We start from the raw sequence: 144,179 nt of genomic DNA on the forward strand, positions 1-144,179 counted from the left end.
CATGGTGCTTTACACCACCCGAAGACAATTCAGAAGCTTCACGTCTGTCTCAATACTTTGAGTACTGTGTGCCTTAATGCACTCTGTGTAGACACAGACAGAGGACTGAAGCTGCTGCTCTGCTAACACAAGTTAAGAGTTTCAGTTTTAGTTGGACTTTGAATTAAGATATTTAGAATGGAAGGATATATCCTTATGTGTAATGATTTGTAACGTTTTAGCCTGAAGTCACGGATGCTGTTTAATGTGTGTACATGGCCCAGGAGAACTGTAGCAGGGAAATCAGGTTCCTCTAATCTCCTACCTCAATTACAGAAACCAGGTTTCTCCAGTAGGCCCAGATGACATTTAAGATATCTGATTTCTGCAGAAAGCCAAATGTAAACTGGTTACTTTAGTGAATAGAAACGCACCGACTGAGTGAGGGCACTTTTGGTTGTTTTCATACTGTTTGTTAGTCTGAACCTGAATTTGATTGTTTCCCTTCCCCAACTCCCTCCGGTCCGCTTTTACGCTTGTTTACTGGTGCTCCGATCTGCGGTAGCCTACATTTACATAATGATTTTGGCAGAAATATGATATCAGCCCTTGTTCTGATGTGTGCACAGAAAGTGGAGAACAACATATGGGCAGGCATACCCACATGAGCATGAAAGGCAAAGAATGTGTATGAGCTGATGAGAAAACAAAGAGACCCCTTCTCCTCCTCTACACATCAGAACAGCAGCATTGAGTACAGTTCATATGGGGCATTCACATCTTCCATTGTCTGACTATTCTTGCCACTAATAATGTTAACATATTGTTCTTGTTCTTTAAACTGAATAAATGAATGAATGAATGTATACAGACCGTTGTGACATTGTTTTCTTATAAACTTGTCCTGTGGGAGTACAGACAGAGAGATCTGACTGCACACATGAAATGCAGAAAGTTTGAATGTGAATCATCTTGGAGTTCGGGCAGAACTCATTCGGGCAGAAAAAGTGCTCATGTTAGCATCTTTTTTGATGAACCACCAAAAAACTCCTGCCAGTGTGAAAGTGCCCTTTAACTCTCATGAGCTAATTAACCTGGTTGAGAACAGGTGTGCCAGCCTGCACGACAGGAGAGAAGTCCCCTCTCTGTTTCCAACCAGCCGCCCGGCCACAAAGCTGTTACGCAGATGAAAAGGTTTCTGAATAATTCTGTTAAAATCAGAGATTAAACGCACTGTGAGTATGGGATGAAAAGGACTGCTCTATACAGACATCACTCTCCAGCACTGTGCTGTCCTCGTGTTTGGACTTTCAAGATTCAAGATTCAAGATGTTTATTGTCACGCCGGTTGTACAGGTACAAACGTGTGAAATACTTTTTGCTGGGAAGCTCCATTAAAATAATAAATTATATTACATTTACATTTACATTACATTTACATTACAATTATAAAAGGAAATACTTTATACAAGGGCATATTAAGAACATATGTATTAAGAATATATACAGTATATACAGTATAGGATATATTTTTGTGTAAGAATGTGTCGAATGAATTATAGATTTAAAAGTCTGATGGCCTGGGGGAAAAAACTGTTCCTCAGTCTGCTGGTGTGAGTCCTGGGGGTCCTGTATCTTCTACCAGAGGGCAGGAGGGAGAACAGGCTGTTGTGGGGGTGTGTTGTCCTTAATGACCGTCAGGGACTTCCTGAGGCACCACTGTGTGTAAAGCTCCTGCAGGCTGGGCAGCTCGCACCCGGTGATGTGTTGGGCCGAGCGCACCACCCTTTCCAGCGCCTTACGGTCCACGTTGGTGCAGCTGCCGTACCAGGTGGTGAAGCAGCCTGTCAGGAGGCTCTCTATGGTGCCCCGGTAGAAGTCCCTGAGGATTTGCGGTTTCTGTCTGAAAGTCTTGAGTCGCCTCAGAGCGTACAGTCTCTGCTGGGTCTTCCTGACTACAGCGGTGGTGTGGGTGGCCCATGTCAAGTTCTTATGGATATTGACACCCAGGTATTTAAAGGTGTCCACCCTCTCCACCGCTGTGCCGTTGATGGTGACTGGGGGGTGAGCGCAACCCCCCCTCCTGTAATCCACGATGACCTCCTTGGTCTTTGAGATGTTCAGGGATAGGTGGTTGTTCTGACACCACTGTTCCAGGGTGGTCACCTCCTCCCTGTAAGCCGTCTCGTCGCCATGGGAGATCAACCCCACAACTGATGTGTCGTCCGCAAACTTCAAGCCTGGAGCACACAGCCCGCTTCATGCTCGCGTGACGGCAACGTCGCGTGTTGTTTTTTATTTCGGCGTCCATGTTAACAGGTTAGAGTGGACACACTGCCCGCATGAGACGCACGTCAGACGCGCGTCTATTTTATAGAATAGAAGGCTCGCCTATTTTACACGCGAGCCGCTTACCTCTCGGCTGCGTCTCCCAGCAGCAACAGACAGTGAAGGTGATCTATTGGCAGTATATGAACATCATACCAGCAAGATTACTACAGTTTCCATGTCTAGACATCTGTAGAATATGTCTACCATCAATATTTTACACTTCCTCTCTAGATTTCAAAATAAAAGGCCTCTAGCGTTTTTAGTGCACAGAATCATGCATTCGTTAACACAATGCTTTTACTCTGAAATACTTTAAATAAAGCAGTGGTGTACTTGCAGGTTTCCATCAAGTTAATATAGTACAGGCTTTTAATTTTGTAAACACTGTAGTAGTCATAGCAGAAACCCTACATATGCTATAAATATAATAGACTGGGTTAATAGGTTATAAGAACATCAGGTGATGGGCAGTATTTTTCCGATGCGCTCTCTCTCTCTCTCTCTCTCTCTCTCTCTCTCTCTCTCTCTCTCTCTCTCTCTCAACAAACACCACGTGACTTTATTGTTCTTTCTTTTAGAGGTGTTATTTAATTTTTTTAAAGATATTTAATAATAATTTTCTTTTTCTAAAGGTTAACAAATAACGAAACTGTTTATTTTGCTTTGTTTTATAATAATAAAAAAAAACCACTTTACTTATATTTACTCTGGTCTTTATTAATGCAGGTCCATAAATTGAAATAGTTATAATTACCTCAGTGTGACGGCAAGCCGCTGTTTTGGTTCAATGGCAGCCCTGTAAGTTGTTGTCTGCCTGGTCAGGTCAGCTCCAATCAATGAAAGTAAATTGTCCATTTGTTCAGCGCTCATTCTGAAATACTTCAGGTGTTTTTCTCCATCAAGGCGCAGTTTTTTGTATTAATATATAGCCCACAGAAATCCCTCTTCACTGTCAATGAAGAGGGATTTATATATATGTATATATATATAGCCCATAGAAATCCCTCCTCACTGTCAGTGAAGAGGGATTTATATATATATATAAATCCCTCTTCACTGACAGAAAAGAGGGATTTATATGGGCTATATATTAATATTTATGTATGAATTTATTTGCTTGTTTTTAATAATATTTACAAATTACCACACAGTTCTTACCCTTTTTTGTCTTAAATAAATATAAATCACATTTATTATGAAGTTAAATGGCCATTAAAAGGCAAACTCTATGTAGAAAGAAAGGGCTGTCAGCAACAGCAAAAACACAGCTGACAGGTAGCTGAGACGCTCCCGAGACGTGGGTAACTCGCGTCTAGTGTGAACACCCTAAGTGGGCATGACGCGGCCACGACGTGACGCTGCCGTCAGGCGAGCCTGAAGCGCGCTGTGTGGCCCGGGCGTCACGATGGTGTTTGAAGCTCTTGTTGCCACACAGTCGTGGGTGTAGAGGGAGTACAGGAGGGGGCTGAGAACACAGCCCTGTGGCGCTCCCGTGCTGAGAGTCAGTGAAGTCGAGGTGAGATTGTCGATTCTCACCACCTGGGGGCGTCCCGTCAGGAAGTCCAGGATCCAGTCACACAGTGGTGTGTTCAGGCCCAGATCCTTAAGCTTACTGACGAGCCTGGAGGGCACTATGGTGTTGAACGCTGAGCTGTAATCCACGAACAGCATCCTCACATAGGTGTCCCTTCCTTCCAGGTGGGAGAGGGCGGTGTGTAGGACGTGGGCGATGGCGTCCTCTGTGCCTCTGTTTGGGCGGTATGCAAATTGTAGGGGGTCGAGTGTGGGGGGAAGCATGGGGCAGATGAGGGATTTAACCAGCTTCTCAAAACACTTGCTGATTATTGGGGTGAGGGCTATGGGGGTGAGGGCTATGGGGGTGAGGGCTATGGGGGTGAGGGCTATGGGGCGCCAGTCGTTTAAGCTGGTTACTTTTTGTTGTTTGGGGATGGGGATGATGGTGGTGGATTTGAAGCAGGTGGGGACAGTCCGGAGAGAGAGCGACAAGTTGAAAATTGTTGTGAAAACCCCCGCCAACTGGTGTGCGCAGGACTTCAGGACGCGTCCAGGAATGCCGTCTGGGCCGGCCGCTTTGCGTGGGTTGATACGCAGGAGGGTCCGGCAAACATCAGCCTCTGTGATGGAGAGGGGACGGTCCTGTTCTGCAACAGTCATGGAGGAGGGGTGTGGAGGTGGTGGGCAATCCAGGTTTTCAGCTGAGGTGGGGGTAGAGGGAAGGGGGGTGTCAGTGTAGGATGGTAGTGGTGGTAAGGGGGGGTTCTGATTGTCTGCAGTGGTGGGGGTGGGGCAGGACATGACACAGGGTCTGACAGAGGAGTCAAACCTGGCGTAAAAATGATTGAGTTCGTCTGGGAGGTTGGGTGCTGTGTTTGTGATCTGTTGTCTGGGTCCTTTAAAGTCTGTCATGGTTTGGAGTCCTTGCCACAAGTGCCTTGGGTTGTTGGAAGTGAGTTTGGACTCCACCCGTTGTCTGTAGTCTCTCTTTGCCTGTTTGATTACTGTCCTTAAAGAGTAACGTGAATGTTTGTAGTCGTCTGATGAGCCTGAGGTGAAGGCTGCGTTCCGTGCATTGAGGGCTGCACGGACATCACAGTTTATCCAGGGCTTTTGATTTGGCTTTGTCTATATAGTTTTTGTGGGGACTACGTCCTCCGTGCATGTCCTGATGAAGCTGATGACTGTGTCTGTGAAGCCACTGATGCTGTCGTTTGCGGTCCTGAACATCCCCCAGTCCACGTGATCAAAACAATCCTGAAGGATGGCGTCTGATTGGTCTGACCAGCCGTGAACGGTCCTGTAGGCGGGGGCTTCACGTTTCAGTCTCTGCCTATAGGCGGGGAGAAGGAGGATGGAGGAGTGATCCGATTTGCTGAAAGGTGGGCGGGGGAGGGCTTTGTAGCCGTTGAGGAAGGGTTTGTAGCAGTGGTCCAGTGTGTTGTCTCCCCGTGTGTTGAAGTCAATGTTTTTGATACAGTTTTGGGGAAATGTTCTTCAGATTGGCCCGGTTGAAGTCCCCCACAACAATGAGTGCGGTCCTCGGGTGCGCGGTCTCCTGCACGTTAACTGCCCTGTGTAACTCCCAGAGCGCTCTGTCCGTGTCGGCCTGGGGGGGGATATAAACACCGGCGATGGTAACCGATGTAAACTCCCTGGGGAACCAACAAGGCCGACACTGCAGCATGAGGTACTCCAAGTCAGGGGAGCAGAAGGTGCCGATGGTCCTGATGTTCTGTTGGACACACCGAGTCCGGTTAACCATCAGCCATACCCCTCCGCCCCTTGTTTTCCCGGAGAGTTCCTGGTCTCTGTCCGCCCGATGGACGGTGAAACCCGGGGGCTCGATGGCGTGGTCCGGTACCTCAGCTGACAGCCAGGTCTCCGTGAGGCAGATAACGTTACAGTTTCTGATGTCCTGCTGGAAACATATCCGCGCCCGCAGCTCGCACAGTTTGTTGTCGAGAGACTGCACGTTTGCCAGTAACATGGTGGGGAGTGGGGGGCGATGAGCGCGCCGTCTCAGCCGAACCAGGACCCCGGCTCGCCGGCCTCTCCTTCTCTGTTGGGACCCGGACTTCGGTCGGACCCCGGCTCGCCTGTCTGTCCTCCTCAGTTCAGGAAAGAGAGTTAGATCCGGAGTGAGGAGGTCCCGGCTGTGGTGAGTGCTCCCCTCTCTGATGTTCAGAAGTGTCTCTCTGTTGTAACTGATCCTGGGGGCTTTGTTATTGTTGTTGTTGTTGTTATTGTCGCCGTCGTCCATTCTTTGACGTTGCTTTACTTAACTGATACTATAGAGCCTGAAACTATCACGAGACATAAAACTAGCAAAACTTAACAAAATAACATAAAACTGGCCTAAGAATACAAATTAATCTTTAAAAAAAACACTAAAATAACCTAAACAGGTACGGAGCTCCTGGCATGTCGCCCTGTCTCTACGACGCCATTCTGTTGTTTGACTTCTTGTTCCTGGTTCTTTCTTTGGTTATTTATTCAGTCGTTATGGTTACTGTATAGCACTTTGCATAGAATACATAGTATGGAATGACATCAGTTAATGAGGTGCTGTAGAGAGGATTCAAAGAGAGTAGATGTGGTTGCATGCAGGGGACATCATAAAGTCAGGGTTCATCAATCAATCAATAAAGGAGTCTGTATTTATAAAAATCTGCCTCAGCCCTGCAAAGGATAAACAGTTAGAGATAATGGACAGATTTATAGCAAACTAACAAATAACATCATGATGAAATTGGTTATAGTGCTTCCATATTAATGTTAATGTCATGAAATAATTGTAAATGCAATGCAAATTTCTGTATTTTTAATGCACTACTTAAAATCTAGATTTTCATTGATAGAAACCTGATTCTGTCCTACAGCCTCCATACACCGATCAACCATAGCATGATGACCACCTAATATTCAGTAGGTCCTCCTGACCCGTGGAGGCCTGGCCTCCACTAGACCTCTGAAGGTCTGCTGTGGTATCTGGCACCAAGCCGTCAGTAGCAGATCCTTTAAGTCCTGGAAGTTGCGAGGTGGGGCCTCCGTGGATCAGACTTGTTTGTCAGCACATCCCACAAATGCTCCATTGGATTGAGATCTGGAGAATCTGAAGGCCGAGTCAACACCTCCAACTCGTTGCCATCCACATGATGTCAAAGAAAATGTGATTCATCAGACCGGGCCACCTTCTTCCATTGCTCCGTGGTCCAGTTCTGATGCTCACGTGCCCATCGTAGGCGCTTTTCGCGGTGGACTTGGGTCAGCACGGGGCACCCTGACTGGTCTGCGGCTACGCAACCCCATACGCAACAAACTGCTCGTCACTGTGTGTTCTGACACCTTTCTATCAGAACCAGCATTAACTTTTTCAGCAGTTTGAGCTCCAGTAGCTCTTCTTTTGGACCGGACAACACGGGCCAGCCTTAACTCCCCACGTGCATCAATGAGCCTCGGGTCTGACCCTGTCGCCGGCTCACCGGTTCTCCTTCCTTGGACCACTTTTGGTAGGTCCTGACCACTGCAGACCAGGAACATCCCACAAGGCCTGCTGCTCTGGAGATGCTCTGACCCAGTCGTCTAGACAGCACTATCTGGCCCTCGTCAAAGTCGCTCACTTCCTTACGCTGGCCCATTTTTTCTGCTTCCAACACAAAGTTCAAAGTTCAAAATGTTCACTTGCTGTCTAATATATCCCCCCCACTGCCTGGTGCCATGGTAACCAGATAATCCATGTTACTGTCAGTGGTCTGAATGTTATGGCTGATCAGTGTATCAGCGTCTGAAACAACATATAGACTATGTGATGTTTCTTCAGGATTCAGAAGGTGACAGAAGGTGCCAGTGGAAACTACACCATTAAGAGTGTCACAGATCAGTTATAACAGAGAAACCATACATTTGCTCCACTTGGGCAAATGAAATTGGTCACTGTTGGGAAATAAATCTGCAGACAGGAAGTGAGGTAAGTAATGTTAGAAGGCCCATTTCCAATGCCTTCAAGTCCACAACTGTCCAGACTCTGCTGAAGGGAAAAGCCAGTGGAGAGTGAAACCCTCCAAACAAAACACGCAGGAGTCGGCAAGATGACCTCTTCCTTTTCATTACAAATCAACATGTTGCTCAGTGGCATGTCTGTGTAGTTGTTTGTATTATGATGGCAATAAACGCACATTTACTCATCAAGTTTTTTCATTATAAATCACAATTTATGCTTAGAAAGTGGCATACGCATATTTCAATCTCTTTTTATGCATATGCAAAGGTTCTAAATGAGGTCTCTGGTGGTCTATAGAGCACCATGGAGTCTGTTTCCCCGGACACAGCAGCTCATAGTTGATGGAGATGTTTAAGTACAGCTGTGTGGACTTACTGTAGGTAACATTACTGAAGCTCAATGTTTCAAATGGATCTCTCACCGTCTCTTGGTGCTGCATATCGCCATAACAAATAGATTTATTTGACTTTTATTGATTATTAACTGTCACGAAAGATGAAAACAAGTTGTGTTAAAAGTCACTTCATCTCTCTCATTTCCTCTGTTTCTTTCCTCTTTGTGATTCAATCTCTTCCCCGAGCTTCCTCGTCTCATCTGAGGTGTCAATCAGTGTCTCTTCCTCTTAACGTTTAGAGTCAGTCTTGTCTCTCCCCTTTTTGTTGCTCATGGTCTCCCACTGCTTTTCTTCTCCCTAATTAAGAAAACAATACTTCATTTTCATATCCAGGATAGAAGAAGTATCCCAGTTCCATCGTCTCTGAGCGAGCTGAATCCTCCAACTGTTCTTCAGATGACTCGGAGTGCTGCCTCGGGTAAATGTATTCCTTTGAGGGCAAGTAATGTATTCTTTATCCAAGGCCTATTCCCTTCATTTTCTTCCCCCCCCCTTGTAATAAATCATTATTCATAAAGTGTCTCCGTGGAAACTGGTGATGCCAGATAGAAGGGAGATAGAGCGTGTATGTGTGTTACTGCAGAGGAAGATGAGAGCATTGGAGGCAGTGGGTGTTTGAGTACGAGTGTTTGAATGCATGGGCATACTGTGTGTGTGTGTGTGTGTGTGTGTGTGTCTGAAGACAGTGACTAGTATGCCTTCAGAGGCAGGGCTGCCAGGACTTGGAGGGTTGCTGGCTCAATTCCCAGAGACCCTGAAGGAAAGGCACCTATTGATGGATTAAAAACTCCCACAGTGCTTTGCTTCCTGTGTGCACAAAGCCCACTGAGTCTGCAACCTCTCTGAGCCCACACACTGGTTTGGAAACAGTGTTGTCTCTCTTCTCTTTATACATCTCCTCTGTCTTTATCTGTCTTGGTGTTTAAAATAGTGTTTCTCTCCACAGTTAAGACCCACAGTTCCCCTTTTCCCTATTTTCCTCCTTGTGTTATTCTGTAACAACTAGCTAGACAGCTATCTATCACTTCTACTGGTTACAGTAAGTTATTGACTGTAACTTCTGGTTTCAGTGCTCTCAAGGGAGACGCACAGTGTCAACGGGCCACTTTTTGGTAGCCTTAGAAGATTGTCTGCTTGTAGGCCGATACTGTACTTCACAAACAGTGAAGAAGCACAGTACAGCGTGACAACTGAAAGATAAAGAATATTGAAACATGAAAATAATAATGAAGTTATATCTTATTCTTCCAGACACGGTGCGTGGACTCACGCCTCTAAGGTGTGAAACTTTAGTTCCCACTGGAGGAGCTCACCCAGAGGAAACAACGACATCAGAGTGTCCAGTCGGACCGAAGTCCACTTATGAAGTCAGGGACCCTCATAAAGGACCCAAGTCTCACCCATCTACCTTAATGACGACCTACACTGCATTCATATAGGTGGCTACCAAAATCACACACAGCCTCACATCCAAACTGTGAATGAAGATGAAATGAGACTGACATTTAATGCCAATTAATGTGTTTTTTTATTGATATGTTATGCTGAGCTAACATATGTTTTAATAACAGAAAAGCTTGTTTGTCATATCATGTTTATGAAAAGAAGAAAACTGAATTTTTAGGTTGGCCTTCCCTTCGCCCATGGCTGTAGAGACACAACCCTGTCTCAAATCCTCCTGCTTTCTTCCTGCTCTCTTTTGAAGACATACAATAGTACATACATTAGTTCAATTTATCTATTCCGCTCATTTTCATCTTAGATAACTCAAATCATCCATCTAACTAATGCTAATAGATAAATAATTATAGGCTGCAGAGCGAAACCTTAAGTAGCCCTATCCTTTTATTAATCACTTGCTCTTATATATATATATATATATATATATATATACAGCTCTGGAAAAAATTAAGAGACCACTTCAAAATGATCAGTTTCTCTGGTTTTACTATTTATTGGTATGTGTTTGAGTAAAATGAAATTTTTTTGTTATATTCTATAAACTACTGACAACATTTCTCCCAAATTTCAAATAAAAATATTGTCATTTAGAGCATTTATTTGCAGAAAATGACAACTGGTCAAAATAACAAAAAAGATGCAGTGTTTTCAGATCTGGAATAATGCAAAGAAAACAAGTTCATATTAATTTGTAAACAACACAATACTAATGTTTTAACTTAGGAAGAGTTCAGAAATCAATATTTGGTGGAATAACCTTGATTTACAATCACAGCTTTCATGCGTCTTGGCATGCTCTCCACCAGTCTTTCACATTGCTGTTGGGTGACTTTATGCCACTCGGCGCAAAAATTCAAGCAGCTGTGCTTTGTTTGAGGGATTGTGACCATCCATCTTCCTCTTGATCACATTCCAGAGGTTTTCAATGGGATTCAGGTCTGGAGATTGGGCTGGCCATGACAGGGTCCTGATCTGGTGGTCCTTCATCCACACCTTCACTGACCTGGCTGTGTGGCATGGAGCATTGTCCTGCCTGAAAAACCACTCCTCAGAGTTGGGGCACATTGTCAGAGCACCAAAGAAGCAAAGAAGAGCCAGGCTGAGGTTTGCAAAAGACCATAAGGATTGGACCATAGAGGACTGGAGTAAGGTCATCTTCTCTGATGAGTCCAATTTTCAGCTTTGCCCAACACCTGGTCGTCTAATGGTTAGACGGAGACCTGGAGAGGCCTACAAGCCTCAGTGTCTCGCACCTATTGTGAAATTTGGTGGAGGATCGGTGATGATCTGGGGGTGCTTCAGCAACGCTGGAATCGGGCAGATTTGTCTTTGTACTTTGGCTTGATTCATGCGTCCTTCACAAAGTTGTCCTGGAAGAAAAAAATTATATGGATACATATTTTGATAATAATTCATAATTGATTATTAATCTGCCCCAAGCAATAATGCTAGAACAGATATGTTCTGCACTTTCAATCCTGCTGAAATGTGACATTTTTAGATAGAAACACTAAACACACACATACTACTGGGGCGGCTGTGGCTCAGAGGGTAGAGCAGGTCAGCCACCAATCGGAAGGTCGGTGGTTCGATCTCCGGCTGCTCCGGGTCACATGTCGATGTGTCTTTGAGACTAAACCCCAAATTACTCCCGAAGGCTGAGCCATCGGTGTGTGAATGAGTATTTAGATTAGATCCTGATGGGATCAAAGTTGGCACCTTAGCAGCCTCTGCCATCAGTGTATGAATGTGTGTGTGAATAGGTGAATGCTGACATGTAGTGTAAAGAGCTTTGAGTGGTCAGAAGACTAGAAAAGCACTATATAAATGGAAGTCCATTTACCATTTACTGTAGTGAAACCCAGAGCTACTGTGGTCTACAGGATCACACAGCCAACACTCAGCTTTACCACACTACCACAACATGCTGCTGTCGTCAGTTTCCCTCCAAGCTACGTAGACAGTGACTATAGTAACATGTGACAGCTGTTGACATGTTATGAACAACTTGTACCACTCATAATGACAGAGTATCATCAGTAACAACCGGCTAATGAAATACCATCATTTAGAATCACAATCAGCTTTAATGGCCAAATATGTGAACACATACCAGGAACTGGCTCTTCTCAGTGTACATGCACAGAAATAGATATGCAGTTAAAAACAAGGACAACAAAGCTGAACAGAAGTGAAACATACGTATTTAACTTCTATTTACATATATAAATAAACATAAACAATACTCGGTCCAAACTGAGTATACGTCTGGACTGTGTACGGTCAGTCTGTGAATATGTGGCTAAATTGTTACACAAATAGCCAGTGGTCATGTCTTTAATGTTAAATCCAGTGATGGTACGTGTCCACAGGCTCCGTCCTTTCCAGGCTTCCCATTCATTGTCTGTGTGAGCAATGCATTCTGGTAGCGTGGGGGCATGATTCCAGAGACGGGGCATCACGTTGGCTGCTCCTCATTTGCATAAAGTTGAGGTCTGGGCTACTTTATGCCATAGCCGTGGGAGCGTGTTTCAGGTGAGGGGTTGCTGTAAATATCACTGGAATATGACCATAACCGACATTTTTTTTTTTTTTTTATGTATGTATAGTTGTGAATGTGCAGGTCCTCCACCATCTGCCAGGGGGCGCTTCAGCACCCTCCACACCCCTACTTCCCACGGTCCTGTCTGGCTCGCTGCCTCCTCACGGCCAATGAGGAAACTCCAACACTCGGCCAACCAATCAAATAACTTCATCACTCAGTTCGTCAGTGCAATGTGTGTTAGTAGGGCTGGAACTCTGCGGTCCAGCCAAAGAGTCTATGCTACATATAAAAACAACTGTAAGTAGTACAGTAGTGCAAAGATGGCTGGAATAATATGGGATGAATAATGTAACGGGTTGCTTTACACATGAGGTAGGAGGATATGAGTAAATACACTGTATACAGCGTGATTTGGTTTATTTTTGACAATGATGATATTTAGGTACATGTTAAAACTACAGTATATTGAAACTATAACGTTTATAATACATGGTTTGTAAGTACAGGGGATGTTTAGTGTCAGAGGGTTATTGACAGTGTGACTGATTAGGTGTTCATCAGAGTGACGGCCTGAGGGTAGAACCTGTTGTTGTGTCTGGTTGTGTTGGCGTACGGTGCTCTGTAGCGCCTCCCAGAGGGGAGAAGCTGGATCAGGTTGTGTCCAGGGTGTGGAGGGTCTGCAGTGATGCTTCCTGACTCTGGAGGTGTAGAAGTCCTGAATGGAGGTTAGCTGGCACCAGTCCTGACTGTCCATTCTAGTTTGTTCCTGTCCCATTTGGTGGCCGACCCCAACCACACAGTGATGGATGTGCGGAGAACAGACTGGATTCTTGCAGTGTAGAGCTGGATCAGCAGCTCCTGAGACAGGTTGAACTTCCTTTCCGTCAGGAAAAAGACCCAGCAGAAGATGTACTTCCTGCCCGCTGGGGCAGGAAGTACTTCTTCTGCTGGGTCTTTTTCCTGACGGATGGACAAGTGGACAGATACAGTAAATGGACAGATAGACAGATACATGGTAAAAGCATAGACTCATGAATAGATGGAGTAGGAGTGTGAAAGAGATTATAGATGTGCAAAGTGAGGTGTATTTATAGAGAAGAACTGTTGTGGGAGATATTTAGAGTGGTTCCTATATTTGGGTGCTGTGAGAGGGCGGGAAGCTGATTGCACATTTAGCTGTGAGTGGATTCAGGAAAGTGTTTAATTTCACATTCATACACTGAAGGCTTCATTCACCCATTCACACACACATTCATACACTGAAGGCATCATTCACCCATTCACAAACACATTCATACACTGAAGGCTTCATTCACCCATTCACACACACATTCATACACTGATGTCAGAGGCTGCCATACAAGGTGCCACCTGCTCATCAGGAGCAGTTAGGGGTTCAGTGGTCAAACATGTCTGCTAAAAGCTTCTGTATGTCTTTATGTAATATTTAGCATTTGAGTTAGACAGGAAACATGTGGTGAGATAGAAAATAATACTAATAATTATAACTTCATAGGACTACTAAAAAACAAGTAACAAAATGTTTTACAAAAGTTGTGCTGGGGGTGAGGCAGAGCTTTAGGAACCTCCACCCAACACATGGAAATGTAATTTAACATTATACCTTAAAGTTAAAGAAGAGATAGTTTGGACCTCTGATTACTCTTCACCAGAACAACAGTGTTGATATCAGTCCAACATACTGTATAACGCCGATGGGCTGCAGTGACCTGTCTGTTCTAGTTGACAAGGACACCAACGTCTCTGACAGTGTTTGTTCAGGACCTGGATGTTGGGCTACAGCCACAGGTCTATTTTACTGCCAAAATATTTAATATGTATATGAATTATGAGCTAATACAACTGATTCAAACACTGAATCTTAAAATGAATCTCTCCTCCCTCTCCTCTCCTCCCTCTCTCCCCTTCTCTCCTCCCTCTCCCCCTCCTCTCCTCTCCTCTCCTCTCCTCTCCTCCTCGTCTCCTCCCCTCTCTCCTCTCCTCCCCTCCCTCATCTCCCCTCCTCTCCCCTCCTCTCCTCTCCTCCCCTCCCTCATCTCCCCTCCTCTCCTCTCCTCCCCTCCCTCATCTCCCCTCCTCCTCTCCTCTCCTCCCCTCCCTCATCTCCCCTCCTCCTCTCCTCTCCTCTCCTCTCCCCCCCTCTCCTCCCCTCTCCTCTCCCCTCTCCTCTCCTCTCTTCTCCCCTCTCCTCTCCTCTCCTCTCCTCTCCTCTCCTCTCCTCTCCTCTCCTCTCCCCTCGTCTCCTCCTCGTCTCCTCCCCTCTCTCCTCTCCTCCCCTCCTCCTCTCCTCTCCTCCCCTCCCTCATCTCCCCTCCTCCTCTCCTCTCCTCTCCTCTCCCCCCCTCTCCTCCCCTCTCCCCTCTCCGGAGCCCCGGAGGCTGAAGCAGGAAAAGCCAACACTATGATCAGCACTGATTCATGGAGAGACCTTCGTCTGGTCAGCTAACATTACTGCCAAGCAGCTGAAATATAGAGGGATATTGTGCTTTTAGCTGACGTGTGTCGCCTCACTGTTTTGAGCGATGCTCGTTCATGTCTATGTAGAGCGAGCAAGCGCGAGCCCGACGCTGACTTTCGTTGACTTAACGGCCACAGGTGTCGCTGTTAACAAGCAATTCTGAAAGACAACAAATAGTCCCTTCAACCCTATAATATTCCAGTGTGAATATCATTGGAATATTATAGGCCAACTATGGAAGATGAATAGCCCGTATAGCAATAAAACAACAACTGATGACTGACACATGCTTAAATAAATAATAAATAAATTGGAATACGTCACCAGATATTGCTGATAGTAGATGTAAAAAACACATTTTCAATTGATTAAGACATGTACTTTGCATATAAATAAAGTTCCAGAGTGCATATAAAAAGCATCAAAATAGAGCTTATTTGTATAAAAAAATTCACGGGTAGGTCTGAAATCACGCCCATCATTTGTTGAGTATGAAACATCTGCATGATTGTATGGGTATTCAAATAAGTCAATAAAATATGTGCTACTGCAGACTATGTCACTTTTTTTTATTATAAATAATTATGAGAAGGGTGCCCTTTTTTTTGCTTGAGCACCTGCCCCCTAAAATGTCTGTGCACGGCACTGGTATCTGTCCACTGCTGGACCCATCGGTCTAATATTTTGGACTCCGTCAAGTGTGGAGGGCAGAGTTCCTCATATCCACTGAGATCTCAGCGTGTTCCTTTGACCTGGCTGTTGGCAGTGATCAGTATGCTGCCACCCCTCACACCTCAGGGAACACCTGGTCTCACCTGCAGCCAGTGCACATATACAGGAGCATACAAAGAAGAAAACTGTACAAGCTACTTCACAAATGTAACTTAAAGTTTAGGGATTTTGAAATGCTTTTCAACCTCTTTCACTTTTCCTTCCCCATATAGATCAGTGGGGAAATGCAGGAAGTGAACATCAGTCATGTCCTGGCTGATGTGTTTCAAGAGTTGGCCACACCGAGCTGCTTTCTTCAGGGGAATAACTTCATTCATCCCCGGGCAGTTTCTGAAGTTAGGAAGGCAACTAGAGACCATGCAGACAAGACCTAAGCAAGGCCACTTCCTGACTGAAGCTGATGAGGTCACATGACAGGTCTATGGGAGAAGCTAAAGCTGCGTCAGTGTTAAAGATGAGGAATAATAAAGGAGCTTCTGTCTTTGACTGTTCTTACAGTCAAAGACAGTGTTTATGTCACCAGTACCTGGTACCACAGCAACAACAGAGAAAAAGGAGTGTTCAGTTCATCATACAAATATTTCAAATTCACAATTAAATATAATACTTCAACATTTCTCTGAGTCTGTTTGTCTCTGTTGCTTAAAGGGACTGTTTGTAACTTCTTATATATATAAAATCATTGCGTATAAATCATTGTGGGTCGGTGTCCCATGCGCGCTCGCGCGTGTCTACGCTGTTCAGACTCAGACTCCAACACAAACTACAGTGAAGCACCAAAACCTCTTGGTTGTATCTAGTGAAGCCCGTCTGTTAAACAGTGTTGGCCGCGGTCGGAGAACGCGGGGGAGACCGTAGCTTTGGTCTCCAGGACCGGAGTCTCTGCTGTACTCTGCTCCTCTGCTCCTCTGCCTGTCTTCACTCACACACCGCGCTCGTTCTCACGCTTTCGCTCCACCTCTCACGTTCATGCGCGCACACTCAACACTGCAGAAGAGTTAGTTTAGCTCTGAGAATATCGCGGTCGGGAGGCTGAGGCAGGAAAAGCCAACACTAGGATCAGCATTGATTCATGGAGAGACCTTCGTCTGGTCAGCTAACATTACTGCCAAGCAGCTGAAATATAGAGTGATATTGTGCTTTTAGCTAACGTGTGTCTCCTCACTGTTTTGAGCGATACTCGTTCATGTCTATGTAGAGCGAGCACAAACGCAAGCAACAGGACGCTGACTTTTGTTGACTTAACGGCCACAGGATTTGCTGTTAACAAGACATTTCTGATTCTTATAAACAGTCCCTTTAAGTGCATAAAACATCCATGAACAAGTTCAGCGTAAAGTTCGACGTAATACGCCGCAAAACAGGGTTAGTAAGAGAAAATGACTTCTTTTCATTTATGTTTCTTATTCAGCCTCTCTTTAAACTCAGTGACGACTAATTTGAAAGGATGTTTGAGCTGGTTGGATGGAGACGGACAGCAATTGCCTGGTTCGCCTCTATGGGACTCTACGTGCCGGCCCTGGTCCCGGGAATGAATGCCGATTGTATCCTTTCTCACTGAAGACAAAAGCTAGATGTTAGTGGCTGTTAGTGTTTTTTTTGTGTAGTAGGAAATGGGCTTTAGTTTTGCCCAAACTTCAGAGCAAACTGCTTTGCTACATTATCCATCAGCAACACGAGACAGAGCACATGGACCAGCATGTCCAGATTCATGCTGTAGCACTACAGCGTGGGCCACACTGGAGAATCATCCTGGCTGAGTGATCGGAACAAAAGTCTTCAGCTTCTGACCCCAAACTAGACCTTCAAGTCCCAGTTCTCCTGGAGGTGCATCGGGCTGTGGAGCACCTTGAGAGCCCCCGCTGTAAAAAGATTCAAACACGTTTTCTGTGCTGCCATGAATTTGCAAATAGAAGAGTTGAGTGGAAAATCAGTTTTGAACAGTCAGGCCAACAGACCGCCGGAGCAAAGAGAAATACATTTACATGAAGCGAGATGAGGAGAGTTTATGAAAAGAATACAAAATACTAAAGTAGGCCCTTTTATTCATTGAGCACAATCTATAGATCATTGAAGGTGACTTTGTAATCCTGAATGTTGGTGCTTCTCATTTCTAAGAATGAATGTGTGGAATGAAAAACACAATATCTCTGCCTCTGCTGCATACATTTTGATCCTTTTCTTTTTTAAAGTGTCCATCCTGAGTCTCACAGTGTTGAAGGAGGGCAAAGTTAATTTATAGAATACTCTTTTAGTACTGTCTGAGAAGATCATCAATATCACTCACCAACAGTGAAAAACAATAAACAGGATGCATATTTATTGTATGCATAGACTGCTGATGAGTGTCACCTGCCTTAAATGTTCTCTATATGATATCCGGAGCATTAAAATATCAACAACTATTGTCTATGTAAAGATATAGAGGAGTAATGTCCTCTTAAAAATCCAACGCTATTCTGTCTTTCAGAGGTTGTAGCAGTCTCAGTTTTATAGAGTGAATGTATCACATACAACTACAAAAACGTAAATAAACCATCGGTACCAACGATGTCATGGTAGCATGTCGGGAAGAACGCTAAATGAGGCTCAAAATTTGCGAAAAATTTTGGGGAGGAAAAGCTGGCATAGCAGTTTTCAAACGGGGTCACTTGACCTCTGACCTCAAGATATGTGAATGTAAATGGGTTCTATGGGTACCCACGAGTCATAGACATGCCCAATTTATGATAATCACATGCAGGTTGGGGCAAAAAAAACATGCAGTTATTTGCATGCAGTACAAATGTGTTGATATTGTCTATTCTAAGGTGTATCTGAATATTTCTGCATACTGGGGTCCCTAAACAGTCTTGAATTCCATAAATTGAGTATCACTGTAAAGCTGAGACTCTTGTGGATCCAATGATCCCAACTGTATTCATGTGTGATGATGTTAGTTCCCATAGGAGACATTTCATTGACCTCACTGTATAAAATGACCTGTGGTGACCTCTAGGATAATCACAGCCTCATGAAACTTTACAGCCACAAAACTAGAGACCTAGAGCATTCAGAGGATGGATGGATCAAACTAGAGACCTAGAGCATTCAGAGGATGGATGGATCAGACTAGAGACCTAGAATATTCAGAGGATGGATGGATCAGACTAGAGACCACGAGCATTCAGAGGATGGATGGATCAGACTAGAGACCTAGAGCATTCAGAGGATGGATGGATCAAACTAGAGACCTAGAGCATTCAGAGGATGGATGGATCAGACTAGAGACCTAGAGCATTCAGAGGATGGATGGATCAAACTAGAGACCTAGAGCATTCAGAGGATGGATGGATCAGACTAGAGACCACGAGCATTCAGAGGATGGATGGATCAAACTATTGACCTAAAGCATTCAGAGGATGGATGGATCAAACTATTGACCTAGAGCATTCAGAGGATGGATGGATCAAACTAGAGACCTGGAGCATTCAGAGGATGGATGGATCAGACTAGAGACCTAGAGCATTCAGAGGATGGATGGATCAAACTAGAGACCTAGAGCATTCAGAGGATGGATGGATCAGACTAGAGACCTAGAGCATTCAGAGGATGGATGGATCAAACTAGAGACCTAGAGCATTCAGAGGATGGATGGGTTCCCTAACTAGATGGACAATGGGTTTCTTAGCAGTTTACAGAATTCAGTTTCCAAATGTCAAAAGTTTTTGATCCAAATCACAGCATGTCTTTTTTCTCTTGTGTTCCTCAATGTCTTGGTGTCTTAATGTGGTATTTTGTAGGGATTATTGATCATTTTTATCAATTCTCCAGTGGTAGAGAAAAGGTTTCATTAAGCACCAAATCTGTGTAACAAATGGTATCAACCCAAAAATAGCTACAGCATCTTATGAGAAATAATAGAGCATTAGGATGACCATCATATACTTCTATCATAATGTTCTAAACCCTTATACACTTTCACTATTTATTTTAATTTATTTATTCATGTTAATTAATCTTCAGGTTCCCAGCTTTCAGATAATGTGTGCCACTTCTATGTGACCTCTACTGTTGACTTTTAATCTCCCCCTGACCATCTCCTATATATATATATATATACACAGTATATAAATATACAATTAACAATCCCCATCCCTGGTTTTGTATGGATGTGCATCGACACATCCACCAAGCCACTGTGGCGATCCCGGGAAATCCCGAACTGGAGTATTTTTGTTTCCTTCTAAACGGTTGAACTGAGCTGATAAATAAATACACCTTTTTGTATATATATATATATACAGTATATATATATTGTATTTCAATATATGCAGGTGTATTGTATTGCAGAACCAAGGCCTGAGATAGAGTACATATCTGGCCCAGGCTTCCTCTCTCTGTCTCTTATATGCCAGTATATATATGTGTATTACACAGTTTTGTTGAATACTTGATTCTGATTGGTCAATCACGGCGTTCTGCGGTCTGTAATTGCCTTATAGCAGACCGTTACTATGTATAGCAGACCGTTGGTATGTATAACAGACCATTGCTATGTATAACAGACCAGTGCTATGTATAACAGACCGTTGCTATGTATAACAGACCGTTGCTATGTATAGCAGACTGTTGCTATGTATAACAGGCTGTTGCTATGTATAACAGACCGTTGCTATGTATAACAGGCTGTTGCTATGTATAACAGACTGTTGCTATGTATAACAGACCGTTGCTATGTATAACAGACCGTTGCTATGGGCGCAGCTCTGATGTCGGACTCTGGAGGACCGTTGTTGTGTCAAAATATTGATTTCTTCAGTAAGTAGCCGTGTAATAAGCGGGATAATGGTCAGCTAGCGGGTCATTGTTGTGAATAGTAATAAATAATAAACCCCTGTTGTCTGGGTTTATTTCACAATAATGACTGGCTCGCTGTACATGTGTATATATATACATATATATATATATATATATATGTATATATATACACTGGCCTATAAGAGACAGAGAGGGGAAGCCTGGGCCAGACATATGTACTGCACCTCAGGCTTTGGTTCTGCAATCTGTGTGCTCACTAGCCGGCCATAGCTAACATCAACACACACACTCACACACACGCACGCACGCACGCACGCACGCACGCACGCACGCACGCACGCACGCAAGCACATACACACACACACACACACACACACACACACACACACACACACACACACACACACACACACACACACAAGATCACACACACAGTGAAAATTCCCACAGAGAAAAGAGCCACACCTCAGGCTAGCTGTTCACACACATCCCAAAAGAAAACAGCTTTGATGCAAAGCCTGAATGTCTGCTTTCATCTGCCTCCACTGGGGTGTGTGTGTGTGTGTGTGTGTATTGGACAATATCTACACAAATGCTTCCAACGTGTAGATTGGCCATAGTGTTTGTAAAAAGAGGCGACACGTTTGATTGGTTGAGGATGAGAGGAATAGAGACAGAGCCTGGCTGGCTTACACATGTCTGGCTTCTACCAGCAAATTAAGAGTCTCCTGAAGTGTCACCGCTTCAATATGGGAGAGAAAATCTGCCCAGTGCCACCGGACATTTTGGTTGGCTGCACCACAGCAAATGGAATCCAGATTTCCTCCAAGACATTTGATTGTCTCGGCTGTGTAAGTGTGTGTGTGTGTGTGTGTGTGTGGTTGCTCACAGAGGCAACATTCTCTGCTAAAGTTTGGACTAGACCAAGTGCACCATGCAGTGCACCATGCAGTGCACCAGGCAGTGCACCATGCAGTGCTCAGACACCTGCCTGACTGCCCTTATCAGATGGATAAGGGAGCTCAGTTAAATACAGGTGTGGCACTGTGACAGATATGTGTAACTAGTAGTGACTGGAAAACGTTCTTCTCTTCCCCAGCGTCACTGATGTTTATCTGATAGCTCGGAGAGGAACTCCAGACGTGAGACATGAGCAGCATATCAGCACTGGTGAAGCATCCATTCTCCATCATCTCTGTTCTCACAGCCAGCTGTCCTTTCAGCAGCATGAACGGGGGCTGGCCTTTACCTGGTCCTTACCTGGCTGACCAATATCACACATTCAGTCTTCATGTCGGCTCAAGCAGGTGTTCCGTATACTGAGAGGTGTTTCTGACATTTACTCTGTTGATATTAATGGGGTGGGCTAAATGTTAGAAACAAAAAACTCAGTATAACTAAAAACAATTCAACAGATTGTAATTTATCTTTGTATAACCACAGGGACATGTTTCACTTTTTCAGACAGACAGATGCAAGAAACTCTCAACGAGACATTGAGACAACATGATAGAGCCCACTGAGACAGTGGTTAGCCAGGAAGCTCTCTCTCACCTTTACACCTGCTACCAATACGTGTCTCCAGTGTCCACATTGAGAGCCCATCGCTCCGTCTGAAAGGACTGACAGGAGTCCTCCGGAGGCTGCACACATGGGCTTGCAGCCGTGCACTGCTGGAGAGGCGGTGCATAGAGCACGGACACGTCAGCCTCAAAACGTCTCCGTTTAGGGGGAGAGGGCTCGCAAAAAGTGACTTTGAGGTATGACTACACACAGATGGATGAGGAGAGGAGACGCTGAGCAGACAGAGCGGTAGCGGTGATCTCTCTGGTCATATAGTTGTTGTACGTGGATTGAAAATGCATTTGCATTGTGTTCATTGTGGTCACAATGCGTCCATGGTTTGTCCGAGCGGGTCAAAATCTGTCGATGCATTTTGGGTGCATTTACACCTGTACATTCATGTGGTCGCGAAACACATTTTAATGTCAGGTGTGAAGGGGGTGTATTACTACCTTGACTTCACTGATTGAAGTATGACCCGCACAAGTTCACAGCTGACAGAGAGCATTGGAGCAAAGAACATTATAACAGACTGATAATCAGTGCTCAAAGTGGTCAGTTTCTATCTGAGTTAGGCAGTATATTCCCTCTGTTTCATAAGGGTCCATGAATACATAGCCATCTTCTGGTTGTATGGGTAAATTCTCCTACAACATCATGCCGTCATAGCCTACAAACACTCACTTTCTGCATCATTCATAAAAGCATCACGGTTCACTCTATGTGGAACTTGCAGTATGTGTTGTGGTTAAATCAGAAAGGGTTTCATCCGGAACCTTCATCACTGTCTTCATCTGGTAGCACTGGTACGTTTCTACAAGTTCTGTCGAATGGGACTTTAAAAGACCGTATGTTACTCAAATACACCGTAAGTTTAATACGTTATAAACATTACATCATTTAAATATTGATTAAGCAATAGAAGGACTTATGCCAAATGGTATGTACATTCATCACATGCACGGAGTTTAACTACCTGGCTTCAGTGCAGCTCATTAAGCAGTAGTCACCCAGCAACCATAAGCCACTGAATGACCACGTTCTGCACGTCCAATCAGACGTTTGTTAGAAGCCTCAAGGCAATTAAAAACAATGACTCATGAATATAATTTATGATTTATTTATCATTATTTATGTAGATCAGTGGCGGCTTGTGACTCCAAAAATTGGGGAGGACAGGAGGAAAACCAACCCACTGTATTTTATTAAGTTATTTCTCGTATTTTGCACTTGCACCTATATTTTGATTTTTCTTTTCATTTTTATTCTGTAAATCTTTTAATCTGGAAGAACTTTGTGTGTTAAGTTTGACAAGTGTTCTATAAATTATTATTATTACTACTACACTAGTTGCCCAGGTTACTTATCTCTACTTTCTCATGTAAAACAAAGAACTAAGCAGTAAAACAATGACTTATAAGAAAAGCAATCCCTGCAGCCTCAGGGTGGGAATAAACCTTGTGTGTGATGTGTCACTAGAAGTCTGTCTGGAAACTGCCCATACAGCAGTCTGTTGCCCACACCAGGATCCAGAGCAGCACGTCGGGCCGCCGCACGTCTCCGTAGCTCCGCTGTGGGTCCAGCCCGGACAGCTGACGGCGAGGCCCGAGCAGCGAGCCCCGAGCGGATCTCTCTCCATCCGCTCCCCGGCGGAGTCCGACTCCTGCAGCTGCCACGGGCCCCAGGCAGCCCCGACCCTCGCTCAGCTCTCCGGACTGACCAATGACGGGACTACGGCGGTGTGCAGCGGTCCGATGCGCTGCACTCCTGGACTGTTTCTATCTCCCTCTTGCCTCTCAAAAATAGAAGAGGATCAACCTCCTCTTCCTCTATGGACCAGCCTCCACTGAGACGATATACAATAATGGCATAAAAAGGTTCTCTTTTTATGAATAGGCGAATAGTAACCTGGTTGTGGACATCACAATGTGGCCGACTGATCACAACATTTCACAACCAAATAATTCTCAATGAAATGTCGCCACATGCATTTGCTTTTCATACCAATAATCAATGCATGCTCATCCCAACTCGTCATATACTGACGCTTCATCACACCCCTCAGCGTCACTGTTTTCGGTCGCAGTAAACACGTACTAACAAGCCTTGGCAGTGCTTAATGTGAAGTTAAAAAAAAGAAACACTGCTTTGGTTCAGGCAATACAACCACTATAGTTAGGTTTAGGAAAAAACAACATGATTGGGCTTAGAATTACTGCGTTGTATAGTGAAAGAGTTTAATATTGACGCGGGTGGTTTACACTGTAGTAATGGAAAGCCTGGTGCGTCTCATACCAGCATTAAAGCCTTCAGCGTCGGTATCTAACGCCAACGGCCGTGTCAAGCATCAGTACTCGACGCCCTGGGAATGAAAACGGGCTGCGATAATATGATCAATATTTACTGATCATAAGAGAGGGTCTGTCTGAACAGCATCCTGACTGGGAATCCTTAAACGAATGAAGAGCTCACACACCTCAGCCCTGTATATACTGTATACCTGCCTGTCTAACTGGCTGCTGTTGATCCTATAGACATCCTATAATATATTATAGAATGATGCTAAAAATAACTCAGCAGAGCACTTAAGGTTTTAATACTATGTACAAACACACCACCTTAACCCTATAATGTTCCAGTTGGAATATTTTTGGAGTAGTATAGGCCTATAGAAGATGCATAAGTAGCAAGAAAATCATAGCTGGTTATGATTGACACAGTACAATATGGTCAAATAAATAATGAATAAATAGGAATAAGTGGACAGAGACTGCTGACACCGGCTGACACACACGCCAACATGTGAGGAAGAGAGTCCTGGCATTTTGTTTCACTTCAAGTACTGCTGATAAGATATAATATACAGATACATAGGAATGGATATAGAAGCCATAATGCATGGTGCAAGGTGGTGTAGGGATTTGTTTAGTATAAGTAGTAAAAGAGGACTTACCAATGATACTGGTAAAAAGAGACGTTTACAGCAAAGAGACATAACGGGAGAACACACTGACAACCAAATCAAGTTTTGTGACTGAGAAAGATGAAAAAATAAGAAAATGTGGGTCTAAAAATGAACCCACCGCAGAAGAGAGAGAGAGAGAAATGACAATGAGGTGGAGGAGAAGAGGAAACAATGACAAATCCGGATGAATATGAGAGCCAACAGGATTCTAATACTTACTTTATCACCCAGCCAGACTTCTCTGACAAATCACTTAATATGCAAATAGCTCTGTATTTATTCCAATGACAAATCACGCCGTCACATAAACAGACTCATGGAATACATTGCACACACACACACACACACACACACACACAAACACACACGCAAGTGGTTTATTCATCTGTCGTACTTTTCAAATCCACTGGTGTTTAATAACTGCTGCATTTGTTCCAATGATAAATGGAAATAAGAGCTACTACTGTACTGCATGAAGAGGATAGATGCCTCCATTCCACCTGGACATTTGCTGTTGTTTGTGTGTGTGTGTGTTTTTGTGTGTGTGTGTGTGTGTGTGTGCGTGTGTGTGTGCGTGTGTGTGTGTGTGTGTGTGTGCGTGTGTGTGTTAACATGTTTAATAGGCACTCTGTGTGTCTGGTAATTAGGCTTAAGAAGTTATTATTTACATCTATGCTATCCTTTTCTACGTATCAAGTCTTTAAAGGAGCTCTGTGCCGTATGTTGGAACATGAATGAACAATTACTCAGTGGTGTCAAACTGCAGACATGTTTGTACCGCGAGGGCCGCTGCACACCAAAACATCCACCAAAGCAATTAAGTTGCATCTTTTTCATAATGATGACAGTTTGCTATAAAAAAGTAAGAAAAACAATGTAAGACAAGTTAATCTAGTGCTTTGTAGTGGGCCCTGTCTGTTTCTACACTATATAAATAACTGTGACAACTTGCTGTAATTACCACAAACAAATGTGACCACAGTTGAGCATCCGTGTCAAAACAATTCTATTTTAAGGGCTGCTCATTACACTTTGCAGTACCTTCATCTGGCACACAGTTTTGTCCAAAGTGAAGTGCATCCAGACTCCACGGGGACAAGAGTTAGATGTCATCTAAAATTATGGGTGCATAAAATTTAAAAAAAAAAACATTTTTAAGTGTGCAGCGTTACCGGGCCCACAGAGATAGGAAACAGAAGTAAGTGGTAACTAATTGTGGTGTTGAGTTGTAGCTTGAAAAGTTGGCTTTTCATCCTGCAGTAGAAGACAGGCAGTGACCCTGCTGAAGTTCATTCCAACACTTTGGTTCCTGGGGCCTCAGTACAGAACATGATCCTGACTGTCCTATCTTAACTTAGTCTGAAAGATCTTCCTACTACAGAAGCAGTTCCTAAACTCATAGGGTCCTATCCTATCTCAGGCCTCCTATCTTATCTTCAGAAATCTTAACTACAACTATAATTCAATTCAATTCAATTAAATTTATTTTTGTATAGCGTCAAATCACAACAGAGGTTATCTCAAGACGCTTTATATATAGAGCAGGTCTATGACCGTACACCATAGTTTAGAGACCCAACAAGATCCACCAAGCGCACTGTGGCCAGGAAAAACTCCCCGTTTAGTGGGAAGAAACCTGGAGCAGAACCGGGCTCAGGGTGGGAGGCCATCTGCCGAGACCGGCTGGGGGGGATAGATAGATAGATAGATAGAGAGAGAGAGAGAGAGAGAGAGAGAGAGAAATAGAGGGAGAGAGAGAGAGAGGGGCTTTCAAGCGGAGCTTCCAGCTGTCTCAGTCCTCCATAAATCTGGCTAGCTCACCAGCACTGTCCAGCATCTCTCCTCAGTACGTCCATGTGTGTTGGTGTGGGACGTCCCTGTGATCGATGCCCGTGCGTTGGTTCCCGCAGCATCAGCATGCCTGCTGGGAGTTCTTGATGTCTTTGGCAGTGACCGAGAAATCGAGCGTAGCGTTAGTTCAGGCAGGCCATGAAGTCAAGCGCTGCTCATGTGACAGCTGTCGGCTGATGGCGGCCGATTTTAGGCCGGCCAATCAGCTGACGCATCATCTGACAGATCAGCTGATTCCCTTCTAGGCATTCATTGGCAAATTTCATACAGGGCGCCTTATTTAAGCTCCTTCAACCTGGCCACCTGTGCTGCTTCTTCTACAAAGCCGCTCGCACACATGAGAACAACGAAAATTTCCAAGTACACGCTGCAACTTACCCTGCTATTCATCATGTCGATGTCCGTCCATGATGAGGATCCATGGCTGGATGACGGGGCTTTGGAGCCACCGCAACAGCAATCGGAGGCAGAGGAAGCCATCAGCGAAGAGAGCCCGGTCCCTATCCGCCAGAGCTCGCGTCTGACAAATCGGAATTCAAATCCTGCTCCCAGCATTTCTGGATGGCCAGTGTCAAGGCTCCTGGAAATCCTGTTCAAAAATTGCATCACGGCGCCAGTCGGGTCTTCTCATGAAGAGCTGTTCCAAATATTTTTGGAAAACGTCCATGGGAAAAATCCACTAGCGGATCTTCCCAAATCCTGCGCTCCCAAGAAGGCCGCTGAGAAGAGGAAACACAGTTCCCAACACTCCGCGGCAGTCTCAGCTACGGCTGCTGAGCCGCCTTCCAAACGAGCCCGAGCTCCAGCGGTGCGAGCCCAGGTCCGGGCCACGGTTCGAGCCCCGGTCCGAGCTCCAACGGTTCGAGCCTCAGTCCGAGCCCCGGTCCAACCTCCAGCTGTCCAAGCTCCAGCTGTCCAAGCCCCAGCAGTCCGAGTTTCAGCCCCGGCAGCCGGCTCCGTGGACCAGGAGGATAACCCTGTCATGTCAGCTCTTTCCAGCATCCAGTCATCACTCACGATTATGAACTCCAGGATCCAAACCTTGGAGTCCGTGTCGGCATCCCCAGCAAGCCGGGTTTTTCCAAACACGGACGGGCCATCGACCTCTACGGCTGCGGCACCGCCAACGTGGTCTGCGTTCGCGCCGCGGGATGATGACGTCATTCAAACAAATCGCGATGACATCACAATCCCGCGGAGATCTCTGGGAAGTGCAGTTCAGATCTCCACAGGGGTCCCATTCTTTCCTCCTGCTGCTGCAATCTCTCCAAAACTGAGAGGCCAAATCCTTGCAGGTAATGACATTAATCTGATCAAAATCTTGCTGTGCTCAGAGTTGAGTGACAGGCGCATTGTAGATTGTGGAGATGTGTCTGTGATGCTAAAGGATAGTGACCCCCGGCTCACAAAAACTTTAACTCTGGCTGAATTCATTGTAGCTTTTAGTGTTTTCAGAGATGTTATATGCGAAGAGTATCCATTCCGTAGAGCAGAGCTGGACACTTATCTAGTCATTATTTCTGATCTGGCCATGAGCTATGGAGGAACACTGTTCTATGAATACCACAAATCCTTCTCCGCAAAAGCCGCCATGTTCATCCAGAGGTTTAATCAAAGACTGGACTGGTCCGTAGTGGACTTGGCCCTCATAAGCAGACATTTCACCGGGCATCAAGTACTTTCTTGTGCAATCTGTGGCTCCTTCTCCCATTCCCCCAATCTGTGCCCCAAGTCTGTGACTGTAATCCAACCACCAAAGCCTTTCCCAAGCCACCAAAAAGAAGAGACCAAGCTACTGTGGGGACGGGCATCCGAAATCGGTGTGCCCGAGGCGAAACCGCATGGCAAGAAAGGAAAAGAGGAAATAAAGCCATCAACCCCAGTCAACGTTCCCGAGCTGGGGAAGGCTTTAAAAAAGCATCCAAACCGCTGTTTCGTCAATTATTTGATCACAGGGTTGATCCAAGGGTTCTTAGCTGGCTTGACTTGGTTGCCAAAAGTGTCTTTCGTTTGTAACAATCTTCAGTCTGCACTGAAAGAGCCTGAGACAGTCGATGCACTACTGGAAAAGGAAGTAAAGAAAGGCTTCGTGATCGGTCCATACGATAAATCTCCCTTTCCAACCACGCGCATTAACCCTATAGGTATAGCAACCCGTAAATATTCCGGAAAAAAGCGCTTAATCATCGATTTATCTGCTCCTCACAATGATGAAGCCAAAAGCATTAATAGCCTTATTCCCCTAGCACCGTTCTCCCTGTTCTATGCTTCCATTGATGATGCTATCAAGCTTATCAAGAAAGCAGGCAGGGGTGCGTGGCTAGCCAAGGCAGATATCACAGATGCTTTTAAAGTGATGCCATTACATCCCTCTCAGTGGCATTTATTCGGCATTAAATGGAGAAATAAAATGTACTTCTCAGTAAGACTCACCTTTGGTTGTCGCAGCAGCCCAAAAATATTCGACACCTTGTCAGAGGCGCTTTGCTGGATTCTTCATAACAACTGCAAACTGCCTTTTGTGCTCCATCTGTTAGATGATTTTCTGCTGGTGAACTATCCCAATTTAAAACCAGATCGATGCATCTCTGCTCTCAGGCACACGTTTAAAAAACTGGGTATTCCCCTATCCGAGGAGAAGACGTTAGGCCCGCTCAAAGCTTTAGAATTTCTAGGCATCACCTTAGATAGCAACCTGATGCAAGCCTCCCTGCCTCCTGAAAAATTAAAACGCATCAGAGAGGTCATGAGGGAAGTGCAGCAGGTAGCAGCGTTTTTAAAAAGAGAGTTGCTTTCATTTCTTGGGCATCTCAATTTTGCAATGCGTGTTATTCCCCAGGGACGCTCCTTCATATCCAGGCTTCTTGACCTCTCTAAAACCGTAAAGAATCTTCATGACATGGTGAGCTTAGATGCAGGCTGCAGATCCGAGCTCCGGTTCTGGTCTCTTCTGTGCGAAGAATGGAATGGCATCTCATTCTTTTATAATGAGATACTAGAAACTTCATTAGCTATTAAGCTATATACAGACGCAGCACCCTCTGTTGGTTTCGGGGGGTTTTTCAATAATCAGTGGTTCGCTGATGCATGGCCAAAAGAAATGTCATCCTTGCCAGTTAATGTTTCCTCTACTGCTCTAATGGAAATGTACCCAATCGTGATAGCATGTCTTCTGTGGGGAAAAAACTGGTCAAGGAAACAAATCATGTTCTTTTGTGACAATGAGGCAACTGTCAATATCATTAACAAAGGACGCTCCTCAGTTCCTTTTATTAATAGATTTGTAAGGCGCCTTACGTGGTCATCTGTGATGGGGAACTTCATCATTCGGGCAGCTCACATTCCAGGTTTGGACAATAAAATTGCTGATTCTTTGTCTCGGTTTGAATTTCAGAAATTCCGCCAACTGTGCCCAGAGGCAGCGCCATCCAGCTTGAACTGCCCTCCATTCAGTCAAACCGTGCTAGATTAGACACGGATCTAAAAAATTATATGCTCTCCGCTGCTCGCTATATGCGATCCGGATTAGCTAAATCTACATTAAAAATGTATGACTCTGCATGGTCTTACTTTCTCTCCTTTTGTGCCACCTTCTCTGTAGCTGCTTTGCCTGTCAATATTTCTATCATATGTGCCTTTATAGTCCATTGTTTTGAATCACAAAAAAAGCAGCCATCCTCCATTAAGGGTCTTGTAGCAGGTATCCAATTCCACCTGCGATGTTTGGATCCATCCACCAACAGCCTGCTCGAAAACCCATCTATACGTCTCCTGCTAAATGGCCTTAAAAAAGAGAAACCGCAAGGCAAAGATATTCGTCTCCCTTTCACTCTTTCACTCATTAGGAATGTAATCACACATTTAAGAAACGGGTGTTTTGGTGCTTACACAGACTTGCTATTAGAAACTGTTTTCCTCACAGCTTTTTTCGGGTTTCTTAGAGGTGGCGAGTTCACAACAAGCACTGAATCTTTCAATCCTTCGCATGACCTCACTATAGCTGACGTAACCATTAACACTCACTATTTCACCATATTTTTAAAACACTCAAAGACTGATAGAGATAGGAAAGGAACATCTGTTTTAATTTCTGAATCTAATTCCGTTTTTTGTCCCCTGTCTTCCATGATCCACTATTTGAGATGCCGACCTCAAGCCAGCCAACAAGAGCCACTCTTTGTCACGGAGGAGGGCAAGCCAATGTCTCGAGCTTGGTTTGCCTCACGCCTTCGCCTCCTCTGCCAATCATGCGGACTGCCACCAGAACGCTACACTGCGCATTCTCTCCGCATAGGAGCAGCGACAACGGCAGCATTAACAGCTCCCGTCTCTACACTCAAGGCTATGGGCCGATGGTCATCAACGGCTTATGAGCGTTATCTCCGGCCGGAGGCTCAAGAAATCCTTGATGCTCAAAAAGCTATGAGTGCTCTGTAATTACTGGCTATATATATATATATATATTAAATGTTACGGCATATCTGGATGACTTCTTATTTAAACTTTCTATGCATCTACCTCACCCTGCAACCGTTAAAAATCAAGGCATCACTGTATATCGTTTTAGTCTAATTAGCTTCCATTAGTGTACCGATGGCCCCTCCTGCTGGTTCTTCCATGTAGGTGCATGGAGGTCCAGGGAGGTTGCCTGGTGTGTTAATTTGGGGGGTATTTACTGCTGCGCTCCCTGCTTTTAGCTTTCCATGTGTGCACATGGAAGGGCAAGGAGGAGTGCTCTCCTTGCTTCATGCTACCACGGAGGCTCGTGGATCCACGTATGCGCGTGGATGGGCGCTACCTGTGTAGATGCGGATGGCATCACTGTATGTCGTTTGAATCTGTACGGGTTTCACTGGGTGCGCAGCTGGCTCCTCCTGTGGCTCTTCCATGTAAGCGCATGGAAGGCCAGGGAGGATTGCCTGGTATGGTTGTTTTGGGGGTCTTTGCTGCTGCTCTCCCTGCCTTTGGCTTTCCATGTGTGCACATGGAAGGGCAAGGAGGAGTGCTCTCCTTGTCTCATGCTACCACGTAGGCTCGTGGATCCACGTATGCGCGTGGATGGGCAGGGAGATCCCAGAGCAGAGCCATACCGCCAAATATAAATGTATATATTACTGCATGTAAATAAAGTTCTTTGACTAAAGTGGTCCTGACTGAAATCGAGCGTAGCGTTAGTTCAGGCAGGCCATGAAGTCAAGCGCTGCTCATGTGACAGCTGTCGGCTGATGGCGGCCGATCTTAGGCCGGCCAATCAGCTGACGCATCATCTGACAGATCAGCTGATTCCCTTCTAGGCATTCATTGGCAAATTTCATACAGGGCGCCTTATTTAAGCTCCTTCAACCTGGCCACCTGTGCTGCTTCTTCTACAAAGCCGCTCGCAACCCACCTCCACCCCACCACCTCCTTTAATAATGTGTGTGACTAAACCAATATCATTTTGTGTTATTGATGCTGGCTCTGTTCTGCACCCGGGGGGGGGTCTTTGCTGCTGCTCTCCCTGCCTTTGGCTTTCCATGTGTGCACATGGAAGGGCAAGGAGGAGTGCTCTCCTTGTCTCATGCTACCACGTAGGCTCGTGGATCCACGTATGCGCGTGGATGGGCAGGGAGATCCCAGAGCAGAGCCATACCGCCAAATATAAATGTATATATTACTGCATGTAAATAAAGTTCTTTGACTAAAGTGGTCCTGACTGAAGTGGTATTCTCCAGGCTACCACTTTGTCACTAAGTGTTGGTAGTCCCTCGTTAGCCTTGGTAGTCCCTCGTACAGACGGAATTAATTAATGATGGTAGCAGTTGGTGTCAGGCAGGCAGCAGATGTGGCAGCAGATGCAGCCACAGTCCAGGTGACATCCAAATCCAGGTGAAACCCCGCTCCAAGTGTACCCCTGCTCCAGGTATAACCTCGCTCCAGGTGTGACCCCGCTCCATGGTTACCTGCGAGACAAGAAGGCACAAGGACTCCCGGGAAGGAATGAAGTTAGTAACAATGAATGGGACATGAATATATACAGAAGGAGAGAGGAGCTCAGTGTGTCATAGGAAGTCCCCCGGCAGTCTAGGCCTATAGCAGCTTAACTAGGGGCTGGTTAAAGACAGCCCTAACTATAAGTGTTATCAAAGAGGAAAGTCTTTAGCCTACTCTTAAATGTAGAGAGGGTGTCTGCCTCCCAGACTGAAACTGGGAGCTGGTTCCACAGAAGAGGAGCTTGATAGCTGAAGGCTCTGGCTCCCATTCTACTTTTGGAGACTCTAGGAACCTCAAGTAACCCTGCTGCATTCTGGGAGCGCAGTGCTTTAAGATATGATGGGGCCTGACCGTTTAGTGCTTTGTAGGTGAGGAGGACGATTTTAAATTATATTCTGGATTTTACAGGGAACCAGTGTAGAGAAGCTAATACAGGAGTAATATCGAATTCAAAACTAGAATGGCACTCGGAGATCACAGACCTCCGCCAAGATGCCCGAGTACGATTGCTCCACCCCACTCTCCGTTCAGCTTGCGCCATCATCCAAGTGTATTTTTGTTTATGTTGAGATCAGCTGTACGTAGCGGAGCATCGTAAAACACTTCATTCAAACTGGACAGAAACAAAATAAAACTCACGTAAACCGTTGTCATTACTCTTTCCAACAATCACCAAGTGTGCTTTGGTCCAACTAAACTGGAATTTCACAGAGTTTAATGTGAAAAAACACTGAATCTACAGGTTCTTAAAAAAATTCCAGAAGCCGGATCATGATCCGGATCGCCACCAAAATCTAATGGATGTTAAGATGAATCTAATGTTCATTGTGACCCACCCCAACCCTCCAAAAAATTTCATTGAAATCCATCGCAAACTTTTGGAGTAATCCTGCTAACAGACAAACCAACAAACAAACCAACAAACCAACAAACCAACGCTGGTAAAAACAGGAATGAATTGTCTTGGCAGTCGATTGGTAGGGTGACCATATTTTCAAAACCCCAAACTGGGACCCTTAAGTGTACTGCACGTTAATGCATGTGCACGCGCTAATATGCATACACCATAGGCGTTTTCATCAGGATGGCTAACTTGGTGAACCTGTGGCACATTTGAGTATTATTTTTCAACTGCACATCATGTTGCTCACCACAGCCTCGGGCTATTATAATAAACATTGTTGAACTCAGAGGACATTTTGTCCAGGATGGAGACACCGTCCGGGTGAAAGACCGACAGAACGGCCGGTCCTGAGGGAGTTATAAGAGGAATGAAATGCCTGTTGATGTGCAGAAGGAACTGTGTAGAATAATTAATCAAAACAACACGTTTGATGTGCACATAAGCACAGAGGGTTCTGTGGTTCAAAACTACACTAAGTGTAACCAGCAGATCTTCCGTGTCCATGCGTAATTGTGGCTTGACAGCGCGCAACATCACTTTAGTTAGAGACAGCAGCAGTGCGCTGTTCTGGCTCTCTATACACTAATCACATGCACATAAATGTATTAATGAGTGGAACATGATAAACGTCTGTGTAAGTATAATATTGTTATTTTAATTGTGATGAAAACCGGGACAATTTGTCAGTGACTGTTGAAAAGCAGGACATGCTTACTATGGTCACAATCTTAGTTTAGCTTGCTAAAATTTGCTTATCGGGAATAAACACAAAGAACAAAGATTATTCACATTTTGATGGTGCAGGAGGACGAGTCAGAGGATCACCAAAAGGATTACAATTCATCCCGAGGGCAACATCAATCTGTGTACAAAATTTCATGTCAATCAATTAGACAGTTGTCCAGACATTTCACCTAAAACCACAGAGTTCAACCTCATGGTGGTGCTGGAGTCGGGCCATCATCACAGTAATGAGGAAGCGTTGGCTGGGAGTCATGAACGTCTCTACTGAATATTGTGCATCGAGTAGATGTTGATATATTTCACCACATTAGTGAAATCTTTTACCAGCTGGTGGCGGAAAAAAACAGTCAAGAGGCTTCATCCTCTGAGGACCATGAACCTCAAACTTTCATAGACACTCATCCAATAGTTATTGAAATATTTTAGACTGACCGACATTGTTGTCCCTTTAACAACCTCTGAAAGCTTTAAATTGACTCGGTTAATTAGGTTGACTCCCCCCAGGCCTAAGTTAACTCCCCCCGGGCCTAAGTTGACTCCCCTCTGGGTCTAGGTTGACTCCCCTCTGGGCCTAGGTTGACTCCCCTACAGGTCTAGGTTAACTCCCCCGGGCCTAGGTTAACTCCCCCCGGGCCTAGGTTAACATCCCGGGCTTAGGTTGACTCCCCTCTGGGTCTAGGTTGACTCCCCTCTGGGCCTAGGTTGACTCCCCTACAGGTCTAGGTTGACTCCCCTACAGGTCTAGGTTGACTCCCCTACAGGCCTAGGTTGACTCCCCTACAGGTCTAGGTTGACTCCTCTCTGGGTCTGGGTTGAATCCCCACTGGGCCTAGGTTGACTCCCCTACAGGTCTAGGTTGACTCTCCTACAGGTCTAGGTTGACTCCCCTACAGGTCTAGGTTGACTCTCCTACAGGTCTAGGTTGACTCCCCTACAGATCTAGGTTGACTCCCCCCAGGTCTAGGTTGACTCCCCTAAAGGCCTAGGTTGACTCCCCTCCAGGTCTAGGTTGACTCCCCCCAGGCCTAGGTTGACTCCCCCCAGGCCTAGGTTGACTCCAACAACTTTTCTATTGTAAACCCTGCGCTCTGTGGCACTCAGTGTACAACACAGCCCATTCTGGATGGAGTGTGCCAGTCTTCTTCATAATGGTCTCACTTGTTTATGATAATTGCACTAATGTCTAGAAAGTAATGTGCTTATGATTTATTGATCTTGTAGTGCTGCACTTTAAAGCAGCCTCCTGTGTAGACGTGTGGGAACATTCTCAGCGTGCAGCACTTTGATTTAACATAATGCGATTCAGTGATATGAAATGCAGCATAATATGTCCGTGTGCGGCGGCCACACAAAGAGTTACATCAGCAAGATGGAGAACAGCCAATGGGAATTATCATCCAATCAAAACAACCCTGGGTGCTCCGTGTGTGTTGTTTTGTTGCTGTTATCTGCCTGCTAGTCTACAGAGACCAACGCAACAATGAGCACACAGCTCTCATTCACCGTCAGCTGTCACACGTACACTCCATCTGCTTTGTTTCCTTTGTTTACGGTGAGGATGAGTGGTCACATGACTACACTGTTGGATGAAGAACTTAAAGGCCTGCCTTGTCTTTGTGTCCTGTTTTCATACAGCCGTATTAAAGACCATCACAAACACCCACATCAACCTCTGCACGCCATCACAACTGCAACAGTCCATCAGTGTTCAACAAGTGTCTCCATTCAATATGAGTGATTCTAATGTCTCTACAGCAGAGGAGGCTGGTCCATAGAGGCAGAGGAGACTCGTCCATAAAGACAGAGGAGACTCGTCCCTAGAGGCAGAGGAGGTTGATCCATAGAGGCAGAGGAGGCTGGTCCATAGAGGCAGAGGAGGCTGGTCCATAGAGGCAGAGGAGGCTCGTCCATAGAGGTAGAGGAGGTTGATCATAGAGGCAGAGGAGGCTGGTCCATAGAGGCAGAGGAGGCTCGTCCATAGAGGCAGAGGAGACTCGTCCATAGAGGTAGAGGAGGTTGATCATAGAGGCAGAGGAGGCTGGTCCATAGAGGCAGAGGAGACTCGTCCATAGAAGCAGAGGAGGCCCGTCCATAGAGGCAGAGGAGGCTGGTCCATAGAGGCAGAGGAGACTCGTCCATAGAGGTAGATGAGGCTGGTCCATAGAGGCAGAATACGCTCGTCCATAGAAGTGGAGGAGGCTGGTCCATAGAGGCAGAGGAGACTGGTCCATAGAGGCAGACAAGGTCGATCCATCGAGGCAGAGGAGGCTCGTCCATAGAGGCAGATGAGGCTGGTCCATACAGGCAGAGGAGGTTGATCCATAGAGGCAGAGGAGGCTGGTCCATAGAGCCAGACGAGGTTGATCCATAGAGGCAGAGGAGGCTGGTCCATAGAGGCAGACGAGGTTGATCCATAGAGGCAGAGGAGGCTGGTCCATAGAGACAGAGGAGGTTGATCCATAGAGGCAGATGAGGCTGGTCCATAGAGGCAGAGAAGGCTGGTCCATAGAGGCAGTGTAGGCTGGTCCATAGAGGCAGAGGAGGCTGCTCCATAGAGGCAGATGAGGCTGGTCCATAGAGGCAGAGGAGACTCGTCAATAGAGGCAGAGTGAGGCTGGACCATTGAGGCAGAGGAGGCTGGACCATAGAGGCAGAGGAGACTCGTCAATAGAGGCAGAGTGAGGCTGCTCCATAGAGGCAGATGAGGCTGCTCCATAGAGGCAGATGAGGCTGAACCATAGAGGCAGAGCGAGGCTGCTCCATAGAGGCAGATGAGGCTGGACCATAGAGGCAGAGGAGGCTTGTCCGTAGAGGCAGAGGAGGCTGGTCCATAGAGGCAGAGGAGGTTGATCCATAGAGGCAGAGGAGGCTCGTCCATAGAGGCAGAGGAGGTTTCTCCATAGAGGCAGAGGAGGCTGCTCCACAGAGGCAGAGGAGGCTGGTCCATAGAGGCAGAGGAGGCTGGTCCATAGAGGCAGAGGAGGTTGATCCATAGAGGCAGAGGAGGCTCGTCCATAGAGGCAGAGGAGGTTGATCCATAGAGGCAGAGGAGGCTTGTCCGTAGAGGCAGAGGAGGCTGGTCCATAGAGGCAGAGGAGGTTGATCCATAGAGGCAGAGGAGGCTCGTCCATAGAGGCAGAGGAGGTTGATCCATAGAGGCAGAGGAGGCTGCTCCACAGAGGCAGAGGAGGTTGATCATAGAGGTAGAGGAGGCTGGTCCATAGAGGCAGAGGAGACTGCTCCATAGAGACAGAGGAGGTTGATCCATAGAGGCAGAGGAGGCTGCTCCACAAAGGCAGAGGAGGTTGATCCATAGAGGCAGAGGAGGTTGATCCATAGAGGCAGACGAGGTTGATTCATAGAGGCAGAGGAGGCTCATCCATAGATGCAGAGGAGGTTGATCCAGAGAGGCAGAGGAGGTTGATCCATAGAGGCAGAGGAGGCTGGTCCATAGAGGCAGAGGAGGTTGATCCATAGACGCAGAGGAGGTTGATCCATAGAGGCAGAGGAGGTTGATCCTGAGAGGCAGAGGAGGTTGATCCATAGAGGCAGAGCAAGTTGATCCTGATAGGCAGAGGAGGTTGATCCATAGAGGCAGAGGAGGCTGGTCCATAGAGGCAGACGAGGTTGATTCATAGAGGCAGAGGAGGCTCATCCATAGATGCAGAGGAGGTTGATCCAGAGAGGCAGAGGAGGTTGATCCTGCTCTATATTTGAGAGGCAAGAGGGAGATCAAAATATAAAAAAGGGTAATTGGCTGAAATAAACTATTATTACTACATTACAACCTCCATTGGAGCGACATATTACATATTTTTGGCCAATCACAGATTAGCATGAAAAAAATACATACATTGAATTGGTAGAAGATGTCCCGCCTCAAGGGAGGACAACAGGACTCTGCCCGTCCTTGCCTGTTAGATGTTGTAGCAGCCCTGAATGACTGTAAACTATAGATTTGGACTGGGGGGCGCCACAGCGGCAGGACGCCGCCGGGGAGAGAATGGAGAGCTCCGCTCTGCTGGCGCGGGCCTCGGGCTTCGCCGCCTCAGCTGTGTGGACGGAACTAACTGACGGACCGGGACACCGGCGGTCCGACGTGTGTTTCTGTACTACACCCTCCCCGGACTGGATCTTGGTATGGAAGACGGACCGCTGCTGACGCTGCATGACTCCCCAGTAGGAAGAATATGTTTCTCACCACATCCCCAAAATAATAACAGTCAGACCTGCCCTGTTTCAATGACATCATGACACATTATCGAATTGATTTGTAAATGATATATTGACTAGTGGAAGAAGGTATGGATTCTTCCTCATAAATACATAATAGTGAATGATGTTAAGGATGTGTCCTTCAGAATTATTCATAAATATTAGCTACCCTTTCAATCACTACATGCAGAAATTAAAAAAAGACAGAAAGACCTTTGCAGATTAGTCATTGGTCATATCTTTAAAGACATTAATATGGGAGAATGTGGTGTTTGGTTTCTTCAAAATAAAAAACCAACAATATTTTCTTCTTAATAAATTTGGTATGTTTTCTATTAATCTTTTATTCATGAATAAAAATATAACAATAAACACATTATGTTGTTGTTTTCTTGAAGGATGTTGAACAACATGTGAAACCACTCTCTAATTTGACTGTAAGGCTATTAAGACACTCAATATGTGTATGTTTTAATATTTGTGTTTAGTGTGATACACCCCCGGCTCTTTGGTTATTGTTATCCTGAATGTGAATTATGTTCTTTTGTTTAATAAATAAAGAAAGTAGAGATAAGAAGCCAACATGACGCTGTGGGTTGGTTTTCCTCCTGTCCTTCACCAGCCACCACTGCTCTACAGAATCTCTAATAATTGTTCAGTATAGTTGGAATGTGTTGCCGTGGACAGCCGTGCCATCCAACATTAATTTAACACTCATCTGAACCATTCAGTGAACATTCCTGCCCTGTAGCTGCAGGCTCTGTCATCCTTTGAGATTCCACAAATGTTCCAACATCTTGTTGTCACTGCTCAGAGTCACTTAGTTCTCTCAGCTGTAAAGTTGGTTTTACAATCTCCACAATTATTATTGTTATATGATGCACACAATCATATCTTATTTTATATGATCTTATTTTTATATGATATATTATGCTATGGTGGAAAATCCTAAGAGTCTAAGAAACATTTCTGGCGTGGATGCTCCAGATAAAAAAACATACTCAGCGTTCAGAGGAAGGGTTGAATAAAATAAATAAATTGAACAGGAAGACTTGAAGAGAGCTCTTCTGTTGGCGGGGGAGATGCAACGAGCTCACCTGCAGGCATACGAGCGCCAGCGCTGGAAAGTCGCCACAGACTAAACTCCGGTATACTGTGAAATATGAAGAACTTTGATAGGCGTAATCAGCATTGTGTGAACTCAATTGGGAAGGGCTTCAATGTAACAGACATCCATTATGTGTAAAAGTCATCGACTCTGGCTTTAAGAGAAAACTATAACTAATTTATAAAATTATATCAATTTAGAACTATGCAAGACAAAATAACACTGCTTGAATATTGTCAAATCCCATTTACGGCTGGCATTTCTTCTGTAATAGCCATTCAGTGTATTTACATTCAATAATAGAAGATGGAAACACCACAAAACTCCGCTGCCATCTTAAAACTCACCATCCAACAGTCTGCCACCGACTCCCTCCACAACAAGCAGCCGGAACAAAACTCCTATCACGGCGAGCAATCAGCCCTCCATCATCGGGGCTTCTGCAAAGGCAACAACAACAACATATAAACAGGACGGTCAACGGTGGCGAGACTGTATGAGGGCAGTTAGCAGCTACATTGTCAAATAAATGGTTTCTATCCATTCAGTTGAAAAAGCCAGTTTCAAGGAAATGGTGAATACATTAGATCGGCAATATGACTTACCAAGCCGCAGGTACTTCAGCAAGAAGCAAGGTATCCGCCACTGTACTGCAAGCCTGGCGGCCCGCCGGGACTCCGTTAACTCCCCACCGGGCCTTGTCATCAGGGATTTACCATATTTTTAAGGAATATTTCAGTGCGTGGGTTGTGTACTTAACGTTAGCGAGTGTCAGTGTGCGCGGTTGAGCGACAGACAGACAGACAAACAGTAGAGGCGCACCTTGTGTTTGTTTACTAGGAAGTTCATGCCTTTTTTGGGTAGACGTCGTTCAACATCGCCCAACCCTAGTGGTGGAGCCAAGAGAAACACAATGCATTTGTTAGCTCCAACAACTGATGATTAATCGTTAGCATTTATTTACAGTCAACTATTTTTATGGAATGGGAATGGAAGAAGCAGGAGCCGCCACATAGAGCTGCTCCAGTGGATGAGGAGCTGCAGGTGAGAACCAGCACACTGCCAACATGTCATCAAGGAAAACAACTCCCTGAAGTGGAAAACTACTATCACTGTGTGTGCAGCATGAGATCAGACTTATTCTTTACTGAAACGATGTGACGCCCATGGTGTGTTTAGGTGTAAACGTTTACACCCGTTGCTCCTTTAGGTGGATGGTTCAGATGAACTTTGATATTTCATGTTTCTGCAGTGTGAGAGATGGAAGCAAAGACCAATGATTGACCAGCAAGTGGTGTGTTTGCTCTGTGTTGGTATCTCAGTCACAGCACACCTGTCTGTCTTTGCCCAACCTAACTGAGTACAGTGAAGGTTGGCGAGTAACTTTCTCCGGCAGCCATAACGTTGCACAGAAAAGCAAGAAAGAACCAAGCTTGAATCCATTGTAAGGCATAAAGAGGCCGTTTCTGTAACAGCTCTGTTTTGACAGCATCATACAGAGATATATGCTCAGATTAGAGAGCAGAAATGTCGTGTTACACCTCACACACAGTTGTACTAGTAAAATGGTTCAGGAACCAGAGGTTTTAATCTACCGGCCGTAAACCAAAGGTCACATAGTCGGCTGAATCATCCTTCACTCTCGTCTCAATAAATAGAGGGAACTTCTGTGTGTGTGCTGCATGCTGAAAGACGTCCACAGGCCTCGGGTCCCTGTGCTCACAATGTCTGGCAGCTCTCTTTAGTGTGTGATGTATTTCGAGCAACGTAAAAGCCAGTAAATACAACGGAATGCTGAGTAATTATGTTCCTGTTGTAATACTTTTATTTGCCAAGCACATTTAGAAACAAACTTCTTCACAGCAGACTGACAAAACAACAATGCAACCAAAACGCCCCCTCCCCGCCCCCACCCATTTTTCTACTGAGATGTGATCTCCTTCCTGTTGGGGGCCTCAGCTCACGTCCTGTCAGACATTGGAGGCTCCATTAGTCCGTTAATAAACGAACATAATATCGTGTTAATCACGTTGTCATATTGTTTATTACTAATGCAATACAAGCTGGATTTAGCGCCGTGACGCCGTCGGCACAGGTTGCTGATGTTGGCTACTGTTTAATTTGCAACAATGTGTCATAATGACAAATGTTGGTTAATCCGGTTTGGATAAAATCAAACCAGTTTGAGCTCAAACACCGGACCAGCAAAACTGGAAATCCACCCAACTCTAATCTCCACCTCGAATTAGGGCATTATGTCTCCATGCAAGTTCACAAGTTTTTGCAGAGTAGCTAGAAAAGTTAGAATGTGAAGATAATTACTATGGAATATATCTATAGCCATTAGGCGTGCTCTTAGCCGGGTGTCCGTGCAGTCTGCTCAAAATGATTTTCAGGAGTGAAACGCAGACACGCACTTCTTTCAATTTAAAACGAGAATCATTATTGAAACTCTTTAATAGTGAAGAACCTGGATCAATAACATTCAAAGTCAAGCTGATGGTTAAAATGACTATAACTATCTCCACTATGCATTTGGAATTCTTCAAGGCTGAAAAACATCCAAAAAGTCCAACATAACTTTATTTCAAGTTTAGATTAAAAAATGACTTACTAAAGGAGCAGAATATAAGTGATAAGAAGAGAATTGAACCATGGAGAACTTGGATAGAAAAAGGTCTTTCTAAGAACAAAATAGTCCTCTTAGAGAAGGGAAGGATTACAATGTTTGACAGGAAGAGATGAGCCAGTAGACATGTAGGAATATAACTGAGGGAGCAGGAGGTGGAGTTTTAGATTGGGAAAAGTTTCCTTTAAAGTCAATAAAGCTCAGTGTGTCAGGAAGGTGGGGGGGGGGGGGATAGTTAGAACTGTAGTGGTGAGACAGGGCTGCGGAGCTGGGATCTACAATAACTGTTTTTTATTTGAAAACTGAAGGTTTTTGAGAATGTCCACAGAGATTTGTTGTATATGGTCTCATGGTCATCTAGTTAGTGGTGTGTGTGCTCACTGAGCCGCAGCTGAACTTTTGCTTTCAGCATTTTCTCTTTAATTGGAGCAACTTAATCGAGGGTGGAAAGGCAACGTGTGCTAACATCAGCTAAACTGATTCAACACAAACTGTAGATGGAGGCATTAATATCTAGTATCTACATACAAGCTGCATCCTCTTAAAATAAGACTCACTCAACTTGTTTCCAGACAGTGTCTTGTGACTACTGCAGCCATCTGGTTGAAATATATTTATTTCTCAATATTCCTGCTTGATTTGACAACCTGTTACTGGTGGTCTATGACGACAGTCTGTGTGAATGTTGAAGATAAAACAGCATTAACGTCCCGCTTCTGTCTGACCTCCACTGTCTGGATGTTGAAGTGCAGTGAGTAGCAGCTAATTAAACATCAGGATTTACTGTAAATCATCAAATTCCATGTCGGAAATCTGAAACATATGATACTGCCAAAGTGGAATTTTGTCCAGAAAACGTACTACCGAGCTAGCAGCTCACCATCCGCCCCGCGTAGGCAGTCAGTCCTCTGACCTACAAGTTGATCACACTGTGATCTCAACATGAGGATTTAATAATAAAGGCAAGTAAAACTGAGGATTGTTGCTTTCACCATATCAGTCACTGAGCAGCTGGTAACCGCACAGCTCAGACAAGACGTCCAGCGGCCTGTTGAAACTGTTTTACTCTAATAGATTATAACCTTTATTTTAATCTAATTTTCAATATACAACACAAACATGCATCTTCACCAAAACCTATTCAAAAACACGTCCACCGCCATTATAGGACTACAGGACTAGAAGACTACAGGACTATAGGACTACAGGACTATAGGACTACAGGACTACAGGACTATAGGACTACAAGACTACAAAACTACAGGACTATAGGACTACATGACTATAGGACTACATGACTACAGGACTACAAGACTACAAGACTACAGGACTATAGGACTATAGGACTATAGGACTACAAGACTACAAGACTACAGGACTATAGGACTACAGGACTATAGGACTACAAGGCTACAAGACTACAGGACTATAGGACTATAGGACTATAGGACTACAGGACTATAGGACTACAGGTCTACAAGACTACAAAACTACAGGACTATAGGACTACAGGACTACAGGTCTACAAGACTACAGGACTATAGGACTACAGGACTACAGGACTACAAGACTACAGGACTACAGGACTATAGGACTATAGGACTACAAGACTACAAGACTACAGGACTATAGGACTATAGGACTATAGGACTACAAGACTACAAGACTACAGGACTATAGGACTACAGGACTATAGGACTACAAGGCTACAAGACTACAGGACTATAGGACTATAGGACTATAGGACTACAGGACTACAAGACTACAGGACTATAGGACTACAGGACTATTGGACTATAGGACTACAAGTCTACAAGACTACAGGACTATAGGTCTACAAGACTAGAAGACTACAGGACTATAGGACTACAGGACTACAGGACTATAGGACTATAGGACTACAGGACTACAGGACTACAGGTCTACAAGACTAGAAGACTACAGGACTACAGGACTATAGGACTATAGGACTACAGGACTATAGGACTACAGGACTACAGGACTACAGGATACAGGACTACAGGACTGATAGAGCCTACATGACTACAGGACTACAGGACTACAGGACTACAGGACTACAGGTCTACAGGACTACAGGATACAGGACTACAGGACTGATAGAGCCTACAGGACTACAGGTCTACAGGACTACAGTTACCTGTAGGTGTTCACGGTTACCTGTAGGTGTTCATGGTTCCCTGTAGGTGTCCACAGTTCCCTGTAGGTGTCCACAGTTCCCTGTAGGTGTTCATGGTTACCTGTAGGTGTTCATGGTTCCCTGTAGGTGTCCACAGTTCCCTGTAGGTGTTCATGGTTACCTGTAGGTGTTCACAGTTACCTGTAGGTGTTCATGGTTCCCTGTAGGTGTCCACAGTTCCCTGTAGGTGTTCATGGTTACCTGTAGGTGTTCATGGTTCCCTGTAGGTGTCCACAGTTCCCTGTAGGTGTTCATGGTTACCTGTAGGTGTTCATGGTTCCCTGTAGGTGTCCACAGTTCCCTGTAGGTGTTCATGGTTACCTGTAGGTGTTCATGGTTCCATGTAGGTGTCCACAGTTCCCTGTAGGTGTCCACAGTTCCCTGTAGGTGCCCCAGCCTCTGAGCACCCACATAATGGGTGCCTGTGTTGTGATACAGTTTCTAAAAATGAGCTGTTGTGGGTTGCTGCTTAATTCAGCTCTCTCCACCTCTGCATAAAGCTCCCACCTCCATCACCTCTGGAGAGGTGAGGAACAGCTTCGTTTGAGCTGCACAGTTTGATTGGGTGCAAGTGTATATGTGCTCAGAGAGTATTATTATATAACGGCCCTCTGTATTCACTGTGTGTTATTACTGGCTAAAGACTTTGATATAGTGAGTTTGCTGTGAGCCTCATCTATAGCCTGTGATTTCTTTCCTCCTCTGCCTGCCAGTGATTCATTTCATAAAGAAGCTAAGTATATCATGTTTTCCAGGCTATTCACAGTCCAGTCTATCAGCTGTGAGTAGAGTGCAGCAGGCTGAATGATCAACTGTTAACCACTACTGCTACTCCACTGATTACACTGCCAGGCCCTCCATCTCTCTGACTCTCCCTCCTCCCTCCCAGGATGCACCAATAATTCTCTCTCCCAATATTGTCTGTATTCCTCTCTCGGCCCGCCCACCCTGCTCTCTCTCTCTGACCTACAAATCCCTTCACACACACCGTCTATCTCACGATTGCTACCTCTCCCTCCCCCCCCCCTGCTCACAGAAAGGCCCTTGCTGGGAGAGGGGGAAGGAAAGAAATGTATTGAAGGTTTTGGCAAGGAGGCAGTAAGTTCTGTTATAGTTTAGGAGATTGAGGAATTCCACAGGCATCTCTACATCCATTCATCTACTCCACTAGACAGCTCTTGTCGCACACAAGGACATTTCCTGCAGAAATTGACCTGCACTCATTGATTTGTCTCCTGTTGCAGCAGTTGTCTTGTTGCTGGGAGGAAGGGGGTGGTTGTTCACCGACATGATGACATGGTCCATGTCAAGCTGCTCTTGGTAATTGGCTCGTTTCTATTTAGGCACTGTAGAGAGGGACATGTGGCAAGACAAGTCTCAAGGGCTGGATTAAAGGCGAAAGGAGCCAGATTTGGTTGTTAGACTGTTGGGGAGAAAGTGCATAAAACCCAAAGTTGGAGTGTTGAGCTGACTGAAGTTTCAGTGTGACATGTTTGACATGGCAGTCTGTCCAATGCATTCTACCAAGGCTGATGTTCATGCTTATTTCTAAAAGTTCAGTGGTGGTGTAAGAAGTGACAAGTGCCACAAAAAATGTCCATCTGAGAGTTAGTTTGAACTGAGAATGCTCCGTCTGTCCAGTTAAAGCTGCTCCAGGGTGAGAGGCAACTCAAAGCCCTGAAACTGAAACAGTCTGTTCATAATCACCAGTCCAGCAGCTGCCCTGATAAACTGTTGACCTTAAATCCAAGTAAAACCAAGCAATTAAAAGAACAAGAATTTCATAAAATAAAATATGTTACTGCAACTATGCCTCCTACATATTACATTCATATTAGTGGTATCGCGGTATACCTTTTTTGCGGTAATCGCGGTATTAAAAACATGAAAATAGTAATATCGTGTAAATAATCCAACCATGATATATCATGTTTAATACAATTTAGCTCTTGGTTCAGCTATTTCTCTTTTGTGTTCTCCCGTACGCAGTAAATAAAAGCTTGTCGCAAACATGACGTCATACACGCACGCCACAAACAGACTATAAAGTAAACACACCCCAAGCAAGCGCACGTCTTGTCTTCATGATTCTGTCAAAATGACGACGAATGAAGAGATACTTTATCGCCCTGCTAAAAACGTAAACTCTGCAGTGTGAGAATTCTTCGGGTTGGTCAAGAAAAACAGAGTCCTTCTTGATCCTGCTCCAGCATGAAGGGAATGTGGAGCTACAGTATCAGCCAAAGGAGGCAATACTTCAAACATGCTGCATAGTCACCTTCACAATCATCATGCTGAACATTTCACCACCGTAGAGCGACTCAGTTGTAATGTTAGCATAACTAAACATGTCAGTTGAGTTATATGAGTACAACGTTAGCATATCTTGGTTAGTGAATGACTACGTGAGCTGGCTATCTAACGTAGCAAAGTTGAAGCCAAGTGATGCTAGCCAACCGAGACCCGCCAGCGGTAGTGAACCGGTCAGCTGGCATTACTTGGCTTTGGCTGGCTGGGTCGTTCGCTATCACTGGCGGGCCCCGGCTAGCCAACACCACCCGGCTATACCAGCCGAGCCACCCGTCACCACCGGCGTGTCGGGGCTGGCCAACACCGACTGGCTCCAACCGGCCGAGCCACCCGTCACCACCGGCGGGTCAGCTCAGCCTGTTTATGATATTCTATTAGTTTATTCAGTTCAGACACACTCACTGACATGTAAAATACATTATCTGTTGTTTTGGAAAGAAAACAAAAAAATGTTGGACCAAATAAAGTTAAAGATGTATTTTAAGTGATTGCGTAATTTTTTTAATGATAACGCGATAATATCGATATTTTTTGCCATGATAATCGTATTGAGAAATAATGATATTGTGACAGCCCTAATTCATATACACCTAATTTGCATAATCAATATGTTTTGTAGGAAGCACTTGTACTGTAAATTATCCCTTACTGGTTCCTGTTGCTTGTAAAGCTAGCTGGCAGATTTGTTGTAGTCCCTGGCGCTGAACTTGTTTGATCTGGGTTAGCAGTGCAAACTGAGCTAGCAAGAATGTTCAAAAGGCAGGCATGCCTTCTTCCTTAGAGGAAGTTCTAAGTTGTCTTTGTCTGTTGGTAACAGGACATAATTCAGAGCTTTGGTGAGGAGAGCAGCAGAGACTGAGAATAGAGAGAGGGAGACAGAGGGGAGCCCTTTGGTTCTGTCCTGGATGGATTCCACAGGTAAGTGTGAATGGGTCACGGGTTACTGTAGAAACATGTACAAACTGAGTTCATTGTCTCTACATCTTGAATAATGAGTTCCAACAGAACAAAGAACAGAGCTTTTGACAGCAGAGACTGGCATCTGTGTCCTGCATCCCACAAGTTGTTTGGCTACTAAAACAATTATGAAGAACTTTACTCATCAAAGTGTGTTTCCAGGTGTTGGAGAGCTCTACTACATCAGCTGTATAAAGGCCCAGCTGCAGAGGGTGATGGGAGAAGTCTGATAAATTCCCTCAAGTGATCAGTTCAGGTCAGTTGAGGCTGAAGGCTACAAGAAAAGAGGGGGTGTGGAGGTAGAAAGAAGAGAGGTTACAAGTTTCTCTCCTCTCCTCGCTTCTGTGTTTCACCGAAGGCTTTACACACAGTCCGCTAACTCGTTGCTCTTTCTACCAATATTAGCTGCTCTGTTTCAACAATGTTGGGCTGAAAAACGTGCAGGCAGGAGAGATGCAGTGGAGAGCTATGAGTAAGGAGAAGTTTACCAGCCACTAGGCTCATTCATGCAGTCATAAAGGCCATAGGTTTAAGCTAATAGAGGTGACAAAACCCCCTCCACACAAGAGCTGTTTAAACATAACCATAAGGACCATGCTTTAGTTGTCAGCAGCTGTACAGAAAACAAATACTAAAGTGTTGCAGATATATTTAGTATTCAGTAGGTTACAGACGATGTCAACCAGACAGCATTATGCTTCCTACAATACATATAATTTGTAGGAGGCATAGTTGCAGTACCATATTTTATTTTATGAAATTCTTCTGCTTTTAATTGCTTGTATTACTTGAACTCAAGATGAACAGTTTATGGCGTCGGGGTGCAGCATCGCCCTGTCGGGGATTCTTTCACAACAATGACCGGCTTGCTCTTCATTATCATCAACTCAAATCATATTATTCAATACAACTAATAATTATTTTGATAATTATTAATGACTTTTGATAGACATTTTAATGCCTTTTCAATCTTATGTACCTACATAATTTGGTGCCCTGCTATTATTAATAGATTGATAGTTTATGAATATTATTTTTTATTTATATGAATACTTATCTTTAATATTTTATAATAACAAGACCAGCTCCTACTTGTATCCCCAACAGTTTAAATCAGTATACACAGCATGTTCTCTAGTTTAATGTTGGACACAGTCCAGCCTCATGTGACTCTATTGGAACAACACACAGTAGATAACCCTGCACACATGTCAACAGTAGAACTATAAGAGACATAGTAGAACTTGTATCCACTGGCAGGTAGAGACAATAGTTCAGCTTATTGTCACAGAGCGAATCACTGAGCACACACACACACACACACACACACACACACACACACACACACACACACACACACACACACAGCCATGCTTAACAGCACTCAGGAGTGGGAGCAGACACACGGCTCCGCTCATACAGACGGTGTGGACGCTCAGGATGAAGTGACTGGCTTCCTGCTGTCTCAGCTCAGAGAGCAGAGGAGACTGTTCTGCTGTCGTGCCAGACAGTGCTGGTGTCAGCAATGTGACAATGAGAATAAATAGGTTTTGATTTTGGATTTGAGGATTTCTACAGAATTGTCCTCTGTAATCACCAGAGGGAGTTGAGTCCAGGGATGAACGGGGTCAGAGAAAGTGAGGACGGGACGCTTTCTGTTGTTGCTGCTTCACTCGCTGATTCAAGCTGATGAGGAAGGTGTATCGTTACTAAACACTCCGGCGTAATCAACTGAAATCTCTCTATGTGGTCTAATTTCACGTATATGAACAATAGATGAAGCAGAGCAGGTTCTCTTGTTTGTTTCATTTTCCTCATGGGCCATTATTACTGTCGATACAGATATTTCAGACTGTGTGTGATAACTTTGGCAGACAGCACTGCATGATTCTCCCGACCCCCAAACCTCCCTCACAAATACCTGTAACCTGTAAGTAACCTGCACACATATATACACTGGGACTGTTTCTACAAACAAAAACTAATGCTATCCCAATCAGTTGGGATATGCTATAATTACAGAACATTTGAATGTAGTGACTTTAAAATACATTTCTAGTATTTCCTGTAGCTACTCAATTGTTGCATCTATAACTAGAATGGCATTCGGAGAGCGCAGACCTCCGCCAAGGTGCCCGAGTACGATGCCCCCCCCCCCCCCTCTCTGTGCAGCTTGTGCCATCATCACTTGTATTTTAGTTTATGTTGAGATCAGCTGTACGTAGCGGAACATCGTAAAACACTTCAGTCAAACTGGACAGAAACAAAATAAAACTCACCTAAACCGTCGTCGTTACTCTTTCCAACAATCACCAAGTGTGCTTTGGTCCAACTCAACTGGAATTTCACAGAGTTTAATGTGAAAAAAATGCTGAATCTGCAGGTGTCCCCCCTCCCTCCACCCCCCGCTCTCTCTCTGTCCCTCTCTCTACAGGCAGAAGGAAAGAGGAAGGGTGACGCGTCATGAACACTTCTGTCAGTCACCAAAATGTTCCTTTCCCCTCGTGGGTCCTGATGATGCAGGATGTCAATCAGAGGGTTACCTGTCAGTCTCTATAACTTCCTGTTTACTTCTCTGGTTAGTTTGTAAACGTCAGTGTGAACAGGAACCGGACCAGAACTACAACGATGTATAATTTTTTTTTCACTTGGTCCGGACCAAATGAACCCAACTACAGGTGTGAAAACACCCTAAATCACACTTTTAGCACGTAAACAAACGTGAACAAAGTGGACTCTACTGACATGTAAATAAGGAGTTCTGTAGTCGCTGTGATTTGAATTTGATAATAAAAATGGAATCAACTGTAAAATGCAGAATATCTTGGAATTTGCCAAAATGTGGATACAATTAATAAACATCCGGGGTTTTTCCTGCCATTAGAAGTGTTTTTTCACAGCGTCTGAGCCAACTGAGCAGGAAAAACTCTGCTGTTTTTTTGTCCTTTGTGGGCACGCTGCTTCTGTCCTCTGCTCTCTGTGTGCTGGTGTTTCATCGAGAGCTGAACTGAAATGTTCCCGCGGTACCGGTCCATCTACCCCCTCAGTCACAAAGAGCTTGCTTTCTGGACCTGTTGTGCTGGTTAAACGTTCAGGGGAACCAGCCTATGTTTTCTCTGACAATGCTACATTCTTTTTCATACCTTATATACCTGTATTCACCCTTTGTCTGAAATGCTCCTTTTATCCACGACGAAAATTTGCTTCAAAGCCAAGCGCTTCCTGGCAGCTTCCTGGGGGCTTGGTTTAGCGGCACTTCTACCAGTGACTGTATCGTTATGACATCACAACGTTACAGAAGTCCTGACGGCTCATTTAAAGGCACAGTCACTGAATACGGGCTGTGTCCATTGATCATTTTGATACTTTCACGGTATTTATAAAGCAGCTAGACCTGCTTGATAATAAAACAACATATGGAAATCTCACTTTCTACAATATGGGACCAATTCAAACTTTCAGTTCATATCAAATATTTTAAAACTGTGCACTCTAGCCCTGTTTCAAGCTCCTCCCTTCTGGCCTCTTTATTTGATTAAGTGATTGTGATGTGTGGTTATACCCTGCTGGTAATGGCACTTTTTAGAGGTACAGTATGTACTGGTTGTGAAACAAGATTTCATTCTTTTTCCAGACAGATCTCACTATAAAGAGTGACCAAATACAATTCATGACACTCACTGAGGACAAGCAAACCAACAATGTGCACACTTTAGTCATGTCCAAAACATTCAAATGTATGGATCCTAAAGTGTAAACAATGTGCTGGAGTATGGTGAGTTTTGTTATTAGTTATTGTTTTTTTTAATTGGATTACTTTTGGTCAAACTTTGCCCCCAGCAACCCGCCTCCTCGGTTAATAATAATAATAATAATAATAATACATTTTATATCGGTGGCGCTTTCCAAACACCCAAGGACACCTTACAAAGATACAATGATACTCAAACAGATAAAAACAGCCAGACATGACAGAGACACATTTAGGCAGACACATGTGATGAACTGATGGACACACTACAGTGAATATGCCAGTTTTTGTATCATGCTGTAACCCGGACACCGTTTCTGTTATACAACTACAGTATATGCATGTCTTTTAAAAATAAGTGCTTTTGCATATCAAAAAAATACAGTGGATTTGCTTGTTCGCCTCGGTGACCCTGTGAGCTACTCCGACAGGAGACTGATCTTAGTTTCCTTATAAGTTCAATCGAGTCAGCTTGGTCACAGGTTAGAGATCAGACAAATATCAGCTCCCTTGCTCAGATTCGAAGGCAATTGCAAAAATAAAACACTGTCGTATGAACCTGAAATTCCTAACCAAACTAAACAGTTCTCATGTGACCTGTGATTAGAGGTTACCGGCAATCCTGAAATGTTTTCAGCAATATCTCTGTCAAATTTACTGCTAATGAAAATAGAAATGCACCGATTGGGAGCTGAAGATCTTGCCATTCAGTAGGTGTACAGGAGCAAGTGATAATGATTATCTCCTTTGGTTGGGCTTATATCACGGCTGGTTAGCATTACAACCCAAAGTTCTACCAAGTATGGCTTTAACTGTGATTAGAGGTTACTGGTGACCCAGAAATGTTTCCAGCGATATCTCTGTCAATTTTAACTGCTAATGAAAAGATAAACACATCGATGGAAAGCTGAAGAACATGCCAATCTAATGGTGTATTGGTTGTCAAGTTGGACACTGAAGTGACCATGCTCCTTTTATTAGGTCTTTGTATTTTTCTCAGGTTAAAAGCTTTGAAAAAGTACCCTTAAAAAATAATGAGGGTAATAAAAACATGTCTGTGATCTTCTGACATCTGATCTCATCAGCTTGAACACACCTTGGAAATCATCAAGAGTCATAAAATCAGTTTTCTGCAACATTTTGGAATATTTAGCGCCTATTGGCCTAGGGGCCAAATTGGCGGCGCCCTGATATTTATATATTTTCATAACATATAAACCTACATCTGTGCTAAATTTGTTGCTTTTATTGCAAAATGCAAAGTTGTTACAGTATGCTTAACCGCCCAACTATATCATTTGATCCATTGTAAATATAAAAATATTGATTAGTGCAGCTTTAATCACATATAAACTCTACCAATAGTGGCTTTAAAATGCATTCTTTAGTAGCTCCTTTAAATACTAGAGTGTTGCTTCTGTCAGGTCCAGTAAGGCATATTTGAACCGTATGTTTCCCTCTTCATCTTCTACCCTGTACATCTTTCTAACCTGTTTCTTCCCACTTAAGAAGTAGGTGATTTGTTCATTTTTAACAGCCCGGTTGTTATGTTTACCTGAGACTACCACAAAGAACCCCCTCCGCCACCTGCTCCCCCAGCTAGAGAATATTAGAGATCCAATACGGAACTCACAGAAGGGACTCAGAGAAAAAGTCACAATCACAAATGTGTCTTCTACTTCAGCACCACGGACAGCGCCGCAGGTTCATCACCACACAGCCGTTAGGCTGCTGATGTTTCAGATCCAGAGTCATTCTAACTGGCACAAACCTCGGTCAGATAATCAGGATCAATGAGTCAGACAGACTAGCATATTCAACTAAACAACCCCTCTGCCCCCGCACCGACTTAAGTGCTCCAAGATTTTCAGCCTTTTTGTCACTTTCCAACACTGTTGATGCTCCTCTCATTTAAAATTCCTTAGACCACCATCTCTGACCACTTAAAGGGAAGAAATTGCCACCTTTTATGCGGATGTCCAATCAGTGTTGATGCTAAATGTAGTCCATTGACGGGAATAAATTATTCAGTGCTGCTATATTGTCCTAATCTGACGCGCCAGATGGTTTGTTCCACAGAACCATCTGAGAGGCCGTCATTTGAAACTGTTTGAAAAAAGGGCAGGCTCTTTCAATAAATACTTGGCAGGTGATTGGACGAACCATCTGTCAATCAAACTCTTGCCGTAGCCAGATGGGAGAAGAGTGAAAACATGTTTTCCATCTAAAAAAGCCTTCAGTGTCATTCTTTGCTCTTCATTCAATGAAGAAATCCTCTGCAGTTCTGATAGAAGTGATGCTACTGCAGCAGCTACGCTAACCTCTTCAGGAGCCGCCATTGTTGTTTAGAAGGAACAGTCGCCTCTCTGTGTCGTCCCACACAGCTAAGCCTAGCTGCAGTAGCTCCTAACTGCAGTAGCCCCGAGCTGCAGTAGCCCCTAGCTGCAGTAGCTCCTAGCTGCAGTAGCCCCTAGTAGCTCCTAGCTGCAGTAGCCCCTAGCTGCAGTAGCCCCTAGCTGCAGTAGCCCCTAGCTTCAGTAGCTCCTAGCTGCATTAGCTCCTCACAGGATGGTGCTTGGTCCGTTGTCTGGCGATTGGACACTAACACATTACTTGGAGCCTGATGGCTCCAAGTAACAAGATGGATTTTCATGTAATATGTAAGCCTGCGAGTTCTCGCGTGATTTTGTGATATCGCGAGAATCCAGTTGCCGTGCAAGGTAAATATTGACCCAGACCGCTGAGTTCTCCTGTTAGCGGAGCCATGCCAGCAGTGACTACATGTACCAGAATGCATTGCATGTGACCTACTGATGCCCAGCCAAAACTGAGTGCAGCGCCTATACTTATGCAGGTAAGAAAATAAAAACACAGAGGCTCCGTAGTCTGGACCAGTGTGAACCAAGACGGCAACAAGTCTTTATTATTTCCACATTGCCAACGGCAGTGCATTACAGCTTCACTCCTTCCATTTTTACCTTTCACAATAAAAGCTCTCAGCATTTCGTTAACAGGCAGCTCCACAAAACAGCTTACAATATTGTTGGGTGACAAAAATACTCACTGCCTCTCAGCCCTGCTGGTCTTGGTTATATTTTCCAGTTTATCTTTGGGATCCTGAAGAAGGTCTCCACCACACCTTTGTCAACCCGTTCTCATTCCCATCTCATCAAATGCTGCCGATTGGTCAGCGCCACTTTAGCAACAGTATGTGACAAACCGGGTTTTCAACTAACTCCAATGTAAACCCACTGACGGTGTTATTCAACAGTCGGAGCAGTGACGTAGTATTACCACACAGTTTCTGTGCAACGTCATCACAGATATGTGCACGCAGCTAGGAGGCAGAAAGCACAAAATGTCTAGTAGAGCCAAGATTGACCCACACTCTAAGTAAATGACCAATCAGCATCCTGTGAGGAGCTACTGCAGCTAGGAGCTACTGCAGCTAGGGGCTACTGCAGCTAGTAGCTACTGCAGCTAGGAGCTACTGCAGCCAGTAGCTAATGCAGCTAGGAGCTACTGCAGCTAGGGGCTACTGCAGCTAGTAGCTACTGCAGCTAGGAGCTACTGCAGCTAGGGGCTACTGCAGCTAGGAGTTAGTACAGCTAGTAGCTACTGCAGCTAGTAGCTACTGCAGCTAGGGGCTACTGCAGCTAGTGGCTACTGCAGCTAGGGGCTACTGCAGCTAGGAGCTACTGCAGCTAGTGGCTACTGCAGCTAGGGGCTACTGCAGCTAGGAGTTAGTACAGGTAGGAGCTACTGCAGCTAGGAGCTACTGCAGCTAGGGGCTACTGCAGCTAGGAGTTAGTGCAGGTAGGAGCTACTGCCACTAGTGCCGTGGCTTAGCTGTGTGAGAGGACACAGAGAGGTGACTGTTCCTTCTAAACAACAATGGCGGCTCCTGAAGAGGTTAGCGTAGCTGCTGCAGTAGCATCACTTCTATCAGAACTGCAGAGGATTTCTTCATTGAATGAAGAGCAAAGAACGACACTGAAGGCTTTTTTAGATGAAAAACATGTTTACACTCTTCTCCCATCTGGCTATGGCAAGAGTTTGATTGACAGATGGTTCATCCAATCACCTCCCAAGTATTTATTGAAAGAGCCTGCCCTTTTCCAAACAATTTCCAATGACGGCCTCTCAGATGGTTCTGTGGAACAAACTGATGTGAAACATCTGCAGCCTAACTGGGCTGTGTGGTGATGAATCTGCGGCGCTGTCTGTGGTGCTGAAGTGGACGCGTTATCCTAACCTGACCCGCCAGATGGTTCTGTGGAACAAACCATCTGGCGGGTCAGGTTAGGATAACGCGTCCACTTCAACCACTTCTTTTCCAGTATGACATATTTCTCTTTGTTTTACCAGTTCAAAGTTATATTTATATTTACTGGTGGCTTGAAACCTTTAGATCACCTTGTTATATTTCACTTATGTAAATATTTATTTATTCAATAAACATTTTTCCAGGTGAGTCAACTGAGAAAAAAACGATTCTACAACGATGGCCTTTTAATAAGAAGATGGACGCCATGTAGCAGACATGTCCTCCCCTTCAGCTCTGTGTTCTAAACTAGTCTGCAGCTGGTTTGTGGCCCTAAACTGACAATACTTTCCACCTTCACTGTTTTCCAATTTCTCAGCATGTAAGAAACACATCACAAGGTTACAGCCTGAGACATCTGAAGCTTAACTTCATCATGCTTGTTGTATGGTAGCATAGCAACAACTGCTTGCCAGCTACATCCTGGAGCTCGTGTCATTTTCAAAGGCTGCGCTGTGATTGCTACCTGTGAGTAGGTGTTCACACAGAACAGTGTGACACAGTTTGACATTTTCATATTTCTATTCTGTGTGATCCAAACATCCTCCAGAAGGATCTCAGATGTTTCCCAACCTGGAGAATCTCATTAGGAGTGACAAGCACAGACATCTGAACACACACTCCAACACGCATGAACACGCATGTGTCCAAGTGCACATCTGCACACACACTAGCTGTGGAGGAGCACAGATGTTCATATTTGCATGTCTGTACACTTCCACCTGCAGGAACACACACACACACACACACACACACACGCACACACATTAATAGATATACACAAATTAATTCTGGTAACTGCATTCATGTACTCGTGTTTATCGACATACGGTGCACACGTGTATGCTTTAAAATGCACACATATAGAAGTTTACCCTGTGGATAAAGTCTCTGCTAGCAGTAATGAAACAGTAAATCAACTGAAGCACTATAGTGTCAAAATCTATCTAGACTGATCTCCCAGTAAAGATGCACCTCTGCCTGACTGACTAGCAATAACACCAGAAGGCAGTACGAGGGGGCAATTATCACGTCAGTGTAAGCCTACATAGTAAAGATAAATGTTTAGGATAACAACGGGAGTTATTTTGGCTCATAATTAATATTAACTGTCACAATGAAACATATAATGTTATGTTATGTTATGTTATGTTATGTTATGTTATGTTGTGTTGTGTGTTGTGTTGTGTTGTGTTGTGTTGTGTTATGCTATGTCATGTTAATGACGTTATGCTATGTTAATGATGTTATGTTTTGTTATGTTATGTTATGTTATGTTAAGTTAATAATGTTAGGTTATGTTATGTTAATGTTGTTATGTTATGTTATGTTATGTTACTGATGTTATGTCATGTTATATTAATGTTGTTATGTTATGTTATGTTACTGATGTTATGTTATGTGATGTTATGCTATGCTAATGATGTTAATGATGTTATACTATGTTATATTAATGATGTTATGTTATGTTGTCTTAATGATGTTATATTATGTTATATTATGTTAATTTATGTTAATGATGTTATGTTATGTTATGTTAAAAGTTGTTATGTTATGTTATGTTAATGTTGTTATGTTATGTTATGTTAATGATGTTATGCTATGCTAATGATGTTAATGATGTTATGATATGTTATGTTATGCTATGTTATGTTATGTTAATGATGTTAATGATGTTATGCTATGTTATATTAATGATGGTATGTTATGTTATGTTAATGATGTTATATTATGTTATATTATGTTAAAATATATTAAAGATGTTATGTTATGATATGTTAAAAGTTGTTATGTTATGTTATGTTAATGATGTTATGTTATGTTATGTTAATGATGTTATGTTATGATATGATAATGATGTTAATGATGTTATGTTATGTTATGTTATTTATGTTATGTTATGTTATGTTAATGATTTTATGCTATGTTATGTTAATGATGTTATGTTATGTAATGTTAATGATGTAATGTTAATTTATGTTAATTATGTTATGTTATGTTATATTAATGATGTTAATGATGTTTTGTTTTGTTATGTTAATGATGTTATGTTATGTTATGCTATGTTAATGATGTTATGTTAATGATGTTAATGATGTTAATGATGTTATGTTATGTTAATGATGTTATGTGATGTTTTGTTAATGATGTTATTTAAATGTTATGTTATGTTATTTTATGTTAATGATTTTATGTTACGTTACATTATGTTATGTTATGTTATGTTATGTTATGTTAGGTTATGCTATTAAGTGTGGGGAAACAGCCCTGAATGTGATAGAAATCATATCAGTTAACGTGCTCTTTATAACTTCAGATAACCTCTGATCATCAATCAGCTAATGTTATATGAGTGTTATCTGAGTGTTATACGAGGTTTATATGAGTAGTTGTGTTAGTTAGTGCATGTATGGGCTGGGACGTGACGCTGTGTCCTCTGGGATAATATGGACAATCTATCTATTTCACAGACAAAAACACTGTTTTGTGAATCTGAAACATTTAGTTTGGCTGAGGACAGGGTCAGCTATGAAGTCAGTGATCATTTGGTTTCCATAGCAACCAACATTCCAGCATCCATTTGGACTGAATGCCACAGTTTGAGACTATTCTCCAGAGATGTTTTTTATGTTTTCTAGTGACTGAACAGAATGATGTGGATCACGCTGCTTTTCTTCTGGTGATTTTAAAACTTCTGGCTGATTCCTACATTGTCAGTCAGCCGGTCGTCTGTGATTAGACTTTGGCCAATGAGTTGCTTTTAAGTTATTAAAATAATAATAAAACAAATATAAATAAATCTCAAGAACCTCGATAACATCCCAAATGCCCTGGTCCTTGTTGGTATCTCCTCTAACTTCAGCCTCAGTCATTTCCATGTCCGGCTCACTAGCTCTCTACCTCCAGCAGTAACGTAGCTCATTACTTCCAACGCCAAGAGTTTGTGAAGCTATAGGTTATGTTGAAAAAAAAGCTCTGTTCATGACTAGCACCTCCACTGTGTAGTACTTCCCCACCGCACGAAGGCTGGTCCTGGGTGTGGGCTAACGTTAAAGTCTGCTGCAGCATTATCAACGTCTGTCAGCTAGAAACAAGAGGACAACTTTTTGTTTTGTTTTTTAAACTTTGATATTTATTTTGCATTTCCAGCTCTGGGCAAAATATCATGAACATCCATACAAAATTCAACAAGCAATACAACACTAAACAAATTCAGCGAACAATACAATTTAGCAAAAATAGTTGCCAGGGGCAGTTAAACATGTATATATTCTCCAACAACACATGCATCATGTTTCGTGTAAATGATAAATTTTTCCCAGTTCGAAGATATTGGTTTTAAGTTTTAGTTTGTACGTCAGTTTTTTCATTGAAAAGATATCACGGACAATCTCAAACCAGTGATCTTTCCCTGGAGGTTCCGCTTTATACCAATTTCTTGTTTAGTTTTTTTGCTGGCTATAAGCAGAATTTTTGCCAGATATCTATCTGTTCTATGTACAACCTCCTCAATGATCCCTTAGTACATCACTGCACAATTGTTTTGAATAGCATATCCCATAATGTCATTTATAGTTACATTTACATTATCCAGAAAGGGTTTAGTTGAGTGCAGCTCCAGAAAACATGGTTATGGTTGGCCTCTAGATTACCACAGAGCCTCCGAGAAGCCTGCTTTAGTGTACCTCTGTCTGAAATCAAGGAATCATTGTTTAAAAGATAACCAAGACTTCTGAGTGCAAAATGTGCCACCTGTGTCATTGTGCACTGTGTGGTGACATTCAGGCATACAGAGGAACCAGGGAAGACACGGCTTGGCAAGCTGTCTAGTCTCCCCACAGCTCCCTAGTTGTGCCGGTGGACCTTGGTTAAACATGTGCCTGCACGCACACACACGCCTGCACGCACGCACACACGCATGCACGCCTGCATGCACGCACGCACGCACGCACGCACGCACGCACACCACATTTTCCAGGTTAATTTAGAGCTCCACTGCAGGTCGCAAGTTTTTGCAGAAGCAGACAGACTAAATGTTCAGGAGACCAAATTGTCATTGTCAACTGACAGGTGGAGGGTAAACATGAGAGAGCATCAAGACACATGAGAGAGAGAGAGAGAGAGAGAGAGAGAGAGAGAGAGAGAGAGAGAGAGAGAGAGAGAGAGAGAGAGAGAGAGAGAGAGAGAGAGAGAGAGAGAGAGAGAGAGAGAGAGAGAGAGAGAGAATGCAGATTAAACTCACTTGAGTGTACGGCAGAGATCAAACTGCTTGTTTGTCAGAGAGACGTGGGACTGACAGGGACTGACAGGGACTCAGAGGGAAGTCACAGAGTCCCCATATAGGAGAACCAGAGACGGCCTTCTGAAAAGCATCAACACCCACAATCAAACACACTGAAGAGACACAAAGAAAGCTTTGGTTGACTTAACTTGGCTTGGAACAGCTTTCAATTATTGGGAGTGTTGTGCTGGCTCTTGGCCTGCACCAGACACCCTGCGGTCCACAGGAGAATACAGGACCTATTATTTTCCAGCCAAGACTCAGTCACTGCTGGATTCAGCGTGATCCATCGCCTCTTTGTGTCAGTGTCATTAAGAACAATGTTTAATCCAGTTGTGGCAGTTTAGCTATGGTTCCATACAGTAGTGAGTGTAAGGCTAGACTGGTATGATTTCACACAAAGGCAAGAAGTAAATCAGATTCAGAATCTTTATTTACTGCCAGGTGTATCAGGTATACATGAGGAATTTTGCTTTGGTTCGTCGGTGCAAATAGGTAGTAAAAAATAACAATAGAGTAATGAAAACGTTAGAATAAAATAAGAATAAAATAATTGAAATTCTAGCAATATGTACTACACAAAAATGTTTTGACACACTTGTGAGTGGGTGTGTGTACTCAGAAATAATGCTTAATGTATTCCAACCTATAAAGTAGTCGTTTAAAGTTGAGAAGAAAAGCACATCTCAGAGTTGTGCAGCGGGTAAACAGAACAATAGAGAATCTCAGTGAAAGAAACAAAAGATCAAAACTAAATTAAACACCAGAGAAGTTCTGATCAACAACAGTTTTCTTTATTCATGTCATTTTTTTCTACTGTAGGTACCAAATACTAACAACTATTGATAAGGAGGTCTGTGGGTCACCCAGAAACAACAAAAGGCACGTTGCTGATGTTTGACGTACAGTAATCCTTGTATATTATAGCTGTACATGACACCTCCTTTTATCATAACATGTTTGCAGTCTAATAATGTTCTTAATCTGTTATTTCTTTGTGACCCCAGAGAACACGGTTATACACATCAGAAGAAGCCTGACCTGCACAGCGTGGTTGCACTCCTCAAAAACCAACGCTGAATGAGCCGCACCGGACTTTCAACTAACTCCATGTTAACCCATCTGCATCATTATTAGACGCTCAGACCAACTGATGTAGTATAAAGAGCGGGAAGTCCTCTAAGTGTGGGAGGGAGGGCTAGTGGATGGGTCAAACAAACACAGGACTTTAACTCAGGGGTCGGCGTTCATGGACCGTGTGAAACCAAACGTTGAGTGATTTTTACGTCAGTGAGTCACATGATGTTACGTCCGTAGCTTATGCTACATAACAAGCATACTTATTGTAACTCAAACCACGATATTTTTTTCTAACCCTACCTAAGTAGTTTTGTTGCCTAAACCGCCACCATGTCACAATGTTAACCACAACCGCAAACTATGATGAGAAGGGATGAGATGACGTTGACCTGCAGGCAGACAGTCCCCAAAACTGTCCAACCAACGAGTTACCCGACTTCATGTTTATTCCTCTGGTTTGTTTGTAAAAATTCAATGTGAACATGAACCACCAAATGAACCAAATTACAGGTGTGAAAACACCCTTAGTGGCACTTTTAGCAGCTAAAGAACCATTTTTTCCCCTCAGGTTTGGTGGAGACCAAAACAGAGCTAAAAGTGTAAAATGGACTTACATTCATCATGTGGCCAGAAAGTCCAGATGTATGCTCTTGTTGCTGGATGTTTGGATAAGTAACTGTTAACTTCACCAAATCAACTTAAAAGGTGGTGATAGTGTATGTCAGTGTTGTTTACAGCTTGTTGCCCCCCCCCCCCCCCGAGCCAAAACAATAATCTATGAATGATGTTTTGAAATAAAAAACACACAGAGCAAACATCAAGCACGACTGACAGCATTGGCAAACCATGATTATGATATTTCGTTAACATAAACAGTATTGAACCACACAAGTTTTTTTTGAAGCCTCTGTTGGTCATGTGATCCAGTGAGGATTGTATCAATTATTCACAGACACTCCTTGTTTCCTCAGTCACTGTTTGGTCCAGACACCTTCACCTTCAGTGACAAGAGGAAGTGCTAAACTACCATAAAGCCTGGTTACTAGAACTGACAAAACATAACACCTTAGGCTCAACTGGATATACTGCACAAAGTAGCCATGCTCTCCTACCTTATTGATTATAAATTACCAATGAAAAACTTCAGAGTCATTGCCAATTCTAAGTCTACTTTTGTTTTATTTCATTCTCTCCTCATCATGCAAGTTAACTTCCAAACTGGTTATTGTGTCTTACAATTATAGGCATGGTTTGGTGAGGTATGATCATTGCATGGCTGCAGCTGTGCAGTTCTTGTGATCAATACTGAAGCATAAAATAACCACCTTGCATTACTCCACTTCTACTGTATTGTCTTCATGCTACATTCCCCACACTCTTCATGCTAATGTTCCCCATGAAAACAGCCTGGAATAATTACAATGAATACAGTTGTATTCAAGTGAGCTCCTCCCTCAGGACTTCATTACATTTCTAACAAGTGTTAAATAAAGTAATAAATAATGTTTGACACGAGGTGCTTAATGAGGAGAATTGCGCTCAAGTGTGTTTCTCCTTGTGAACTTCATTTAAATACTTGACTCCAGTTGAATGAACTTTCTGATACTGTTTTAAACCCTGTGTGACACACGGAAAACACTGGCAAAGAAGCTATTAGAATAATAGCACCCAATTGAGATGTTTTCATTGTTATTCAACAACTGGAAGACCTCTGAGCCCTCTGAGAGAAGAGTTGACCTTCCTGTTGGCTCACAGAAAATGGAGGTTAATGATAATTGCATATTTGAAGAGGAAGCTGAATAATAACAGCTATAGAACACCAGCAGCCGGGAAGTCGAGGGTGGACAAAGGATGAGAATTACCTTTTTCTGATGGGTAATTACATATACTGTAGAAAAACACACAAACACTCCCACCTTTGTCATGCACACACATCCCGACTACTCAAAAAGATTTCATATTACAACACTTCATTTTCTCTCATATTTCTCTCGTATCATCCCAAAGCCTGCTCACAAATAGGTGCTACCTTTTCACTAGTCTTTTTATTGCGCTGTTGAAACGGCGTTGCGTTGTTGAATGCCCTCTCTGAGGCACTGGGCAGCTTGGGGGACCGGCATTTCCGTGACCCATGCTTTCTTCTAAGGGCTCCGACCCCTACATATCTCAGGGATATCGCCAGACGAGATCCCCAGAAAAGGGGAATGCTCAAAGTCCACAGAGTCAGGAGCAGACAGGACGCAAGCTAGCTCAGGGTCAGGAGCAGACAGGAGGCTAGCCGAACGGAGTGGAGGCTGTAGGCTAGCAGGCTGGGACCCAAGACGAATAGACTGGAGTGGAAGCTGGTGATTAGATTAATGTGCCATCCACCACCCCTCACACCCACCCTAAGCGGACTCTCAAGCTTTCTCTCATGTATGCATGCATGTAAGGTTGGCTAGCTGTATCTGTAGAGCAGTGATGAACCGATGTGTCTGGACCTTAATTAGCAAGGCAGATAGGCAGTGCTTGACAAATACCTGATGTTGCTCATAGATAATTATTAGTCGTGTAGAAAACATTGATCCATTTCAGTTTCTTTGAGGACGGAGCACATTTCCCCTTAATGCACCTGTTTTGGGCAGTAATCTCTGCTCTGTCACATTTTCGCTCAAATGTCGAGCATGTCACACCGTCAGATGATAACAACCTTGGCTGTACCTTGCACTCCTCGTGACCCAGTTTATATCAACGTACTGGAAGATTGCAAAGATGGCAGCGATGATACACCCTCACACTTGAGTGGCTGGTACATATTGAGCTGTAAAAAGGCCAGCAGGCTTGTCCTTGGATCAAGGCACTGGCCCATACAATTTAATGGCACATATACCCTTCCTGGGTTTACAGTGTGTTTGTGAGGGACAGGGGAGTGTGTGCATCTTAATGGATCCTATAACTTGTGAGGAGAGGAGCAGAGCAGAGGTGAGTGGAGGGAGGTGAACGATGCCGCCGATGCCAGAGGTTCAATGCAGACACACTCTCAGTAGTGGACAAAAGGTTTCTTATTCTAACAGTGAGTCACAGCAGATGTTTCTATCAAGGGGAAGACGCAACATTCTACTGAGCTGAAAAAGGATGTCAGAGATGACACATCTTCATTTATTTGACTTTAGGAAATGGTCAGAGTGAAGCTGTTTATCAAAGAGGAATCAATCACTTGTAATAAATAATTAATTAAATAAAAAAAGAATACATCCACAGAGCTTTTAGAAAGGTGCTTAATAGGAGTACGGCGTTTCCTGAAATAATCCTGAAGTAATCATTAAAAAAATTTGACGTTTCCAAAATGAATGTTTGGTTCATCTCTGTGGAAGATATCTGACGTTTGGTTCCAGCTTCTAATGAGGCCTGAGAGCCAACAGTATAACAGCGTTGGGATCACCAGGTATCTCTGAGTCGCCAGCGATCAGGTCGCCACTTAGTGTGAAAGAAATGTATAAATGGTTGAGTTTGACTCTGCTGTCTCCATCAGGCTGCAGGATATAGGAATAGTTACCATGACAACAAGTAACAACTGATGTTAGCACATTAACCCATACAATTCTGCATATTTAAACAAAACCAACAACTACCAACAGCCACAGTCCTACAACCTGAACTAATGTGTTTTCACAGGTTAGATTGGCTGTGCCACACACACACACACACCTAATGTAGGCCTAAAGCTACATGTTCCAAAATGACTTCATTACTCTACCACTAACGATTCTTTAGTTGACATGATGACTGTCTGAGTCTCACTCCACTCGACCATACAATATGCAGGTTAACTTGTGCGACGGAATGGCAACCACTAGTTGTGAAGTGAATGCAGTGGAACGGGGTAGAATGATACATCTAGTGGCTGAATGTCATCAGTGTCATCAATTGTACCTTTAAAAGTCTCACATTCACCTGAATGTGTCTTCCCAAACACATTAGATGTGTTTTCATTCAGATCTTTATGCACATTTTGAAGTATCGCATTAGAAAAGCTGTATGGAAACGGCAAAATTTGATAAAACTTTGCGCGCAAACGTTTTTACGCTCGCTTGAGGTGGTTTTCGCAGAAGCAAGCCCTGAAAGGCAAGTGTGAATGTTTTTTTTCTGTTGATGCATTTTCTTAGTCTGATCTAACTTATTTTCTCCCCTGTGTTTATGACTTAAGAACAGATGTCTGTCTGTCTTTTGTTTGTCTGTGAAACAGGTAAAAAAAAAAAAAATAGGCAGAGTTTTGCAAAGATCACGGAGGAATCATAGAAATGAATGGACTTCCGGTTGACTCACATACGTACACAGAGCTATGTCCATACCAACAACAAACACAAGGCTTCCATCCAGGAGACCACTGTTCATGTCCAGTGTGTTCACTTTCACTTTCACGTTACAATCAGCTGTTTGTTTGTGTCCCGTGTTCACAACGTCCAGTGTATTTATGTCCTGACATTCAGACGGTGCAGTCGGATCAAAAAGGAATCCAAACGTGTTCAAACGGGCGCTGGGACCCTAAACAGCCCGTAAAGCTTTTATTCAGGTGACCTTTATTGTTGTGACTGTTGACACACACCTTTGAAATACAGTATATTGGGTTAAAAAAAAAAGGCTATATTGTGAGGCCTGTGCAGCTGCACTACTCACACACCCACTGCTATGAGTGGCACTCGTTTTGATTTGTGTCGTCTTGACTTGATTTTACTCAGTGAAAGGTGTATTCTGACTGAAATATGAAGATACATTGTTGCATACAAAGTCAATGGAAGACAGTTGCAGCTTGAAGAAATATGAAGATACATTGTTGCATACAAAGTCAATGGAAGACAGTTGCAGCTTGTTCCAGGAAGCATGAGTTTAGGTAAGGACTGGCATGTCTGCTAGTTGAAAATGATTCAATAATATGGCTCTACAAGACTTTATCCATGTGGGGCGTTAGTGTTTCATCTTTTTCAGATTTCCCTTCAGTCAACGTGATGTTTTATTCTGGGCTTGCTAAATACAATGTCACTGTAATTCATGAGCAAATACTCGAGTCCTGATGCAACTTGATTCCACCTGGAGAACTAAGAAATGATATTAAGATATTTAGTTAATGTGGGGAAGGAGCTAATACCAGATGAAGTGTCATTATTACTCATCTGTAGAAATAAAGAATCAATCTGTGACCACTTGTGAATAAAGCTTTCATTAAGAACATCAGATGGTAGATGTAGCCAGAACGCAGTGTTACAGGAGGTTCACACTTTTCATTCCTGTGGTTCTTCTCCAAATCCTCAACTCTCTCTCTCTCTCTCTGTTCACGCTGAATAACTTTCCTCTTCTGCTGCCCTCAATTAACTGCTCTCCTCTCTTTTCATATCCTTCTCATTTTGGTCTCTTCCTACTTTGTCCACCCCGGTGTTCTCCCTCTCTGATAGACTTCATTATACTGAACAGAGAACTGCATCTGGAAATCCTACATTTGAGTTACTTGGTTTTGAGTTCATGCTCATATTATAAACCTATTGTCTGCTGCAAAGCAGGGACTTAATTAATAATAATATTCAATCAATAGCTGGACTTCAGATTGATGTTTTATTTGTCAACTGCTAAAGGGGAGGTTTTGTTGCTGAGTACATTTTTATATTTGTTTGTCTGTGACTACTGTTTTAGTCAAGTCTGGAGGCAATTAGCCTAGCTTAGCATAAATTAGCAGGGGAAAACATCTAGCTTGGCTCAGAGTCCACAGTGATTCAACAATACTACTTTTTACTTAACAAGCTACTTTTTTAATTCTGCACACCTCCAACAGCTCTACTCTGCACCTCTATAGATTAGATTAAATTTAGAATTAGATTATAGATAGGTTTTACTGTATTCTACAAACAATGTACAGCTTTATTCTGCACTTTAGTCTATTCAACAAAACAAAACGCTCTACATCAGTTCTTATCCTGCATGATATCCCATATTTGACATTTCAAATTTCAAATCTTCAATAAAGTTTCTATCTATCTATCTATCTATCTATCTATCTATCTATCTATCTATCTATCTATCTATCTATCTATCTATCTATCTATCTATCTATCTATCTATCTATCTATCTATCTATCTATCTATCTATCCATCCATCCATCCATCCATCCATCCATCTATCTATATGTGATGAGACTATTTCTTGATGAGCAACGTTTATCCATCCGCCCAATGCTTCTTAACAGAGCACCTCCAGCTCTGTGCTGGTTCCCTGGCAACGTCACTGTGATGACTAGATGTCAGGAAGTCAATGCACGCCGCTGTTGGTCACCAAGAAACACTGACACCAGCTCATGGGTGCATCTCATGCTCCCAACAATGCCAGGCTATATTTGGTACAGCCACACCATTCCGTTCAGACAACATCAAGTGGTACGGGAGATATATTGATGAACTCCTTTTCATTTTCTCAGGGTCTGAACAACAGCTCATCAGACTTAAACCAGTACCTCAACTCCACTAGCCCCAATGTTAAACTCAGCTTGGAATACAGAAACACAGAGACCTTGGAATCCCTGTTGATCCACATGGACAGCTGCACACATTGATTTACAGGAAAAACAGCGAGAGGAACACCATCTTAAAGGCGGACAGCTTCCACCCAGAAAGCCTCATAAGTCATATACCATACGGCCAGTTTCAAGGACTAAGGAAGGTATGTGATGCTGAGGATGATTTTGAACACCAGGCCAAAGAATGTATCACAGATGTGAAATCCGTAGACAGGATGCACCTTCTCAATACAGCAACATGGCCTCTGACATCAGACACATCATTACAACAAACTGGGACATCTTGCTCAGTGACTCCTCCCTTTCCTCAGTGTTTTCTGAGCCTCCAGCCTTCTCTTTTAGAAGGGCAGCCACACTCAAAGACAGCCTGGTGACGAGTCACCTACCCCCCCTCCTCCCTAAACCCACGGGCGCATACAGATGTGGCTCCTGCAATCACTGCAACAACATCAAGAGACAATACATTTGTGGACGTTTTTAGCCAAAGAACATTTCAATGCTGAAGCTTTGTTAACTGCACACAACATATGTGGTCTCCAGACTTGAATTGTTCGTGTGGCTGCTTCTATATCGGTCGCACAAAAAGCAAACTGCAGGAGAGACTGAACACTTATACGCCGTCAGGACCCACAACACAAACTAGCCCATGGCACAGCACTACAAGAGAGTAGGCCACACTGACCCAGACACTTTGAAAGCCATGGCCATGAGGTCATTCCCAATAATGTAAGAGGTGGTGATGGACTCTGATAGACTCAGATAGACTCAGACACCTCCTTCAATGGGACACGTTCTGGATCGACACCCTCAGGGCCACTTCTTCTCCGGGCCTCAATGAGGAAATTTACTTCTCCCTGTTTTTTTATAATTGTTCATATGTGATGGAGCACTTGTGTGCTATTTTTTACATCCAAGTTACAGGAGGAACACGGTGCTGTCATACTATGTTGGAAGGTTGACATTATACAGTTTCAAACTGCGTTATTTTGGGTGCAGTTTTAATCCGTCACTGTTTATGTTGTAGTCAAATGAAGAGGAGAGAGCGGAATGGATCTCCGGCAACCAGCGGGGAACCGTTTATTCTTGTACTCAAAATGACAAGTTCACAACAGATCCAACAAAGTCAGATCCCCTACGTCTGATTTTTATACCTCTCTCACATCACCTCTCCACCAATCAGGTTGAGCCAATCCAATCGAAAACAGGACACGTTCTGGTCGTGTCATCAATCACTTCTCTTGTCATTATCCCATGCCCTTTCCTGCTGTATGGGTCAGGTTGACATTTTTAGCAGGTCATATGGTATTTCCAAAAAAAATTTTTGTATTCTTACTCCTAATGTTCCTGGCATGGTTTGAGTTAATGGTTCCCACAGCCACTATGTCACAATACTCTGTTTATCTTTTCACGCTCATATCTTTGGGACGTGGTTTCATATCTTGTATAATTTTCCCTGCATGGTTTTATTAAACATTTCCCATCGCCACTTCCCTGGGAACCATTTAGCTTCCCCCAGACACATCCCTGGGAAATGTCTTGACCAAAAAGATCAGAACCCTGACTTATTATAAAATCAGTCTTGCCTGGGTCACCTTGACATTGTTATATGAGGTTGTGAGAGCTCATTCTTCAACATTTACCATCGTTATACCTTCCTCCAGGTATCTGTATCAGTGTCTCTTTGTCTTTTGACCAGTATTATTAAGGGAATTCCTTTATGAGTATTTTCACATTGTAGAGCCCCATAAGGTTGTTAGTATGTCTCATGTGATGGAGTATTTTTGTGATTTTTCAAATGATGTCTGACTTTAAACAACTGTGTTACTATACTACATTGTGATGTTCATGTTAAACACTTCTGGACAAATACTATTTATTCACATTGAAGGGCCCCATAAGGTTGTGTTTATTGATACTATTGTTCATTCAGTATTTATGTCCTTTATTTATTTCTTCACATTAATCTCTTTCTAGCCTTTATGTGTGTTATAGTTTATATTTGCACATTATTTGTCTTTTTCTGAGTTATTGATCTTCATCTGTGATTTATCTGTGCTTGTTTTTTAGTCACTATATGTGAGTCACTCTCACTATATCTTTACATTCATTTGAATATTTTCACTGTCATGTCTTCTTAGTGTTTTAAGTGACACAGGTCACATGACCCCTTGATGAGAACACCTGTCCTCGTTAGACCTCACACCCTGATGAAGACTTGTTGGGTAGAAACGTGTTGCTCCTCCATGATTTAATAAAGGGTTTGAACTTCCAGTGAGAGTGTTTGGATGTTTTCCAGACTGCCGTCTTCATTGTTTTTGTATCTGTACTTCCACCACAGGGCTCCATATAAAACCACAAAGTGTTGTTTTATGATTTTAGCTTGTATATAGATTAAACAAACAATATACAACACTGATTCCCAACCTGGGGGTCCCGACCCCTTTTAGGGGTCACCAAAGCTTCACGGGGGGCCTCAAGGACTTCTTGATTTTAAAAGGTGTAAGATAACTTTTTTTAAATATACAGTTGGCCTATATCTCAGCATTTTATAAATTTCTGTGAAGTAAACTAAATGAAATTATTATATTTAAAGTTTGGATTATTATTTAAGATAAGCACTTTGTCCACGGCCCCGGGAAGCGGCGAGGTCTGGGCGGGGGGGCGCTGTAAAGCTCGCGGCCTCGAAGAGCCACCTTAGCCCCGAACCTTTCCAAGCCGACTTAGAGCCGGTCGTGGCGCACCGCCTTGGAGGAAATGCGCCCGGCGGGGGCCAGCCAGCGCCGGGGAGAGGTCCCACGAGGGGATCCTCCCACACCGAGCGGCCGTCCCTTACCCGCCGAGTTGAATCCCCCGCTCTTCCCTCTTTGTTCGCTGCTACTGAGGGAATGCACCTTCCCTTGAAAGCTAATTTTATATACTCTGCAATTTTTTTAATCATTCAAATTTGGCTGGGTGGTTAGTAACACATTTTTCTGTGGTGTGACAAACCCAGAATGCATATTTATTATTGCTTTACAAGGACTTTAAATAGCAGGAACATCCTGCACCAGACTTTAGACCAGGTTTTCGTTGGTCAATGGCGCAATCGCTTTCTGCAATCTCAAGATAACAATGCACCAACAATATTTCTGACCACACCTCATTTAAGACCATGGGCGCACAGATGGGCGCAAGTACATTTGCTCTGTACACAACTTGGGCGTGAAAATGACAACTGCGTCGGTCTGAAACTAGCAATGATCGTCGTGCTGCGCTGTGCGCCGTTCTGCGCCGGGTGTGAGATAGGGCCCTAGTAGTCATGCTCACTGCCCAGAGAAAGCTAGTCCAGTGTGCAGAATACTGAAGATCATCTTCATGATTTCAAGATTTATTTTATTACTTGCTGCCGCTTCGGGGTCATCAAAGTGCAAAGTGTCCTGAAGCAGATGTAGCGTCCGTAGCGTCAAGTAGCCTAATGTGCTCTTTTCTTCCGCTGTGCTTCCTCCTTTCCCATCAGTCCCTCCTCTATACAAACTGAATTTATACAATATGTCCTCTGCATATACTTCTAAACACATTTTGGAGACTTCTTATCATAACTGCGGCCACAACTTGGCACTCCATTAACTGTGGAAGAGTTGTAATCTCATTTCCTTATTTGTGAAAGGCGAAGGCAGTGAGGAAATATTTGTTTACAGCAAATTGGTTTTAATAGTCATTTTTATATTAATATTTCTCAGTAATTTATTATAATGCTAATAGAATGCTTCCAAATTGCATGAAAGTGGCATTAAACAAAGTGACTCTTGTTTCTTGTTCCTCTCCTGATCTCGCCGTCCAGCTCACTTCTACCCCTCCTTCCTCATTACTCAGACTCCTCTACATCCTCTCTCTCTCCTCCCTTCTTTCACTCTTTATTTCATCATCGCCTTTGTTACAGCCTGCACTGTATTTGTAATTTTCAGGCCTTTCTTGTCTCCTTCTCATCTCCTCTTTTAGTTCTCTTCTCTAATCTTCTCTGTGTTGTCCTGTTTCATTCCTCTCAAATCAAATTGATGTAGATGGCTCTCCGTCCTCTCATGGCATGCACTTTTTGCTGGAGGTGCTCATTGCAGAAGCTGATTCGACGAGAGGATGTTTCACATGGTTACATCACGTCTTTGAAAAGTCCGATTTCTTAACTTGCTGCAGTGTGGCGGACAAGATACACTGTGTGTGTGTTGGATGAATGATTGCAATCACAGACATGCACACACACAGACATGAAGAAGAAACCAGCTTTTACCAAGCTGTAAAACCTTTAATGCTAGTGCTAGCATAGCATAGCTCTGGGGATGACGATGACAGTCGGTCGCTCCGCCACTTTGGTCACGACTGAAAACAATTAACAACTATTGGATGTACTATTCATGGTTAACTCCTCATCTCGTGTGTAGTTCTGCAGGTATTTGGTCATAAACCAGTGATATTCCCATCAACCCCTCCAGTATTTTGTTTTGAGTGCTAATTAGCAAATGTTTGCATGCTCACATGCTATACTAGATGTCCTCTAATCCTTGATCATAGAAAGATAGAAACCACCATGTTGGGATAGAAGAACATGGTAAACTAGAAAAGCAATTTCTGAAGAAATTGCGGTGTGAATGCTGGATGCTGAATAGCTGACGCTACGCTGAAATGCTGGCTTAAATGTTGTGAGAAGAATCTGAAGAGGTAGGAATAAATGGAAAAGTGGGAATAGATTTAATTTGTATGAATATCATTGAAAAGTTAAATAATACCAATAATTTAGGAAAGATGTGGAGTATTTGAAGGTTTTTGAATAGCTGACGCTACACTGCATTGATGGCTTTAATCTGTATGAAGAAGGAGAAGATTTACGAAGAGTTGAAAAAGTGCTAATGAGTTTAATTTGTATGAATTTCATTGAAAAGTTGAATAACACCAAAAGTGTATAAAAGATGTGGAATATTTGAAGGTTTTTGAATAGCTGATGCTACACTGCGTTGATGGCTTTAATCTGTATGAAGAAGGATACAGAATCAGAATCAGAAGAATATGAATCAGTAAATAAATGTTGTAATTGAATGAAAAGCAGCTGAAGATTATAAATAGTTAGTTCTGAGGTCCCTGTTAAGAAAGTTACCTTCTGGGGCTTTTATTTTGAAAAACTAGGTGAATCCCTAGTTTCCTGTTAACATACAATGAGAGTTCCGGGTTGTTATTTTGTAAAAGTAGTCTAATTGGGAGCTTCCTGTTAAGAAACAATCACTCTATGGGGCTTTTATTTTGAAGGGACGGGTTAGGGGGAGGCATAATAAGACTATCTGATATCCACAGGGACAATATTCCATAAGAAACAGGTATGATTGGCCTCATTGTGAGCCTCTTTCTAAGATACAATCACTCTATGGGGCTTTTATTTTGAAGGGTTTTGTGTGTGTGTGTGTGTGTGTGTGTGTGTGTGTGTGTGTGTGTAAGAGACAGACAGAAACAGACTGTGTGATGTAAAGGGAAATCATTCCATAACAAAGTGGTACGATTGAGAAGGCCCTTTGGCCTAATGGCTTCTTTTAACTGTGTGTGTGTGTGTGTGTGTGTCAACTTGCTCTAAATACTTCATCTATGTCACCTGAGTACCAGCAATCAACGGTTACCATGGAAACCTTTGATCTTAACTGCTTTGATGTTACTGCTAAAATGTTTTCCAGTTATACAGTTTTACATGGACTCAAAGAGAGAAACACCTACCGAACAAGTCCTTCTACGACAAAAAAGGTAACAGCTATCGCTTTCATTCTTTAGGAGAGCAGGAAGGACTCCCAGATGAAGATATGGTGCGAAATTTGGGTGTGTAGTGTCACAAATGTGGCCTCAGCGGCAGTTTCTAAAACCAGAAACTCTTCCAAAAAGAGGTGACAAAATTAACATGGGGACGTATGGGAGCTCACCATGGAGTTGCTCTTGCTTCCAAGCATTTATCTCAAAATGTGTAAGTCCGACTGATTCCATAGCTACATGACTGCGACCAGCACAAGATTTCCAACATTTCTGTGAAGAAATTATGTATGAAGAGTGACAATTGTGGAAATGGGAGCGAGTTTAAAATATTTTTTCAATGAGATTTTAAAGCTGCTCCGCCCTCTAACTGTGATGACTCTAAGGAGCGCAATACACACTAATGTAAGTAGGGCACTTTTACCAAGCTCTGAACAAGGTTAAATATTTAAAAAAGTACAAATGGGATATTAAAAGTTAAATAATAGCCAGAATCTACAGAAGTTGTGGAACATTTTACAGTTTGAATGGAGTTTCTAGGTGAAAGTATGAATGAGCAGTGAAGACTTTAAAATGCTTGAAAATGTAAAAATTCTGAACATCTCTTCCATTCGTTTCAATGCAAAATCTTTGGTGAATTATGGGTAATAATTCTTAAAATTTTAAAGTTATGAATGTGAAAAGTAATAGCGCTTGATTCCTAATTGAGCTGCACGTTTTGATGTTTGAATGGAGTTTGTATGTTGAAAAATGTGGAAGCAGTAGGGTTGCAAAAAAAGTGGTCTGGAGAAAAATAATAATAAAGAATGTAGAATAACATGCTTACAGCATTCACACCAATAATGAGTGAGCTATACACTAATGGAACACAGGGGACATGCCTAATTCAAACTTTCAGTTGAGTTCTCTACTGACCGTACACTAACTCAGACATGTTTGTAATAATTCAGTCTCAGTATTGACAGGATTTAACAGGAGCACTTGGTGAAATTGTGATTATTTAGCTCACTAAGGTTTAAAAAATACCAATAATGACTCACTGCAGTGATTAGTAGGTGGTGACACATCTGTCCCTTCAAGGTCTTGCTTATTAAGAAAGAAGCACAGCCACATACTCCTCTTCACTATACATGTAGCCTATATACAGCATCTACTCAATATGCTTTCATGCTTATTTTTATGTTACTTTCGTTAATCAAAGTAACATAAAATGATTAAATATGAGATGCTTTCTATCTTAATTGAATTGCCTGTCATGCTCATAATATCCACCACTCATTCAATATCCACTGCTTCATCTGACAGCATTGATATGTTGTATTATGGCTTCACTGTAATGGAAAGGTCTGCGTGTGTACATGAGAGAGTCTGTCTTCTCTCTCTCTATATAAATAACTATATATATATATATCTCAGAGAAAAAGCTCTTTCTCTCTCCTTACTATGTATTGGTGTACTTTGGATTCAAACACCCAGGGCACCAGTGTGACAGCATTGTTAAATGGTCAGTGCTTTGTAGAAGGCGCCGGCCTCTGGATGTGTGATGTGCACGTGATGACGAAGAGTTCCCCCAGTTGGATTAATACAATCCAACTTTACTAACCTCACTACTTTACTTAGTTATGTTTACAGTGCATCCCCAGGGTCAGTTCAGTCCAAGTGGAGGAAGAAGCTGTTGTCAGTGAACAACTGAAAGAATCAATCTGGTTATAGAAAAAAAAAAAAAAAACATAGCACAACTACAGCAGCCATAAGGATAATCAATGATATCACTGCGTCTCTGGATAAACAAGCTAAAGCTTTAATAACGTGGATCACGTAAAGATGAGGAGCACACTCTCCAGTGTGGGTCTCTCCGTTGAAGCTATACAGTGGTTTTAAATTATCTATTGCACAGAACACAATGTGTGCATGTTGAAGGGCTGACATTAAAGTCTCTAAATGTGAACCAGAGTGTCCCCTGGGTACAGTTCTGGGACCACTACTTTTTACTGTGTGATAACAGTCTAGGTTCAGATGTTCCTTGTGCAAATTGTCACTTTTATGTAGATTTATTGTCCGGCACCATCTCAGGAAGAAGCTTTACACCAACTACAGTCTGTACAGTAGACTGACCGTCCACCTGTTAGCACCTTTCAAAGATAGAGGCTGCTTCTGGGTACACATACCTGGGATCTGTAGTTGATAATTATCTTTCTTTCAAACTTCATATCACACAAAACTGAAGTTACGGCTTGGGTTTTAGATAGGGATGCACCACTTTTTCCGGACCGAGTAAAAGTACTTACATTTGGGTACTTGCCGATACCGAGTACCGATACAAGTATTTCTCTATGCCAAAAGACCCTCGTTAACAGCCAGCTGGAGGGTGTGAGCGACACATGAAAGTCTGGGGAGTCCCACACACGAGGCGGTGCGCCCCCACCGGCTCCAGGTTGCCTTGGGAAGCCTCGCGGCTGCAGCTTTACAGCGCTCCCCGCCCGGACCTCGTCGCACCGTGGACAACGGCCCCCTGATCACAGTGCGACTGTCCTTAGTGCGCCCCAACCACGTCGGGCCGCCAGATTGGGGCTCAGCTAGTTTTAGAAATAAGTTAGTTTTCTTTAGACGTGCCTTTCTTCCAGTTCCTGATTCTAGACGCGTTAAATACAAACATGTCTTCTTCACACTTCACATTGTGTTTACCATGGAGCACGGAGGTCATTACACATTCTACTGCTCAGACTCATCACTGTGTTCTGTATGACTATTAGGACTCGGTATCGTTTAAAAACTTATGATGCCAGTACCAGTACCAGTACCAGTACCAGTACCAATACCAGTATCCTTAAAGTGATACCGATAATTGACAGTATCATTTTCTATACTACTTGATACTGGGTTGTTTTGGTACCGATACCCAGCCCTGATGACTGGACATAGACTCATCCGTTGGTGGATTCTGATTTCCAGAGCCATTCTTGCTATTTAGCCTTGTACTCCTTCAAATGTGTACATACGATTTGAAATGAAATGTAAAGTGTATGATTGGTAATGTGATCTCAAGCAGAGAGGGATTCAAAATGAACATGGAGCTACTGTAGATAAACAGATGTATCACAGATCCAATCAGACCGAGTGAGAAGGAAACAGGAACTGCAGAGTGAGGATTTAAACGTGGTGGACAGAAACATTCTGCAGTGGGAGCTCGGTAAGAAGGCTGCTTTTGATCAGTAAAACTTTCCCTCCATTATTTGTGTGTGTGTGTGTGTGTGTGTGTGTGTGTGTGTGTGTGTGTGTGTGAGGTAGTGGCCTGGTGAGGTTTCAGCTTGTTACCAAGAAGGCACAGGGATAGTCTTGTATATTTTTATCTCTCCCACGGAGGTTCTAGTTTTGGTCCCGTCAGTTTGATAGTTATCTGTATCTGGAAACCTTCTTCTAAAGATGGACCATAACTGATAGGAATGGGATGGACAAAATAACATAAAACACCTCTTCGTATAATGCAGTAGGCCTACTGTTCAACAGCACTCTGTCAGTCATCATGAAGGACACAGACACAGACTTACTCATGTGCTCAGGTCTGTTTTACACAATATGCAAATTAACTGAAACTTTCCTAAAATAATAACAATCTGTTGTTTTTCTGCAGATGACATTAATTATATAACTAATAATGTTTTGAAAATAATTAAGTTAACATTCTCCCATTGTGGTTGTCTCTTACAGCAGTTTATTCAGTCGGTAGTCCAGTATGTTAAACAGGTCGGAAGGATGAGGGTTTTATTGACGTGACTGGGATGTAATGTTTCCAAATGTCTTCTTCATTTGTTGGGTCTCATACTGTCAGCTGGAGAGGTTTCAGACATAAAATGCACATTGGTCTCTCCTCATCTCCCACCATCTTCATTTTTTATTTATATTTATATAAATGTAATTCATGGTGCTGTTGGATTGCTGCTAGATCGCCCTGTTACAGGTGCATGCGGGAGACAAAACGTTTTTTAACCGCAGTGAAACTGTGGCTTTTGAAATGATGAACATGGACTGAAGCAACATATTTTGTAAAAACATGTAATGAATTTTAAGTAGCAGTAGTAGTAGTAGTAGCAGTAGTAGTAGCTGTAGCAGTAGCAGTAGTAGTAGTAGTAGTAGTAGTAGTAGCAGTAGCAGTAGCAGTAGTAGTAGCAGTAGCAATAGTAGTAGTAGTAGCAGTAGCAGTAGTAGTAGCAGTAGCAGTAGTAGTAGCAGCAGCAGTAGTAGTAGTAGCAGTAGTAGCAGAAGCAATAGCAGTAGTAGCAGTAGCAGTAGTAGCAGTAGTAGCAGAATAAGTAGCAGCTGTAGCAGTAGCAGCAGAAGCAATAGCAGTAGTAGCAGTAGCAGTAGCAGTAGCAACAGTAGCAGTAGTAGTAGCAGTAGCAGTTGTAGCAGTAGCAGCAGAAGCAGTAGCAGTAGTAGAAGAAGCAGTAGCAGAAGCAGCAGTAGCAGTAGTAGCAGTAGCAGTAACAGTAGTAGCAGTTGCAGTAGTATTAGTAGCAGTAGAAGCAGTAGCAGTAGCAGAAGCAGCAGTAGCAGTATTAGCAGTAGCAGTAACAGCAGTAGTAGTAGCAGTAGCAGTGGCAGTAGTAGTAGCAGTAGCAGTTGCAGTAGCAGTAGCAGTAGTAGTAGCAGTAGTAGCAGTAGTATTAGCAGTATTAGCAGTAGTAGTAGTAGTAGTAGTAGTAGTAGTAGTAGTAGTAGTAGTAGTAGTAGTAGTAGTAGTAGTACGGGCGGCTGTGGCTCAGAGGGTAGAGCAGGTTGTCCACCAATTGGAAGGTGGGTGGTTCGATCCCCAGCTGCTCCAGGTCACATGTCGATGTGTCCTTGAGCAAGACACTTAACCCCAAATTACTCCCGATCGGTGTGTGAATGAGTATTTAGATTAGATACTGATGGGCAAAGTTGGCACCTTTGTAGCCTCTGCCATCAGTGTGTGAATGGGTGAATGCTGACATGTAGTGTAAAGCGCTTTGAGTGGTCGGAAGACTAGAAAAGCGCTATATAAGTCCAAGTCCATTTACCATTTGTAGTAGCAGTAATAGCAGTAACAATACAGTGTTAGTCCAGTGCCATTCCAGTCAGAGAGACGTAGACGAAGTTGAAGGTATTTTAAAAAGCTAAAAGCTTGGGGCCTTTTTCCAGAGCTTTCAGAGTGCTCAGCATGGAGCTGGCTAGATAGTTAAGTTGTATACATCAGTGAACCTATACAACAGATGGTAGTTGAAGTATTAATTAGGACACATTGCTAATGACGCCTTCTGTCACATGACTTCAGGGCAGTTCATCATTCTCATTCAAAGTTGGGCACATTGTGTCAGAATCGGCGGGTGAATCCGACCCGATGACTGTCCACTGCTCTGTGTGTTCATGTCCTGCAGGCTAACGGTTGGCTGACTGCCTGACTCCCTGCCATCGTCACTTTGGTATCCTCGTTGTGATGGGCTGTGACAGTTATGCTAACGTTTTCTTAGACTCTTGGAAATTATTATTTTTTCCACGCTGGAAGGGATGACTGTCCCTTTGTCAATTTTGTTCATGTCACAGTCTTTTTGCCAAAATGTGACTGTATGTAGAGAGACAGCAGAAGAACAGTACCAGACATATTTGCTTGATTGCTGTGACGGAGAGAGAAAGGCCTGTGAACTGAAGTCCTCTGTGAATGATACCAACAAAGAGAAAAGTGGAGGATACATGTCTTTGTGCAGAAGCAGAAAGCAAAAGAGAAAAAACATAATTGGACGATGGTGGATGCATGGACATTCACTCCACCCCAAACATCACATAATCTGTTGTCTCTGTGTGTATGCATGTGTGTGTGTGTGTGTGTGTGTGTGTGTGTGTGTGTGTGTGTGTGTGTGTGTGTGTGTGTGTGTGTCCTCTGTATGACAGCCAAGTCATACTGCAGAATGACCCGGCCATGTGACTGTGGATTCCAGTCCTCAGCAGTCCTTCTGTCCTGATTGCAGTCATGTGAGGTAAATCACCTTTATCCTCCATTTCAGATACAGCTCAGTGTAATCACACACACACACACACACACACACACACACAGGACCACATTACTGTCACGCATCAAACAAGAGAATGATGAAAAAATTACTGGATTAAAAATACTGCACAACCAGCCATTATAATGACACGGTTAGGAGTCCCTCTGGCACACCAGCAACGTCAGCAGAGCATGGCGGCTGCGTTACCTGTTGTTTTTTATTTCGGCATTCGTGTTAACAGGTTAGAACAGCCATACTGCCTGCGTAAGACACGCAGCTCAGCTGTGTCTGTCACACATTCAGCATAAATGTCTGTATCTGCAGAATATATCACGGACATGTAAAAAGTAAAGATTTATTTTTAAATCAACACTTCCTGCTTTCATTTCAAAATAAAAGCCCTCAAACTTTTTTTTTCTGTGGACAGAATTCCTTCATTTGTTAACACAAGGCTTTTATTCTGAAATATGTGCCGGACAGTGTTGTAGAACATGCAGTGACTTGCAGGGCAAAATCTTGTTTTGAGTTGTTTGGTGGATTGGATGATTGAGCTCTCTATCAGTAACAAGGAGCAAACAAGACATATTGGGTATTTTACACTTTATTCATTTAATTCACCATCAGGAGCCTCAGTAGCGGGTGGAAGATCCATACGCAGCCACAACAGCCTGGCACCTCCTCCTCATGCTGGTCATCAACCTGGTCACACGTTGCTGTGGGATGGCGTTCCATTCCTCAACCAGGATTCGTTGCAGGTCAGCCAGCGTGGTTGTGTGTTCCCTCAATGATGTCACTGGCAAAACAAGGCTTGTCATCATTGAAGGCCATCTCAATGCAGTGAGATATCGGGATGAGATTCTGCAGCCAGTGGCAATCCCATATCTCCACAATCTGGGACCTAACTTCATCCTCCAAGATGACAACGCTCGCCCCCACAGAGCCAGGGTTATCACAGACTACCTCCACAATGTGGGAGTAGAGAGAATGGAATGGCCTGCCAAGAGTCCAGAGTGACCAACACAACCACACTGGCTGACCTGCCACGAATCCTGGTTGAGGAATGGAACGCCATCCCACAGCAACTTCCACCCGCTACTGAGGCTCCTGACGGTGTGTTAAATGAATAAAGTGTAAAATAGCCAATATGTCTTGTTTGTTCCTTGTTACTGAGAGTCCAATCATCCAATCCACCAAACAACTCAAAACAAGAGTCGAAACCAACAGGAGAATACACCGTTTACCATTGACGGAGCATTTACCTTACAAGTTGGACATCATTGTGAAGGTAAATAAACAGGCTTTCCAACGATGTAAAATGTTATGCCAATTAGCATTGTAACAACAGAGAAATTATCGACCAAACACAAATTTCCAAACTTTTTTTTCAGAGTTTATTGATTTCAGACCGAGAAAGGTTAAGAAGCGTGTGGTAATTTGTAAATAATAGTAATAATCCACAATTAAAACTCAATATTATATTTATTCATGGAGCTCTCCAAGTCACTGCATGTTCTAGAACACTGTCTGGCACATTTTCAGAATAAAAGCCTTGTGTTAACAAATGGAGGAATTCTGTCCAGAGAAAAAAATGCTTGAGGGCTTTTATTTTTAAATGAAAGCAGGAAGTGTTGATTTAAGAATAAGTCTTTACTTTTTTTTCATCTCCGTAACATGTTCTACAGACATCGAAACTGTAATAATCTTGCTGGTATGATGTCAATATACAGTCAATACATCACTTTCACTGTCTGTTACATATTCTACAGATGTCTAGACATCGAAACTCTAGTAATGTAGCTGATATGATGTTAATATACAGCTGTTAGACGCGCGCGGCACTCGTCAAAAATAGGTGAGACCTTTGTTCTCACGTCTCACGTGGGCAGTGTTATTTATTTTTTTATTTGACCTTTATTTAATCAGGTAAAATTAATTGAGAACGAATTCTCATTTACAATGATGACCTGGCCAAGAGGCAGCAGCAAGAGTATAAAAACACAGTCCACACAAGCGACACAAACAGCACAGATACAGTACAGTATGACAAACATACAAAAGAAAATGGGAAAAAACATGAGAAAATGGCTAAAAACAGCATAGGTAAATAAAAAGGTCAGAAATGAATAAACATTATGTACAAAAAAAGGTGGATTACTGGATGTTCTTTGTAAAATTATAATGAAAGAGAGAGACAGAAGTGCAAGTCAGTAAATCAGCGGGTCAGCAAGTACAGCAGTCAACTAAGACTTGTTGCAGCTTTTGTTTGAACATGTTGAGAGAGGTGAGAGCTGTCAGTTTGAGCGTGTTTTGTAGTGAGTTCCAGTCATTTGCAGCAGCAAAATGAAAGAAATTATGGCCAAAGACAGTACGGACTTTTGGAATGATGAGCCTAATGAAGTCACTGGATCTTAAACGGCGATTTCTGTCGGAAATGTGCAGAAGATTTGAGAGGTAGCGAGGGGTCATTCCCAGAATTGTTTTGTAGACTAGGAGCAGCCAGTGTTGTAGCCGCCTGGTGTGAAGGGAGGGCCAATCCACCAATCTATAAAGATCACAGTGGTGGGTGGTGAAGGGTGCACGTGGCAAAACGGATTGCTGAGTTGTGGAGTGTGTCCAGTATCGCTGCTCTAACCTGTTAACACGGACGCCGAAATAAAAAACAACAGGTAACGCAACCGCCACGCGCTGCTGATGTTCCTGATGTGTCCGGGCTGTAATCAATACAGAAATATACGGAAACCAGCAGCTGCCTGGAATGGTAGAAAAGCTACTGTACTGTGGAGCACATAGTCAGAAATGATCAGCAAAAATGTGATTCATAGTGAACAAGCTTTTACAATTTTATTTTCAAACAAATCTGTGTGAGCAATATGATGGGTTCACCGTGGAGCTCTGTCTGGGAAACAGTAGTTTGAAGACAAAAAAGAACAGTAAGTAGATGTTGAATAGTTTTGTCTTTGAATCACACCTGGAAACACACTTTGATGATTTTACTGCAGCAACCTGCTCTATTCCTACTTGTTTTGAGATACAGTCTAGAAAACTTCTTGAAACATGTTTATTTCAATTGGACACAGGTTGAAATTACTATTTTAAAGAGAAATGACCCCACAATATGGAAACAGGAGACTTTATCCTATAGTGCATGCTGAGAAGCCCGTAGATTAGTAAATCAAAGTGTCTACCTTCCTTTCTATGACATCAGAGCTGCAGAGTACAGCCACAGTGGCTGTGAAAGACAACGCAGTAATGCAGTTATGTACCATGGAAGTCACAAGCCGAGGGTATTTTGTTGGTCCCTTGTTTCGCTGTCATCTGCTTTGTCCAGAAAGCCCCAAACAGCAGCTCCTCTTGCTTTCTATTCATCCCCATTCTCCACAGTGAAATGCTTTGTGGGTGGGAGGCAATCCCTTTACATTTTTATGGCTTCTCCCTAAATGATAAATCAATTTCCCAGACACAGACAACTGTGTAAAATCACAAATGAGGTTTCTGTATCATTTTGAGAGGCAGATAATAAAAGAAATAATAAGTGAAGCACCACGGGAGTGGAGGCCATTACCATGTATAATCGGACCGGGCGGCTTCCATCAGACTGCTTATCTGCTGTTAATTACTATTGTAATGGAGGAGAGGAGCGGGTTCAGCCTTCTTCTCTCTCTGCATGTTCTCTGCTCTCTATCAGACGGATGCTAATACACACCAATTTATTTCAGCTACGTTCTGTCCTCTCTCGGTCACACTCACATATACAGCTGTTTGTTCCCCTCTTCACATCAGTCAGCTGGTGATTGCAGCTCTTTGCCTGCTCTGTGCGTCATAATTAGAAGCTTGGTCACTTCCTGGAGCTGAACCTCAAAAAACACCATCGAGTCTCCATCCAAAAACTCCACACATCGACTGGAAAAATTGGGCTGTGTTTCAGATTAGGTTCAGTCCTGACTGATGCCCTGACTCTGTTGGAGTGGTTGTCTGTGCTAAATATAACCACAGCTCGCTGTCACTTTGCATCATGGGTAGCGTCTTATTGACAAGCCTGTACTGTTAACTGAGGCCACCGGCAGCTCTTTCACTTGTCTTCTATCCTTTTCCTCTTGTCCTGGTTCTCCACTGAGACCCAGGAGAGGCAGCATGCACCGAACCTACTCTAAAAACTCTCTCTGTGTCTAGATAGTCCATCCTATATGGCTCTTAACTAACTGTGCACCAAATAAAACTTCACCCCTTTGCCTTCATGATAGAATGACAACAGCTACACCTATAGAACAGCAAGATCTTCAGCTTTCCATTGGTACGTTTATCTTTTCATTAGCGGTACAAATTGACGGAGATATCGCTGGAAAACTATCTGGGTCACCAGTAACCTCTAATCACAGTTAAAGCCATACTGAACTTTGGTAGAACTTTGGGTTGTATTGCTAACTAGCCGTGATATAAGCATTGAAAAATGGCTGCCACAGCCCTCAGGGGCCAAATTGGCGGCGCCCAGATATCTATATCTTGTCATAACATATAAACCTACATCTGTGCCAAATTTGTTGCTTTAATCGCAAAATGCACAATTGTTAGAAATATCTCAGCCTAGCTGCCCCACTATTACCTCCAGGTGACAATCATTAAAACTGGGTTCCAATATGTAATCTATCAAATCTCCATTTCTTGGTGTCAGTAATGGTAAAATTGCATATTAAAGAAGGTATCTGTATGCTTTGGTTGATGGGCAGTAATAACGTTTGTGTACACATGAGTAATTTGGCTGCAAGTTATTGAGAAGTCACAGGGTAAAGGAGTGTTCAGATGCTTCACTTTGGTAACAGTAGCAATACCACAGTGGAAAAATACTGATTTACCAGTAAAAGTCCTACATTCAAAAGTTAACTCGCATAAATGTTTTACCAGCAAACATTACTCGAGTATTAAATAATACTAAATATCATTATTATTTCTGATGATGCTTTCACATGCAAGCTGCGTTGTAATAGCGGTTGTGGCTGGTTGAGGTGGACCCAACTGACCCTTTGCTAAACCACTTCCCCCTTGGTTACTGTTGCTAGGCCTGTCAAGAGTTCACAACCAGCATGTCAATATGCTGTTTTCAACTACGCCAGTGAGAGATATTCCAAAGGAAATAATAGCAAATGTCCGGCATAATCTTTCTCAAATATCGGAGAGAAGAAGGCAGAGAGGACTACAATATGCCAATATATCTGAGAGCTACAGTACATTCACAATATCATTAATTGGCAGAGTATTGTGAATGAAGAGGCCATTAAAATCTAGGGAAAGCCAGTCCTGCCAGCATCAGATCAGACACACCATGTCTCAACAACTCACATGATGGACAAATGTATAGGAAGGAGGGTAAGGCAATGTAGGCTTCATTGTTTCATTTTCAACTAAGTTAACATTGAGTCGTGACTCCCTAAAGCTTCCGTTAGCTAATAAGAAACTAAATTATCCATTTTTTAGTTGTAAGCAGCCTAAAAGTGAACAACCTTCACCTGACGAATATACTTCTGTCTCTAGAGCCACACATGACAGCTAAAAACATGTCAGATCTTTGGTTACCACATGGGCAAAGCTCTCCCTCTCTCTCTCTCTCTCTCTTCCTCTCTCTCTCTCCTCTCTATATATCTCTCTCCCTCTCTCTCTCCTTCTCGCTCTCTCTCTCGCTCTCTCTCTCTCTCCTATCTCATATAAATGTGTCTGTCCCTCTCACTATCTTTGAACTGGACAACAGTAGTAGGCTCCCCTATCTCCACAACAAGCCCTATTAGCTGGGTGTAATTGGTTGTAGCCGTCTCGGGGCAGCAGCCTGTGACTCCGTCTATAGCTTTCACTTGTAATAATGGAGCTGCACGCTTTGCTTGACACAGCTTTTACCTCCTCTCGCTGTCTCTCTGTCTGTCCTTCCTCTGTGATGCACAAGGACAGGATTGGTTCAAGTGCGGGAACAGATTTCAGAGTGATGCAGATGAATAAAAACATCAGAGACGTGCCCATAAATATATAAAAATAAGATGAATGAGGATGAAATCCCGTGAGGGGAGGGGGGACACACAGACAGAAGAGGAAAGAAGTTAGTAGTTATATTGTATAACATTAACAAAACCTAACTTCACCTAAAACGTTGCTATTGTCTTCTGTGAATCAGCTTCAGTAGGCTGATGTGGATTAACCCCGCGGTTGCCTGTTAAATATAGAATAATGCAGTCATCAGTGGAGGAGCCCCCGTTCACAGATGGTTCCACGTACCTTTGGAAGATCCATTTCCTTTCACTTCACTCTTGAATCTGTCATCATGCCCATGTTGTTTCCTGTTTGGAGGGGTTCGTATCTCACCCAAAATAATCAGTAGAGACTGACATGTTCAGTCCACATGAAGCTGTGGTACTGGTGTCTGCCAGCAACTAATTTAAGGTTTATCGTGGCTGAGGCAATATGGTGATTTAAAGCTGAAGTAGACGAGATTGGAGCAAATATGATTTAAAAAAGTTATTTTTATAAAACGGTGGCTATATCCTGACATTAGTACATGAAACAGGTAATCTGAGAAACATCATGTTCCTCTGTGTCCAGTGGTGTCCTCCGGTGCTCCTAACGGCATCTGCAAGATTTCACAGACCAGAGGAAAAACAAGCAGTCAGAGCTGATCTGGAGTCTGCCGTCCATCTGCCGTCTCTGAGCAGCTGTCAATCACTCACAAACTCCAACGAAACGGTCAAACTATGCAGCGCTGATCGAATATGAAACAATATTCTGTTACGTTAATGAGTTGATTCTCGACTTATTCATGTAATTATTGGAGGAGGATTAAATCTCTCCTGGAGCTGCAATTTGAGACCAAACTTTTTCTACAGAAATTGTCATTATGAAAACCTCCATCATGGAAATTGAAGCATTGTGTCACTACACACCTGGTTTCTGCACATTTGAATGAAAAACAAACAAAAACAATGAATTCAACTAAATAATACACAGATGGTGAAACAAAGTAAAGACATGAAAACCTGAATGTGAAAAACAATAGAACAAGCAGAAGCAGAAAAAACTAGCCTGACAGAACTATACAAGACTTCAGAGACCGTCCTCGACACTCACTTTGAAAGACAATCAGCTTTTAACCCTTTGTGTATCTAAAGTTAGCCTTGAATCACCCAACATCTGAACCTGCTTCTCCTTAAAGCACTGCAGACAGTGTTAACATGACTGTCTTCCTCTCCCGCACCTGTGTGTCCTCCCTCTGAGACACCCAGTCATGTTTTATTCAGCACACATGCAAAACCAGGATCAGTAAACACGAGGAAACCGTGAGTACGATCGGCACGCAGCCCCACTCTACAAGTGTGCCGTTAGCCTCGGTGGAATTACCTGAACGTCAGAGAGCACGCTGAATGTCTCGTTATGGCTGATGGAGACTAAACGTTTGGGGACTGCTGTAGGAAAATGAGGAGGATCCCACGGCTCGGAGGTCTTGTTCAGAAACCTTCAGTATTGTGTTCACTTCTTCCTTTCTTCATGGTGTAGTGAGAAGATGAGTCTCCTCTATAGGTAAGCAAGTAGATATCCACAGACTGGTGTGTACTTTAGCTCAGTAATATACCAACACGTTCTCATCCCGACTTGTCACATACCCCTGCTTCGTCACGCCCTGTGGCGCCACTATAGAATTAGGCAGCAAAACCACTTTAGTTAGGTTTAGGAAAGAATGACTTGGTTGGGCTTAAAACGGATACGTTTTTACAGTGAAAATGAAACTGAACGTTGCGGACACGGGACACAAACAAACAGCTGATGTGTCTGTGTCTGCACGAGACACAAACAGCGGGATGAAAGCCTTGTATTTGTTGCTCACACTAAATACTCATACACACACCGGTGGCTCAGCCTTCAGGAGCAGTTTGGGGTTCAGTATCATGCTCAAGGACACTTCGACATGCAGACTGGAGGAGCCGGGGATCAAACCACTGACCTTCCAATTGGTGGGTTACACGCTCTATCTCTGAGCCACAGCAGCAGGTATGTAGACAGGTAGGCAGGCTGGGTGTAGATATTCAGGACATGAACAAGCAAGTCTTTAACTCTAAATCCTCTAAGCTGAAATGACTGAACTTAATCATCACCTAGCAGCTTACTCAAGGTGCCATTAAGTACGTTTCCATCCTTCTCTTTTATGTGCATTTTCAAATGAAGAAGAAAAAGTACAAAAGAAAAAGTGAATTATTCCATAAAAGTTTTTAGCGTTTGGCTGAGGTGGGAAAGTTGTTGTATCGATAAAAGTGGAGACAGATTTAGTAAGAAGTCATGATGTACGTGAAGACTTAACGTCTACTGAAGAGATTAAGCATGGTGGTAGACCAAAACATGAGATCTGTGTGGCGCAATGAACAAACTGTAACCTTCCTCACATTAATACATGAAACTAATATCATTTTCATATTCCCACCATGTTTTCCACATGCAATGGTTCTTCAATAGTTCCATGGCACCCAACTGGACAACTAGCACCAGCAGCTGTTTATTGTGATGCACCCAGCTCCTGATATTAGTAACAGTAGTGGATGGAAACACATTCATTGGCATTTGGGTTCAAATCTGTGCTCCATTCGGAGGGAAACTTGACTATTATCAGCTTAGCAGTGATAATGTGATACATAACAATACGATACTTCCTGTAAAATCTACGGAACAACCAGAAACCCCACAAACAATTATGATCCAATGTGTAAATTGGTTTAGGCCTAGTGTCGTACTGAACCGAACCACAAACTGAATACAAAACTATACTGATGACAATCAAAGGCAGCAGAACTTTACGGCAACATTAACAGTGATATGATTGATTAGTTTAGTCTGAAACTGAGTCAACTACATCATCAGAGACAATGAATCTTTGCACTGAACTGAACAAAATCATTTCGAATCAGCGAAGTGATTCAAAAGAGCAGTCCTCTAGTTATCAGGTCCACATGTCAGTTGGTAGAGTTGCTCGGCCCTTCATTAACTATTACCAGTAGATATAGAGGATGGTAAACAGCTGGATCGGTTCACATTTCTAGAAGCTACATGAGGAAAACCAACGTGAATATTTCACTGCACCTAAAATGAGTGTAATATATGGGAGGGGAATTATGAGTATGAGTATGCAGAACTGTGAGTATCTGTCGGTGTATCTGTGTGTGTTGATACAGCTGCTACCAGAGAACAATGATTATCAGCGTCTGTGGGCTGAAGCCTGTTGACACTCATCTCCATTAGTAACAGCAGGAGCTATTATGGTGCACAGGCTAAACATCACGGCAGCTGTTGGGAAACACAAACTCTGTTCACTGACACCAGATACCATAATCACACCAGATACCATAATCACACCAGATACCATAATCAAATCAAATCAAATCAATTTATTTTTGTATAGCGTCAAATCACAACAGAAGTTATCTCAAGACGCTTTATATATAGAGCAGGTCTATGACCGTACACCATAGTTTAGAGACCCAACAGGATCCACCAAGCGCACTGTGGCCAGGAAAAACTCCCCGATTACTGGGAAGAAACCTGGAGCAGAACCGGGCGCAGGGCGGGCGGCCATCTGTCGAGACCGGCTGGGGGGACAGATAGATAGAGAGAGAGTGAGAGAGAGAGAGAGAGAGATAGATAGAGAGAGAGAGATAGAGAAGCAGCCACAATAGCAGTCTAGCAGCTGTAATAGCTAATACAAGTAGGACTGATAACACAAAACCAATAGTGGTGGATGGAAAGAGTGATAATACAACTATCGGAAAGCCAGCACTGTCCAGCATCTCTCCTCAGTACGTCCATGTGTATTGGTGTGGGACGTCCCTGCGATCGATACCCGTGCGTTGGTTCCTGCAGCATCAGCATGCTTGCTGGGAGCTCTTGATGTCTTTGGCAGTGATTGAGAAGTGTTATTCTCCAGGCTGCCACATTGTCACTAGGTGTTGGAAATCCCTCGTTAGCATTGGTAGTCCCTCGTACAGACGTAGTTAATTAGGGATGGTAGCAGTTGGTGTCAAGCAGGCACCGACGCGGCAGCAGATGCAGCCACAATACCGGAGACCACCAAGATCCAGGTGAAACCCTGCTCCAAGTGTACCCATGCTCAATCAATAATCACACCAGAGACCATAATCACACCACATACCACAATCACACCAGATACCATAATCACACCAGAGACCATAATCACACCACATACCACAATCACACCAGATACCATAATCACACCACATACCACAATCACACCAGATACCACAATCACACCAGATACCATAATCACACCATATACCATAATCACACCAGATACCATAATCACACCAGATACCATTATCACACCAGATACCATAATCACACCAGATACCATAATCACACCATATACCATAATCACACCAGAGACCATAATCACACCACATACCACAATCACACCAGATACCATAATCACACCAGAGACCATAATCACACCACATACCACAATCACACCAGATACCATAATCACACCACATACCACAATCACACCAGATACCACAATCACACCATATACCATAATCACACCAGATACCACAATCACACCATATACCATAATCACACCATATGCCATAATCACACCAGATACCATAATCACACCATATACCATAATCACACCAGATACCATAATCACACCATATACCATAATCACACCAGATACCACAATCACACCAGAGACCATAATCACACCAGATACCATAATAACACCAGATACCATAATCACACCAGATACCATAATCACACCATATACCATAATCACACCAGATACCATAATCACACCACATGGTGAGAAACGGTGAGACAGGGAGACACAGTGAGACATGGTGAGACACAGTGAGACAAGGCGAGACACAGTGAGACATGGTGAGACACGGTGAGACAAAGTGAGCCACAGAGAGACATGGTGAAACATGGTGAGACACAGTGAGACACGGTGCGACATGGTGAGACACAGTGAAACACGGTGAGACACAGTAAGACACATTGAGACACAGTGTAACATGGTGAGACACAGTGAGACACGGTGAGACACAGTAAAGCCCGGGCCACACAGCGCGCATCATGCTCGCGTGACGGCAACGTCGCGTGTTGTTTTTTATTTCGGCGTCCATGTTAACAGGTTAGAGTGGACACACTGCCCGCATGAGACGCACGTCAGACGTGCGTCAGACGTGCGTCTATTTTATAGAATAGAAGGCTAGCCTATTTTTCACGCTTGCCGCTTACCTCTCGGCTGCGTCTCCCAGCAGCAACAGACAGTGAAGGTGATCTATTGACAGTATATGAGCAAGATTACTACAGTTTCCATGTCTAGACATCTGTAGAATATGTCACTGACCATCAATATTTTACACTTCCTATCTAGATTTCAAAATAAAAGTCCTCTAGCGTTTTTAGTGCACAGAATCATTCATTCATTAACACAATGCTTTTATTCTGAAATACTCTAAATAAAGCAGTTGTCTGCTTGCAGGTTTCCATCAAGTTAATATAGTACAGGCTTTTAATTATGTAAACACTAGTAGTCATAGCAGAAACCCTACATATGCTATACATATAATAGACTGGGTTAATAGGTTATAAGAACATCAGGTGATAGTTGGCAGTATTTTTCCGATGCGCTCTCTCTCTTGCTCTCTCTCTCTCTCTCTCTCTCTCTCTCTCTCTCTCTCTCTCTCTCTCTCTCTCTCTCTCTCTCTCTCTCTCTCTCTCTCTCTCTCTCTCTCTCTCTCAACAAACACCACGTAACTTTATTGTTCTTTCTTTTAGAGGTGTTATTTAATTTTTTTAAAGATATTTAATAATAATTTTCCTTTTCTAAAGGTTAACAAATAACGAAACTGTTTATTTTGCTTTGTTTTATAATAAAAAAAAAAAAACACTTTACTTATATTTATCATTCTGAAATACTTCAGGTGTTTTTCTCCATCAAGTCGCAGTTCAGCAACAAGGTGGTGAAAAGCTCCAAGTTGCCTGAGATGTCGGAACATCAGCATTTATAATGTAAATTGCTGTCCCGCCCCAGATGTAAATTAAGTCGTTTTCGATAAAAGCCGCAACCTGGAATGCTGTAGAACAGGAACCCGAAACCCCCTGGAAATGTTGTTTAAAACTGTGCCAGTCAAAGTGAAGAGGGATTGCTGTAGGCTCTCTCTTACTACTAATGTATTTATTTATTTTTTTGTATTAATATATAGCCCACATAAATCCCTCTTCACTGTCAATGAAGAGGGATTTATATATATATAAATCCCTCTTCACTGACAGAAAAGAGGGATTTATATGGGCTATATATTAATATTTATGTATGAATTTATTTGCTTGTTTTTAATAATATTTACAAATTACCACACAGTTCTTACCCTTTTTTGTCTTAAATAAATATAAATCACATTTATTATGAATGGCCATTAAAAGGCAAACTCTATGTAGAAAGAAAGGGCTGTCAGCAACAGCAAAAACACAGCTGACAGGTAGCTCCGGGACGCTCCCGAGACGTGGGTAACTCGCGTCTAGTGTGAACACCCTAGGTGGGCATGACGCGACCACGACGTGACGCTGCCGTCATGCGAGCATGATGCGCGCTGTGTGGCCCCGGCGTAAGACATAATGAGACACGGCGAGACACTGTGAGACATGGTGAGACATGGTGAGACACGGTGAGACGTGGTGAGACACAGTGAGACACGGCGAGACACAGTGAGACACGGCGAGACACTGTGAGACACGGTGAGACATGGTGAGACACAGTGAGACATGGTGAGACACAGTGAGACATGGGGAGACACAGTGAGACATGGTGAGACACGGTGAGACATGGTGAGACATGGTGAGACATGGTGAAACACAGTAAGACACAGTAAGACACAGTGAGAAATAGTGAGACACGGCGAGACACGCGGTTACAGCCCGGACACACCAGGAACGTCAGTAGCGCGTGGCGTGGCGTGGCGGCTGCGTGGCGTGGCGGCTGCGTGGTGGCTGCGTGGTGTGGCGGCTGCGTGGCGGCTGCATGATACATGCGTCAGGTGTTCACCCCAGTTGCATTTCAGCTGCATGTCTGCTGTGTTTCTGCAGCTGCTGCTGTCAGCTCTTTCTTTCTACATAGAGTTTGCCTTTTAATGGCCTTTTAATTTTATTATAAATATAATTATATCTATTTTAGACAGAGAAAGGTTAAGAAACGTGTGGTAATTTGTAAATAATAGTAATAATCCACAATTAAAACTCTGCACTATATTTATTCATGAAGCTCTCCAAGTCACTGCATGTTCTAGAACACTGTCCGGCACATATTTCAGAATAAAAGCCTCGTGTTAACAAATGAAGGAATTCTGTCCACAGAAAAAACGATTGAGGGCTTTTATTTTGAAATGAAAGCAGGAAGTGTTGATTTAAAAAAAAGTCATTATTTTTTTTCATCTCCATAACATATTCTACAGATAGACATGTAAACTGTCGTAATGTAGCTGGTATGATGTTAATATACAGTCAATAGATCATCTTCACTGTCTGTTGCTGTGAGCGTGCGGCACGCGTCAAAAATAGGCGAGACCTCTATACTCTAGAAGAGACGCAGCTGCCACACTCCAGAGATCCTGGTGTGTCCGGGCTGGGAGACACGGTGAGACACATTTGTTTTGTTTTGTTTTGTTTCAATTTACAACATGAATCACGTATTTAAAACTGTTTAAAACTGTTTAACTCTGGAGAAAATATGTTTCTCTCTAAATCTATTTGAGAATGCAGGTTAGTTGTATCGGAACGTAATGGGTTACCCTATAACATCACACAGTATATACATATAGTTACAATATGATTAATAAACTAAGATAGATTACTACATTTATGTGAATACTGTGACAGAGAAATGAGTTAATAGGTTACAGAAACATGTTAGTGACATCAGGAATTACATCAAATCATTCAAGATCTGTGTCAAAAAGTGAGGATATGTTAAATATGTCACTGTAAAGTCACTAAACCCTACCAGACGTGGTCTAAGTGCTGATATCACCATTTGGTGTACCTTGTTGCTGTTTGGGAGTGTAGTTTTCTAGTTCTGTTTTCTGTCTCACCCCCACACCATCTTCAGTCCACACACAGCCAGTAGCAGTCAACTATAACAACCGACATTTTTCTGTCGCTGCGTTCATGCGGGCATCATTCTGGCACAGCGAGACTATCTGTGTTCCTGTCCTCAGAGCTCTGATTGGTCAGCTGTTGATGAGCACAGCTCGACTTTTAGAAATCACTGAAAAACAATCTGAGATGGTGAAGCATGTTCGTACTTGTAAATGGTATCCCCCCCCCCCCCAACCTCCCAGCATGCTGTGTGCCTCTTACGCACTTTATTTACCTACTGCAGCCTTTTTAATCTTGTTTCTGTAAATACTTCTTTTCCACACCACGGATGGACGGATGCTTTCCACATAATGGGAAGTCCATTATTGAGACCATGCAGCCCTGCTGTGTGCTAACCTACAGTATCTTCTGCTATCTTTACAACACACTAATATCACAATCTATAACAGATTTCACACTTTATTATTTCTTTTGCAGCAGGAAATTGAATTTGAGCTGGAATATCAACTGGATTGACTTTAAAAAGAGAATCCGTGTCACTACGGCTGCTTTCCAGGGAGAACAGATGATGTGATGTGAAACAATATGTTAAGCTGTGATAGGCTCATGATACGAGTATTTGACATGGACGGAACACAAACAGCTCATTATTTTCAATAGGCCAGTGTGTTAGCACTGCTACATGTCAGCTACCATGTGTGCCGCCAATAGGCAGTTTTCACAGCAGACATGCTACAACAGGTCTATTTAATAACACTAATGATCAGCTCTAATGACCTGTGGCCTCATTTAGAACCACTGCATACGTACAAAAAAGGGTCTGAAATGTGCGTACGTATCTAAGCATAAATTGGGATTTATAAAAAAAAACTTGACGAGGAAACGTGCGTACATGTCGGGAAACTCTAGCTGACCCATTCTTACCCACATTATGGAGACACATGGTGAGGTGGTGAATGGAAGCCAGCTTGTAAAAAATAAATGTCATTATACGTATAATGAGAGGAATCAGGAATCCATAGACTGTAAATAAAATATGGACGTATAGTCTCCGTAACGTCACCCATTGGTTTATGAAGAGCTGTTGTATAATGAGAGGCATCATTATACTTATAATGATGCCTCTCACACATTTAGTTTTACTTCATACTTATAGATCCACTTTATCATAAACATTGAGACCAGCAGTTATTTGTGCTAATGAGCCATAACTATTCCGTAAGTGTCTTTAAATAGTCAAAGATATAATAACTCAAAATCAATAACTCAAATCTCAAATCAAATTCCACCCAATATATCATCAGCGCTGTCCATGGGCTGTAAATAAAATATGGACGTATAGTCTCCGTAACGTCACCCATTGGTTTATGGAGAGCTGTTGTGGAGCTGAAAGTGGGCGGCTCCAGCCGTCGCCGTCTTGGCAGTGATGTCAAAGCCACTGCTAATCCAAAAATGTGCAAAGAGGTGGATCTTCGTGGAGCTGAGGCAGGCCGGGCGACACAGCAGAGCAGACGGGTAGCAGCTAGCGACCTGTCAGGGCACCCACCTGTCACTCAAAGATCCCACGCCCTCATTTTGCATAACTTTAAGCCTTAATATAATTTAAATGGGTGAGTTATATATAAAGGGCTACACAGTGATGCAGTGGTTAGCGCTGGCGCCTCACAGCAGGTTTGAATCCAGCTTGGGGTCCTTCTGTGTGGAGTTAGCATGTTCTCCCCGTGTTGGCGTGGGTTTTCTCCGGCAGTTCAAAGACATGCAGGTTAGGTTCACTGTTCATTGTTGACTCTAAATGTCCCGTAGGTGTGAATGTGAGTGTGAATGGTTGTCTGTCTCTATGTGTCAGCCCTGTGATATAAAAAGTCACCCCCGCACAGTTGTCATGAACGGGGAAATTAGCTATAACCAGAGCGCAGAGGAGAGGGCCGGACTACCGCCACTCGTGGTCAGTTTGGAGCCGTCCGCAGCTGAGGAAATAATCATCAGTGGAAGAAATCCAAGATTACATCAAATAGCATTAAAGAATGTCAGAGCAGAGCATTAACAGCTTTAAGAATATCTTCTAATATTGTGCAGATATCATCAAGTACGATTTTAGTATCATATACTTTTTGTGTGTAAAACGCTGCTGTGAACAAACTTTCAGTTTGTTTTGCAGCCACTAGGTGGTGCTGATTCTTTTTGGTATAATACAGGCCTTATTGCTTGTCCTTTGAACCCTGTAGGTGGCCATCTTTGTTTTCCTTGCACTCCTGGGTGGAAAGCACATTGTGGAACTGTGTAGACATCCATCTTCCTTTGGAATCACTTATAGAAGCATTGTCTGTAAGTACAGATTTAATAAGACGCCTATATTTGTCTAGGTTAGGTCATGTTTTTATGTGTTATGCACTAGTCATTGTTCACCATGTAACCTGTCCTGTTGATGTCTTTCAGCTAGCTGTAGCTATCGGTACAGATGTCACTCCTTTCATCCGACGTGAATGCTGCGGCGGTAAAGTTGCCCCACAGTGGCAGAAAGGGAGGGGGGACTTTTATTTTACCCAGCTGATGTTTGTTTTCTTGGTCTTCCTCTCGGTAGTTGCCGTGATTCACCGTAAAGATCCACTGATCAACAGGCTCATTTCTATGCAGAAACATTCATGAGGTGCTTTGCGTTGGCCATTTATGGTTGAATGTGGGCATGTAGAGGGCGGGATAGGAGGCTGATCCATATGCAGACAATTCCAAGTTGATCTGTGATTTATAAAAGGAAATTACGCACTAGCAGGTGTACGCACGATTTTATAAATCAGAAAGTTTTTTTATGTGCAATTCTTCATTTGTACGTATGCAAACATTTAGTGTGGATTCCACGCAGTTTTATAGGTATTGAGCAAGTTGACTCACTTACATGACTTACTGGGACATTCAAATTGATCTTATCAGTTACAGTGCACTGCTGCTTTAACCATTATTACAATTAAAAATGTCTGCCGGCAAAAAGACTCATAACCTTTGACAACACCTGGAACAAAATCCTGAAAGCCATTGCTGTGTCCTCAGAATTGCGGTTTAAAGTGTGACATTTTTTGATTAAGAAAGGATTTCTTAAAGGTAGTAAATATGACATCCAGAACATTAATATATCATCAACAACTAAAGATATAGAGGAGTAATGTCTACCTGAGTCTATGATATCAGCATTAATATATATCAACTATTGTCTATATAAAGATATTTATAACACATTATATTGTGCTCCACTGGCTAGCTCACGGCTGCCACTCTGCACTGTTCTCATACAGCTGGTAACGCCGTCCCGACCGACATGGCCGTCATGGAAGCGTAGCGCCCACCCTCCGGTCCCCCCCCCCCCCCCCCCCTCCCGAGGTTAACACTGTTAGCTCTGTTGTTTGCACTGTTTCTTGTGAGCCGCTGGCTCGGCCGTCGCCATGTTGAGAGCCGATGAGAGGCAACAGAAATGTAACCCAATCCCATATTTAGCACCGTTAATGGCACAATGAACAAGAGGGATGATTACAGCAAGCAAAAAACGTTTCAATGTTCACATGGGCACATATCTGTTTTAAGACAGACTTTTCAAAAACTGTGGACTGATCCCTGAAGGTCACAGAGTTCAATATAAAGACAGATTTCCATAACTCAAATTATTTTATTAATTTATGAAAGAAGGTAGGGCAGCTTATATGTAGCCTGACAGGCAAAATCCGGGGCTATATAGCTTGACTGTGTGACAATTGAACATTTTGATCCAATCAGATTGTCTCCCATCTGGAAGAGGAGGTTGTTTCTGTGTCCTTTAGTGAATGAATCAAAGTGAGGATATGATGCCCTTTTAAGGTGAAATCCAGTTTATTGGTGGTTTTGCTGTGGCCCAGGTGAACATGCTCAATCAGGTCCAACCTAATTGTGTATTACAGCCCAGTAAGTTCCAGCTTGGCAGAACCCCTTCTAAAGGGCAGCTAAGGTAGTCACATGTTAAGTGACACAAGAAAAGCCCCATGATGTGTAATCATAAGGCCGTCGAAGTAGATGGAAGACAGTAAATAAAACAAAGAAACGTGACAAATGGCTCCTTTATGTGATAATGTACAGCGAGTCGGTCATTGTTGTGAAATAAACCCAGACAAAAGGGGTTAATTTACAACAATGACCCGCTCGCTGTACATTATCCCGCTTATTACATGGCTACTTACTGAAGAAATTAATAATTTGACACAACAATGGTCCTCCAGAGTCCGGCATCAGAGCTGCGCCCATAGCAACGTAGCATGCTGCGATTGACCAATCAGAATGGAGTATTCAGCAAAGCCGTGTTCTGATAAAGTTCTGATAAAGTTCTGATAAAGTTCTGATAAGAAAAAATCTGACTTTTAAAACCACCTGCAGACGTTAATCAACAGCAAAGGATCTGCTGCGTGGCGTGCCGAGTCCCCTGAAGGACTACGACATGACGTGCCGTCTGAAAAGCTTCCAAGACAAAGATGACAAGAGTCACAGCAGAGAGACGGAGACATCAGCTGAGACAGACATGTCCCATCTAAATGTCAGCTTGTACAGCAGAAGTGCTCTAATGGAAGCACTTTGTTTGGTGTTTGTTTCGGGGAGCTACAGAGTGCAGTCAGTGGAGCACATGACTCGCATTATACACACAAACACACACTCATGTATTAATGAGAAGATGACAGCAGAGTCACACTGGCCTCCTGTGCTGCTCTGCATCTGTTCACATTGAAGTGCTGAGTGTAAGGGACTGTGGCATGAGTGTGTGTGCGTGTGTGTGTGTGTGTGTGTGTGTGTGTGTGATGTGACGAAAGCAAACAGCACAGTACTATTACATAACAAGAAGTTAACTATTCATAAGCACACTCCAGACACCAGACCTACATACTGAGATGTAAATGTTTTCACATTTATTTCACATCAGTCAACTGTCTCACTCCACTTATCTTCTCTATTTATTTTCCTCATAATTTATATACGGGGCCAACGGCATTACCACGGTTTAACACTCGGCTGCCTTTAGTCTTTACATTCTAAGGATGTTTAAATCAATAATTACGGTGTAGCTGCGAGGTCCAACCACATGCACAGATTTAGTCCTGCTAGAAAATGTAGGAGTGGGAGGATGAGAGAGAGTCTTCAGTCTGTCTCTGGGTTATTGTTTTAGTGCTGCTGATGCAGGACCAGTAGAGGTCCACCCGCTGGGCTACTGCCACATTCATCAAGTCAAGAAGTTATTTTTTTAAATGTGACTGCCATTTGCTGTGGTGCAAATGCAGGCAGTTTATGTTATTTTCATGGCTGTAGAGAGCTGATATACTTGCTTTAAAGTCACTATGAGGAACTTTGAACTGGTAATGCAACAGTCTCAGTCAGAGGGGTAGCCTGCTTCCAACTGAGTAAGATGAGTCTTCTGGCTAAAAGAGTGACATAAGCGATGCAATTTGACTGTGCCCTAGAAGATGATCGTCCACACATTGGATACCAAAGTGTAAGAAGATTTGGCTCTATTGGTCTATCAAGTATTTTGGATAGAGCATCAAAAATGGAGGACCATTAACTTGAGAGTCTCGGGCAAAACCAGAATGTATGAGCTGGTGTTGCAATAATCTTCAGCAAGTGGATACATCTTTAAGATTCTGACTTTAGACAATAAAGTCTGTGTGCCACCTTGAATTGTATCATGGTTGTGTGTTCCCTCAATGATGTCACTGGCAAAACAAGGTTTGTCATCATTGAAGGCCATCTCAATACAGTGAGATATCGGGATGAGATTCTGCAGCCAATGGCGATCCCATATCTCCACAATCTGGGACCTAACTACATCCTCCAAGATGACAACGCTCGCCCCCACAGAGCCAGGGTTATCACAGACTACCTCCACAATGTGGGAGTAGAGAGAATGGAACGGCCTGCCAAGAGTCCACACCTCAACCCAATTCAACACTTGTAGGATCAGCTTGGGCGTGCTGTACGTGTTAGAGTGACCAACACAACCACGCTGGCTGACCTGCAACGAATCCTGGTTGAGGAATGGAACGCCATCCCACAGCAACGTGTGACCAGGTTGGTGACCAGCATGAGGAGGAGGTGCCAGGCTGTTGTGGCTGCGTATGGATCTTCCACCGCTACTGAGGCTCCTGACGGTGTATTAAATGAATAAAGTGTCAAATAGACAATATGTCTTGTTTGTTCCTTGTTACTGATAGAGAGTTCAATCATCCAATCCACCAAACAACTCAAAACAAGAGTCAATACCAACAGGAGAATACACTGTTTACCATTGACAGAGCATTTTGGCAAATTGTTTTTGGGCGCTACCCACATAATCAGCTGTGCTGCTCATCCCACAAATGCATGATCCTTACAAGTTGGACATCATTGCGAAGGTAAATAAACAGGCTTTCCAACGATGTAAAATACAATGACCATTAGCATTGTAACAACAGAGAAATAATCCACCAAACACAAGTTTCTGAACTTTCTTTCTGAGGTTACATAATAGATATTGTGCCTTTGAGAGATGGAGCTGTTGGGAATAAAATATCTATAGGCTGCTGTTCAGGGATGGCAGGAAATGATCCCGTATGGTTATGGTCCCAATCCCCAACCTGTAAATATCTCTCGGTATGTCCCATTTAGCTGTCGGCTGATCGAATGAGGCCAAATCATCTGCTATGTATAGATCCTTAAATGAGACAATACCCCTCTCACGCCAAAACAAGAAGGAGTTATTATGAAGTGAGGGAGGGAACTGACAATTTTCCACAATTGGGGCACAGATGGATCCATCCTGCCAGCCAAAATGTTTCTGTACCTGGGCCCATATACGTAGAGATTAACGGACTGAGGGGGCGGTGGAAGCGTGGTGCAGTGCAATAGGCATTGCCTAACTCGGGTTTCCTGTCATCTACATGTTGCCAGTTATCCACATGCAATCAGTGTGTTAGTGGGCAAGAGGGATTCATGATATTGCTGGTCAAAGAAGGTCATGTACATAAACCAACTGGTTATGTCTCTTTACATGTGTGTTAAGGTAGAGTGCTATAGAAGTCCATCTACTGTACGTATGAACGAGAGCAAGACAGACCGAGGTACTCTTAAATGGAGTTCAAGATGATTTGGGTGAATTGATATTCAGCCGAGCAGGGTGAGCCCAGTGCCCCCCCCCCACACACACAAAGACATTCATAGATTATCTCTCTTCATCAGAACTTTGAGTAGCATGTCAGCATCTGTTGAGCTTTTGGAGGAGCTCTGAGAGAGAGCCTGTTGTAATATATTCACTCTAGACGGACGGAGGAGGGAGGTGGCCCCTGAGGTGGGACATCTTGTGTTAGTCAACCAGAAGCACATAAAACACTGATGCACATCAACGCTTCACAGCACACACAGACACAGAGACGAGGAATGTCCCCACTGTCTCAGTATCTGTGGGGAATAAAGAATACAGAGAGCAGTTGTTCCTCTCTCCACTCTGCTCTCATCTCCCAACTGCTTCTTCATGGTCCAAACCTCTGAGCTCTGTGTGTGTGTGTGTGTGTGTGTGTGTGTGTGTGTGTGTGTGTGTGTGTGTGTGTGTGTGTGTGAATGCATGCGTGCACGTGCAAATTGAGAACATTTGTGGGAATCATCACTTATTTACATAATGTTGGAAGTGAAGAACAAAATGTAAATGGTTGTGAATAACTCTGATGGTCTGTGGCAAGTTCAACAACAGAAATACCAAATTATAACATATTCTAATGGTTACTCTTCATTCTTCTTCATTCTTCTACAGTAAAGCCTTGTGTACTGACTTGTGTTGTCAAGTCAAGTTTATTTGTAGCACATTTAAGAACAACTGGAGTTGACCAAAGTGTGAACGGGAAGAATTTAAAGTGAACAGAGAGTACAATATCATCAACAAAACAATAAAAGGTTGCGATGGAAAAATACAAGGCAATATTATAACGTGCACAGATCTAATACAGAATAACACTTGTAAGAGCAATCTATAAAAATAATAGTTTATAAAATATGAAACCATTAAAGTATTGAAAATAAGTGTGTCTCATTGTGTGTACTGCATTCCCCTTCCTTGGTCCTGTAAATCTGCGTCCGCTGTCCCCTTGCACGTCTGCAGCTCTCTGTGTCCGTCCTTCAGTGTAACTTAAACTTTATTTCGTCACATACACAACTTTGCATTTAGTGTCTCGCTTCAACATGCAGACAGGAGGAGCCGGGGATCGAACTGCCAATCTTGTGGTTAAAGGACGAGCCGATTTATCCCCAGAGTCACAGCTTCCCCTATGATGAAGGCTGCTGCTCCGCGGTGTCTGTAGACAGTTTAATAGTTTTAATAAAGCCTGGGTTTATGCTCAAAGCTTCTATAGATTGATGCTGGACCTCTGGAGGGCAGATGGGCACGGCCCTGACATAATATTGACTTGAAATGGCTAATGTATTAGCAAACAGTTACATAGGCCTACTTACACAACTTGCAAACATTCATTTTGGAGTCCAATATTCATTCTCATTTCAGCTCTGTTTTGGTCTCCACAAACTTTATTTACATATATCATTTTAATTTATGTATGTGGGTCTTTAGCTGCTGGCTGTTAACTTCTTTCTGCAGAGGGAACTATTCTCATTTAGCATGACTAAACAGCCTAACTTTCTAGTTTTTAACATTAATAAATCCAATTTACATCTTTTTGCACATGATTTGTCCTGGGTATTATCTTATTTGTCCATGTATAATTATATTTTTCCGGTTTAAGATTATATGTGCATAATCAGTGCATGACCTTTAAGAGTCTGCCCCAACTACATGTATATTTTGATTAATGTTTTGATTCAGTAAACCTTGTGGATTAGTAAATGTCTTTACAGGGTCACATTAAATGATCCCCTTCCTTCCCTGAGCAACATTAAAACTCTGCTGCTCAAGCTGCTGAAACTACACCATTTACTAAGTTTACAATCTTCTATCCTCCATCTGAATTCAATCTTGTAGTTGGCATATAACGCAAGCAAATACAACTATAAACTGTGGATACACATTATGAAGTGGTGAAAAAAGTTCAATGATATTTATGAATAAAAAATTAGTGCTTTGTTAATACTGTTTTATAGTAGAGTGCATCACTGTCAATGACTTACACATACAATACACTGTGCATAATTACAGCGGGAAAAAAACCTTAGTAACGTGTGATGGAGCTGGAGTGTGCAGACATTAAAATACAGGTGTTTGTTCCAATAGATGTTGTTTGGGATGGTTTGTTCATACAACCAGTTTCAGTGTGTATGTCACTGGAAAAAAGCTGCAATGCAGTGTAATCCTTTCGCTTCAGCCAAACCTAAAATTAAAGGTATACGTTTTACTAATAGTCTTTGCAGATAGAAGTCAGATAGAAATGCTGAAGCTCATTTCTAATCAATAGCACGCAGCTTATCAGTGTTCACGGGAAGCTGGAAACAACACCTGCTTTCACTGATAACAGCAGTCAGTAGAAGTGATACAGATGGATTCTGTTTTAAGAGACCATGCGTTTACACTGAAGCCTGTACAAAAACTGAAAAAATGGGTCATTTATAACTCATTCGACACACAACAGTTGCCACATAGACTTATTATATATATATATTCATCCTGAATTTGTCCTGTAGGATAAATTGAATATTGTTTAAAAGGAAAGTGAAGCATTCATGTAGAAGGAGCTTTTATGATCTATGGCATATATGATGTAGGCTATAGCTGTATTTATGTATGCTGCACTCTCAAGTGCTACTGATATCGACAGACCTAAAGCAAGACCGTGTAACCTTTGAAACAAGAACACAATCTTTCAAATGAAAAGTTGAATTCTTAGAAAATAAAACACAATTTGCTCAATTCAAGACAGCTTTGCTTAGTCTGGTATGACCAGTAGCTTGGTGGCTAATGTCTTAGCTAACATTAGCCACCAAGCTAAATATATCTGGCAGTGTAACTGCACTGACTCAGTTGGTTGGTTACAAGCAAACCAGTCGCCAGAATACCATTTTGGCATTGGACGTTTCTGCAAACCACGGATATGCTGAATGGCAACATTTTCTAAATAAAAATATATTTCATAAATAAGCTATGTTTCATATTAGCTTTGTATCTCGCTTTCAGAAACGCAATGCCACGTGGTTAACGTTAACGATTGGTTAGGCTTAGGCAACCAATCTAATTGGTCATGGTTAGAAAAAGATCATGGTTTGTGTTCAAATAATAATGTAACAACATAACAACGCAACAAAACCACTATAGTTACATTTAGGAAATAACTACATGGTTGCTGATTAAAACTACTACGTCTTTAGAGTGAAAATGACGCTGAATGCTGTGAACATTGGACATGGACAGCCGTCTCCTGGATGAAAGCTTTGTGTTTGTTGCACCCATCCACCTCCCCTCCCCCCGCCTGGGGTGTCTCTTTTCGCTCTTTAAATTACTCACTTGCTCTGAGTGAATGCAAAAATGTCGTCATTCAACGTATCCCTGGTTTGTCAATATTGTCAATATTTTTTTCCTGGCGACTGGGCTGTTACAAGACTCAACTCTAGACTACTTGTTCTACTGTAATAATGTTAGCATTTTAGCATGTCATAAACATTTCAAAGGTTTAACATCCAAAGTAAAACCAGAAGGAAACACTGCTATCTCACAAGGAGACATTTTTGTTGCATCCTACTTGTAGTCCCTTTGCACTAGCTTTTAAGCTCCATTCACATAAGAGAGGGGAGAGGACGGGAGATGGAGAGACAGAGACAGATGATCAGAAAGGGCAGAGGACAGGAAATGGAGAGACAGAGACAGGTGATCAGAGAGGGGAGAGGACAGGAGATGGAGAGACAGAGACATGTGATCAGAGAGGGGAGAGGACGGGAGATGGAGAGACAGAGACAGGTGATCAGAGAGGGTAGAGGACAGGAGATGGAGAGACAGAGACAGGTGATCAGAAAGGGCAGAGGACAGGAAATGGAGAGACAGAGACAGGTGATCAGAGAGGGGAGAGGACGGGAGATGGAGAGACAGAGACAGGTGATCAGAGAGGGGAGAGGACGGGAGATGGGGAGACAGAGACAGGTGATCAGAGAGGGGAGAGGACGGGAGATGGGGAGACAGAGACAGAGACAGGTGATCAGACGGGGGAGAGGACAGGAGAGGGGGAGACAGTCAGCTGGACTCAGTGCCTGTCGGATGACTCTTTCAGTGCCACTAGCCAGCGCTGCAGTAACGTTACTGATCTCTGTTTCAGTGTCAGTTTATGAAATGGACTGTTTTAGTCTTGGTTTTAACATTGTGAGACTGTCCTGTGTCTCCTCAGTCTTTGTCTTTCACGATCTGTACCGTTGTATCTGGGTAACTCAGCCGAGCCAACCAACCTGGTGATGTCACAGGTTAGAGTACTGCAACATGGCGGTGCTCTTTCTGTGAAAGATGAAACAAAGCTGCTGTTTTTTCTTTTAAATGCTGACATTGGTCCTGTTTGTTATATAATTGTTCATTAGAGTAGAAATCTATTTAGTAAACCAGCTGAACTCGGTTGACTGTTTCATTTCCACTTTAAACAGAGCTCTAAGTTTCTAGCTGACAGAAAACATACACTAAGTATGACTAGGGTTATTTATCTTTACCAACCAAAGCTTACTACAATAAAGATTTAAAAACTGCTTTGGCTGAGGCTAGTGCTTTGTATGGTTTAGGTGCTGCACTGAGTATCAGAAACTGGGGAATTCCATTACTTTTTGTGACTATTTCCAATAGGTCCTTGTTGACTGCTATGTCTAAAATGCAGCTGATAGGCCTACTTATTTCTACAATTTCTTTTTTATTAGGGCTAGAGCACCGAAAACGTCGGTCCAAAAACTTATTGAACTTCAAATGATGATTATTATTATTATTGTATGTCTTTGAGTGCAAAAACGAGGTGCTTGGGCTTCTCAAACTCTCTTGAAATTTGGGACCTGCGTGAAATGCGCCCCCTATTGAGTAGCCCCGGCGTGGTGTTTCACCTAGAAGTATGACATTTGGCAGGTATATGAAACATGTTGACACATAAAAAAGCCTCTTGGAGGTATAACATAAACCCAACAGGAAGTAGGCCATTTTGAATTTTAAGTAATTTTCTTTACTATTTCAAGGCGCTGTACTTTAACAAACTCCTCCTAGAGATTTAACCCGATCGACTTCAAATTTGGTCAGTAGTACTGTATCTTAAGACCTTCAGGATGAAAAGTTAAAAGCTTGAGTTTTTATGGAAGGATGTTGTCGTTGCGGCAAAAAGTGGCATTCATCAAAAAACAGGAAGTTGTTGCAACTTCTGTGTTCATTAACCAATCTGCTCCAAATTTCTCATGCGTGATAAGAGTCTCAGTCTGAGGACATCCACATTTTGTCTCATAGTCACAGCGTTACCTACTGACAACAGGAAGATGCAGATTATGTACTTTTACAACATAATCCTCATAAATTAATCAGATCTCTCTCAACATTTGTCATAAAAGCCTCAAGAACTTGATGATGCTTCCTTGTTACGATTGTGAGTTTTCGGTGAATTTCAATGACTTGCCATGAAAAAACAAACGGTTGTAACTTGACTCCAGATGTTCAGATATTTTCCAAATTAAACACATTTGATGGGAGTCCAAGTTTAAAGACATCTACAGGCCAATTGTTAAGCATAGTTATAGCGCCACCCACTGGATTTACTCCAGATTTGGTCAGTACAATCTTAAGACCTTTGTGATGAAAATGTATTAAAGTTTGAGCTTTTATAAGATGGCGTTGCCATGGCATGGTGGTGAATTTAAATGATTCCCCATCAAACCACAAACTATTACAACTCGACTGTACTTGGTCCAATCTAGTCATATAGTCATAGCGCCACCTAATGGCAACAGGAAGTCAGCGTTATGCAACAAACGTCATCCAATTTACATGAAATTGACATTGTGTGGTCGACACTTGATATAGAGCGACATAATGCATGTTTAGCGCATGTTCTCTAGCACCACATAGTGGACACAGGAAGTGGCACAAAATTTCCAATCTGTCATTTCCTGTGCCACTCAATCAACACAGGAAGTAACCTCTAACTTGTGCATGCAGTGTCCGATGGTCACTGAAATGCACATTTGCTTCAACCGGCGTCCTATCAGTACCCCCAACATGTGCAAAGGTGTGAGGCCCGATCATCGCTGCTTACAGCTTTAATTTTGCAGGTTGTCATTTTACAGCAAGTTTGATTTCTGACAGTTCTATCTATGCACTTTCCCTAGCTTAGATGTTCAATTTATTCTGGTAGGATTTAGGATCAGGGACCTGGTGATAGGGGACAGCTGCACAAGATTAAGGTCTCGATCTTGAACCAGTATTTAATGGTTGGCAGTGACTGTAATTACTCATAATTTGACTGTACTCACCTGAGGGGATGACAAGCCACACAGAGCTCCTGGCAGCAGTACACACACACCACACCACACCATGCTGAAGAGAGCCAGACTGGTTGCCAGATTGAATGGAGCCAGGCAGAGTACAGTGTATCAGTGGTGTGAGTGCTGGCTTCTGACACAGAGTAGTGCTGTTGAAGCCAGACTCTACGGCCATCAGTGAACCCCAGGGCAGACATTTGGAGAAATGTCAGCATGTAGCTTTCCATAGAAACAAGAATAAAAAATGAAGGACACATTTAGTAAGATATGACATTAGGCCTACTGGTACTGACATTACCTATGAATTAAAGTGGTGTATTCATATATATCAGTTATAATGGTAAACTGCTGGTAAGTCATTCCGGACTGATGAACCCTAATGACACCGTTAACAGCTCATGTAGCTGCTTAAGCTAACTTGTTAACGTTAACAGACAGACAGGACGAGCTGCCACATCACAGCTCCTGATTCTGAGTTTAAACCTTAAAACAACTATATGATATGCTTTGAAGTTTAACTGTCAGATTCATAACCATTAGCATACTTATAAGTAGCCTAGTTGAGGCAAGTAGCCTAGTTGAGTAGCCTAGGGTCAAATGTTACGATCAGTAAGATGCTGGACTCAAATGCAGACACAGACAGCGGAGTGGCAGTGGAACAAAAGGCTTGTATTGCCAAAAGCAGGAATTGTGAATGGGCAAGGGGAATGTCGAGGCTGAGGTGGAGCAGGGCAGGCAGGGAGGCAACAGGCAGGTGAAGATCCTGGAAACAGGAAACAAACATTAGAGTTCGGGCAATAGATCAAAAAGTCTATGAACAAGATAACTCAGAAAATTGCTGAGCGGCCGAGGCGAAACTACAACTTGGGTTGAGTCAACGATCTGGCGATGAGTGACTGGAGAACCGGGGTATTTGAACTGGAGTAGATGATCTGATTGGAGGCAGCCATGCATGATTTGGTCAGGTGGGTTGATTGCATCAGAGCGCGGGAGAAGCAGAGCCTGCAGGGGAGGAGACGCTCACACACAAACAGCCAGACACACCCACACTAGACAGACAGAGAATAGGGAAACACAGGGAAAAAGGGAATAGACACACTAGGAAGGCTGTTGGCCCGAAATGTTTAGTGTGAGACGTGTCACTATTAGTGACAGGCTCACATACAGTTATAACCCGATTCTACGGTTCCTCTCAGCTCTATTGACTGTTGCATTCTCAAAGCTCAATATGTTTGGTGTCATGGCCTATAAAATTTACTTTTGGTTCAATCTCACCACTCTCATCAACCTAATGTTCAGCCACAGCAGTTAGCTGATTTTAGCAACAAAAAAAAGACCGTTGTCATTCTCAGGGCACCAAATACCGTGGCTTTGTCACGGCCGTGGCGTTAGATACCGGTGCTTAAGGTACCCTTTAGTGTCGGTATGAGACGCACTGGGCGTTCCATCAACTACAATGTAAAGAAATCGGCTGCAACAGTAAACGCTCAGGGTCTGACAAAGCGTCAGTATGTGACGAGTTGGAATGAGAACGTGTTGGTACACTACCTGCCTAGCAGGACTCAGACAAAGCTAGATGATGAGGGGAGTTGAAAATGTAACACCTAGAGACACACATGTTTCTGAATACCACTTAGATTCATCAGGTGGCCAGAAACACAACTCCAAATGAATAGTATTGTCCTATCAACTCTTATAGTATGTCAGTATAACATGATTATTACATGATTAAAATCATGGCGCTGACTATTTGAAAGTTGCACTTTGCACAAATAAAACTGAGTGATCGTTCAGCCCTAACCGATATAAATGATTATTTCCTGTGCCTTTGAAAACCCAGACACATTTGAAACATTAAACTTGGCATATTGTTTAGTTGTGTTTATCTGTGAATCAGGTTTAATTGCTCATATGTGAGTCTGCCGGCAGTGGTTTGTAATTCTTCAACACCTAAACACCAGCGTGTCAGTCGTGCATCACTGGATGCACATTACAAATAATTTTAAGTTCTTAAATGACAGGAAGACTGGCAAATATTAAAACACAATATACCAAGGAGGGAAAAGCTTTTATTTCTTTTTTAGATCTTTTTTCATGTTGGGACTCCGAACAGTTCAGTTTAAGCCAATAATAGCTCTTTATCATGGCTCCATGATATTATATAGTAGCCAGTGGGGAGGACAGGAGGAAAACCATCCCACGGCGTCATGCTATTTTATTAAGTTATTTCTTGTAATTTGCACTTGTACTTCCATTTTATGTATGAACTCAGTGCTGCTTGATATATCTTGCTCTCATGTTCCTAATTTTATCATGTGGGGGGGTGGGTTGACAAGTGTTATATAAATTACTATTATTATTACTACACTAGTTGCCTAAGTTACTTATCTCTACTTTCTTATGTAAAATGAATAAGTAAGCAGTAAAAGAATGACTTATAAGAAAAACAGTCACTGCAGCCACAGGGTGGGAATAAACCTTGTGTGTGTAATGTGTCACTAGAAGTCTGTCTGTAAACTGCTGCCCGTACAGCAGTCTGTTGCCCACACCAGGATCCAGTATTTTAATTAGACTTTATTAAATAATGGATTCATTCCAAATAATATTTTATAAATGATAATGAGATTTGGTATTTCAACCAATCACTGTTTTTCATATTTTGATCTCCCTCTTGCTTCTCAAAATATAGAGGAATAGCAACCTCCTCGGGTGTGTTGTGCCTCTCTAACATGGTGAGAGCTACCAGATGTGGAGGATGGTCCTGCTTCAGTTTCTTTCATTGCTGCCTTGTGCAATACCATGCCTCTTAACGTCAAGCCCTGACTGGGAATACGAATAGTGAAGCAATGGATTTAAATGTTGTGCGTTATTTCTAATTTATTGTACTTTATTCATTCTGTTACAGATATACAGTTTATGTGCTTTGTAGTTTAGTTCAGAAAAGTGCAAGCTAACTTTGAAATATGTACAAAACATACTGTAAATGTATTTTAGTGTGTATAGTAGTTACCACCACTATACATACTGTGAATGTATTTTAGTGTGTACAGTAGTTACCACCACTATACATACTGTGAAGGTATTTTAGTGTGTACAGTAGTTACCACCACTATACATACTGTGAATGTATGTTTCGAATGGAAAGGTTTGGATTTCTTTTTACTCTTGTTTTTTTTATATATAGCACCTTTCATACAATCAGTCTGTTTCACAGAGCAACAGTAAAACAGCACAACAGACGAAAAACAAAGCAAAAAGAAAAAATAACGAAACAAATAATAAATAAACAATATTATAATTTTTTTTTTAAATAACCCCGGAAGTGTCGTAACTTCAGTACGGAAGTTACGTGACAAATAAATCAACTTTGACTTGTGGTTTCACACGGGACATGAACACCGGTCTCCTGGGTGAATGTCCTGTGTTTTTTGACCCTCCCGACCAGCCCGACCAACCCGACCAACCCGACCTCCTGCATAAGCCGTCATTCGCCGCTCTCTATACTTTTCCAGTTTACAATTACCTGGATTACATGTGAAAGGATTTTGTGTTGACCATCACAAAAAAAACTATGAAATTTGTGTCTTTGTACACAAATCAATACATTAGATTTTATGAGTATTTCACAAACTGCTGTGTGACTGGGCTGGCCTAGCAGATAGCATCTCGGTGCTCCAGTGTAATATGCACAAATTGGCCTCTTTTTATGTAAATGAGCCTCATGCACAAACAGTCCAATTCACAAAGATCAGTGCTGATAGCTTCACAGTTACAGTGACATTATTAGTATCTTCAGAGAGTTGGTGGTAACTGAAGAGCATTTATACTGCCAGACTGGGATATTAAGACCCAAATAGGGTTTCTCTCTGTCACGTTAGAATTCCTTCTTGGAGTTTTTAGGAATGCTTCTGAAGCTTGTCGGTCAGGACCTGTAGCTTTGTCTCTGTCCATTGTTCTGCCTGCCCCTGTTCTTGGCACAAAGGCAACATTAATACTTTGTCACATGGATAATAGCAATCAGATGCAAAACAAATTTTCTGGCCTGTAATATCATTAGTGCAATATAGTTTGTGAATGATGCACAATTCATGGTTCTATCAGCAGTCACAACTTATTCTTCGTGAATTCACCCGTGAGAGTTTAAGAAAACAGTCGCTGTGGAACCCTAAAAACCGATGACTTTTACAAGCCTGGACTGTCAAAGCTAGAGGCCTTGACCAAACCAAACACGTGAATGGGACGCTAGAGAAGATTCACACTAGTTTTGTCGGGGGAATTGTCCTGTCCACAAAGATGGCAAGAATGGTCAATTGTGTTCAACCCATTATATTAGCATAACTACTGGAAATACGGTGAAATTGCGAGCCTGGCTCTGTTCAAAGGTAACAAAGTCTGCCTACCAGCACCTCTAATAGCGTGTCTACACAGGAGGTGTTTCAGTCGTCCATCTCACGCATCTGACGGATATCAAATACGCTTTAATTTGAATCAATCGAGCTGTCTAACAGCTGTTTTACTCACACTGTACTCGCGTTATCACGAGCCAAAGCAGAAAGACATGGTGTTAAGCTCACTAATTAACACCTTACTGTATGTGTAAAAACGACAGTTTACTTTTTTATGAGGGTCATGTGCCAGACCATTTCTTGACTTGGGCCGGTGGCCAGGCGCCCACTGATAACTCCAGGAATCTTTTATTTTCCCCTAAACTATTCTGAAAAAGGTTTTATTAGAACTTTGGTTCTATTGTCATAGATGTGACTAATGGCTCCATGGATTATGGTACATTTTTCTCCCCAAAGTAATTGCTGAGATCTCAGAATCCAGGGACATAACTAAAAACGGGCTCAAAAACTCGAGAGGTTAGAGAGATTTTCAGGTTATCTAAACCACTGAATTTGCTGATCACACCGAAAGTAAGTGCACCCTAATGCTGCTAAAAAGCCTTTGTAGGAAAACCAGGCATTCGCACAATTGCATCAATGTCGAATGTGTCCTGTAAACTGTGATGAACTGTTGTGTCATAATTCTCTTGTTTGTATTCCTTGTGTGTGTGTGTGTGTGTGTGTGTGTGTGTGTGTGTGTGTGTGTGTGTGTGTGTGTTACAGTTATTTCATGTTTAATTGGCTACATTAAGGAAAAGGCAATTTTGTAAAAAAAAAAAAAAATCTCTTAACTGCTTCTATGATGAATTCTCAGTAAACTGCTGAAATAAGGCACATATTGAAGTGGCAGCACTTCAGCCTCCTTTAAAGATTATAATTTCAGATAATAATAATAACACAATACTACATTATTCAAGGTGTTTTTATTTTTAGGAGAGAAATGATGAAGTTTAACATTTCATTTTAACAACATTTTCTTACAGACCTGCTATAAGTCAAAGCAAAGCAAATATGACTCACCACCTGATTAGTACACGGTACACTGCTGCTCATTTCTATGCATGTATTCATCCAGTCGTTTCCATCAGGCCCATACAGACTGGGCTATAAGCATTCACTGTAAAATAGAAGCAGGTAATAGATCTTTGTATAGTAAATTCATTTCCTTCATCTACTCACTTCCTGTTGTATCTGTAGGATTGAGCTGTGCTGTATTTGTGGTTGAGTCGATGAGTGATCTCTGTTATTTATATATTATATCTCAAGCTAACAGGGCTGCACGGTGGTGCAGTGGTTAGCACTGGCGCCTCACAGCTAGAGGGTTGCAGGTTCGAATCCGGCTTGGGACCCTTCTGTGTGGAGTTTGCATGTTCTCCCCGTGTTAGCGTGGGTTTTCTCCGGGTACTTCGGTTTCCTCCCACAGTCCAAAGACATGCAGGTTAGGTTAATTGTGGACTCTAAAATTGCCCGTAGGTGTGAATGTGAGCGTGAATGGTTGTATGTCTCTATGTGTCAGCCCTGCGATGGACTGGCGACCTGTCCAGGGTGTACCCTGCCTTCGCCCAATGTCGGCTGGGATCGGCTCCAGCCCCCCCGCGACCCCTAACGGGATAAGCGGTTGCAGATGGATGGATGGATGGATCTCAAGCTAACACACATTTCTCTTTCTTAGTGTTCTCAGTTGCTCAAACGTCAACCTGCCTTTTCTCATCTTTCAAATGACTGCACCACCTCCTGTGTTACATGTATGGAAACATTTAGCAGGAATGATCCTCACTGTGGTGTGCACGGTTGCATCCAGATGTGTGAATATGTTAGTGGATGTAGCACATCATGCAATAGCAGTTTAAGATTGATAAAACATGTACATATTCAAAGATAATTACAGATATTTTCAACCTGGGCCCTCCTTCCTCTGTTTTTACCATCATGAGTTGAAATGTGATCATTTACCAAACGGTGGAGACACACACCCTGTGACAACAGTCAAAGGCAAAAAGCAATTAAAACCTGACACTTGTGCTTAGCCACATACTTTGTCAAGACTTTCAGTTAATGGCGGCCATATTTCTTACCCCATCGGGCTGGTTCACACTGGTAATGTAACTGGGTACACTAAAGCTTTAAGATGGTCCACTGCAGAGAATCTCCATATGGACAAGTTGTTTTGTCTATTATTTATTCATAACTAATGTTTTATTTAAAACAATAAACTTTTCTGGGTCTGATTCCAATCATGAAAAGCTCACAAGTAAGTTGGCACTTAAAGCTACAGGCAGCAGCTAGCAGGCATGTATAAGCCAACACAATCGAGGGCAATGTTCACATGATATATATATATATATACATATATATACAGTATATACCAACACTAGATTACAGGTATGTGTGAAGGGTTAATGTACTCATAACCAGGTCCCAATCTGGTGGGATGAGTTGATGTAGCTGTGCAGGTTTGGTGCATGTGGGGGTCAGGAGAGGACATGAACAAAAAAGATGGAAAGAGAAAGAATAAAAACAATATAATATGTATGTGTATATATATATATGTATAAATATATACATATATATATATACATATATATATATATATATTATAATTGTTGGTTGCTGTTTCTAGACACATGGCATTCAAAGTTGGCCCCTCCTCCTCGGCTCAAATAGCTAGTGCGAGAGAGCGAGAGAGAGAGAGAGAGAGAGAGAGAGAGAGGGAGGGGGAGAGACAAAGAGAGAGACAGAGAGAGAGGGAGAGGGAGAGGGAAAGAGACAGGGAGAGAGAGAGACTGAGAGGGAGACGGAGAGGGACAGGAAGAGAGACAGGGAGAGAGAGAGAAAGAGAAAGAGAGAAAGAGGGAGAGAGAGAGAGAGATAAAGAGAGGGAGAGAGACAGGGAGAGAGGGAGAGAGAGAGAGGGAGACAGAGATGGAGAGGGAGAGAGGCAGGGAGAGAGAAAGAGAGAGAGACATAGAGAGGGAGAAAGAGAGAGAACGAAAGAGCGAGAGAGAGAGAGAAAGGGAGAGAGAGCAGTGATGGTACAGAGCAGTGAATCAGAGAAATAAAACACTATTTTTACAGAGTTACGTTCTAAAGCACAAATAAACACAACTAAGTGCACACCCCTGTGGGGAGGTGCCGAGTTGCCGGATTTTGAATGACTGCAGCCAAAGGGCAGGCTTCATCTCGTCCTCTCTGCCTGGTGGGTGTGCCTCGGTTAAACACACAGCAGAGGAGAGACGGAGGAACAGGGGAACTCACAGTGATGGAACAACCAGTTCTCATCTGTCACTTTATATCTGAGGGAGCTAGAGGGGGACTCGTGCCTCGGTATCAGAAGCCGAGGGGCGTGACAAAGCCACCTCAACGGGCTGCGCACCCTGCTGAACATGTTGCATATTATACCTTTAAAGTAGGAAAGAGTTCAAAGTACAGCCCGAGAGTTTCCTTCTGACTCTGAAGCAACTGGAGTCATGCATTGTTTATGCCCTCTTGTTCCAACAGTCATCTCAGAGAATGTCAAATTATTTCACATCCAGCAAGTTCAGCCAGCCGCTTTGTAGAGGAGCCATCCTCCAGATAATGTCCTCATGTCGGTTGTATTGCCTTTCAAATATTCTGGAGATCTAAAATAAAATATGCAGGAACATTTTAATGGCATCATACAGATAAAAACACAATAGTAGTAAATGAGTGAGAGGGATTAGCTTTGGTAAAGGTGGTATTGTGTTATTACAGACTCAAATTAAAGCAGAATAAAGGGGTTTGGTCAGTAATTATATGGACATTAACTGTTTCAGTCAGTGGTAGAGCACACATACAGAGTAGGACAGGTGGGTGCTTTCTGTATAGGCTAAGGCTACCAGAGAGGCTAACGTAATACTTTGGTAGTTACTGAGTATTTAGCATTTGTAGCCCTTATTGCCTTGTAAAGACAACACATTTGTGCATCTATTTTGCATTTGCAGATCGTATCCTTTGGATTTATGGGCCACATGACATTTGTAACTTCCTCCTGTTTGTTTACAGAATTTTGTCCAATTGGTACCGCAGCAGATCTGTAGATAATAGATGTAATCCACAGAAGACAATTCACAAATATGTAACATGATCTGCAAATATTTCACTACCCACAAACGTATTTTTGTATTTGTGTTGTGTAAAGTCACATCCACAAAAATACAGGGCGATTTGCAAATACACATAACTTAGTCTGTAAATATGTATTTTAAGGATAACATGTAAAATGATAAACACGCATTTGTGCATCTATTTCTACACCTGGAATGCTATTTCTGCATTTGCATATCGCTTCCTGTGCATTTGTGGGCCACGTGACATTTGCAACTTCCCTCCTGTTTGTTTACAGAATTTTGTCCAATTGGTACAGCAGCAGATCTGTAGAAACAATCTGTAACTAAGAGGTACATTCCCTCACATGAGCTGACGGAACTACAGTCGAAAGTTATAGAAGAAGAGTCTAAGACAACCAACAGCCTGGCTTCTGGAGGTGAAAGACGATGTGGAATATCTTTATTTAACGCGAGCCAGTGTCAGTGACAAAATCAGTTTGTTTGCATTGTGGATAGTGAAATATTTGTAGATCATGGACATAGTACATATTTGTGAATTGTTTTCTGTGGATTACATCTATTATCTACAGATCTGCTGCGGTACCAATCGGACAAAATTCTGTAAACAAACAGGAGGAAAGTTACAAATGTCATGTGGCCCATAAATCCACAGGAAGAGATCTGCAAATGCAAAATAGATGCAGAAATGTGTAGATATCATTTTACGTGTAGACCTTAAAATACATATTTACAGAGTAAGTTAAGCGTATTTGCAAATCGCCCTGTATTTTTGTGGATGTGACTTTACACAACACTAATAGAAAAATACATGTTTGTGGATAGTGAAATATTTGCAGATCATGGTACACATTTGTGGAATGTCTTCTGTGGGTTACAACTAATAAAGTCCAATAAAAACTTCCATAGTAGTGGAGGAAGGTAATGTGGGATAAGGAAGTAGATTGAAGATTGTAGATTGACTTGTATTAACATTAAAATGGTCATGTCAATATCATGCATAGACTTACCTCTGCCTGTTTCCGTCTCCAAGGGTGTTCGGGCGAAAGAGATCCCCGGGGTCTCGCGCAGTTCCGGGAGGGTAAAACCAGGGAGGGAGGGAAAAACCAGTGGGAAGTGGGTAGAGGGGAGTTCGGCGGGACTGTTTTAAATGTATTTATTCAGGTGAAATATTTATTGGTATTTAGTAAAGATATTTAGGTGTGTATATATTTATTAAGAGTATTTATATTTTGGGTAATGGTTTTATGTACATAGATTTGTATATTTTTGTATATTTGTGTGTTGTATTTAATATGAGGAATGGTATGTGCCAATTGAATGGGCTATATAAGGCTGGTGAATCTCAGACTAGTGGGCAATGCTAAGGTGGAGGCCAACATGTGTGTACGGTGCGGTGAAAGAAAAATAAAATGTTTTCATGCTGCCATCCGGTTGTGGACTTGTCCTCATTGCGTCCTTGACCGCTCGGGCATTCTAACAATCCAGAAGAAGATGATCCATGGTATAACCCACAAACCCGCAAATTAAAGCAAGCATCGCGAAACACTATGGAGGATATGGCGTTCCACCAAACAGGACTTGATTTCCAGATAATTACCGACCAAACCCCGTTGTTCTGCTTTATTTTACGCCATAATTGTGCAATAGTTTAAAGTTATTTCATGTAATTACGACTGAACCTTGTCATTAAATTGATTTGACTGATTTTACTTAACTGTTATTTATTGTATTGTAAGTGGATGTGTTCCCTAAGCCTAAGCTCCTGTGAAAACGGAAGTTTATTTTGTAACGAGCGTATATTAACAGCAACATTATACTTCCTGTTTTCATTACACATGGGAGAAGTTAGCCTTCAGGGTTTCTGCCGGTAATCTCCTTATGTTTAGGTAATAAAATGACTTGGTTAGGTCTTGGAATAGATCATGGTTGTTGGCAGTTTGGTGGTAAAATTCCAAAAATTCTTTCCTGATTTGTGTACACGCTTTATTGTGCATGTGTCTTGTGCATATGCTCCTGTGTAGTGCAAAACATTTGCCTCAAAGTCACCTTTGTTAATATGTGTGATGCTAAAGTGTGTAATTCTAGTTGACACATATCTGTGCGTCACTTCCTTGGTGGCACAGTTTGTACCTTGACTGTCAGCTCACATGCAATCAAATCCTTTTTTCTGCCGTGACATTTGTCATCTTAATCCCTCTCTTCTCCCTCTCTGTGTGTCTTCCCTCTCACACTGACTCACAAACAGGCTCTCACCCTGAAGGCCATGAATCCCTCTGCACTAACACAACTGCTCTGAGTTATGTGAGGCAGGTGTGAATTATGACACCGTCAGAGTCAGATGTGTGTGTGTGTGTGTGTGTGTGTGTGTGTTCGTCTGCTGCATAAATCAGGCTTTATTGGGAACACTGATTTCAATTTCAAATCGTTCCCTGGAACGCTGTTTAAAAGAAGGCTTATCAACTACGTGGGAAAATCCTTGGCCAGATTTGAGATGAACATGGTGTTGTTCTCTTGCCTTAATTTACTGCTGGTGGAGCTTTTCAGCTTCATTAAAACAGCTTTCCTGGGGCTCAGTCATGATGATATCACTCCGTTTCTGACACTCATCAACTTTCTTTGTGTTTTGTATCGGGGTGACCCCGAATAGTCAACTATGTGATGATTCCATCTCACAGTTGAAACGTTGCATTGGCAGAAAATTATGTTTATGAAACAAAGGATCATTCCATTCTGGCTATGTGGGGCCTCCGTGGGTCGGACTTGCTTGTCCAGCACATCCCACAGATGCTCCATTGGATTGAGATCTGGAGAATTGGGAGGCCGAGTCAACACCTCCAACTCGTTGCCATCCACATGATGTATAAGAAAACGTGATTCATCAGACCGGGCCACCTTCTTCCATCGCTCCGTGGTCCAGTTCTGATGCTCACGTGCCCATTGTAGGCACTTTTGGCAGTGGACACGGGTCAGCACGGGGCACCCTGACCGGTCTGCGGCTACGCAGCCCCATACGCAACAAACTGCTCCTCACTGTGTGTTCTGACACCTTTCTATCAGAACCAGCATTAACTCTTTCAGCAGTTTGAGCTCCAGTAGCTCTTCTATTGGATAATAAGACAACACGGGCCAGCCTTCGCTCCCCACGTGCATCAATGAGCCTCGGGTCTGACCCTGTCGCCGGTTCACTGGTTCTCCTTCCTTGGACCACTTTTGGTAGGTCCTGACCACTGCAGACCGGGAACATCAATGTTATTCACTTCACCTGTCAGTGGTCTTAATGTTATGGCTGATCAGTGTATATATATATATATACATATATATATAAATATAGCCTATTTCGTTATAAACATCAGCCAATAATACTGTTAATAAAAATGTGACAATAACTCGTGCTTTGCAGGTCCATCAGAGCAGCAGCATGGCGATGTTCTCAGAACATAAGGCTGCTGTTTCAAAATCAAAGAATACATTTATTAATCAGAGAGCTCACATAAGAGCGTACTACTATCAGAATACATTTTGAATTCATGAACGATTATCTGTTCAATCAGCCGGGGGAGGTGTAGAAACAGCTGTTAGCTCTCTCTCTCTCTCTCTGCACCGCATCGACACACAACAAACAGCTAAGTGATAGTCACACAGATTTCGGCCAATCATTTTGTTGTTTTTGCTTTTTTTCTGTAGACACATAAAGCTTAAACACAATTTGACGATAGGCCGGACTTGACCAATCAGATTAGACTATGTCAATTCTAGTTTTGTACAAACCTTGTAACATGGACATTGTTTAAGTCTGTTCATCCTTTATTCTTTCATAGAAGAACCAATTTCAGTCTCACATTTACCTTGAGCTGTTGGGAGCTGCCCAGTATAACCAGTCTATGGCCACTGGGAGCCGGCCAGCAGGTCCCCTTTGCTCCACAGGAATATCTGGAGTAATGAGCTGCAAGCCTTGCTCAAAGGCACCTTGAGGTTGTTCTCTCTCTCTACCCAGATTTGTCAAGCTGTACTAGAAGTCCAACCTTCCCATGAGCCTCCACTGTAACCTCACAGCTCCTCTCCCAGCTGACAGCTGATGATAAGTGACAGCTGTCAACGTTCCCATGTGGAGAAGGTCTCCTGTGACCCTTCCACCGAGCCTAAGCACTGACACTGTGTATTAAAATGTATGAGATGTTAGAACTGTTCAAATCATTTCCTTTATTTCTTTCATTATTTCACTTCATGTACTACTAGTTTGTTTTGTCTAATATGTTTGGGAGAAATTGTAATTCCAAGGTTCATAGTGTGCATCTCATTTAATGTTTCGGCTACAACAACAAATACCGACAAAGTCCAAATAGCATGTTTCATGCTTCAGTCAGCATTTACCTTCAGGGCTGTACAGTGTTACACTAACGAGTAACTCTAATAAGTTAAGAGACAACAGGACCAATCCCCAGCGGCTCTGGACCATCTCTACTGGGATCCAAAGGACCTGATTGAGTCCAACAAATCAACTATTAACCGGATGAGACGTTGAAATTCTGATTTCTTTTAATCATTGTGATAACGATGTTGAAACCCAGTATAATATAAATAATTAAATAGAACATTGAAATTGAGGTTTCTTGAGTTTCATAATAATTTCCACAAGTAATAACTGGATTGTTGTGGATTTTGGGTAAATTACATTGTATGTAATGATGTCTCTTTATGCAACAGTGGAAAGTTACTGTCTGTGTGCTCTTCGTCTCATGTAGTGGGAAAGTAGTGTGAGTGTTGTGTGTTGACTTTTACTGGGACACTGTCTGAGTAAAACAACTCCTTATCTGTGCAACACAACTCCTTTTCTCACAGTCCCTGTTGTAGATTTCTATATAGTCACATTGTAATAATCTCCTGCAGTGCACTCTTCTGCAGACTTTGTGTGACTCTGTATAACCAGTGCCTCTTCTTGCAAGAACAAAATACAACAAAGACATTTCATCTGTTCGAGATCCTTATTTCAACGTTCATTAGGACTCATCTCGGAATATTAATTGATTTTATAATTTTATTTATTTCCATTACAGTTGCTCCCTGACAGTACCGTTGGTAGACTGATGGGACGAAGTAACCTCACTATTGATAATGCTACTATTCAGTGGAAATGAGTATTGAGTGAAGGTAAATTACAACATTATCATGATATGTAATGTAGTAAAATGTCATTTTTGGTGAGAAACTTGTATAAATCCAGTTGTTTGAAGACGATGTTTTCAGAGCAATATAATATAGATATTAGAGAGGGAGTAATGACCTGTTTAACTTGAAAACCACTATGACAACGGTAGTAAAGGAGTGGATGTTGAAGTACATGGGATTTATTGTTTTACTTAAATTTTTTACTGTATGTTAAGGAATCTAATGATGGACTAATACATATGAAGCTTAAAGCGAAAGTTCAGACAGGAAGACCCTTATACACTCTCATTCACAACCTTTCTGTCTTTCTGTCTCTCTCTCTCTACTGGATCCTACTCTATCAGCTGACTGTGGGTGGTTCACTCTTATATAACCAAACAGATTCTACCACGCTCTCCATGAGCCAATCATATCATTGCAATCAGATTTTAAAACTGTTCTCCTCTCTGCTGCTGTCGGTTGTCATTTCAGTGTGAACCGATGCAACCCGCCTCCACCCCATCACCTCCAGTCTTCATCATACTCAGTGCCCAGGCCTGCTCCACATCTCTTCAGCTACTCTCTTCACCACCAGTGTCTAGACTCCAGGGGGGAATATATCCTAATCTCATCACGGAATCACTACCCCCTTTTTATATACTACGTCACGATGGAGTCTAATCGCCAAAGACTTTGCACTATTCTGCTATTATGTATCATGTAATAAATGTATTGTTCATTCGATACGGGGTCTCTCCTGATTGAAATGATAATAAACAGATAAACAAAGCGGATCCTCTTTCCCACCACAGATACTAGTGTACTACAGACGTACAGCCTGAATCCCAGTAAGAAAGAGGAAACACTATAGTTTTAACATTACGTTTAAACTGCTTTTATCAGTGGATAGTTTTTATGATACCTGGTTTTAGGAGGTGTTGCAGCCACCCTCAGCTTTCCAGATCAATGATGTATACATAAATAATAATAATCAATAAATACATAGGCATATTTAAAACAATGTCAGTTTTTATTTAGTACTATATTAATTTAAAAGGTCAGGGAAAATGACCTTGTGACCATGTACTCGTGGCAGCGTTATATTTCCTACAACATGTATCTTATGAGATTTGTGTAACTGCTGCTTCTCAACCCAGCGTCTGCTGATGGTCTTTGTGGATGCTTACATACTACATCATATTTAAAAATCCATATGCTTCCTCAGGAAATCCAACTCCGTTTCTCATTTCCTAACAAGCTGTCTCTTTGGAACGCTTAAAGCTCCTTACAACTGTCTGGAGTGATTGTTAAAGCAACTTGGAGTCGACAGTCTCAGCATGTTCCAAGTTATCAGCCCCAAAGTGTGAGCCAGCTGTCTTTGTTTAGGAGCTGCACCTTTAGTAGTTCATTCTGTGATATACAGTATGTCTCTTTATTCCATGTCATATAATGAGGACTGATGCAGAAGATGAGAACAGAAGGGGTGATGTTATGTGGCTCTGGTGCACCAACAAAACACGGTCAGATGTTCTTTATGTGGCTTGCAGGGAGTGGAGCTAAGCGATGTACACCACACTGACAGCTCCTATTCAAGTCAAAGCAGAGATGTATGCCTCCCCTTTTTTCTTCTTCTGTGAAGTCCGGTCATTCGGGTGTACAACTTGCTATTTTCAGCCTCTCTCACATGTTGTTTCTCCGTCTGCACGTCTGAACCTGTAAATTGCATTTAGCCGCCTGCAGCCTTTTACTTCTCCCTCAATTAACTCCAATTCTGATTATTTTGTTTTTCTCTGCCTTTCTCCTCCTTCTTTAACTTTCTCTCTGTAGATCCTTTTCTTCTGTCTCTTTGACTCTCCTCCCACACAAACACACACAGAGACACACGCATTCAGGAAGGGCCGGACTGCTATCATTATTTGTGTTTAGGCCAGTCTCCACACATTCACAACAGACCACATACAGTATACTGTAATATACTGTATTTCGTTCATGCCAGATTCATATCTTTTAGTTTTATTACTACACAAATAAATAAATAAATAAATAAAAAATAAAAAATGTTTAGAAACTACCAAGTGTTTTTAGTTTCAAGAGTTATTGTGTTCTAATAACTAATCATATATATATATATATATATATATATATATATATACATAGCATGAAGGCACAATGGAAGCAGCGTTTCAACTGCCCGTTGACCTGCATGATAATTGCCCGTGTCTTGCATAAACTGAAGTTGTAGTTAGCAGCTTGTGGAAGACTCCGGTGATGCATAATGAGTGCACGAGCAGAGTATGGTTAGGTAGATAGACAGGTAGACAGGTAGATAGACAGGTCGGTAGACAGGTATATAGACAGGTAGACAGGTAGATAGACAGGTCGGTAGACAGGTAGATAGACAGGTCGGTAGACAGGTATATAGACAGGTAGACAGGTAGATAGACAGGTCGGTAGACAGGTAGATAGACAGGTCGGTAGACAGGTATATAGACAGGTAGACAGGTAGATAGACAGGTCGGTAGACAGGTAGATAGACAGGTCGGTAGACAGGTATATAGACAGGTAGACAGGTAGATAGACAGGTCGGTAGACAGGTAGATAGACAGGTCGGTAGACAGGTAGATAGACAGGCCGACAGGTAGATAGACCGTTCGGTAGACAGGTAGATAGACAGGTAGACAGGTAGATAGACAGGTAGGCAGGTAGATACACAGGTAGATAGACAGGTAGGCAGGTACTGGTCCAGTCATTACATTTGGGCTAAATGGAATGACTAGACGGGTTTACAATGCTCTTCTGCGATGACAGTTAGCCAGAATCCAAGATCGACACCGTCGACGTCCCCGCTCCTGCCGCCTACGTTCCGCCGCTGCCTCCTGTCATCCCTGCTGAGGTGCCGGCTTCATCTGCAGATGATGATGACAACAATATCTCATACTCGTAGTATAAAAAATTTAGCATTTAAAAAAAAGTCAAATGGCTTCAGAAGTTCATCAGAAACAATTTTTTTTAACAGGCAGAAACATGTGTCCTTCAGTGCTACCAGTTTGATAAAAGACATTTTTATCTGTGCGAGGAATTCTGGTTCTGATTGATAGAGCAGTGCTTGTAAAGTGGTTGTCCGACATATTAACTTCATTTACAGACCCAACCAATACGATGGTATTCTCTGGGCGACAGCAATGAGAAATACATTCACATCCCAAACACTCTACTGAATCATAGTACATCAGCGGACCGCGGAAGCCACTGTGGCGGGGCGTGTTTGGGTTACAGCTGTACGGCGGCGTTGTGGTTGACGCCATGTCCATTCATTCGATTCTATCTCTTGGACGTGTCGGGCTCCTTTTCAGGGTCTGTGCCTTCTGGAACGATACAGGACTGGTGAAAAGGGTGTTTGTGTCAGTTGTTTTGAACCTCACCCCCCTCTGAGCATGATACTCCTACATGTTCCAGTGTTCCCTGATGACCTGGGGAATGTGGTGTTCAGGGGTGTCTACTGTTGTCTTGTTGGTCCCTGCAGGGTTAGACCATGGTCTTACCCGGTTCAGTTGTGTACTACCTGGCTTGGCTAGGGGCCCTCTACTTCTCTGCTGTGGTGGCCTAGGTTAGAAGAAGTAGGTGGGCTGAGGCGACTAACCTCCAGCCGGTCAGTATCAGTGTCTGGGTCGATGTGGTATGGGCATGTATTCATCAACTTGTGTGAGAACAAAGGTTACAATATTGTAACCCTAGTTCTATAAGCACAGGCGGAGCCCTCTACCATGGGGACATACAGCCACTTTGTCAGACCCCTCGGCGTCACTTTAGGATTAGGCAACGAAAACCACTTAGTTAGGTTTAGGAAGGAACTACATGACTGAGCTTAAAACTACTACGTTTGTAAAGTGAAAAATAAACTGAAAGTCATGAACACGGGACGCAGACAGCGGTCTCCTGGATGAAAGCCCTGTGTTTGTTGGACCGATCCACCTCCCCTCCCATTCACCCTGTGTGTCTTTAGCTCTTTAAACTACGTCACCACGGTCACTCCTGGCGCACCTTCTCTGAACGATTTACATTGAAGTTAATGGAACGCCTGGTGCGTCTCATACAGGCTTTAAAGGCTGCTTTGTGCGGCGGTATCGCACGCCGACAGCTATGACAAAGCCTCGGTATTTGACTGCCTGGTACTCCACATACTGACTAAACATTGTGTTAATGCGATGCGTGCAACCAATCGCGTGTGCTAACAGGCAGAGAGAGCTGCTCTGTGTTGTGCTTCATTTAGCATCTTCAGCGGCGGCCTGACACTCTCCCGGTGCTCCCGATGGCCGGTCCAGGACTGCGTACAACGAGGTTAGCTCTTAAACAATAGAGATTGAGCTGATTCAACACTTCAGCTGCAAAATACAGGAACAAATAAAGAACACCTGACAAACTCACACATGCACACACTTTCGGCAGCCCTACTAACTAAATACACACTTTTCACCCTCCTGGCTGACTGCACACACACATACACTCATACCTACACACATAGCAGCTGAACGGAGAGTGAACCAGGCGGTGCTGGGAAGGCTACTGTATAAACCAATTAGCTGGGCTGATATCAAGCCAACAGAAAGAATCTCTCTCTCTTTTTCCTTCTCTCACTTCTCTCTCTCTACCCCTCTCTTTCCATGTTTTTTTTTCTCTCAGCAGACCAGTCTCTGTGGGCAGAGATAGTGCTGAATGCTGCCAAGGCAAGACATAAAGGGAGGGGGGGGCAGTGGAGAGTTGGGAAAGAGGGGATGAAACAGTTGGAGAAAGAAAGTAGGGTGTCAGGAGTGGAGGCAGTGAGAGAGACAGAGGAGTGTGTATGTGTGAAATGAAGCTGAGGACAGATCGAGGGACACTGAGGAGTGATGGCCGAGGCTGGCACTGACAAGTTACAGCTGCTGAACTGAGAGAGAGAGGCAGAGAGGCATAGAGGGAACAGAGGAAGAGAGAGGGAGTACGAGTGAGGGGAATGCCAATGTTAGGCCATACAATCCAGGTAATGAGGCATTCAGTTCTGCTGGAGAGACACGGCTGAGAGACTCTTCAACTGCAGCTGCTGGAGAAAGAGACAGAAGAAGAGGGGAGGAAGAGAGGAAGGCGCTGCGCTCCACGTCAACGGCACCTCGTCTGATGGGCGGCTTGTCAGGAAGAGATGGAGAGAAGAAACAAAGAAGAGGATGATGGGGTAAAGGAAGAGATGCAGGAGGTGACAAGCAAGGAGAGACCTACATTTGAAAAGTTCAGAGGCAGCATGAACAGTCAACAGAACGGGTGGGGGGGGGGGGGGGGGGGGGGGGGAGATGGATCCACAATCATTCTAGTCTGTGAGCTGAGTAACGCGCTGACTTGACAGTTTTCAGACTCCTGGTGAAGCCGGAGTGATGCAGCACAGTGAGCTCCATTCAGCCACGTGTACTGGAAGCATACTCTTAATGATTATAATCATGTCACACAGATTGTTGTGTTTAATGCATAATATAAAATAGATGGCTGATGGAGACACGCTTCTGATTAAACCTTCTATTCTGTCCATGAAAGCTCTGATAGATGCGTTATTCAACAGATAAACCTACATGGAAATGAAAGCAGTATTCTTGAGGGGCGTTTGTCTCTGTTTTTTAATCCCAGTTACAATTGTATCATCAGACTTACTTTTACCACCAAGAGATGAGGCTTTTTTTTCTGAAGCACAGCTTTTCATTGTTTTCTACGGATCATCCTCGGACCTGTCGCTCTGTGTCGCTGCGTGTTCTGAAATGCTCGGAGAAGCAACTTTGAGCTGCACTTTATTGGCGGTAGTGAAGTTAACTTTTGCTTGTACAATAAGCCACACAATGTATGCCTGATCAGAAGTGTTGTGTTAGGTTCAGTTTTCCACCTGAAGAGCAGCGCACGGCCGCTTCTCTAAACTTTGTCTCATCCAGAGACCGGAGCCTGTCAGACGGTCTGAAGGGCATACTACCATAATGGCACAGTTTGGCTCTGTGGCCTGATGCACTCCACTTTTGTTAAGACTTTTGTCTCCTGTTTTATTTTGTAAGCCAGAGTGGCTCATGTGTCATGATAAGTTTCACCTGTTCTCACTTCCCAAATCAGCCATGCGCTATACTATACTATACTGTGTATAGACCAGCCCAGCTCCTTTGTTCCTTGCCAGTTTGTCATTGTTCCTTCTACCATGTGCATAGTATTCCAGGTGTTTTTTCCTAGTGGTTTTAGTGTTTTGGATGTACTTCCTGCTACAGGCTACCTGTCTGCCTTCCCTTTGACTCTCAGGTTGTAAGTTATTTTTAACGATAAATCGTTGAACTTTCCCTGCTGCCTCCTCATCAATCCGTCTGCATTTGGGTTCTATTGTAATTTCATGAGATTTTGACACGAATCAGCAGAGCAATAACATAACACGTAGCAGACTAGGAACATTTTTCTTAAAATATTATTACTTAATTCTTGTAATATTACAGCTTTTATCCACTGTTGTCTTAACGAGAATAACATACAGAAGCAATACAGATGGGCTGAGAGCTTTACTGCATTATTTTCCATTATAATTTTAGATTTTGAATTGTTACCTGCTGTCTGAATTTTGTGTTTTCCTTTACATAAAGACATTTCCACCATAAATTGGTGCATAACAATTCACCAGAACGCAGGAAATTAAATGTTTGACTTTCAAAATGTTCGGTTTTTAAAATGTTTTGCAGCTCCTGGACAAAAGCCTCAGATCAGAACTAAATCCTTGTTGTTTTGGCGCTCGCACATCGGCGCTTGAGCACTTTATATGAACTGCTCAAAGACACAAGCCGAGAGGCTCGCCGGTGCCTCGCAAACACATTCCAGATATCTAGCATGCTAAACATCTGGATCTGTCTGGGATCTACAGCCATTGAGAGCATGAGACACCTGGTGGAGGGGTCGCCTGTAACAATAGGAACTTAACTGTATGTGTTACATTTGCAACACAGACCAAAGTTGTTGTTGCACCTAAGGTGTTGGATGTTTGCATGATTAAACATAACACACAACACAGTGACTGATCCACATGGAGTAAATACTAAAAAACGTGTGGAAGCAGGCTAATGAACACGTGTGCCAACAACAACATCAACGAGCATGACTATGCCCGTCACCTCTCACGTGTTATTGTGGCAAAACGTCGTTTGGAGACCTCATCGGGGATTCCTCCTGGTGAAAGATCTCTTATGCCGGGATCAGACTGCAGGATATTTTAGTCTTTGACGACGGTCACCATGTCAGATCTAATGATCACAGCGCCATAAACTCTTGCAGTGTCTTGGTCGGGTGACCGACAAGACTACACGTATGACCACGACCAATCACGGCACCTCGTATTCCACGATCAAGCGTGAGTTCAGACGTCATCGGGGAGGCGGTTGAAGCAACTGTCGATCATGGCGACAGAAGCGTTGTGTGTGATGCTGGCGGTCTGGTGTTGCCAAAAGAAAAAGAAAAGAAAGAAAAAAAGGTTGTGGATGCGCTCCTGGGTGGCTCAGAGAGGACGGTACCGGCTGTCCATACTTCAGTCAGTTTGGTTGTCCCACCTGACGGCAGCAAACTCACCATCCCTCCTCCTTTTCTCCATGTTTGTTTATTACCAAGTGACCTGACTGCGACTGTGCTCTGGAGAGAGCGCGTTGAGACGAAAAATTCTGACAGGCTAGACTTTTCCTCGGGGTGTCGTGGGGCGTCCCAGACGTGGTGACGGTTGTCGTGTACTAAGACACACTACACGAGATAAGGTGATCGATTTTCACCCATGACACTCATTTATAGTTCCCGATCCCCTACGACGGCCGTGTTGGGCTAGAATCAGGCTGATATTGTGTAGTCTGAACCGGGCATTAGTGTGTGACCCCCCCCCTGTCACTGGTCAGTCATTAAGTGGGAAAACCACAACGACTTCAAGACTCCCAATTACAAGACAGCGAGTTAGGTAGTGTTTTTTTTGTGTGTTTTTATATGTCAAATAAATCAAATCAAATCAGGCACCATTTCTGACGGCTGTGACTCAGGGGGAAGAGCGGGTTGTCCTCTAATCACTAGGTTTGCGGTTCAGTCTCCACCTGTCTACCTGTCGTAGTGTCCTTGAGCGAGACACTGAACCCCAAGTTGCTCCCCAGGCGCTTTACAGCAGCCCACTGCTCCTAAGGATGGTTAAATGCAGAGGTCACATTTCATGTATGTACCTGTATCTATGTGACGATTGAAATAACGCTTCTACTTAACAATTTTTTTTTTTGAAAAAGTAAGTGTTGAAGGTATTCCCTACACACATTTTTAAGACCGGACTGAACTCAAGTGGTGTTGCCACTTTTTGCTTTATGTCAGCTGTTAGTTTGCCAGACTGATGGAGCACATTGGCTACACTCCGTCTGTTCCCCTCTCCCCACTGGCAATTACGGATTTTGCATCACAGACTTCAAAGGCATGGACAGAGACAATTGGCCCAGTCGTAGAGAGACGGTGCATTTTCATTATATTTATTTATTTTTATAATACACACTGTGTTATAAAAAACAACAACTTTGTGGTCACTAATTATGAAAGTACTCTGTCACACTGCTACTCTCTTATCTGTCAGTCGATGGCAACGAGCCAGACCACAAGTCATCAAAACATTTCTAGATGTCTTTTTTAATCACAGAATTTTGAGAGCTCTGCATGTCTCAGTATAGAAACGTCTCTAAGTGGACGGATGGAGCTAAAAGAAATAGAGGGAAGAGAGAGAGAGATGAGAGTCCGATTCAATTGGCTTTAAAAAGATGCTGCAGTGAAGCCCTTCATTGTTCAAAGATGGATCCATCCACCAAATCCTGTAACAATGAGACAATGGCTGCACACGTTCCAAGAAGCTGTACCTCTGAATCGGTCTCTAATCAGGTTCAGTTAAATGAGCTGGAAACAGTTTTTACAAGAACTTTTTGAAACTTCACCGTCCTCACTACAGATCGGCTGAGTCAAATTCATTTCTAATGGAAGATTTGTCGTCTTCTTTTTGGTGTTAAACCGTTGTTTTATAAATGCAACACTGATTAATTTAGAGTAGGAACATCAGAGAGAGAAGTAACGCCCACTTAACAGCCCTTTGTTGAATCCCAGTTCTGCATCTGGGGCTTAATCATCTTTCCAAGTAGCAAAAAAAGGTCAAGGATGCAAGATCATCTTATTTTGTTCTTCCGCATTTCTGGGGTCCTCTTTAATGTAATTGCTTCTGTCATCAGGCCCCCGGAGCCATAACAAAGAAGGCTGCTGCCCTGAAAAATGTGAGCAGTGCCTGAATGATTTAGTAAAGGAGGTGGAGAATATCAAGCTGCACATTTCCCTGCTGCTCCTGCCCTCCGTGTCCTCCCTCAACACTTCGCACTACTTTGCTGTTTACAAGCCATTACTCTTTTGGCATGAGAGAAAACTATTTTTCATATGAAAACCTCTTCCTGTATTTTCCTATGTCAAGTTTCTTAAGACGTCCTTGGTCAGTGTGGAGGAGGTTTTTCAACAGTTGCTGATATGTTATTGTTAAGCGGCCCTTTCTTTACCTGTTTGGCTCTGATTCATTTACAATGTCCATCTAAGTGAATTTTGATCCGAGCATTTTTTCCAATTATTATATTCAATAGCATGTTCAATGTAAAAAAATATCATTTCAAATGCAAGGTTTCAGAGATAATATCGTCTCTGCTGCTGTAAAAATGGCAATTTTGAAAGCCTCCACAGTCAACTAAGTCCAATGTCAACTCATCTGTGTCATTATCAGACACTCGGACAAATAAAGTATAAAGTTTATAAACACACTGCAAATAGAGAAAACACAACCAAATACAGAAACATGCTGCAAATACAGAAAACACAACCAAATACAGAACACACAACTAAATGTAACATGCTCTATCAAAATCAGTCAGATGTCTCAGTGGCTCATTCAGGATAAACATGCATTTATGTCCCAGTAAATCTCCAACGCATCAGTTAGTTAGTTAATTAGTTAGTTAGTTAGTAAGTTAGTTAGTTTAGCTGCAACGTTGTCAGCTGTGTGTCAGACCGGCGTAACGTTAGCGAGTGTCCGACAGACCATGTGTGTGTGTGGCGGCGGTGAGTGTGGGGTTGTCGGTGGCGTTATAGATGTGAACGTAACAGTGTGTGTACAGTTTATTTGTCGCTGAATTAATGCTACAACATGATCACCCTGTTTAATCTGGGTAATTGGTAAGTGGCAGCCTACCTCGTGTGCAGGCTCAAGTGAAAGTGGGCTAAATTGTGGCAGGTGTTCCAGCGGCCATTAATCTGGCGCTGCATTTTGCATCATGCTAAATTGTTAGGTCTCTTGACCTTAAAATGAGAAATGATAGGTATGAGTGATGAATGAATACTCGGAAGAAACACAGTTGGCTTTTAGTATGTTAAAGTTAAATAGCTGTGTCAACCTGTTGAAATGTTCAACACCATGAGAGATGATTTCATTTTTCTCCATAAAATAAAATATGATTTGGATTACATAGGGTATGGTATGTAAGACGAGAAATATTATTTGAATTGAATTGCTCAGTGGATTAGGTTGTTGGATTAAAGACGAGGGCTGTGCATGTCCAAACAACAGCAAATAGGAAACATTCATCATAGATCTTCATAGAACATTTCCACAAACATCACATTATAGACTGTATTTCAAACCAATCACAATAAGCAACAGGTGCTTAGCTATTGGCTACAATAATGTCGTAACTGGCCACAGCTAAAACTATTGAGGAACAAATCAAAATAATAGTAAACAATCCCACCCACCCCCCAAAAAAGAGAAAAAGGACCAATATAAAAAAGATAATTAACAGGAAAGAAAAGGAGGGACAATAACAAAGAGAAAATAATGATATATATATATGCTTTCAAATCAAATTCAGAGTTGAAAGATAATGTGTCATGAGTACAAATGGCTTCTTTTATATGCCACTTTTATGCAAAGCGCTTTACAATTTTGCTTCTCATTCATCCATTAACACACACACACACACACACACACACACACACACACACACACACACACATACACACATACATACACACACTCTCATGTCAAGAGATGGACAGGTCATTCTGGAGGAGAGTCGTCTCTCACGACTGCCTGCTAAAGGTCCAAATCATCATACACAAGTGAGTAAAAGCGATTGTGCGTGAATCTTTGGTTCTATCCTTCCAGCTCGTTGTCATTCCCACGGCGTCAAATACCGAGGCTTTGCCAAATTATTTTTCCAAGGGAGAACACTGTATAAAACACTACCCTCTGGTTTTGTTCATGTCTTTTTCAAACAATCATCTTGACTCATATTTTGAAATCTTTTTTGCAGCATTTTGCATCCATTCTTCATCATGACCTCTCTTTTCTAATCTTTGAATCAGATCGGTCCTTTGTTGTGCATAACATGTATCAAAGCTTTATCTGTTGTTTTTCTATAAACACATGTCATCATTTTATTGTAATCTTTAAAGATGAAAATATCAATGAAGTTGATTGTGGAGTTGTTGTAGTCAACACTTTAACGACAAGTATCAAGTGTCCAATGGATCCGTGTAACAGAGAGGATTTGACCTCTCCTATGTCTGTAGGATCCAGGCCTGTGTGAAGTGTGTGCAGAGGCATGTAGAATGTTTGCTTCAGCGAGTTCGTACAGTTACAGGGCTTCTGCTAGGTATTCAGCTTTTGTTTTGTTGCTGTCCTTGTTGTGATTATTCATTTATCACAAGTTCCCCACCTCAGTGATTTAGTAGTAGTAGTAATACTCATACTACGAGTCTGAAGGATATAGAAAACCATCTGCCCACTGTGGTGGTACGATTCATGGCTGAAGTGTCTAGAGTTCATCAAGGTATAAACAAACCAAAACAGAACACAATAATAGTGGTGACCTCCAAAGGTTCATGGAACAGCAGAGCCTTTCACTGGTACTGACTGTTTATTTCCTCAGTGAGAGTTTCAACATAGTGAGGAATACAAACCTGATTCATTGGCCACTATTCAGCACAGCACATGTCATGCTTTTTCCACAAGTTTCCAAACACTGCTCTGGGTATGTTACATCATCAGAGGTCTGTACTATGAAGCAGGATTTGGGGTTAGCGAGGTAACTTCAGGGTTAACCCTCCAGGGTTTTCCATCCTACGAAGCCGGTTCAGTTCTTACCGGGGTAGATCACCATGGTAACTGATGCTGAACAGCTAACCTGCTCCGGAGCAGGTTATGTTCCAGATAAGAGATCAACTCGTATAAAAGCACCTCCTACTGACCAATCAGAGCTCCGCGCAGTGATTATATGATAATATTACACAAATATGAAGATGTTTAAATCATAATCAGACTAAAAACAACACAGTTTAAACTGACAGATGCAGGAAGGACAGCTGGATTTATGCTGTGGGTGTTTACCGCTTTGAATTATGTTTTTATATTTATATTTTGACTTGCTCTTGAGTCTGTTTCCCACCGCCTGAGAGGGAGGACGCATCTGAAAGAAGGTTTAACTAGTCATACACACCGAGTCGTTGATAATGGGCTTGATGAGGTGTTACCATTCACCCATTACACATCTAAAAGCTGTTTATATCTAGAAGACTATATCTGTTAATTTACGCATTCACATATCGGGAGTTTTTATATTATTCCAGCTGTCCTTCCTGCATTTGGCAGCTTCAACTGTGTTACTGTTAGTCTGGATTAAGTGTTTAACTTCTTCGTATTTGTCTAATATAGTTTATTCTTCCTTTGTAAAATGTGCCGCTATGTCTGTCTGTCTGTCTGCAGACAGAAGACTTGTCCATGTCTGTGATTGGTCAAATGCTGCTTGGTTCATGTGAACGCGCTCACAGCCAGACTGACAAACCCTGGGTTGATTTACGGAGTTGCTAAGCAGCGTTGTAGGACGGCTTAGCGTGATCTCTGTTGTTAGGGTTAGTGAAGCCAGATAAGGAGAAGATATGTTGGACTCTCTTCAAAGTACAGGCCTCAGGTGTCAAAAAGGTTCATTCATTGCATTGGCAGCTGCTGTACTGAAGGCGTATGAACTAGTCCCCGAGGCTTACCGACAGCGGTTTAGAAATTGGATAAAGGGTGATAAAACACACCTTGAGTTTGCTCGTGACTTGGTGACTCAGTTTAGTTGCTGGTGTTCTGCGTCAGATGTGAACGATTTTGATGAGCTCTGTAACTTATTGTACTTGAACAGTTTAAAAACTGAGCAGATTGCAATTTGCATAAGTGAACAGAAAGTGAAGACTGTAGAGGAGGCTGCTGCGTTGGCAGATGATTATGATTTGACCCATAGAAGTGGCGGCGGAGGTCCGCGCGCTTATGGCTTTCCTGCTGGTAGAGGAAATGTTCCTGCTACTGATGCGTATTTTTCTGGGCATTCCAGTGAGATTTTTCACTCGGAGCAGAGAGTAAATCATGGTGTCTATGAGTCTGACGAAATGTGTCATTTTTGTCATAAAAAGGGTCATTGGAAAAGAGACTGTGTTATGTTTAAGTCGCAGAACAAGCACAACGAGGTGCACGTTAAACCCGCTGCTTTAGCTGCACCAGTTTCTAGGTTGGTTGTTTCCAACCAGCCGTCTGATTTGCTGCCTGTCATGTCAAAGCCATCAGTACATATTTACCTTTTATTAGAAAAGGACATGTGTCTCTGGTTGGTACTGACAGGAAGGTGCCGGTGACCATACTGCGTGACACAGGATTGTGTGACTCATTCATCCTGTCTTCTGTTCTTCCTTTTTCCGAGGAAACGGACACGGGTTCCTTTATACCTGTGTTAGGGATGGGCATGTTTTTCTTTCAAGTGCCAGTGCATAAACTTGTGCTCCATTCAGAGTTGTTTGACGGTGAAGTCAGAATGGGTGTGCGTCCTGCGCTGCCTGTTGATGGCGTCACGTTGGTACTTGGTAATGATGTGGCCGGAGGACGTGTCTGGGCTGATGAGCCAGCACAACCGGTACTTGTCCCGGTTCCGCTTGGTGGTAATGGGCCTGATGAAAGTGAGAAGCGGTATCCTGAAGTGTGCTCGCTCGCTGGCCGCCCTCATGGCGCGTCACCAGTCGCAATGCAGATACGAAGCAGTCAGAAACAGATAATGAAGTAACAGAATTGTTTGTGTTATCTTTGTCTAACACTCCTTTGTCTGTCTCGCAGAGTGACTTGGCAAGTGAGCAAAAAGCCGATTCTACACTGGGGGAGCTGTTCCAGTCTGTTCTTCCAGTGGAGGAGATGAAAAATCGTACTCACGGTTACTTCATTCTAAACGATGTATTAGTGAGGAAATGGGTGCCACAGGGTGAGGGTTTCATTTGCGATCCCATGTATCAAATTGTAGTGCCTTTAAAGTTTCGTGATTCCGTCTTGCGTGCATCACATGATGAGTCAGGTCATATGGGTGTGAGGAAAACACATGACCGCATTCGGAGACAGTTTTTTTGGCCCCGTGTTAAGAGAGATGTGGCAGCTTACATTAGGACTTGTCACACCTGCCATTTGACAAGTAAGTCAAGTCGAAAGATAAAAGTGGCCTCTCTGTATCCCATTCAGAGTACACTGGTGGGTTGTGCTCATCCTGTGTGTGTTTATAACACACTTTAATGTAGTAAAGTTCTTTGTGAAGATGGTTTGCCTAATCATGATTTGGCATTGTTAACAGGCCGCTTGAAAAACTCTGAAGTTTTACAGAGCCTGGATAGTGTTTTTGGCCATTTATCCACGGCACAGCGCGCAGAGCTAACCGAGCTTATAGTTATGTATCCGACGTTATTTGGGGATGCAAAACCAATAATGGTCAGTCCAGCAAAACGTAAGTTTTGGGATTCTGAAATTGATTACATGTTGAAAAATGGCATTGCTGAGCCGTTGTCGTCGAGCTGGGCGTCGCCGTGTTTGCTTGTTTGCCGTTTAGACATACGTCAAATTAAAGGAAAGGACGACAATGTTGCGGACACGTTGTCCAGAGCCCCGTGCCACTGACTGTTGTTCTGTTTGATTCATGTTTAATGTCTCTGTCTCTCTCTTAAATTAGCTTCAGGGTACCAGTTGCTGAGAGGGAATGTGAGACCATAATGTGAAGTGTGAAGGACAGATGAACAAGCGTTAAGGTGACTTTGTATTTTAAGAAGTGAAGTTTAGATTTATGTGTTTTCAAAAGGTGTATAACCTGTACGATTTATGTATTTTCAGAGGGCTATAGCATCTAACATTTATGCATCATTGTATGCAATAGTTGTTATTTAATAGAGATTTGATTTAATTGACTATAAATTGTAGTGATATAGACTGGATGGTGGCCAGGGTTCCTGTTGGGAACCTGTCTTTAGGGGGGGGGGGGGTATGTGACGGCCCCAGGGCCTTTTCCAGGGCTAGAGTGCTGTTTGGTGCTGTGCCTGTATGTGTTGCAGTGTCCTGGTCCATGGTGGGTTGGAGCTGAGGAGGAGGTGCCAATCAGGCAATTGGAGACAGCTGGCCATTGTCTCCTGGTCTATAAGACTCACCCCGTCCTCATGGTCGATGGACGTCATTCCCCTGGCTCTACCGGGTGCTAAGCCAGCTTGGTTTTGTTGCGTAGTTTGGGTTAACAAACTCTTAAGTAGTCCTGGAAGCCTGTTGTTCCTATAAGTTTACCTTGTTAGCCTTAATTTATGTTATCATTGTTAACATCATTCAATTTTTGTTAAATAAATCATTGTTTGTAGATACTTCCTGCGTAGTGGCTTCCTCATGTGTTTTGGCCTCAGAGCCGGGCCATAACACCGACCTCCTTGGGCGTGCGTGCGTGCGTGCGTGTGTGCACCTGGGCCCCAGCTTACCTCCTCACCTGCCGGCAATCAGCTCATCACCTGCCTCAGCTCACACACACCTGTCATTCATCAGCTCCTCGTCTCTGTCTACCCCAGCTCTTCACCGACTCATCGCCAAATCGTTGATTCAGCTACACCGGTAGAATCACGTCTCAGGCCTCTAGTTATCTCTAACCAGCACTGTGCTTATTTTTGCTCCATTCACTCACTGTTTTTGTGCCACAGGATCATTCCTCATCTGCCTGCCTTGCCTGCCCGCTCATCAGAAACCCTCCTCGCCTCTGCAGCCCTCAAGCCCAGCCACACTTCGGTGTTTCCCCATACCTCCTCCGGACATCATTCCCCCATCTCCACCTCCTGTGTCCGCAATAAATCCATTATCTTAAAACAATCTGTGTCTGTGTCTGTGCTTGGTTTCCCATTCACTTAATGATCTGGTCAACATGGAGCCAGCGGACACACACAGCCCCTCCTTCCAACCCCAGCGAACACAGACCCGCTCCTCCAAGCCCTTACCACCCAAGGCGTCCTCGTGGATCAGAACGACCAGATTCACTGGCCGATGTGGCCCAGATCGGAGACCAGGTCTCAACACACCCCTCTCCCCCAGCCTCTGGAACACAGCCAAGCGTTCCTGATCCCACGCCCTCTCCTGCCCTGTTCACCCATCTACATGTCACAGCCCAGCTCTAAGACTGCGCCAAAAAACGGGAGACACGCAGGTATACTGAACAAATAAAGTAATTTATTAACCGACTTTGTTTCTGGACTTCCCCTATCACACTGTCGTCCTCACCATTGTGGACAGATTTTCTAAAGCAATGCATTTTGTGGCTCTCCCAAAGCTTCCAGCATCCTTTGAAACGGCTGCCCTCCTGGTACTCCATGTGGTTCGTCCCCATGGAATTCACACTGACATCGTCTCAGATAGAGGACCCCAACTCATCTCTCAAGTTTGGAAGCTTTCTGTAAAGCCCTGGGAGCCTCGTGAGTTTGTCTTCTGGTTACCATCCACAGATTGACGGGCAGACGGAGCGGGCCAACCAGGATCTTGGAGCAGCAGTCCATTGCGTCCTTGTCAGCAATCTGTCCTCACTTAGCATGGATTGAGTATGCGCACAACTCCCTATCCAGCGCGGCCACAGGTATGTCCCCATTTGCATGTGCTCTGGGTTCCCAGCCACCTCTGTTCCCTTCTCAGGAGGATGACATTGCAGTCCCCTCAGTCCAAGCCCACCTCCCTACACTGCCGTAAGGTTTGGAGGGATGCTTGTGCCGCCTTGCTTCGCTCAGCTGAGCGTAACCAGCACATTGCCAACCGCCATCGGCCACCCAGAAAACAGACTCAAGAAAGCTTACGCCCCGATATGTGAGCCCCAATGAAATAGACTCTGTTATTAATCCCACCGTTGTCAAGATAAAGCTGCCATCTCACATGAGAATTCACCCTGCCTTACATGTTTCCCAGTTAAAAACTGTTTCCTCCAGCCCCCTATCTCCCCCTGCGGCGGCTCCTCCGTCACTCGCATCATTGATGACCATCCAGTCTATACCATCTATACCAGTATTTAGTGGACTGAGAGGGTTATGGTCCCGAGGAGCATTGCTGGGTGCCCCACCGCTACATCCTGGACTCGTTCCTCGTCTGCAACTTCCACCGGGAGCACCCCGATAAACCTAGAAGAGGCGTCTCTTGATGGGAGGGGTATTGTCACAGCCCTTGTGTTTCGTGTGCTCGCCTCTCCTCTTGTCTCCATGTCTCCAGTCTGTCTCTACGCGTGTAGGTGTGTGTGTGTGTGTGTCCTGCTGTCTACCTGGGCCCCAGCTTACCTCCTCACCTGTCGGCAATCAGCTCATCACCTGCCTCAGCTCACACACACCTGTCATTCATCAGCTCCTCGTCTCTGTCTACCCCAGCTCTTCACCCACTCATCGCCAAATCGTTGATTCAGCTACACCAGTAGAATTACTTCTCAGGCCTCTAGTTATCTCTAACCAGCACTGTGCTTATTTTTGTTCCATTCCTTATCCGTTTTTCCTTGTGCCACAGGATCATTCCTCATCTGCCTGCCTTGCCTGTCCGTTCATCACAAACCTTCCTCACCTCTGCAGCCCTCAAGCCCAGCCACACTTCGGTGTTTCCCCATACCTCCTCCGGACATCATTCCCCCATCTCCCCTCCCATCTTCGAAATAATTCCATTCTCTTAAAACAATCACTCCCTGTGTCTGTGTCTGCGCTTGAGTTCCCATTCACTGGTCGTAACAACGGCTGCATTGGAGGATAGAGTGAAGAGCCGGTGGTCATAGAGAGTGGGATACATAATATTTGAATGGGGATATCAGCACCAGTCTCTCCTGGGAAGCCATTAATGGTGTTGCACTCGGTTGTACATCTGAAAAGTGACATCAATTGTTGTGAAGGCTAATGAATGAAAAAAGAGAGCCAAAGAGGAGATTTGCCAGCACTACGCTGCTGGCAAATCGTTGCGTGAAATGGGTGTGAATGTTGGATTGTTACAGAAGTTACAGAAATGGTTGAATCCAGCCCCTTCAATCAGACCCTATTCGCTTCCGAAGCCATTTGACCATCCAACAAGCACTTCTGCTGGAATATACTGGTGCTTTACCAGTCTTGACCTCCGTTCGAACGGAAAACTAGAGGGTCCAGAATACAGTAAGTTATCTTATTAGTTGTGTCACTCAACCCTATTTTGCTCCCCAAGTATTAACTGTTCCACAAATGACATGCAGAGTTGATGGTACAAATATGTTCCCATGAAGTAACTACATTAGCAAACTGTCTGGTTAGCAACCATCTGCTCAAGTAGTCAATACAGTATGTCACCAAGCTTCCAGTACCTGACCAAAATCACTTGTGGACGATTCAGGGCCATCTTCAAGTACTTCTGCAGCAGCCCATGGATGACCATTGCTCAATCGGGCCATTTGACCACTTTTACTGCTCCTGGTACTGGCTAAAGGGGTATCAATTAGCACTTACAACAACCACCTATTGGGGTTTTGACTGTCCATTTTCAGCAACTCAGCTCAGCTCCGACGGCAGTAAGGTGTTCACACTAGTGATGGATCATTGAGCAGGTGGTGCCGGGGAAAGTCAGCATCATCCCGTAGGTGACATCTGGATGGTTTGGAAGGCAGACAGAGACAAGAATGGGCCAGCTGGGCAATGATGCACACCTGATCCCAATTAACCTTGTCCTATATCTGTCTCCCACCGTGTGAAGAGGTGTGCTGAGTCACATGAGAAATGATTATGTTTGATTTAAACCAGGGGGTCATATTGATATGCCTTGCTTGAATTGGCTTCTGCTTTACAGATTTTTGGAACTCGGTACAGAAGGAGTATGTTGGGTTGTATGTGCAGAGTTACTACCACGCCACTACGCTACTCCTAATCCTAACACATGATTCATGAATCTGGTAGTTTTGTCCCTTTCATTAGAAACCGTTTCACATTCTCTGCACTCCAATTCGGCATCTGCATAAGCCATAAATTATATTAAAGGTGCAAGCGGCGATGAATGGGCCCTCGCACCTCCGTGCCTGTCAGCGGTACTAGCGGGATGCCGGTTGATGCAGCTGTGCATTTTTGCAACCGTCGGACACTGCATGCAGGACTTATACATTATGTCCTTCGTGGAATATATATACAATGTATATTACATATATGTATATTATGTGTAGACCACACCAAGTAAAATTAATGTAAATATGATGATCTTTGTCACATAAGGCTGACTTCCTATGGTCAGTAGGCAGCGCTATGACTATGACTCAATATGGGTGTGCAGATGTCTTCAGGCATGAACTCTTGCACAATTTACTAAATGAATATCATGCTGTATTGGACAAGACCAGAAACTCACATGTTTACGATGTTTACTGAGGTAATAAATCAAGTGAGAAGTAGGCTCATATTCTCATAGACTTCTATACAATCAGACTTCTTTTAGCAATCAGAGGAGTTGCCTCCTGCTGGCTGTTAGAGCAATGTTAACCTTCGCGAGCTGTCAATAAAAAAAAACCAACATGATATACACAACTAAATCTAACATTAAGTTATATATTTTTTTTTATTAGGGACAGAGCAGCACACAGAGGACCTTATCCGCTGGCGAACTGTCAATGAAGACCTCTTTAGTGGGCGGCGAAATGCTGAACAAAAAGAATTTGAGTAAGTTAACATTTATTTTTTAATAGTTAACCTAGCTTGCTTTTTTGCTGAGAGCTACACAAGCCATGATGCAGTTGTCATGCTTCTAACATAGGAGTTGAAGGCCTTAGGACAGGAGTTAGCATGGTGGGAGCAGAGGCCACTGCCGTATCCTGTAAGTGGTATGAATTGGTAGATGAGGCACTGGGCCCGGGGCCATTGCACCGCCGGTCATGATTGACTCATCCGACCATGATGTGGTGGTCTCTCCTCCCTCACCCAGGGAATCCCAGGCCCTGGGGACAATAGTTGTTTGCTGCTATATTAATGCTCTGGATATCAAATTTAGCACCTTCTATAGAAATACTGCACCCACAAAATGACCATTTGTATATCAATTACTCACCACGTGTTACCTTTGTTTTGGTGGCATCCCTACAGAATCAAAAAACAGATAAAAGTCTTGAATACTTGAAGTAAATGGGGGCTGCAGAACTATATGGAAACATCCGTTTACAAACGGTCACACAACTGTGGCCTGTACTACGACGAGAGTTCTTCTCCTTATCTGGCTTCACTAACCCTAACAAACAAGATCCCGCTAAACGGTCCTACGAAGCTGGTTATCAACTCGGTAAATCAGCGCGATAACATGAACGGGGCGGTGTTTGCAACATATGACCAATCACAGACATGGACAAGTCTACAGACTGCAGACAGACAGGCAGAGCGGCACATTTTACAAAGGAATGGTAAACTAAATCATGTTGGACATTAAGGAAGAAGTTAAACACTTAATCAGACTAAAAGTAACACAGTTGAAGCTGCCAAATGCAGGAAGGACAGCTAGTAAAAGAAAAAACTCCCAATGTATGAATGCATAAATTAATAGAGTTATTAATTTAACGGAACACTCAAAAGTCAGGTATAGTCGTTTAGATATAAATAGCTTCAAAAAATTTAATGGATGGATGGGTTATACGTCATTATGCCCAGTCAGTGAATATGAGGCGTGAATGACTATTTCATCCTTCTTTCAGCGACATCCCCGTCTCCGGCGGTGTGAAACGGATTCAAGACCAAGTCAAAAAAATAAATATAAAAAAACCTAATTCAAAGCGGTAAACACCCACAGCAGAAATCCAGCTGTCCTTCCTGCATCTGTCAGTTTAAACTGTGTTGTTTTTAGCCTGGATTATGATTTAAACTTCAGCTCATTCCTCCAGCTACTCCACCCTGCTCAACAGCCTGCCTGTCCCCTGCCTTCTCCAGCGCCCTCACCACCTTTATTATAATAAATCCACCTGACTTTCAACCACCATCCAGCTGTGTCTGTGTCTGCTTTGTCGACGCTCCTGCCTATTCAGACTTGGATGCCGGCAGAGACTCTCCGTACGAGAGAGCTTCCCCTGTCAGTGACACCATGAACTCTTCAGCGAGGCCACTGTTCGGGAGCTGCAGGATGTTACTGGTGTCATACAAGGCAGCACTGCTCATACTGCAGGGTAGGCCTAGCCATCTTCACAAGTAGCTGCTGATCTTCCTCTCCAGGGACTTGACTGTTGTTATAGGCACTGTATACACCTGCAGAAGCCACAAGATCTGGGGTCGTATGGAGTGCTGGTGTATCCAGGCCTCAAACTTCCCTGGCAGGCCTGTTTTGTCCACCTTTGGGAGCCAGGCCTTGAGCTCTTTACTGGCGCCCTTTATGGTGGCCGTAAAATTGAGAAAACATGAGGTAGTACCATATAGGCTGCCCAATATGCTAGAAATATTTCTGCGTGCTGGTGCCCCACTGCATGCAGCTGATGCCCCGTTACCACTTATTTTCGAGTACAAGTACAAGAACTTACATCTGGGTACTCGCCAATACTGAGTACCGATAAGAGTACTTCTCTGTGCCAAAAGACCCTCGTTAACATCCAGCCGGAGGGTGTAAGTGACACACGGCAGGCCGGGGAGTCCTGCATCACTTATGGCCTTTATCATGTTTCTGGCATTGTCCCGGAGCACAACGTGAACAAAACTTTCTGGAATGCCCCACGTCTGTAGCATATCATCAAGCGCACCTGCTATGGCTTGGCCAGTGTGCAAACCCCCGAAACTACTTTGCTTGTAGAACGACTCTCTGCAGAGTAAAATCCTCATCAATCCACTGCGCAGTTAAACTGATGAGAGACATTGGGCTGACACTGCTAGTCCAAATATCAGTGGTGAAACTGAAGGCCAAAATGTCCTGCAACAGACAGTTGATGTGCTTTTTCACAAAGTCATGCAGCTTTGGTAATGCGGTTTCTGTGATGTGGCGATGGCTGGGAATCTCATACTTCGGCTCCAGCACACTGACAAGACGGCAAAATCCCATATTATCAACAACTGACAGCGACTGGTCATCAAGAGCAGTCGCTCGCTTCACCAGCATTTGCTGCAAAGTTGGTTTTTGCTGTTTCCAACTGCTAGCATTAGCAAACTCCTTGAACGCTGCGTTGTGTTGGTTCTTAAGATGTTTTATCAAATTGCTTGTGCTAAATGCGCTGCTTTTCACTCCTCCTCTTGACAATTTAGCAGAGCATAGTTTGCAGACTACTCTGCTTTTTTCTTCATCATTTACCGTAAAATAACTCCAAACTGCTGACATGGCTGCTCCCCCACCTAACGTTACCTGCTCATTTGACAAGAGGTTAACGTCACGCTGCCGTAAAGTGGTATCGGTGCCTTTGTATCGGAACCGTTTTGCTAGTACGAGTACATGAGCACACTATCGGACCCGATACCTGATACTGGTATTAGTATCGGTGCATCCCTAAATATTATTGCTCTACCGTTAATATTGAAAATGAGAACAGAAGCAGGTCGTTAAACCATTGTTCATTCGACCTGAAGAGAAGTTGGCTGCACTTTATTTTTTGTTAAATATTGTTACTACTATTATTACCTGTAGCGACTTCAGGAAACAAACTAAAAGCTGCTGAGAGACTGAGGTTGGGCCCGGATTGCTTGTCCGATATGCTACCAAAGTAAGTCACTGAGATCCGAAAATACGTTGAACAAAATGAAAATGATCAACTTATTATAACATGCACAAAATCTTGATAATCAACAGCGATCAAAAGAAAATAGCGGTCATCAAAAAATACGGCGACCCACTCACCCTCTCTTCCCTCGGGTGAACAGCATTTTATTAACTATGAGTACCACCCATATCCATGTGACCCAAATCTCCCAAATCAACAACATCACATAATAATAAATAAATGACAATATCACAAACACTAGAAAATACCAATACCAAAAAATATAAACCATCATAACCCAAATTAACATTACTGCAAACATTATTTCTTTCTGAAATCATTCATGGCAAACCTTTTGCTTTGAAAATGAGAACAGAAGCAGCAGGTTAAACCACTGTTTATTTAACTTGAATAGAAGTTGATTTACTTTATTTTTTGTTAAATATTGCACTGCTTTTTATCTTGAGAACTGAAGCAGCGGGTTCTGAAGTTTCACTTTTTATTATTTTCAAATAAAAGGTTTAAT

At 43.1% G+C, this 144,179-nt stretch overlaps 2 long non-coding RNA genes across 2 annotated transcripts; one reads left to right on the forward strand and one right to left on the reverse strand.

Annotated features, from left to right (window-relative positions):
• The first annotated feature begins 2,214 nt into the window (after nt 1–2,214).
• LOC141774906 (uncharacterized) lies at nt 2,215–91,153 on the forward strand. The gene is made up of 2 exons (XR_012595508.1): nt 2,215–2,754; nt 91,021–91,153. It is a non-coding gene; the product is annotated as an uncharacterized LOC141774906 (long non-coding RNA).
• On the reverse strand, nt 91,071–92,039 carry LOC141774908 (uncharacterized). The gene is made up of 2 exons (XR_012595510.1): nt 91,325–92,039; nt 91,071–91,135 (listed from the first exon to the last, which is right to left on the reverse strand). It is a non-coding gene; the product is annotated as an uncharacterized LOC141774908 (long non-coding RNA).
• Nucleotides 92,040–144,179: the final 52,140 nt, after the last annotated feature.

This window comes from Sebastes fasciatus, chromosome 10 (genome assembly GCF_043250625.1).
Source record: "Sebastes fasciatus isolate fSebFas1 chromosome 10, fSebFas1.pri, whole genome shotgun sequence".
In the NCBI taxonomy this organism is placed as follows: domain Eukaryota; kingdom Metazoa; phylum Chordata; class Actinopteri; order Perciformes; family Sebastidae; genus Sebastes; species Sebastes fasciatus.